At 37.4% G+C, this 144179-nt stretch overlaps 2 protein-coding genes across 5 annotated transcripts; one reads left to right on the top strand and one right to left on the bottom strand.

Annotated features, from left to right (window-relative positions):
* Positions 1-51784: 51784 nt before the first annotated feature.
* On the top strand, positions 51785-87515 carry SNX16 (sorting nexin 16). 3 transcript variants are annotated; one of them, XM_081214317.1, is made up of 9 exons: positions 51785-51959; positions 53694-53941; positions 54029-54168; positions 59752-59838; positions 67109-67257; positions 79918-79987; positions 83961-84097; positions 84620-84739; positions 85472-87515. In XM_081214317.1, exons 2-9 carry the CDS (start codon positions 53794-53796, stop codon positions 85566-85568), a joined length of 948 nt encoding a protein of 315 aa, XP_081070443.1. In that variant the 5' UTR covers positions 51785-51959; positions 53694-53793; the 3' UTR covers positions 85569-87515. The 3 variants fall into 3 exon arrangements, with proteins under 3 accessions (XP_081070443.1, XP_081070441.1, XP_081070442.1); XM_081214315.1 differs by having other exon boundaries at positions 53694-54168; XM_081214316.1 differs by lacking the exon at positions 51785-51959 and adding an exon at positions 52133-52185 and having other exon boundaries at positions 53694-54168.
* A 20346-nt stretch (positions 87516-107861) lies between these two features.
* Positions 107862-136036, bottom strand: CHMP4C (charged multivesicular body protein 4C). 2 transcript variants are annotated; one of them, XM_081258402.1, is made up of 5 exons: positions 135747-136036; positions 115019-115196; positions 112691-112805; positions 109535-109700; positions 107862-109343 (listed from the first exon to the last, which is right to left on the bottom strand). In XM_081258402.1, the coding sequence occupies exons 1-5, from the start codon at positions 135934-135936 to the stop codon at positions 109279-109281; spliced, it is 714 nt and encodes a 237-aa protein (XP_081114528.1). In that variant the 5' UTR covers positions 135937-136036; the 3' UTR covers positions 107862-109278. The 2 variants fall into 2 exon arrangements, with proteins under 2 accessions (XP_081114528.1, XP_081114527.1); XM_081258401.1 differs by having other exon boundaries at positions 109580-109700; positions 135747-136023.
* Positions 136037-144179: the final 8143 nt, after the last annotated feature.

Here is a 144179-nt window from a genome sequence, read left to right as displayed (position 1 = left end):
ACTCACACCTTTACTCACACCTGCAGGTAAAGTTCTATAAGCCATGTTTCCAATCCAACACTGCCATAAAGGAATAATAAAATGGGAATTTCACTTTAATGTGTTTTTATATCCACTCCCAAGCCCCTCAAAACTGACAGTAAAGAATGAAAAAAATACACTTCTATAAGAGCAAAGAGAACAGGAGGGTAGAGACAGCAAATGAGAGACGTCAAAAAATTATTGCAGAAGACATGAAACATAATCATGGTACAAGGCATGGTATATACAATTCAGCAGCCAAAATGTTGTGAATATTGGGGGTGATGGTGGTGGGAGGAATTGGGAGATTGGTGTTGACATATATATACTAAAATGTCTAAAATAAATAACTAATAAGAGCTTGCTGTATAAAAAATAAATAAATAAAATAAATTTAAAAAAAAAATATTATAAATATTGATAGGATAGTGAAAACCAAAAATAATGATAAAGTTATACTGAGAGGCAGTGGGAAGGAGAAGTCTTACATAAGTAAGGTCAGTCTTTAATAGTAAAAAGAGCCAGTAGATATCTAAAATCAATAAATAAATAGCTAGCATTAGAAGCAGCTTCTTTAGACATAAGAAGGAAATTATAGAAAATAGAAAGAAGGGCATGCAGTTTCCCTTGAAGGGGCAGGGTCTGGAGTAGAGAGGAGTGAGGCAGAAAACTGCTGTACTTTGTCATAAACTTTTATTTATTTATTTATTTATTTATTTATTTTTATTTTTATTTTTTTTGCTGTCATAAACTTTTAAACTGTGTGATTTTTAACCCTACATATTTTGGATTGATAAAAATTCAAATTATTTTTCTAAAGTTCAATAAGGCTCAAAATAAGTTCAGTAAATTTATAAAATGTAAGTCTTTTTTTTTCAAATTTCAGTCTTTACTAAAAGGTGCTCCAGTATTCTCAAAAGATCAATACTATCATTTTCATGACAGTCAATCTCCTATGTGTACTACTGTTAAAGGTTGATGTATATTAATGACCGTCATGTGGCACTAGAAAGAATCTTTTCCTTGGAATGGAGGGAATTGTAAAGGATTATCACCTTACATCTACATTTCTTCCATATCTTAACCAACTTTTGGAAAATCTTCCCACTACAAACTTCCACTTGATCACCCTCTTATGTGATATTTGAGGAAATGTAAACTGGAAAGTGTGGAATTTGAAGCCAGATACACAAAACTTTGAACTCTTGTTTTCTAACTTTCTAGCTTAAGCATATTTATTAACTTCTCTAGCCTACATTTTCTCATCTATAAAACAGAAGTAATAATTCCATTATTATATAAAATAATGCATGTAAACATCTTGAGGTGTACACAGCATACAGTAGGTATTCAAGAAATGATGGATATTTTATTACATAGATTTCCATGGTATTTTAATCAGAATTAAATCCTAGTGCCCATAAATTCACAGGCCTACAAAACAAGGCCACATATCCTTCTTTTTTTTTTTTTTTTTCGGTACACGGGCCTCTCACTGTTGTGGCCTCTCCCGTTGCGGAGCACAGGCTCCGGACGCGCAGGCTCAGCAGCCATGGCTCACGGGCCCAGCCGCTCCGTGGCATGTGGGATCCTCCGGGACCGGGACACGAACCCGTATCCCCTGCATCGGTAGGCGGACTCCCAATCACTGCACCACCAGGGAAGCCCCACATATCCTTTTAAACTTTAAATTATCATGACACAACTCTCCACAAGCTTCATTAACCAAAAAATGGCACCCCTAAAAATGTCCCCAGTTATTTTGGGGCATTCGAAAAAGTCCTTACAGTTATCCAGAAACTAGTTACTTCCTATATCTGCTCCTCAATTTCCTGTTCTGGGCCTTCTGTATCCATGCTTCCTGCCTGTGAGGTGCCTGGAGAAGCCTCCCAGACCAGTCCCACCACCACCCCTTATGACCAATGGGGTCTGAGCGAAGGCTGCTGCATGAAGAGGCAACTAGGACAGAGCCCTGCAGGGAAAAAGGAAAAAGACTCTTTCCTAATTCTATGTCTGACTATAGACAAGGTTTGTTAAAGTTATTTGGGCGGGGAGGATAATTTAAGTTTGGGAATTGGGATTTTTTTTTTTTTAAATGAGGCAGGTTTCAATCTGCATATGGGAATTTCTGCAGGTAGTTTTTCTGCCCTTGGTAAAAATAGGAGCCAAAGCCATTCCAAATGCTTAAGATTCAAGCAGTATGCATATTTAGAATCAAAAAGTTTCTTAAATCAAAATAACTTTGTACCCATCAATATGACCCAGCCCAAAGAATACACTAAATCATCATTATTTGCAGATTATGTATTTGCGAATTTGCCTCCTCACTAAAATTTATTTGTAGCCCCAAAATCAATACATATGGTCCTTTCAAGGTAATCCTCCAACATGGAGATACTCAGAGTGGTGAAAAATTTGTCATCCATGCACATTCCCAGCGGAAGTCAGAGATCCTCTGCCTTCTTGTTTTAATTCTTATAGTGTAAACAGTATCCTTTTAAACAAGTGTCCTTTTCAAGAATGTTTAGTGCCACATTTTTCACACTATTGTGCTTTCTGTTGGTGATTTTGTTGTTTAAAATGGCCCCAAGCATGGGGCTTCCCTGGTGGCGCAGTGGTTGAGAGTCCGCCTGCCGATGCAGGGGACGCGGGTTTGTGTCCCGGTCTGGGAAGATCCCACATGTTGTGGAGCGGCTGGGCCCATGAACCATGGCCACTGAGCCTGGCGTCCGGAGCCTGTGCTCCGCAACGGGAGAGGCTACAACAGTGAGAGGCCCGGGTACCGCAAAAAAAAAAAAAAAAAAAAAAAAAAAAAGACCCCAAGCATAGTGCTGAAGAGCTGTCTAGTGTTCCTAACTAAGCACAGGAAGGCTGTGATATGTCTTATGAAGAAAATACACGTGTTAGATAAACTTCCTTTAGGCAGGAGTTACAGTGCTGTCGGCTGTGAGTTCTCTGTTAATGAATCAACAACATATATTAAATAAGGTTTTTTTAAAAACAGAAACACATATAAAAGAAGGTTACATATTGATTGGTTGATGAAAATGTGACCAGAGGTTCACAGGCACCTCACCCTGTATTTCCCTTGGGGCAATGATTCCTATTCCCTAATTCAGTGTTCCTGAAAATGCCTAGATAACTGCAACGAATAATAAGAATCTATTGTATTCTGATTTATTAAAGTAGTTGAGGTCCCTCTTCTCTGTCTGCGTACTAGGGGGAAATAAACAAATGAGGCATAAGTTCATTGTGACAGGCTTGGGAAACAGGAACTAGTGAGATTCTGATTCTGCTCTGACAGAAGTTCTTAGGAAGGCAATAGGGGAAAAAGCTCCAAACGGTCTGAGCTCTATTCACCAAGTGGGTTGCTACAGGTGGTATTACCCATATATCAGAATGGACCCTTCTCCAACTCTCCTAGGACTAGGAAGACGTGAATCCAGGCCACTCAACCATGGTCCAGGGGGAGCCATTCACACTGGAGCTACCCCAGCTAGTCTCTGCCCAGGGACAGAATACCTTATTACAGAGGATCAGCTCTGGAGGCAGCAGTGGGAGAATGGGGCCTAGAAAACTACTCATTTTTAGCTTTTCCTGTTTGAGGCCTGCACCTACTAAATGGGTTTCTTTGTTTGTTTAAGTGCCCAGTGTTAAAAGGGCATTGATTTACTTGAACTATGCAAGTAGACTAGAGTGAACTGGAATAAGTGACTGTAAATCAATAAAGTTGAGCTTTCTTTATATAATAAAGAGCTTCTTCTGAAACACTCTGAAGTAACTCTGTTTGCTGTTCACAAAGTCCTGCTTGAGAGTTATCTCAGCTCCTGACCACCATCTCTTGCCTGGCATCTTCCCGGATCTTTCTTAGTTCTATCAGTCTTTAAACATGGCCATACAAATCCAGTTCATCTGCCTGACTGGAAACAGATACCAAATACTGACTTCATTCTCAGCTCCTTTTCTTTCATATGCAACACACACACACACACACACACACACACACACACACACAAGCATATCAATCGGTGCAAGTAAATACTGGGAGAGGCATTTTCCGCCATATTATTTTTGGAGTTCAATTCAATAAGTCCAAAATGGAGAAGTAAGAAATGAGGAAACAAAGTGCCCTGCCAACTAATGAAAATAGCAAGCACAGAGAGCTTACTATATACCAGACACAAAGTCTTTACCTATATTAGCTCATTTAATTCTCACAACTCTATGAGGTTGTGATTTTCATAATCCTCATTTAAGACATACAGAAATCGAGGGGTAGAAAAGTTAAGTAACTTGCCCAAAGTTGCACAGTGACAGAAGAGAGACTTGAACTCAGGCAGTCTGGATCTAGAATCTATGTTCTTAACCACAGCACAGCACTGCCTCCCCAACTATCTATAAATCCCTAAAGTGAGAGACCATGCTTGATTTTTCTGTAGCAGTTCCTGGTATGATGTGATTATACCATTGGCTCACAAATAGAAGTGTCTACATGAGAACTTCTCAGGGGCTTGGGTAATTTCTATAACATGAAACTACCTTGAAGGTTTCCAAGAATTAGTGATGTCCAGTGTGATGTCATTACCAAGGGCAAGATTATTGTTATTGTTAGCTGGTGATCCTACTTCTCTCTTTCTAGAAAAACAGAAGCTAATCTGAAAATCAACAGGCTTTTGCCCAGTTTCCCACATGTATATCCAGTTCAGAGTCAAAGGAATGGAGGTTTTGGTTCAAAAATATGGTTATGGTTTTGTGGAGTAAGGAAAGAGTAACTATTCTTGATTTGCTGATGACTGAAATATGAGATGAGAAAAAGGTGAGGTGAATCTGAGATTACATACTCAGAGGAAATGGTACAGTGTTTGTGACTAAGGGTGACAGAAAATTGAGGAAGATAGGATAGCCCATAAACAATGACAAGTAACTCTGCTTTTGCTATACTGAGACTGCCAACAAAAACATCTGTTAGCTTAGTAGCTCTGTGTCCTGTCAGTCAAATATTTATTGACTGCTTCTCGGGAAGATGCTCAGTGGCAAATATTCTACAAAGACAAGCACATTACTACATAAATGCCATAAAATGTGTTGGAGAGATTTCCAGCCACTGCTAACCTCATCTGAGTAAATGTGAACAGTTCATTAACATCCAGAGAACCATCCAGATCTGACACTCCAGTCATTTTAAATCTTTCAAAAGTGAAAAGATTCAATAAAAATAACTTAAAACAAAGTATGTTTCCTACTATTTTATAAATCAATAGTACTGTGTTTTTCACAAACATCTGACTCTAGCCAGGATTTTAATGTAGCAATTTGAACAAACTTACAAGCAATACTTTATTTCATTTGTTTGAGGGTACCCATTGATTTCTTACATATAAACTCTCTAGGTTCATTTAATTATTCCCAGGTGATCTGCAACACCGTTTTAAACTTGACTACCTTTATTTCACATGCCAATCTCTTTGAGACATAAAGATTTAATATCTATTAATAAGGCAACAATCATTTGAATTTTACATATATAAAAGAAGAAATTTCAATAATAATGTCTATCATTCTTAAATATTGGTCATGTTGTAACAAGTTAGTGTTGTCATTTATGTACGAATATAGAACTACTTTATACAATAAGGTATTGATTTTTCAAAATGCTTTCCTGTAGCCCAGCGTTCTGGGGTGTGTAAGGAGCCTATTTGGATGAAAAAAGGAAAAGAATTAAATGGCCAAGGGAATTGGTCCCACAAGCATCATTCTCATCAATTTTTAAATCTATCATAAATTACAGTTTTACATACAATATAGTTTGGGGATAAATAATCTCTAGTTAAAAAATATATAAACTACCTCTAATGGAATTCTATTCTGCCAAAGGAAAATATTGCATATCTACTTCTAGTCTTCACCCTGTAAAAACAATTAATGTTTTAGTGGTTTCAAAGATAATGTGCTTTAATTATGCTCAGCTATTGGTTTATGTAATTTTAAGTAAAATCTCAAATGTAATCAAATATCACAAAACATTTAAGTCACAATTAAAGGTAATACAATTTCAGTCTGAAGAAAAGTTATTTAGACACCTTTTCCTAAAACAAATATATTACCTTTCACAATAATCATCAAACTGAGGTAAATATTTCTTTTCTTTTTCACACCTATCAATAATCTTTCTAGTTATTTGCAGTTAAATTGACTATTTTTTCTCCAAAGTATTCTACTGTCTCCATTAGTTTATTTTTCTATTCTCCTACATGAATAGAAATGAGGCATTTCTATCATATGACAAAATTAAATGATGTCATATGCCTGAAGTTCAAGGATAATTTAATTTTACATTTATTCATTTGTGGTATTTCTAAATTTATTTGAAGTGCTATGTTATTGTACAGAAACATGTTTCCACCTTTATAATGAAAATACCTCAGTAATTTCATCAAGATTCTACAAAATCCATTTAAAGTTATACAGATATGAAATAGTCAAAATCTCTTTAACATAATTCCTTCATAAATATCAGGATGTGACCAACATATGTGATTCAGGAGAATCATTTTGTGCAAAATTAAACCATAGATTCTTTTTTATTCTTCATCACCTCCTTAAAATAAGAGAAATGAATAGATTGATAACACTGGATAGAAACTTTGAAATTATTTTATCTAACACATTGTTTAATTATTTAACATGAGGAACATAACAACCCCAAAACGGAGAAATAACTTATTTAATAGCAAAATTATGACCAAAACACAGTCTTCTGTCTAAACCCTTTCAACTACATCCACATAGAACAGAATATTATATGTGATAGCATACAATAAACATAATAGAGAATTGTAGCAGCATGTCAAGATAGCCTTCCATGAACTGCCTGTAGGCAATTTTAAACAGCTAAGCAATTGGCTTAGTATTTGCATGTCATTTTCTGACCTAATGCTTGTTATTTTAAATTTTAATGTGAATGACTATTCTATAATCTTGTGGTAAATATATTTAAATAGAGCATGTCCTGTGTGTTTTGTTTATTATTACAATTTCTAGAGGAGGGTAGGAATCCACAGAAAGCTAAAATTTACAAGCAGCTCATGCAGCTCAATATCAAAAAACAAACAACCCAATCCAAAAATGGGCAGAAGGCCTAAACAGACATTTCTCCAAAGAAGATATACAGATTGCCAACAAACACATGAAAGAATGCTCAACATCACTAATCATTAGAGAAATGCAAATCAAAACTACAATGAGGTATCACCTCACACCCGTCAGAATGGCCATCATCAAAAAGCTACAAACAATAAATGCTGGAGAGGGTGTGGAGAAAAGGGAACTCTCTTGCACTGTTGGTGGGAATGTAAACTGATACAGCCACTATGGAGAACAGTATGGAGTTTCCTTAAAAAACTAACAGTAGACCTACCATATGACCCAGCAATCCCACTACTGGGCATATACCCTGAGAAAACCATAATTCAAAAAGAGTCATGTACCACAATGTTCATTGCAGCTCATTTACAATAACCAGGACATGGAAGCAACCTAAGTGTCCATCAACAGATGAATGGATAAAGAAGATGTGGTACATATATACAATGGAATACTACTCAGCCATAAAAAAATGAAATTGAATTATTTGTAGTGAGGTGGATGGATCTAGAGTCTGTCATACAGAGTGAAGTAAGTCAGAAGGAGAAAAACAAATACTGTATGCTAACACATATATATGGAATCTAAAAAACAAAATGGTTCTGAAGAACCTAGGGGCAGGACAGGAATAGAGATGCAGATGTAGAGAATGGACTTGAGGACAGGGGGAGTGGGAAGGGTAAGCTGGGACCAAGTGAGAGAGTGGCATGGACTTACATGCTAGTGGGAAGCAGCCACATAGCACAGGGAGATCAGCTCGGTGCTTTGTGACCACCTAGAGGGGTGGGATAGGGAGGTTGGGAGGGAGGGAGTTGCAAGAGGGAGGAGATATGAGGAGATATATATATATATATGGTTCACTTTGTTATAAAGCAGAAACTAACACACCATTGTAAAGCAATTGTACTCCAATAAAGATGTTAAAAATAAAAAATTAAATAAAATTACCTATTTTTGGAATGTCTCTCAGCTCAGGCAAAATGACCAGAGGGGCGGGCAGGTTCTTGGCTTTCCTTCCTCTCTGGCCTGAGGAGGCACTAGCTCTTTCCTCAGGCACTGGCACTCCGGCACTCTCACCATTCTTAGGGATTCAGTTACAGGAATCATCTCTAACTTTCAGAGAACTGCATCTACCTGCATCATGGGTAGATTCCCATTTGAGTACTTGACTCCCCACTCCATCCCAAACTCTTACAAAGCAAAATTTCTTTGCAGAATGCCCCATTTTAGTCACTCTGTAATAGCTATATATTTTCCCAAACATAATAAATAGTTTATGCTTCCGTGTGTTTCTGTTGCCATGACTGGATATATTTTTTCAACAAATTGGGGGACAAGTAGAAAGTCTAATTTAGTAAATAGACAAGATAGCATATGCAAAATTCACCTGGGACTGGGGGCAAAAGGGATGTGAGGAAAAATCACTTGAGGACTAAGAAGGAAGGAAATCATTTTTAAAAGTGAACAAACAGCTGTTTAATCTGAAGAATTTGCTGACAGTTGGAAGAGACGTGTATTCTCAAAGACACCATAGACTGTTACTTAAGGTGAAGAATTTTTGAGCACCCCAAGAAATAGGCAATCATCATTTGGAAGTATTCAAAAGACTAACTATAGCTCAAGAGAGAAATGTTTGTTCATGGACAGTTGAAATTGATATTAGGCACTGGAGATAGCACAGGCTAGCTATCAAAATGTCATAGAGAATATAGTGGTTTCAAAATTAAACCCAAATCAATTAGGCTAACATAGTGGGATTACAAAATAAATACCTATTACTACAATATGTGAAAAAGAAAACATATCTAATCTTTTCAATGAACCACATTCCACTGGGTAACAGGGAAATTTATACCAATTAATATCATCTCAGTCATTTCGAGTTTAACTAGTCTCCTTTTAGTGTACAACACTCCCTTTCAAGTAAATATGGTTCAGGGATTCTCCCTGTACTTTCCAAAGACTACTAGAACAATATCTCCCATCCCACTTTCTCTTCTACAATGTGATATTGTCACCTTCCATCAAGAAATGGGATCTAATTTCTCCAAAGAAGACATACAGATGACCAATAGGCACATGAAAAGATGTTCAACATTGCTAATTATTAGCAAAATACAAATCAAAACTACAATGAGGTTCCACCTCACACCAGAAGGAATGGCTGTCATTAAGAAGTCTACAAACAACAATGCTGGAGAGGGTGTGGAGGAAAGGGAACCATTTTACACTGTTGGTGGGAATGTAAATTGGTGCAGCTACTATGGAAAACACAATGGAGGTTCCTCAAAAAATCAAAAATAGAGTTGTCATATGATCCTGTAATCCCATTCCTTGTCATATATCCAGACAAAACTATGATTTGAAAATATACATGTACCCCAATGTTCATAGCAGCACTATTTACAATAGCCAAGACATGGAAGCAACCTAAATGTCCATCAATAGATGAACAGATAAAGATGTAGGGTGTATACACACACACACATACACACACACAATGGAATACTACTCACCAATAAAAAAAGAAAGAATGCCATTTGCAGCAACGTGGATGGACCTAGAGATTATCATACTAAGTGAAATAAGTCAGAAAGAGAAAGATAAATGCCATATGATATCATTTATTTGTGGTATCTAAAATAGGATACAAATGAACTTATTTACAAAACAGAAACACACTCACAATATACAAAAAAAACTTATGGTTACCAAAGGGGAAGTGGGATAAATTAGGACTGTGGGACACAGATACATGCTACTACATATAAAATAGATAAACAACAAGGACTTATTGTATAGCACAGGGAACTATATTCACTATCCTGTAATAAACCATAATATAAAAGAATATGAAAAAGAACATATATATGTATAACTGAATCACTTTGCTGTACACTAGAAACTAATACAACATTGTAAATCAACTACACTTCAAACTGTTAAAAAAAATTAAAGAAAGAGAGAGAGAGGGAGAGAGAAAAAGGGAGGGAGGGAGGGAGGAAGGAAGGAAAAGGGTCTAAAGCTCCAGTTCAAGATGGCAACAGAAGAGGATCCTGAACTCCCCTCCTCCCATGAACACACCCAGTCTACAGCTACATATGAAACAGCTTCCTCTGAAAAAACATAGAAAATGGCTGAGTAAAAGATGGCACTGGTTGAAAGAAAGAAGACTCACATCAAATTGGGTAGGAGAAGCTGGGATACAATCCACCATAACCCCCATGCGCTGCACGGCTTAAAGGGACTCATAGTCCTTTTAAGACCTGTACCCGAGAAACAAGCTTCCAAAGCATCTAGCTTTGAAAACCATGGGGGTTCATGTCCATGAGACCCACAAAACTATAGTAATCTGAGAAATGGCTCAGAAATGGCTCACATGCTTGACTCACACATACCAGGGCCCAAGTGAATAAGTGGCTGATCATGATGTGCCAAGACTTTGTGTGGGAGAAGCTCATTTGCTTGCCTTGGGGTGTCATCCTGAGGGGCAGGCATCTGATTTGGGGGCCATGGTCTGGTGACAGAGACTTGTGGGTTCCATCTTTGTGCTCTCTCTCCCTTTTTCCATGTTCCAGAGTGCCAGTATCTCCCAGAGAGGAGCTTTCACACATGTCTGGTGCCCCAGCTTTTGTGGCTGCCACCGGGGACACCTCTAGGTTGCCTGCCACTGGTGGCCAGTGGGGCTTATGCATGTGGTCCCATAAGACTGTATATATTAGCATACTTTAAAAGCTGCTGCCTGCAGGTCTGGCTTCCAAACAACCTGAATCTAGGCACTGACTGAGATCCTCCCCTTTGCAACACTGACAGGTCTTAGCACACCCTCAACTACTGGGAGCCATGAAAAATAAAATAGGCTGCTTGAACAATCACAGATGTTTGAGAGACAACAGAGAGCTAGAGCAGGATTAAACAATAAGATTGATCTCCCACTCAAGCCCACTCCTTCAAGACTGGGAGAGGTGGCGTTTTATCTAATGCATAGAAACCAACAAAGAGAGTCAAGCAAAATGAAAAACCAGAGGAATATGTTCTAAACAAAAGAATAAGACCTGAGAAAAAAAACCTTAAAGTTAGATATTGTACTTACAGTGTTTATATTATCATTATACATACTGATTATGTGTAACTTTATATATTTAAGTTATTTTACACAACTAAGTGACAAATATGTAATTTACTTTGTATATACACTCTGCCGGTGAAGTGTGTTTCTCTCTAAATAAACCCACTTCTTACCTAAAAAAACAAACCCTCAGAATGGGAGAAAATATTTGCAAATGAAGCAACTGACAAAGGATTAATCTCAAAAATTTACAAGCAGCTCATGCAGCTCAATAACAAAAAAACAAACAACCCAATCCAAAAATGGGCAGAAGACCTAAATAGACATTTCTCCAAAGAAGATATACAGACTGCCAACAAACACATGAAAGAATGCTCAACATCATTAATCATTAGAGAAATGCAAATCAAAACTACAATGAGATATCATCTCACACCGGTCAGAATGGCCATCATCAAAAAATCTATAAACAATAAATGCTGGAGAGGGTGTGGAGAAAAGGGAACACTCTTGCACTGTTGGTGGGAATGTGAATTGGTACAGCCACTATGGAGATATGGAGGTTCCTTAAAAAACTACAAATAGAACTACCATATGACCCAGCAATCCCACTACTGGGCATATACCCTGAGAAAACCATAATTCAAAAAGAGTCATGTACCAAAATGTTCATTGCAGTTCTATTTACAATAGCCAGGACATGGAAGCCACCTAAGTGTCCATGAACTGATGAATGGATAAAGAAGATGTGGCACATAGATGCAATGGAATATTACCCAGCCATGAAAAGAAATGAAATTTAGTTATTTTTAGTGAGATGGATGGACCTAGGGTCTGTCATACAGAGTGAAGTAAGTCAGAAAGAGAAAGACAAATACTGTATGCTGACACATATATATGGAATTTAAGAAAAAAAATGTCATGAAGAACATAGGGGTAAGACAGGAATAAAGACACAGACCTACTAGAGAATGGACTTGAGGATATGGGGAGGGGGAAGGGTAAGATGTGACAAAGCGAAAGAGCGGCATGGACATATATATACTACCAAACATAAGGTAGATAGCTAGTGGGAAGCAGCTGCATAGCACAGGGAGATCAGCTCGGTGCTTTGTGACCGCCTGGAGGGGTGGGATAGGGAGGGTGGGAGGGAGACGCAAAAGGGAGGAGATATGGGAACATATGTATATGTATAACTGATTAAATTTTTATAAAGCAAAAAAAAATAAAGAAAAATTAAAAAAAAAAAAACCTTAAAGTTAGATATTGTACTTACAGTGTTTATATTATTATTATACATACTGATTATGTGTAACTTTATATATTTAAGTTACTTTACACATCTAAGTGACAAATATGTAATTTACTTTGTATATACATTAAATATATTATTTTGTATAATTCAAATATTTCCCAATTAAATGTAACAAGCCATATACATAAATTAAAACATGATTTAAAAAGTAAAAAAGAAAAAAGAAAGAAAGAAGAAATGGGATCAAAGTTCCTTCCCCTCAAATCTAAGTAAGCTTGTGATTGCTCCAAACAAGGGAGTAGGGCCAAAGTGACGCTATGTGACATCCAAAGCTAGTTCATTAAAAGCGATGTAGTTGCCATCTTGTCCACTGGGACACTCGCTTTTAGAACCCTAAGCTACCAGGTAAGGAGTCCAACTACTCTGAGGCTTCCATATTTTGAAAACCAGACCACGTGTAGGGACCATGTGGAAGTACTCTGGCTGGCTGCCCCAGCAAGGTCTTAACCAATAGCCAACATCAGCCTCCAGACATGTGAGTGAAAACACCTCCCGATGATTCCAGCCCCAGGCATCGAGTCACTCTCAGCCAGTGAGTGTTCCTAGATTCATACATTATGTGGTGGAAAAAAATTATCTTTACTATGCTTTGTCCAAATTCTTGATTACAGAATCCATGAGCATAATAAAAAGGTTGTTTTACACCATTCTTTGGTTTATTATGTAGCAGTGGTTATTGGAATATTCTCCCTCTCCTGGATCCACTCCTATATAGTGTGTGGGATTACTAGGGCCTCGTGGCTTTATGGCGAAAGTGATCTTGCATCTCTGCAGTGTCCTCTGGATCCTTTCTAGTTTCTGCTGTGATGTGACTGGTCTGATCTAATTCTTGAACTGATACCTACTATTGTGTGACGTTTCTATTGAAGCATCATGACGACATCCACCATGGGAGTTTGTGGTCTTAGATCTGTGACTCTGGTCATGAGGTCCCTCACACAGAGACCTCTTTGTCTCAACTTTGGGCCTCTGATGGATCATTGACAGTATCAGTCCCTCCACATCTCCTCACCAGAGGATAAGGAAGTTTCTTAATCCCCTCACATACCCATTCATACCTGTGAAGTCAAGAATGCTGCCTTGTGTCCTCCACTAGCCAACTTCCTTTACCATACTTGTGCTTTCACCCTTGCCATATTTAATAGGGTCAAATATGAGATTCTCTCTGAATTTTTCAGTCTCCCCTGAGCTTGTGTCTACTTGACTCTCTGATGTACTCAGATTATTCCACACATGCATGGATGCTTCTACCACACGCAGACTGGGTTCTATTCCCAAAAGGAGAAAAATGGGGGCTTGAAAATCGGACCTCTTTACCACATCTTTTCTTTGTTTCTTTTCCTTCCCTAAATTCACATGTTCAGAAAAGGAGAGTATCCCATTTCTCTTTTCTCCCTGGCAAAGACTTCTCCTCCATTATATCTAATTCCTTCCCAGGAGCTATTAACCCTCAGTTCCCAGCCTCAATAATAGGAGAGGTATCTTCTCTACACTAAAGAATAGTAGCATAATCTGAATAGCCAGGCATAGCTCTTCATATGAGAGCGATAAAACTACAGGGAAAAAATCCATTTTGGTTTAATACCATGAAAATATCATTCTTATTACACTAAGGAATATTACAGTTTTCTAATATTTAAATGGAAAAGTAAGCTGAAAGATCCCTGCTTTATCTTTAAGTTGTTTCACTTAGGAGGAATATAATATGGCTGCAACATATTGGGATCATATTTTTAAAAGTACAGTGGAAGGTTTTCTGATTCTAAAGACTAGTCCTTTGGATATGATCAGAGTGTGATAGTGAAAACATCTCTCATGGTATTAACAAATACATAATTAGCAATTGAAATGAAAATCATTTATAATATGGATTCAAAAATCATTATCTTCATCTTAGTGTCTTTATGTCATTCTGGGTAATTCCTAAAACTTCCATGGGGCAGATTTACTAAAACAGCGAATATTTGCTTATTTTTTGTCCTCCTTATTCATCATCCATTGTCCATTTTAAAAATCGGCTAAATAATTCATATTTTTGAATCAGTTGTCCCCTCTGTACAACATTTAAAGCAATAGAAAAATGTCCAGTCTCCATTACTAAGTCATATGCAAGGCCATAGACAATAATGTCAATCTAGAATTGAATAAGAGTCGGTGTGCAAAGTGAACTCTATATGAGGGACTCTGGGAATTAAAATGCATATGTCGGACTAAACCCTAGTCTATGTGTGGTCAATACATCAACCAATTTTCTGTTGTTCAAAGTCAAGGGCCAAAAAAAAACTTCAAGGGCCAATTATTATTCAAAATAGTGACAATATGTTTATCACAATTCAACCATTAAAACTTGTCTTCCAATGAGAATTTTTAATCATATAAACATCAGTAAAATACGGTTCTGAATAAAAAAGAAAATATGAATATTTCATTATCCATCTCAGCTAATTTGTACCATAATGTCATGTTTATGAAATTCTAAAGAAAAAAAAATTTTAAATTCACTTAAGTCTTTTAAATCAGTAGAAGACAGGAGCTCTATCTATCTTGTTCACCTTTGTATTTATATTTCCAACACTAGCATCTGGCACATAAGCATTCTGAATAAATGAATGAGTCTAGACCAACCCCTTTATTTTACAACTAAGGAAACTGAGAACCAAAAAGGTCACACATCTTCTCCCTTTGTTCAATAAGAACAACTAAGAGGTTGCTAAAATGAATCTGTACTCAGTATGAATGTTTCATAAATGTTGCTTATATTATATATGTCTGATTTATCAGCTCCATATACATTTTTAGTATTTGCTACATTTAGATTCTTTTTGCTAAGTAAGTTATGGTTATTTTTGCTGCTGATTGTTGATAATAAAACAAAAAAAAAACAAGAAGAAATAATATATATGAAATATTCAATCAGTTTTCAATGTATGACTTCCCTATACCCTAAGCTAAAACTTTTCCTTGGAGCTAAAAGATGTAAGAGACACTTGGGTGCAATAATATAATTTAAGTAATTCTGAATATTACATACAGCTCTTTGGATGAAAACCAAAATCTTTAAAATTTCATGATATTGAAAAGTAGGTTGTAGCAAGTTTCTGCTACTGTAATTTATATCTAGAAATTTTACTATTTATTGAACAGAAATAAATATATTAAAGGAGAAATACATTTTAATGTTGATTATTCCTAGACCTCTTTTCTATAATATCTTGAAATCTTTACTAAATTCATCAATATTTATTATATGCCAACCAGAATTGCCTAGCCTCATTGGAGTTTACAATCAAAAAGGCCAAAGACACGTGGGGAAAAAAATTAAAACATGATTGAAAAGTGCCATGGTAGATCTATATATACAACATCTTAAAAGCAAATATTAGCGATGGTTACTTCTGCCTGGGAAACCTTGGAGGTCTTTTTAGAAGAGGTGATTTTAAGCCAGGCTTCAAAAAATGTGGAGGAAGTCATTAGATAAAGGAAAGTGGGAAGAAGAAATAACACTCAAGGCCTAAAGAAAAACATTCACAATCACACACACACAAAAAGTGAAACAGCTAACAAATAAATATAAGGAGCATCCAATTATGTTGTGTGACTAGAATAGGGGACATGAAGAAGGGAAGTTTCACTGGCATGATTCTCAAAAGAGAAGCTGGGGTCAGATGATCAAGAAGTTTTGCATCATGATAAGAAGTTTTAACCTCATCTTACTGGTAATGGAAAGTAATTTCTAAGCAGGAAAGTAATATAATTTGGTTTATAGATTAGAGAAAAGAATCAATTGGAATAATGAAGAGACTGAAGAGAGTTACTAACAAGGCTATTTAAACGGGTCAAATTTGATGACAAGAACATTATCAGAAAGGAGGAAATAGATTCCAGATATCTTTGAAGAGTACATTCTAAAGCCCTTGATGATTGATTAACTATGGACCATAAAGAGTGAGCTGAATCAAAATTTCTAGGCTGAGCAACTGAATGGATGCTGACAATTTTAACCAAACTGAAATGTACTAAAAAAGAATCAAGAGGTCACAGTATTTGTAAGACACAACAGCAATTACTTGAAATTTGAAATTTAAAAACTAAATACTTGACATTTAATTTTTATTCAACTAGTTAAATCAGTCAGCTATATTTTCTCAGCACAATGAAAAGCCATAGGAGGCCATACAAAGGGCCTGTTTAATATTCTGTTCCTGGCAACTTCATTAAGACATATTTGGATGTAGCCACACTTTAAACAGACAAAAGATGGGATATACTCTAGTTTCCCTAACTTCTTGTAATGAAGCCGGAGAGCGTGAAGCTTATTTCCCAATCCTGATGTCCTATTCCATGTAAAGAGATTTTTTTTTAGCTTCACACTGTTATCTCTCTCCTCCCCCTCACTCAGTCCAGGGGAGATGGGCAGAATTACCTAACAAATCGTTGAGTTTGGAAGGTATGCCAGCTCAAGTCCTCTGTAAAGCTGATGCAAGATGGGATTAGACATACAAGAGGTTTATTGAAGGAAATGCCCAAGAAGGATGAAGGGAAGGGGGCCAGGGAAGGCAGGAGAGAGCCTTCATAACGCAATTCAGGTCTGATACCTGCTAAGGAGAATCAGTAAAAGTCTCAGACTGAGGTGTCTTTCTGAGAGGTTTGGCAAGGTCAATGGGGCCCTCACATGTAGGTTGCCCACTAAAGAAGTCTGAGGAATGAGTGGCATCAGTCCCTGAGCCTTGCTCAGTCACGGTGTGGTAGCAGCCCTAGGTGCTTCAGAGCAATTGCAGAGTTGGCTCCAGAAAGGGCAGAAATTGGGGCAGTCAGGCAGTTATGCTCCTTGCTGCAGAAAATGTAAGCACTGCATTTTCTTGGTCGCCACAGAAGGAGAAACTGAACATGTGTTATCTGGCACCTTCTTCTCTCCTTTTCTTGGGAACCAAACTCGCCACAAAAGATTATACTCTTTATTGTTCCAGGTCAGGACATAAGATTTACCCTATGGTGGGTAAGGAGGCCTGTTTTTATTTCTAAGGGAGGAAATATCTGGTACACGGGGTCAGGGTCTCTGTAACAGAAAGGATAATTAATATTTGGGGACTGACATATACCAGGAGTGACTGAGGTTTCTGGGGTAGCTATGATCCATGGCTTCAGTTTTTTAACTTGGACAACGTGTAGAAATATTATCAGACTATCATGAAATGTACAATTATCCAATTGTTTTTTATTTGTTTGTTTGTTTCTTTGTTTCTGCCCTGGCTTGAAAGACTTTAAGCCTTAAGCCTCATGGTATTTTTTCACTTGTTGGTGATCAGAGCTTACAGTGGCTCTTTCTTTGGGGGGCAGTGCTACATGCACTAGGACTAACGAACAGGATGATAGCCATAAGGAATGTGGGGTTGTGGGCTTCATCTAAAGATTGATGTATAGCTGACTGGGCAAGTTCTGGAGGCGGGATCCTGCTGCAAGACCTTGGACCACACAGGTGTAGCTTCCTAGGCATGTGTGGCTGAGACAAAGTTCAACTGTAGGAAGCAGCCTTTTTATACAGAGGCCCTAAAATAAGATAGGAGACAGAAATTTGTTTCTAGTATGCTGAAAGGATTTATCTCATGCTATACCTGAGTTTTGCCTGTGCCACACTACACTAGTAACTTTCTAGGTTTAGATTTTCAATGTCAGGCACAGATAAACAGTACAAAGAAGAAATGCAAAAATAAGAGGCTTTGACTATGGGATGGAAAAGAGGGGCTCCTCAAATAAGATTTTCTGTCTGAAGCTTCCACCATTAAAAATTTCTAAACTTTGAAAAATAGCAGCCAGATCTAGAATGCAAGATCTGGAAGACATGGCACACAGAGGTGGATATCTCCCCATATATGCCTAAAGGAAAAATTAAGCTTTTACTGATTTCTCCCATCTGAGTTTATGAATTCTGGACCAACTGGCATAGACTGGCATTACAGCAAAGCTAGATCAAGAATATCTTCTCTGATAGGCAGTTGAGAAACATAAGGTTAATTTAGGTTTTGGGTAGATAAAATCTGTAGGAGTTCAGAGAAAATAGTGATCAAAGAAACCAGGAAAGAATCATAACATTAGAAAATGTTCTAATTGGAAGAAATTTTAGAATTATCATTTGGAACATCTACCAATGTGGAATCCTTCTTAGGTCATCTCTTATTTCTTAATTGATAAAGATCTCTAACTTTTTTTTTAAGTCAAAATCCTTCTTTTTCATACTCCCAACACTAGATCCAGTTTTGTCTTCTGGGAAGGCTTCAGGATTTAGATATTTTAATGTTCAGAGATTTTCCAAAGAATGAAGTTTAAAATAAATACATTAACAAAAATGAAAAAAAAAAGAATATTTTCTCTGTCTTCACTTAGATATCTTTGAGTTAATACTGTGGTCTTCGACATATAATATTTGGGTAGATGAAATCTTGGGTTCTGGATTCTGGAAATATTATTTTGTCTTGTACAACTGTTCTAGGGACTAGGGGTTGGCTCATTTCAAAATTTACTGTGTGTGTGCCTAGAGCTGATACTGTCTGATGTACCTAGTTATCATTTGGTCTCTTTAAAAGTGTAGCTCACAAAACAAACATTTGACATTAAGCAAATACAACTTCTGAGGCTCTGAAGGATCTACAGCCATTGCAGAAGGAGACAGCTCAGCCTGAAACTTTTCAAAGAAACCCAACTCTGCCAAGCACTGAGAAATGACTCTAGCTGAGACTGAGCAGAATATTAAGTTAAACAGAATGGATTTTGCACTTAAATTTCTTTGGCATTTTACAACACAAGGGCAACAGAATTAGATTTTGGACTTTATTTCCTTAGCACTTTTTCTTACACTTGGATTTATGAGCTGGTTCTTTTCTGCTTGCTCCCCCAGATCACTCTGTACACTTTGTGCCCCAGAGGCTGTGCAGGCACCTGGCCCTCTGACTCCCCACTGAACTCAACCACTGGAAAGCACCAGAAGGATAAGAGGAAAACTAGGTCAGGGTGTTTATTCCCTTTGTTCCTTCCCAGATCACCACGAGTTAACTTTCCTCCCTCTGTTTAAGGTAGCCCTCTCCATACAATTACTTTCTCCAGAATTTGAGGATCTCTCCCTCCTTGTGCCCCTTCAGGCCCAGGGTGGTGTCAAGTACTCCATCTTGATAACCCCAGAATATAGTCCATCCTTCTTTGTTTCCCTATACCCTGTCTCCACTGGTGTAAACAATTCTTTTATTAAACTCTTCTCTATTGCCCAGTTTGTGCGTGCCATCTGCTTCCTACTAGAATTTAATGGATACAGCTTGGAAGGGGGATTAAGTTTATAAGTTTCATTTCTCCCTGAGAATTTGATAATAAGAAGAGGATTGTATTTTATGACTTGTCATTTGTTCTCTTTGAAGAACCTCTGATAGGCCCTTCTAGATTCGTGGTTGTATACATTTGGGAGGTGAAGTAACATATAAGTGAACTTCAGCCATGAATACAGAGTGGCCTTAGAGGAGTTAATTTAATTGGTTATTGCTATGACCTATTTTAGAGCCTTTTGGGTGTAAAATCTATACTGCCTACTAGTGGTCCTAGTAGGTACTCAATGGAGCAGTGACTAGTATTTGCAGAGCAGCCTCAGGGGAAGGGTCATCCTGAGAGACCCCTACTTCCTTTTCCCAGTGGCATGGCTCTAACTTTGGTTGACCAAAGATTTAATAGTTAAACCCAATGGATTAAGGTGCAAAAACCCAGGAGATGTTAGTGGTGAGAGATGCTTATTGGCCATCCCGATATTTCCTTTGATGCAGAAGGAACCTCATTAGAAAAACACTCCTGGCCTCTCTCCACCCCCTCATTCACGATCCCCTAAATGCCTGTAGGTGACTGGTGAGTCCAGAAGGAGAAAGTGGGTATGAAAACCCTTTCCTCTAGGCTGTCTGTTCTCTTAGGAAGGCCCTGCCCACAGTGAGCGAGCAGTCTGTTCAGCTCCAGCCACAGATTCCAGCCCTTTGGTTTGTGATGTCTGTGCAGAAAGTTGCCTTAATCCATACAGTTATGACTTTGTGAGGAAATTGGTCTAATTCCAGAATTCAGTATTAAGAAACACATTTGTATACAAATGTAGGCCACATTCTGAAATATTAACTTTGTGTGGAATAGTGATCATATTTGGACTTCCATCAGCCTTGCTCCTTGGGGAAGAGAGGTAGAATTTATTGGTCCCCCTCAATGATCCCCAACAAATACTAAGTTAAAAGTTTCTCAGACCAAATTTCATATTTGCCAATATAATTTCCTTGAGTTTATTGCACACTGCATAAAGTATAAGATTATTAATATCATTAACCTACCACCAAAGACTAAGTTGTGATTTCATTATTTGTTTCACAAGCCAGGTAGACAATATAATGCCCAGCAAAGATGCAAAGCATTAAATTATATGGCAATCAATGAAATAATAAAAATCATATATCTGCCATTGTTTGGAAGATTTCAATTTATTTAGCTAAAATGAGTATGTAATTCTTAAAAACCACCTTAAAACTGAATTATAGTAAATGGTAGAATTTATTTATTCAGATAAACCAGTTTTGTTTCATCTTTTTTGTCCTCAGTGTGTAGAACAAAGGTCAAAATCTGAGTATACATCTCTGTGGTTAACTGTGAGTACAGATGATGGTGTCTGGTGAAATAGCTGCTGACACCAGGTCAGCTCGAATGATAGAAAAATACATTGCACTGATAAAAGAGTAAGACCTTCCTTGTTTTGTGTCATGTTTGATAGCCAATGGAACACACACAGAAAGTGTTGGTTGACAAAGATATATTATTATGTGAAAACTATTAGAGTTGAAAAGAGGAAAATTTATACCTGAGAGGAATATTTCTGTGTTAAACAAACTGAAGAATTGCCAGAGCAGGCCACTGAAGTTCTACTGACACATCTGTTCAGAAAAAGATAAAGCTGGTGGGGAAATTTCTTAACACAAATCCCCAGGAGCCCAGCATTAGTATTGGTGATTTTGTGACACATCTCTTGTGGATTTCACTTCCTAAACGAATCTTTCTTTCACCAACACTTGAGCCTACCTGTGCTTGATACCAAGAATACAAGACTAACTTGTGCCAGAAGGGAAGGTATGTCACAACGTAAGCAGCACACACCAGAAGGAAAATGCTTTGAGTAGACCAGGAGGCAACTTGGCCCTGCCAAGAGAACCCAGAGATTCACGGAACGTTATTCTACACATAAACTATGTCTTACAAGGAGAACACAATATTTGAAGAAGGAATGGGTATTTCATAAATTAAGAGTGTTTTGTGTTACTGTATCACCCCACACTCATCAACCACCAACTGTCATTGAATACCATCTCTGTGTCAGGAAGTTTGCTAGGCAAAGGAAATACTTGCTCTCAAGGAACAAACAATCAAGTTGAAGATACAGAACATATTTATGAAAATGCAAATAACATAATAAAGTAGCAGATACTATACAACGGGTAATAGTGAATAAAGCTAAATATCCCAGTTTTAGGGAAATATACCAATGTCAGGCTATTAGAATTATTTTAACAAGAGAATAGAACCAGACCACATCCTTGAGTACTGGGATGGTTTCCCCAGAAAGGAGGAGTTTTCCTATTGTCAGTCATCCAAAAAGAGGTTAAACCAGAGAGCTGGGATGGGAAATGGTGGTGTTGGGGAACTTGGGTATAAAGGATACTTGTCTCTTTCTGGGCATGGGCATTTGATGCATGAAGATGACTGAGAATTCTGGAGTGGTTCTAACGGTGAGGTTTGAGCTGTCCCTGGTCAGAGGAGACAGGCTAAAAGCAAGGCAAAGAATGAGCCTATAAGTGACCATAGGTGTGAGCACAGGTTTGAACAGTGATTGTTAGGAATTCTCTAACTTAAACCTCTGTACTCCTTTCTTTTATCCATGATGTATTAGTAAAGCCTAAGTAAGAATTATCGTGGTCTCAGTTGTGTAGTGGATCATTAAGAAAGGCCTAGTGCATGCACTGTGAGAAGGAATGATACAAGTGGGAGCAGTTCCTCCTCTCCAGAGCCTGGAGAAGGATGTGAGTATGAGGGTCGGGAGGGGTAACATAGGGAGTCAGTGGGGTTGGGCAATGTAGCAGCACCAGTGGGAGTGGCTCTCTAGTAAGGATCCGTGGTCAGGAAGGCAGAAGAAAACCCTAGAATCAAATGAAGAAGACTGAACAGAAGAAACTGAGGTGTTTGTGTCTGAACAGGTGAGATGCAGTACTCTGGGAATGGCCAGAAATAGCTGAGACACATAAATTGATGGGAGATTTTCCATAACAATTTGCATATAAAGATAAAGTTTGCTTTGATTTGATAACAGATTTGATAACTTAAGGCTGCACTATTCATAAAGTAACCATCTGTCTCTTTGCCCAGGTCAGTCCCAATTTATACCAGTTGTCGCAGTGTAATTATCAATGGTACTCATTTTCACTATCAAAAGAGTCCCAGCTTGAATAATAAATAACGTGGTTGGTCTAACTAATAAGCACAATATCAATGACAAGGAAAAAAAAACATGCAACTTCAGAAGGGTAGACATCACTGAAGAATGGAGATTTGATATGAAATATGTCTTGAAGGAAGGAAGGGCTTAAATAGAGAAAAAAGGAATGATTTTATAGGAAAAAGAAATGGTATGTGAAAATAAACTCAAATCTGTCATTTTTTGCTGACATATATTGAATCCTTTCCATGTGTCATGTACGGTTTTCTGTGAATTTTATGTAAGAACATTTTACTTCTCATAATAACCCTATGAAATAGGTATTATTATTAGTTCTTTTTTAGTGAGGCACAGAGCTTAATTAATTTACCCAAGCTATACAATGAGAAGGTAGTAGAGCAGGAATTAAATACAGACAACCTGGACTCTCTACACTGACTATCAGAGAATAATGAGCAGATTTATTTTGCTAAAGTTTCTGATGAGAGAATAGTTGTAGATAAAGTTGGCAAGATGGATTAAAGGGTCTGCAGTGCCTCGATACAGCATTCGTACTTCATTCTCTACACGGTATAGAATTAGTGAAGAGTTTTGAGATATTGATTTGAGAAAGTCTTATTTTCAGAAGATTTATCTTTGACAGCAGCATACAGAAGGACTAAGAATTAGACTTATGAGGTTGTTTTAATCACACTAGTTTATAATCTCAGATTTATTATGTTTGTTACCCTTACTCTGCACACTGGTATGAGCGTAGGTGACACTTTTAAGAATTATTTGCAGTTGAGATTTGTGGAGAATAAGATCAACAATCAGAACACAGAAAAAGAAAGTTACCAGAGTGGGGAGGTATATACAGATATTTGAACATACAAACATTTCTTGTTTAGAGATATGTATCTAAGACAAAGCCCCAAAGCTGAGCGTGAAACCCTGCAGGAGAGGGTTAAGTTAAAGATGAAAGGAGAAACAAACAGTAGGACTATGAAATGAGATCAGGGTTTCAGGAAAGATTAGGCATGCTGCTCGTTAGTAAAAGTGAGTACAATGGACAGAAGTTTCAGTTCAAAACAAGGAGGAATTTTCAAACAATTACAACTTTCCAAGTGTGATTCTATGAGTATTTGTTCCCAAACACCTATATTCTAAAGGTTAATCTATTGAATGTTATACAAAAATGGAAAAGAAATGTAACTGACACAGTATATATACAGAAGAATCTAGTACCTGTTTAGTAGAAGAAAGAGTAATATACATAGTACATGTACTGTAGGTAAGTTGGTGAGATATGGACAGATAGATCCATAGAATAGATAGATATTAACTAGATAAATGAATAGACATGCAAACAGGCAGATAAGTATTATTACATTGTTTTACCAAATTTCCCAGTCTCCAAAATGTGAGAACCCAATCAAGACTCCAAGCGTTTAAGGGCTATGCCTGAATAATGATTTGCATGGTCCATGTACCAGTAAATGGGAAAAGGAAAATGACTGAAGGCTTTAGTAATTATTTCTAACATCTGGATTTGGACAATTAGTATTTGTTCTTGAGGTGAAAATTGGGTGCTATTTCACATTATTAAAAATCTAGTGAGTATTGGAGTTTGGGGAGATCATTTTCCCTAAAAGGTAAAAAAAATAGTTCAAAGTATTCTTTCAGCATGTGAGGAAAATTAATTCATCATGTTTCTTTTATAAGCATCAACATTTGGGGCATCCTACTACATCCAATGTAGTGTTTTTTTCATGTACTGGGATTGTGTATGTGTTTGTGTCTATAATATAAAAATGCAAATTATATTCCTGAAAATTTAAATTATATTCATCTCAAATAGTAAATTTAAAAATGAGGGCTTCCCTGGTGGCGCAGTGGTTGAGAGTCTGCCTGCTGATGCAGGGGACACGGGTTCGTGCCCCAGACCGGGAGGATCCCACATGCCGCGGAGCAGCTGGGCCCGTGAGCCATGGTCGCTGGGCCTGCGTGTCCAGAGCCTGTGCTCCGTAACGGGAGAGGCCACAGCAGTGAGAGGCAAAAATAAAAAAATAAAATAAATAAAATAAAAATAAATAATAAAAATGAATTGCTTGAAACTTCTATGAAAGCAAATAAATTAAAATCATAAATATTTACCTACCCTAATATATATGTATGATATATATATAGTTTCACTTCCTTTGCCTAGGTAGTTTATATCTCCTGGTGGCCCAAATGAAAGCTCCAGAACAGAACCAGACACCTGTCTTCTAATGTTTATATATTATTTTGGAAAAAAATGAATTCTGCAGAAGAACAAGAATAAAAATATTTTCATTTTAAAATAATTTATTTCAGCAGAAAGACAACTAAAGGGTTTTTTTTAATTTATATTTTATAGGTTATATAATGAAGTCATTATTTCCAGAGAATAATTCTTCTTTCCAATTGCTTGAAACCACTGTCACAATAATTCGATTTAGAATGTAAAGAAACAATTATAGTCTCTTTTGAATTAAGAGACATATTTCATTTTCCAATACCTCCATTCTCTTCATTTCTTCTAAAACTCATATAAACCAAATAATTTCATTCAGACCAGGCAACTTCTGGAAACACAATCAAGGGTTACAGTATAAATGTGAATTTTTTAATTTTGTCCTTTATCTTCTTCTTGGGAACATTTTACATTAACAGATAGAAATTGAGCTTTTAAAATATTTCCCTAAAGTAGTACATCTGCAGTGAAAACAATATATAGGAAAACTATAGCTTTTCTTCAGGATTAGTATGATATAGCACCATCAAAACATACTTTGTAAGACACAAATGTTATCAAAAAACAATGATTGCTCTATGGTCAAAGGGAGTAATTAAAAGGAAGTCTTAAAAAAACTACAATCCCGGGCTTCCCTGGTGGTGCAGTGGTTGAGAGTCCGCCTGCCGATGCAGGGGACATGGGTTCGTGCCCCGGTCCGGGAGGATCCTATGTGCTGTGGAGCAGCTGGGCCTGTGAGCCATGGCCACTGAGCCTGCGCGTCCAGAGCCTGTGCTCCGCAATGGGAGAGGCCACGGCAGTGAGAGGCCTGCGTACCGAAAAAAAAAAAAAAAAAACCTACAATCCCAGGTGTGTGGATTTTTAAGTCAGGAAAATCAAAATGCATTTTTCATATATATAAAAATTTATATATTTATATATATGTGTGTGTGTGTGTGTGTGTATTTAATTTAAGCTATAAGTTCAGAAAAAATGCTGTTCTCCTGAAAATTTAGTAATCAAGCAGGATTTTGTAATAAGATGCATAAAGGCCAAAATATGGCTTATATTTTCAGGTAATATATTTAAATAAAAATTTGATGAAGGAAGGGAAAAATAATTTAACTATAATTCTTAGCTCCAAGAATTTCACCAAGCACTGTACATATGTAGTTATCTCATTAACTTTTTTCAACAATTCAAGAAGGTTGTTATCATTGCCGTATTTTATGGATGAAGAAACTGAGGCTGAAAAAAAGAGGAGTGATTTACTCAAGATCATACAACTAGTTTGTGGCAGAGTAAGAATTTCAAACCAGATATCAATTCAAAATCCTTCTGTTATTGACATGAGGATTCTTTAATGTTCTATACAACAATTTTTCTAGAAAAAGCACAACAAAGTCAGCACTGAAAAGATGTAGGAAAATATTGGTAGAAGTATATTCACATAGCCATTTAAGAGAGTAATTTTCTAGCAGTTATCAAAATTTTAAACATAAAAAAGCATGTCCTTTTACCCAGTAATTCACTTTCAGGAATTCATCCTATAGAAATCTTGCTATGCGCAAGCATGCCATTGCAACACTATGTATAATTTCAACAACAGAAAAGTAGGATCAACCTAATGTCCAGAAATAGGGAATTATTTCAATATAATACAGTGTGCCCACACCACAAAATTGTACATAGCAATATAAGACTGTGATATATCTACATGTACTTACATAAAAAGATCTCTAAGATATATTTTAAAGAGTAAAAGGAAAATAGAATATTACAAGTAAAATGGTCTTATTTATGAACTATGTTAAATTACAGATAGATAGATGGATAGATAGATGATAGATAGATGATAGATAGGTAGATAGATAGATAGAAAAACAAATTGAGAAGATCTTCCTACCCTCCAATGACCATGATTTATCTTTATTCCTAGAAAACAGTTCATGCTACTTGTCAAAGACCAAGAATTAAAATGTCTCCCTCACAGGTCTGTTGGAGCTCCACGACTGAATCCACCACTACCATATTCACCATAAAACACATTTTTTGGCATTTACCATTTTACAGCACTTTCACTTGAATTACCTAATCTGGTCCTCACAATACTAATAATCAAAGTATCCCAGAGCAGTTCAACAAAAACCAAGTTATACTATTCTGCTATTTTATGCTAGTATAAACTCATATTTATTCAGTTAACAAGCATTTATTGAGGGTTTACTATGAGCCTGCTTCTCATAATAGGTAGAAACATGAATCAAATTAGACAAAGATCCTACACTGAAAAAAATGAGCAACCAGAGTATATGTGTTGGGAGATGTGGTGAGTCATAAGACATATGCACAAAGAACATAATTTAAGGTAAAAAGTGAATAGGTAGCATCAAAAAGGTACCCAAAAAAGTACAAACTATTGTCTCAGTGATCTGCAAATCATGAAGCCTGGGGGTCTTCCGTAAGAATCAAAAGTCTGAACTCAAGTTGTTCATGTGACTTTCTTTGCTTATTTATTCATAATAGTTCTTTTAGGATTGTATTGATCCTACAACACTCTACTGTGCAATATGACCAAGGGGCAAGCACACAAAGTCAGGGACAAGTAAATCGGAGCAGCTGGGGCTGTTCCACTTACTAGCTGTTTGGGAGAGTTATTTAACCTCTCTGAGCCTCTGTTTGGTAAACTGTATTTTCTAAAAGTGACCATGTCAACATTTTTCTTCAGAACCTTGTCACTCCTTCATTAAGATGAAAAGTTAATGTCTCCTCCTCTTGAAATTGGGCATTCCTCATAGTCACATAGCCACTCAATGAACAGAATGTGACAGAAGTTAATGCTACAGTGACTTCCAAGGCTACTCATAAAAATGATCTCTCTCTCATTCCCTCCCTCTCCGTCCTCCTCTCCCTCTCTCCACTCTTAATACTCACCTTTGAAATCTGTCCACTACGCTCTTAGGAAGTGCAAACTAGTCCATGTGAAAATATCACATGCAGTTTGTCAGCACCTATCAGCATCAACCACTCAACCTGTGAGTGGATGAGCTTTCAGATGATCACAGACCCAGTCTTCAAGTCTCCCAGCTGAGGCCTCAGACCCTGTGGAGTAGAGAGACAAGCCATCTCTATCTGAATTCCTGATCCACAAATAGGTGAACCTAATAAATTGTTGTTTTGGTGTAATTTGTAACAAAGATAGAGTAACTGGAACACTCAATTCCCTCATCTGGAAAAACAGGAGGAGAAAAGTAGTTAGAGTGTTGTTTTGAGGATTAATAGAGCCAATATAAAGCATTTAGAAAACTACCAGGCACACTGCCAATAATAAATGGAAATTACCGTAACCATGTGAATCCCTCTGAAAGATTGTCCTCTCTGCTACATGCCACATTATTTTGCCTCCTCTCTCCACCTCCCTGGTAGAAAAGTCAATCTCCATTCTGAAACTGCACCCCAACCCAACAGATATTCCAGAATTAAACTAGTCTTTAGCTTATGAGCAGCTAGGTGCCTTTTAGCAGGCAGTTTGTACATCCCTAATCCCTTGCAGTAAACTTTAACTCTGAAGGTAGGAATTAACAGAGATGGAGCGGATGGAATAGCCAAGAGCAGACAACGTAGACAAAAACTCTTTGGTGGTGAACCTACTTTCTAATTATTTTCTGTTGTCACTTAGGGCAGTATGTACTTGTGTGATATCTCACACATACACACACACACACACACACACACACAAATTCACCAGTTGAAATGAGCACTTGTGTGATCAAAAATCATGCTGGTTGGTATTCAAAGCATCAGCTTAAATATTTCATTTTTCTGTTCATTCATTCATTCATTTTACAGACCTTTACTTAGCACCTTGTACACTCCAGGAGCTATATAGGTACTAGGACTTCAATGATACATCCTACATGGTCTGTACACTTAAAGATTTACAGTCTAATGGTAGAACACATAAGAGTTCTACTTGTTTTTTGCAGAATTCCTTCTTCTCCCCAAAAATCCTTTATAGTCTGCTTACGCTAAAAATGTGTTTTAGTTAAAGAGGTCAAAATTTAAAACAAATAAGTTGTATATTAAGGCATCTTCAACTTATGTTGATATTCTTCTCTAGTAATTTACATTATCTTCATCACTGGCACACATATGAACCAACACAATATTTCAAGTATTTCTGTTTTGTCTTCTCTTCAGTTAATGAACAAAGCTAAATGATCATGGTATTGCCATATGGGTACAAATATTACAGTGCACATGTTGTACTAGTGAATATAATAAATATTTGCTAAACAAGGCAAAGAAAGAGGGGTTCTAGTAAAAACAGACTAAGTGGAAATAAAAAGAATCTGACAAGCTTTGCACAAGTTCCACAACAGCTGCCTGAGGGAGTCATGTTGCCCATCAGGATCAAATCCCTCTGAGAGGACTTGAATGTCGGCAATAGCCCTATCAACTATCATAGTTAATGCTTCCTAGAAAAGCAGCTGTACTGAAAACTCCTTACTGCTTAGTAAACTATTCAGTGTTCATAGCCCAAGTGCTAAGTAAGTATACATCCTCCCATAGAGCCTATCAAGACTAACTCCATTTTGTCCTATATTCTTACTTCACCAAAAGTCCAAGCCCCCATGTCACCCTTTATCTCATAACCAAAGTGCTTTCTACATCCTCATCCAATTCTCCTCCTTTCTCCTTCTACCTAAACCCCAGATTTTCACATGCCTGGTTTCCTTTCATTGTTCAGGTCTCACATCAATTACCGTCTACTCAGAGGCCTTCTCTACGCCATTAAATAAGTCTTCTGTTATGCTCTATTACAGCACTATTGACTTCATTCACAGCATTGTCACAAGTTGTAATTACAAGTTATTTTTTTCTTTACTTGTTTCATAACTTTTTTACTTACTTATTTACTTGTTTATTATATCTTTCCAAATTAGGTGATAAGGTCCATAAAAGTCAGGGATAATACTCATATTGCTTACCACTGTATACCAAAAGACTAAATCAGGCACTAGCATGTGGTATGTGCTCAATTAATACATGCTGGATGAAAAAATAAAAAATGAAATACATAAATATCTAACAAGAATGTATCATTATATAAGCAGAAACATATACTTCGCTCCAATTCCACTATACTCATGCAGGTCAATGTCATCTCTTAATGGATTCAAACAACTTTTAACTGGTCTCCTAGCTTCTGCTGCTTCACTACTTCTTTCCCTTCTATTTAGTTTTGAAGCTTTTTTATTGATGCATAATGAACTAAAATATTATATTAGTTTTAGGCATATAACACAGTGATTTAATATTTTTATACATTACCAAATGATCAGCACAATAAGTCTTGTTACCATCTGCTACCACACAAAGTTATTGCGATATTATTGAATACATTCCCTGTGCTTTTCATTCCTTCCCATGGCTTATTTAAAACTTGAAGTTTGTACCTCTTAATCCCCCTCACTTATGTCACACATCACCCTACACCCCACCCTTCTGGCAACTACCTGTTTGTTCTCTGGATCTATGAGTCTGTTTTTTTCTTATATTTATTCATTTGTTTTGTTTTTTAGAGTCCACATATAAGTAAAATCATATGGTAGTTGTCTTTCTCTCTCTGGCTTATTTCACTTAGCATAATACCCTCTAGGTCCATCCATGTTGTTGAAAAGGCAATACTTCATTCTTTTTTATGGCTGAGTAACATTCCATTGTGTGTGTATATATGTGTGTATATATATGTGAGGTAATATCTCACTATGGTTTTGATTTGCATTTCCCTGATGATTAGTGATACTGAACATCTTTTTATGTGTTTATTGGCCATCTGCATGTCTTCTTTGGAAAACTGTCTATTCAGGTCTGCTCATTTTTTAGTCAAGTTGTTTTTTTTATTATTGAGTTGTATGACCTATTTATATATAGTCTATTCATGCCTTTTCAGTCATGTCATTTGTAAATATTTTATCCCACTCAGTAGGTAGTCTTCTCATTTTGTCAATGGTTTCCTTTGCTGTGCAAAAGCTTTTAATGAGATATCACCTGACTCCTGTCAGAATGGCTATCATCAGAAAGTCTACAAATAACTAATGTTGACAAGGATGTGGAGAAAAGGGAACACTTGTACACTACTGATGGGAATGTAAATTGGTGCAGCTACTATTGAAAACAGTAAGGTGGTTCCCAAAAAAGTAAAAACAGAGCTACCATATGATCCAGCAATTCCACTGCTGCATATACATCCGAAGAAAATGAAAACAGTAACTTGAAAAGATTCATGCACCCCAGTGTTCATAGCAGCATTCTTTATTTACAATAGCCAAGATATGGAAGCAACCTAAGTGTCCATCAACAGATGAATGAATAAAGATGTGATACACACACATACACACACACACACACACACAAACACACAATGGAGTCTTAGCCAAAAAAATGAATGAAATTCTGCCATTTGCAAAATCATGGATGGACCTACAGAGTATTATGCTTAGTGAAATAAGTCAGACAGAAAAAGGCAAATTCTCTATGTTATCAATTATATACATAACCTAAAAAATAAAACGAATGTATATAACAAAACAGACTCACAGATATATGGACAGAGAACAACGTGGGGAGAGGAAAGGGGGAAGGGGCAAGATAGTGGTATGGGAATAAGAGATACAAACTACTGGGACTTCCCTGGTGGCACAGTGGTTAAGAATCTGCCTGCCAGTGCAGGGAACATGGGTTCGATCCCTGGTCTGGGAAGATCTCACATGCCATACAGCAACCAAGCCCGTGTGTCACAACTAGTGAGCCTGCACTCTAGAGCCCGTGAGCCAAAACTACTGAGCCTGTGTGCCACAGCTAATGAAGCCTGCACACCTAGAGCCCATGCTCCGCAACAAGAGAAGCCACTGCAATGAGAAGCCCGCACACGGCAATGAAGAGTAGCCCCCGCTTGCCGCAACCAGAAAAAGCCCGTGGACAACAATAAAGACCCAACACAGCCAAAAATAAATAAATAAAATAAATAAATTTATTAAAAAAAAAGATACAAACTACTGTGTATAAAATAGATAAGCAACAAGGATATAATGTATAGCACAGGGAAATATACTCATTATTTTGTAATAACTTTAAATAGAGTATAATCTATACAAAATATTGAATCAGTATGCTGTAAACCTGAAACTAATATAATATCATCAATCAACTATACTTCAATTCAAAAAAATTATTGAGATTTGTTTTGAGGCCTAACATGTGATCTATCCTGGAGCTTGTTCCATGTACACTTGATAATATTCTGAAGTTTCTGAATGGTATGTTCTATAGATATATATTAACTCCATCTGCTCTAATGCGTTGTTTAAGGCGAATGTTTCCTGATTGATCTTCTGTCTGGAAGATCTATCCACTGATGTAAGTGGGGTATTAACGTCCCCTACTATTATTGTATTACTGACAATTTCTCCCTTTACATCTGTTCACTTTATATATTTATTCACTTTATATATTTAGGTGCTCCCATGCTGGGTGCATAAATATTTACAAATGTTATATCCTCTTCTTGGCTCAAGCCCTTTATCATTATGTACTGCTCTTGTTTTTTGCTACAGTCTTTGTTTTCAAGTCTATTTTGTCTGATATGAATACTGCTATCCCAGCTTTCTTTTCATTTCCATTTGCATGGAATATCTTTTTCCATCCCTTCACTTTCAGTCTTTGTGTGCCTCTAGGTCTGAAATGAGTCTATTGTAGGTAGAATATCCACTCACCACCTTATATCTTTTGACTGGAGCATTTAGTCCATTTACATTTAAACTGATTATTGATAGGTATGTACTTATTACCATTTTGTTTATTATTTTCTGGCTGTTTTTGTAGTTCTTATCTGTTCCATTCTTCTTTTCCTGATCTTTTCCCTTGTGACTGGATAATTTTCTTTAATGTTATGTTTGGGCTACTTTCTATTTTGCATGTGTGTACCTATTGCAGATTTTGGTTTGCAGTTACCATGAGGTTCATATATATATCAACCTATATGCAGTAGTTTATTTTAAGCTGATACCTGCTTATGTTCAAATGCATCCTAAAAGCACTACATTTTTACTCCCCTTTCCCACATTTTTATGTCATATTTTATATCTTTTTATTTTGTATCTCTTATGTGCTTATTGTATAGTTGATTTTATGACTTTTGTCTATTAACTTTCTTACTAGATCTTTTAAGTGGCTAAACCACTGCCTTCAGTATACACTTGCCTTTACCAGTGAGATTTTTTTTCTTTCATATACTTTCTTTTTCCTATCTATGACCTTTTCTTTCCTGCTTAAAGAATACCCTTTAAATTTTCTCATAAGGCCATTTTAGTGGTGATGAACTCCTTTAGTTTTTGCTTTTCTGTGAAATTCTTGATCTCTTCTTCAATTCTGAATGATAACTTTGGCAGGTAGAATAATCTTGGCTGTTAAATTTTTTTTTCCTTTTTCCTTTAAATACATTGTGCCACTCCCTTCTAGCCTGCAAGGTTTCTGCTGAAAAAATTAACTCATAGCCTTATGGGGATTCCCTTGTATGTGACTTGTTGTATTCCTCTTGCCGCTTTTCAAATTTTCTCTTTAACTTGTGCCATTTTAATGATGATAAGTCTTGGTGTGAATCTCTTTGGGTTTATCTTACTTGGTACTTTCTGTGTTTCCTCAACCTGGATATCTGTTTCCTTCCCCAGGTCATGGAAGTTGTCAGCTATTATTTTATCAAATAAGTTTTCTGCCCCTTTTTCTCTCTTCTCCTTTTGGGACCCCTATAATGCAAATGTTAGTACACTTGATGTTGTCTCTGAGGTCCCTTAAACTATTCTCATTTTTAAAAGTTCTTTTTTGTTTTTGCCATTCTCATTGGGTACTTTTCACTTTTCTATCTTCTAGATCACTGATCTATTCTTTATTATCTAATATACTGTTGATTCTCCATGGTGTATTTTTTGTTTCAATTATTGTATTTTTCAGCTCTGATTGGTTCTTTCTTTTATTTTCTAAATCTTTGTTGAAGTTCTCACGGCGTTTCTCCATTTTCCTCCAAAGTTCAGGGAGCATGTTTATGACTATTACTTTGAACTCTTTATCAGGTAAATTATTTATCTCCATTTCATTAGGATTTCTTTCTGGGGTTTTATCTTGTTCTTCCATTTGGAACATATTTTCTGTCTCTTCATTTTGTTTCTCTGTTTCTATGAATTAAGCAAAACAGCTACCTCTCCCAGTCTTGAAGCTGTGGCTCTGTGTAGGAGAGTCCCCTATGTAGACTGCATGTGTTGGGTGGCTTTGGCAGGCCGGCTGGAGGTGGAGTGGGTGCCAGCTGAGGGTGGGGTCCAGAGGTTGCCTTGGCAGGACAGCCAGAACTGGAGTAGGTGCAGATTAGGGAGGGTCCCAGAGTGTACCACATCAGGGCCACCTTGGCAGGATGGCTGGAGTGGGCACACACTAGGAGGAGGGCTCAGAGCACATGATGCCAGAGTCACCTTTGGGGGACAGCTGAAGCTGGTTTGGGCCAGGGGCCTGGGGCACACTGGGATGGCCCTGGCAGGTCTGCTAGAGCATCTGAACCATGTTCCTGCTTATACTATTAAGGTGGAGAGGGAAAACAAAAAAATGGCACTCTCTGGTGCCTCTGGGCCCCAAGAGAATTCCAGCAGGTCCCCTCCTATATGGCAGAGGCTCTAGGGTTAGTAAATAGATTTCCTTCATGTATAGTCTAGGTGCCCTTTAAACCACTCTTCTTTCCCCATACCCCAGGACAGGCAAGTCTGCATGCAGACCCCTCAGTGATATACCTCCCTACTGGAGGTCACCACAACAGGGGTGGGATTCCTGCTGATACTATGTCTCCATCTCTCCTACCTGTCTGTATGTGGTCATTCTATTATTTGTCATGCAGAAGCTGTTCAATCAGCCCTTAGTTCTTCTTCAGGAGTAATTGCTCTGATAAGTAGGTGTAGATTCAATGTGTTGTGGGAGGAGGTGAATTCAGGGTCTTCCTACACTGCCATCTTGAACTGGAACCTATTCCCTTCCCTTCTGAATCTGTTCTCCACATAGTAACAGAAGTGATTTATAAAAAGTAAATTTGAAAACAGAAAAAGTAATTTGAAACTTCTGCTTCAAGAAGGAAAAGCAGATCTTCTTTCCCCTATTTCTCCCATTAAGTACAACTGAAAACCCTGGAAACTGTATATAAAACAAACATGACTCTGGAAAGTGGAGAGAAGGCAAACCAGCTAGGGACATGGAGACCCAAAGAACCACAAGGTAGTGAGTTACCTGTGTTTTCTTTTAACCTCATATACTCCAGATTTGGAGTTGAAGAACTGGCAGACCAGAAATGTCAACAGACATAAGCAAAAAGACAAACAAAAGCCATACTCCTTGGAGGTTTGAGAGGGATAAATATGCTTGGAAATGAGAAAGGAAGCAGGAGCCACAGAGGGTTTAATTAGTGAGGAGAAGCAGCATGTCTCAGTGTTTTCCTTTTCTCTTTTTTTTCAATCTAACGCATCTATTCCTCTTCCCTCTGGACTATATTTTAGATTGCAGATCTCCCTGACACATTTCCATGGCAATACTAGACCATTACCACCTGTCTCGACTCCAACACTATCAGACAGGACCCAGATTTTCAGATGAGATCTGGGGAACAGGAATAAAGGAAATGAGAAGTGGCAGGAGAACGGAAGGGCAGATAATAAGATGCTGAATTAACCTCTTAACTTATAGCAAATATTCAAAGTGTCAGTGGAGAAGGAGATAGAGGAAACTCATCAATGGTGTGGCATTTCATCCTTCAGTACACATTACGAATACTCACTGAGAGTTTCAAACTATTTACTGCCACATTCAACTAAATGGGGAAGGTTTTATGGAAGACATGAACATGTGAGAATCAATTGAAAGATGGATAATGCAGTGAATTGCTGGGATGTAAGAAAGAAATTCAGGAAAAACTGCAAAGGTGTCAATGTAATAACTGAACCAAAAAGGAAATTTAGTATTCTTGATTATTGATACATGAGTACTATACATGAATATATTATGTATATTATATACATAATAATACTATATATTGTTATGTAAATATGTTGAAATATATAATAAAATTTAAGCTGTATTATCATTAAATATTAAGAAAAAAATATAATTGAATATACTTTTTAAGTTTCACTTTTAGGTCCAAATCAGTGCTAAAACAGTGTACTAGGAAAAAAACTGACACGTTGAAACAAGCATTTTAAATATAAATCCATTAGTGTTCTTCATACACTAATGAATTAGTCCATACACTAATGAATTACTCTAATCTAGGCTTTTTGAATTCTCAGTAAATACCTTTGGATAATATCTGCTAAGGTTAAAATCAAACCATGTATCTCAGAAACCATATTAAGTGACTTGTAATATAATATCAATACCTTTTGTTTTGCTAGCCAATGGATTCCTTTTGAAGCTGCTTATAACTTTAATATATATAACAGTGAAATGCTAAATTTTACAAGGTGGCTCTTCCTAGATTCTAAATTAACTGTACCATGTAAGTAGCACTGAAGGGCTTCCCTGGTGGCACAGTGGTTAAGAATCCACCTGCCAATGCAGAGGACACGGTTTCAAGCCCTGGTCCAGGAAGATCCCACACGCCGCAGAGCAAATAGCTCAAGTGCCACAACTACTGAGACTGCTCTCTAGAGCCTGCAATCCACAACTACTGAAGCCTGCACACCACAACTATGGAAGCCCATGCACTGTAGAGCCTGTGCTCCACAACAAGAGAAGCCACCACAATGAGAAGCTCGTGCAGCACAACAAAGAGTAGCCCCCGCTTGCCGAAACTAGAGCCAGTTTGGGAAAGGAGAAAAAAATGTAATATGTACAACTACATGCTCTTTCAATGATTTTTGTATGTATATGTGGGGGGGCGAGGGGTGTTGGAAATCCATGATTTAACCTATTTCACTTGTACAAGAGTATATCTCCCATTCAATGATGGATACAGGATATGAAATGTCAGATATGAAATAATTCACTTAAGGAATGTCTTTATTAGCATTTGAGGGAAGCCCAAAATACAAAACATTCATTCATTCAACAAATATATATTGGTCCTGACTATATTCCAGATTCTGTAATAGACAACATAACAGAGTGGTTAAGAACATAGACCCTGGAGCCAAATTGTCTAGGTTCCAATAGTAGTCCACACACTCCCGCCCCCACTATCTGTGCCCTCTTAGGTGAAATACTTAACTTATCGTACCTAGATTTACTCACGTGTGAAATGGGTCTAATAATATAAGGTTGTCATGAGGATCAAATACTCAATATAAGTAAAAAGTATAAAAGAGTGCTTGCTACATTTAAGTGCTTGGTAAGTATTAGCTATGATTATCAGGCACTGTAGTTGACTTAAATCACATCAGCAAATTCCTTGACACTCCTCCCATCAAAAGTCTAATGTTCTTTTCTTTAGATATGAGTTACCATAAGTGATGCATTCACAAAAAGCAGAAGGCAGTGACTTCTGAGGCTAGTTTAAGAAAGCAATACAACCTCAGCATGGTCCACTCTTTCTTAGGATGCTCACTCTTGGAACCCGGACACCATGTTGTGAGGAAACAAGGAACAAGACACAAGGAAAGTCCAGGTAGAGGCGTCTGGCCAACAGCCCCAAGGAAGGTTCCAGGCAACAGTGAGCATCAGCTGGCAGACTTGCGTATTAATGAGCCAAGAGGTGGTTCCAGTCACAGCCTTCAAGCCACCCTAGGTGTGGCTGGGTAGAGCAAAGCTGAGCTGTCTCTCCCAAGCCATGTTCCCATTGCAGAGGCATGAGCAAAATAAATGTTATTGCTTTAAGCCACTAGGTTTTGCCAAGTTTAGTCACTCATTAATAACCAGGACAGGCACTGAACCCATAAATAAGAAGACCCAGCTTCTTCCTTCAAAGAATAGTATAGTCGAGTACACAGGGACAGTATGATCTACTAAGAAAATTGACTTTGGAGTCAGATAATCCAGAGTCCTAATCCTCTCTGTTTACTGCCAAACACCTCCCTAAGCTCTGCTTCTGCATCTGAAAAATCAAGGTAGTAATACCTGCCCTCAAGGATTTCTATATACCCTAGCAAATCACCTCCCTGCCTTGAGATTTGCCTCTCTATTTCTTCTGGACACCAGAGACAGAATAATATGTCTGAAATGCAAATCTGATCCTGGGTTCTTTTCTCTGTCTTCCCATTGCCCATTCCCGAGAGGAAACTTCTATGCTCCTCAACCTTGCTTTCAAGGTCCTCTGTGACCTGGTCTTCCACTTCCTTGGCCTCATCCTGAGCCTTCCCAATCCTATGATTTGATATTTGCTCTGTGGACTTCCTCTATTTCTCTTCTTGCATTTCCTTCTAAAATCCAAAGAATTCCCAGTCAATTCTCTATGTAGTATTCCAGCCACAGAAACATGAGCTTGTCTGAAAGCTTAAAGGACAGGGTAGATCTTAAGTATGACGTTCTTAAAGAGGTGAACCAGGAGTTTCATGCAGAATTTCAAAGAAAGCTCCTAAGCATTACCTTTATACACCTTTCCTTCCCCTGAAGGTTTTCCATTCTGAGCAGCTGGCAAAAATCTTTTTCCTCACATGGCTCTCTTATAGTCAGGTAGCTCCACCCTCCATTCTATCCCACTTCCATCATGTACCACTCCTGGTCTTCAATCTTCCATCCAAGACCAATAGCTAAGGTAATCCATCCTAGAATGGTTTAGGACATACTGAGAACCTAGCAGTCAGACGCCTAGACTTCTCTCATGTCCTCAGAAAGGAAGCACACATGGAACTTCCTGGGAAAGGCAATCTCAGCTATCCTCTTGCTTGCTTTACTTATATAAAAAAATCAGCCCATTACTACACTATGCAAAAGACCTAATAAGCAAGATTGACTCCTTTACTTTAAGGTCCGGGGTGCATGGAAAGTTGTACATATTCATATACTCTTCATGTTTTGCCCCTAATACACTTGACTCTACCATGCTGTTTTTCACCACCAGACCTTAGGAAATACTGTCCTGCCTGGAATGCCCCCCTCCCCACACTTCCAATCCCCATTCCCTTCACCTGTCTAACTTTTAATAATCCTTCAGATCTGAACCTAGATGTTATTTTCTCCAGGAAGTCATCACTGATTATCCACCCCACAGCCTGGGTTGGCCCACTTCCTTTGTATGAACACTCTCTACTTGACCGAGTTATGGTTCTTCCTGCTCTGCATTGTAATCATCTGTTTGGTCTGTTGCCTTTGAACTATACTGTAAATGCCATGAGGGCAATAACTAATTCTGATTTTATTACCACTGTGTCTCTTGGGTCGGAGTATGGCAACCATAAGTGTTCAATAAATATCTGTTGGTGAAAAGAATAAATGAGATAATACATGTAAAGTGACTACCACCGAACCTGACACTTAATCCCCAACTCCAATTAAAACTGCCTCTCTCTTCTTTATGTTGATCAGGTACCCTGTTGAGAGATCCATCCTAGTGTCTAGAACACATTCATATTTATTGATTTAAGTGCCTATCTCTACTTAACTGCTAATTGAAGTTGTTAAGTATAAAGTGTTTATCTTTAAATAACCAGCACTTGGAAGTATGCTTCACACACACAAGGTACTCAGCAAACGTGGGTTGACTGAATGAAGGGGGAGACAAATATGAAAACAATTTCAATACAGTGTGATAAAGGCCAAAGTTTACACTAAGGACAAACAGGAGCACAGAGGAAGAAATGCCAAGTAAGCTTGGGAAATGTATGGAAAAACACATGAAGGGTTTAAAATGTAAGCTTTATGAATGGACTCTTTCAAAGGAGAGAGAAGCGGCAGCATGGACCAAGGAGAGGAGGCATTTCACATTTACAACAAGTGCTTCATCCAGTATAGAGGCTAAAAAGAGAGAAAAAGAAAACCAGGAATGAGGCTATTAGAGTGGTAGGCAGGGGCCAGATCATAAAGTCCTTTCTGCCAGCTGCCAGGCTAAAGAGTTTTGTGTTTTATCTCATAAATGATGCTTAATAATAAAGGATTATGATGCATGTAGATCTATGTTTCAGAATTCTCACTCTAGTAGCAAAAGTGGAGAATGAAAGTCTGGTGTCAAGGATACCAGTGTGGAGCCAATTGAATTGGTCCAGGGCAATATATTGGATGCCCAAAGGAATGTATTTGTAGTGATAAATGAAGAGAAAACAGTTTTGAAAGGTATGTTAAAAAACAATTGATAGACTGCTTCTGACAGGGTATAAGGAATGGAGAAATAAAAATCTGGGACAGGGCTTCCCTGGTGGCGCAGTGGGTGAGAGTCCGCCTGCCGATGCAGGGGACATGGGTTCGTGCCCCGGTCCGGGAAGATCCCACATACCGCGGAGCGGCTGGGCCCATGAGCCATGGCCGCTGAGCCTGCGTGTCCAGAGCCTGTGCTCTTCGACGGGAGAGGCCACAACAGTGAGAGGCCCGCATACGGCAAAAAAAAAAAAAAAAAAATCTGGGACAATTCTTAAGTTTTCTGCTTCAGGTGATCTAGTAGGTAGGAATATTGTCACCAACCAAAGTAGAGAGGGGAGGGGAACATCAAGGTAGAGAGGAGGGAGACAATGAAGAAATAATGACTTTAAAGTACTGATGGGACATTCAAGTAGGAATGTTCAACCAGCTTTTGGGACTAGGCCTAAGTGGAATGCTCCTTCCTTTTCTGTTCTCTTCACTTCTAGAAAAGGAAAAACTGGGATTGGGGGGTCAACTTTACCATTTTTCCAGCTGGACTGTTGCTGACAGGCAAACACTTCTCATCACTCAGCAGCCACAATGAAGTGGGTGCTTCTCCCTCCCTGTGGATCGCTAGAAGGGAAGATATGTGACCTCAATCTGTACTAGACACCACCTAACTTGACTTTCCATAAATCAGTAGAGATCCAGTGGAAGTATAAGGTGATCTTTATTGAGGAAGAATCCTTGAAAACCATCCCAACCTTTCTCTAAAGCTATACATCTTTACCCATTAATTGGGGCACCATCCAAGTTCTTGTGCCTCTTATTTAGGATTTACACATATCCTCATCATTGATCACCTCTCATTATGTCATTAACTGCCCTCATAGAGAACATTTTTGATTGTTTTTCAGCATCCATGTTCCATCCTCCCCTCCCAACAGCATCCAGATTGTTACGCTGACATACACCCCCTCCCCTATGCAACCCATGTTCTTTGCATAAAGCTTATTCAAAGTCACCTACTTCAGGGCTGGACCTTGGTTGATTTAAGCCAACAAACATGTTCTATTCCCCTGGCCACAGTCACTGCTGCATTGTTGGGCATCTGACTTAAACTGTCCAATCAGGATAAATCTCAGGAATCTGCTTGGAATATTCAGATGGAAGTTATTTTTCCCACAAGAATTAACGAGGAGACATATATACTTCATTACTACTGGCAGCCATCCTACATCGTGAGGCTTTTTAGCCTAACCCTACAGAAAACAGAACCATTAAGTCATCAGATCACCCAACTTAAAATCCATCCTACCTCTATATTTTCAGGTAATTGTGTCAATACATTTGATTATTAACATTTCAGCAAGTGTGAGCCGTATTTTCTATTACTTATACCCCCAAGTCATACCAACCAATTTAGAACCTGGTATTAAAACGTGAAATGAGCTGAATGAGAGAAGCATGGTCCAGGCTGAGGAACTGGCCATCCTGATAATAAGGTTGAAAAATTATTGGTTAAACTGTTACCTGTTGTGATGGAAAAGAAACACTGTATTCACAAACACTGAATTCTCCAGGGCACCTCATCCTCTCTCTTCAGGCCTTCTCAAATATTACCTGGCTGATGTTGGTGGCACACCTCAATAATTCTCTGAACTAGCAGCCCTCAATAAGAATTTTGGAGAAGTTTGCTGGCTCCACCTACCTGTGTACTGCATCCTTAGAACATGGAGTACTTAGCAACTTATATCCTCATCTTTGGTACTTAGCTGCCATAGGTGATAAAACTCATGTATCAGCCAGTTGCATATCTTTATGTCTATCTATATCTACACCCATACCTATAACTATATTTATATACATGCTTATGTGTATATCTATAAAGCATATATATATACATATATATATATATATATATACACACACACACACACATATGTCTAAGTCTATATATCCAGCTGCATACATAACAGTACGTTGTTGTAACATTAGGGTGTTGTGTTTATAGCAATTAAAGGAGCTCAATGGGTATTTGTTGAATGAATAAAAAATGCCTGCAACATTTTGCATTCTCAGTAGAGGCTAGGCATTATTATCTGTATTTATTGTATAGCAGTAAAGGTAGTAACAACAGAAAATCCCAAGTTAAGCTTGCTTATCAATAAGGAAATGTATTACCTCAGATAATTTCAAGACCAGAAGCAGAGCAGACTCTAGGCACAGTAAAATCAAAGGCACCATCATGTCATCAAGATACTTACCCCCTTCACTTTGCCATCCTCATACCAGCTCCATCCCAAAGTGATTCCCTTGCAGTTGCAAGATGACGACCAATGGCAGTCAGGACTCTTTGTGCTTCCTTATTCATAGCCAGTTGTGGAGAAGAAGAGAGTATTTCCCCCCAAGAACAGAAATTAAACCCTTCCCTTTTCTTGCCCTTTCTCTTGACCCTTCTCTTCACTTGCCTATGTGGCAAGCAGCCCTAAGGTGGCTCTGTCCAATGTAAGATAAAAGAAAAATTTTAAAGATATTGACTAGCCCACAGAACCTCTAGGAAACTTGGGGACAATGCCGCCAGGAACAAAGCCTAAAATCAAACCATAAAACAAGTCTTGTGAGGATGCTTCTGTCACTGAGCTTTAGACGTTGTACCTCAGATGACCAACACAGCCGGCATGGGAAAGGATTCATCTGACTGGTAATGCTGAGGGCATGTTCTGTACCCTAGCTGCAGTGGAGGCTGAGAAAGCAAGTATACAGCAATTTAGAATTTTATAGGGGGAAATGGGCTCTGACCTCTCACCCAGATTCATAAGACTGGAATTCCCTAGACTCAGAAAGACACTCAGAGAGTTGGCATCCAATAAGGTCTGCTGCAGAACTGTTACAGGAGCTTCTGTCAACTCAGCCACCCACATGGTATGGTGGTCCCTGGGGAAAAGAGGACTAGGGGAACAAAACTCAAAGGGCTTGCTTGTCAAACTGTGTAACACTTCAGTATTCAAGCAAAAGTGAAAGAAAGTTCTCTGTTTCAACTGGCAGCAGGCTGCCGTCCTGTGGGTCTCCAGTCCAGCAGGGGCAGGTAGCATTACTGGAAGATCTACAGCTTGCATCCGTGGTGTAAGAGTTTGACTCAAGTGACACTGAATGTCTCAGTTCTGTTAGTGGAAAGGCTAGTGCAGAGCTGTCAGTGCAAGCATGACTCCATCAGTGGCAAAAGCAGTGACAGCAACTCATCCAGCAATGGTGACAGGGAGCAATGACCAAAACAGATTCCCTGGAGCACAGAAGATATCTCTTGGGGAGTTTAAGGGTATGTAGAAAAGGAAAAATTTACAAGAGACTAGAACTCCTTAAAATGAAGTGGGAGCTTGAAACTAGCAAGATTTGGGCATTAATGTTAACATCCAATGTCTCAGAGACATATGGATCACATATACAATTGGAGAAACATCTGGCTTCTTACTTCCTGGAATTAGAGTGAGTTCTTGAAAAGGAAAAGGGAATGCTTTTGCTAACTGGTTTCCTTTTTCCTCCTACAGAACATATGAAACAGCTTTCCTAGAATGCTCTGCCCCCCCCATGTCTACAAAGTTGTTTTCTTCTAGACATTCACATTCTCAGAGAGGTCTGATTTGATGCCTCAGTGGATAATTGCTGCACGTCCCGCTACCCCAGCCACTCTGATCATATTACTCTATTTTATTGTCTTCAAAGAATATAAACCTAGATGAATTCTTAAAACTTATTTCTTGTTATGTCTATTGTCTGTCCCCACGTTAACATTTACCAAATGTGAACTCCATGAGAAGAGTGGCTTTGCATACGTTCTTGCTGATAAATTCCTGGAGGCTTAGAACAATAACTGGAACATATGGTAGGCAGGCAACAAATATTTGTTGAATGAAGAGGAAGATCTGGCTCCTCACAGAGTTGAGGCTATTTGACACCACATAAAAACTAAAACTGTCTGCAAGTTTTTATTTCAATTCAGACAACTTTGTCTCTCATCATTAAGCAATCTCTACATAAAATCCTCTATACCTTTTCTGCCTAGGATACTCCTTTTCCCAACTATATCCCTCGCTTCCCATCCAGACACATCCTTCACCTGGTTAATTCCTTCCCAATCCTTCTGGTCCATCCAGTCTTTCAATAAGGAAGATGAGAGAAGTGAGAACTCAGAACCAATATCAAAGAGCAAACCAGAATAACAATAAAGCATCTGAGGACAGAACAGGCACAGGAGAACATCAGTGTATCAAGACAAATTATTTTAGGAGCCAAACCTAGGACGCATGAACTATACTAGAGCTAGGTAAGAGTCAAAGAGAAAAAAGAAATGAAATCATCTGATCCAGCTATCATACTGTTAGATGAAGTGAGGACCCCAGGAGTTCCTGGAACTAAGTCCAAAGACTTTGTTTTCAATCTATGTCTTGCCAAGTATGGTCCTCTGAGGGTCTAGGTTCTACCCCCTGCAATGACAGAGAAGGAATGGCGGAGGAGAAATCTGAGCTTGGGCTTCAGAGACAGACAGAACTGGGCTTGAGTCCTAACCTTTCTAAACAAGATAACTTCTCAGAGAATAATTTTTCATATATAAAGGACAAGCTATTTGGCCTTTCAGAGACTCAATCTGTAAAGGATCAATTAGTACCTGACTCGTGGGATTATTTTGAGGGTTAAATAATTTAATGTACATAAAATCGATAGTGCAGTTCTCTGCTCATAGTTCATTCATTCATTCAACAAGTATCTACATACATTACTATTAATATTGTCTATCTTCTTAAAGTAGTTGACCTACCGAGTTGACTCAAGATAATAATAATCGCTATTGTTCATTTTGCCAGGCACTGTACTAAGCACTTACCAAGCAAGATTATGTTTTATTTTTCACAACAACCCTTTGATGAAGAACTATTATTGTCTCATATTACAGATGAAAAAAGTTGGAAGTAATCCAAACAAAAGACCACAGGAAACCCAGATGATTTAAGCCCTCCCTGAAGAGGCTGATATCCCACATAGGAGATGAGCAAGAATCCTGGTATTGATGGATCAGAGACTTGCTACTTCTTCCAAGGCTATACTTTTTCCCCTGAAAACGTTTTTGTTTTTTTTTTCCTTTTTTGAAAGGATCTCTTGCACACTGGGATGTTGAAACCTGGCACTGGGACCTCAGAAACCAGAATTCCTTCTCTATGTTTATCCCAGAAGTTGCAGCATATCTCAAACTTTATTAAGACAAAGACTTAAATGTACACTAAAACCTAATCCATTGGTCTGTTTAATTTTGGTAGTTTAGCTTTTTTTGGCTTTCATTTTATTTTTGCTCTGCATAATGCCTTTTATAGATCTTAACCAGGTTGTGATACTTGTTTGGTTATCTCCTTAAGGTTTCAAACGATACACATAAACTCATAAAGCATTAGATCTGAAGTGGACCTTAGACATCATCTATCTAGTCCAGTGATTTACAAATTACTCTGAGCAAATGAAGGAATTCTTTCTCTTTAAGCAGAGTTGTTTCACTTTGTTTCACAGAGCAAATTTCCCTTTAAGTCTCTTTGAAACCAGATTCCACTGAGAATGTTTGTATGTGTGTCTGTTTCTCTTAAACCACCAAGCTGATCCAATAAGAAAACTTTAGTCACCCATTTTCATTCATTTATTCAGTCTAGCCCCAACATACGCCAGAGGTTCTGCGAACCAGTGGAGAAGAAAAAGACATGTCCTCTGCCTTAAGGAGCACATGTTCTAGTCAGGAAGGCAGTCATGTAGGGATAACCACACCCAGTGGGGGCAAGACCACAGCAGGAGCTTGTAGAGAGGACCATGGAAACAGTGAAGAGGGATTCAGACAAGCCTTTGAAGAGCAGGTCACCTACAGCTGAGCCTCAGAAATGGGACGAGAGGAGTAGAATTCCAGGCAAAAGCTACAAGCAATATTAGCAAGAGAAAAAAATGAAAAGCTTAGACTGGGAAATAATTGATATAGCTGGACTTTGAGATTCATTGCATGTGATAGGTACTCAATAAATAGCTGGTTAATTAATTTACTAATTAATTAATCTGGAGGAAATAGACCATAAAGGAGAAAAAAGTCATTATATGAAGGGGCTCATGGGCCTACTCAAAAATTTTGGATTTTATTCTCTAAACTAGGAATTGAAAATGCAAAAGTCTAGAGGGATATTATAGGAAATGTGAATAAGTAAGATGGGCCAGGTATGAAAAAAACAGTTATTATGGAGACTTTACATGAAGTACCTGCCTTATTCAGGTATCATATAAAATGCTGTCAACACATGTATGTCCAATATATAATCCTGGCCCTTAGGTTGCACACATAACAAAGTACTCAAAAATAATGTGATGATTGTCTCCATTCATGTACCAAATACAAATACAATGGGCTCATAGAGGTGGTGCTTACTTAATTCCATCCGAGGAAATCGGGAAGGTATTACTCATGAGTTTATATTGGAGATGAACTTGAGGGATGAGTAGGAGTTCATATCTCTATTTCCAGCTACATCCAAAGACCCTACAATCCAATCAGGTTGGTCTCCTCAGTGTCCCACAGCATCCCACATTGTTATGCCCTTTCTCAAGTTTTTGACTTTGCCTAGGGTGCGCTGCCTGCTTCCTTTACTTATTCAATTCCTAGCAATCCTTAAAGGCCCAATGCAGGCCTTCCTCATGCATAAAATCCATGAAGACTTCCCAGGTATCAAATGTTAACTGAGAATGTACCAGGGGCAAGACACTGTTGGAAGGGTGAAAGATATTTAGGACACAACGAGTGCAAAAGTGCTCAGAAAAGGGCATCTTACTATGCATGGTAAGAAGTTTACCAGTTTGGGAGTCAACAGTACACTGGCTCTGGGATTGATTACAGGCAGAACTTTTAGCTTCTGTTTTCCTCAGTAGTCTTAGCTCTAAAATGGAGGCTTATCTTCATGACCATTATGGTCCCTTTCAGTTCTAAGACTGTAACTGTGATTTGGTGAAGGAATTTGGTCTCTTTGTTGTATTTTCAGTAGGATTTCCACACATGCTTTCAAAATCTTCCTTATGTAATATGACGAGTGGAAAATCCTAACCAATGGTAGCAGTATTGAATTCTCTCCTTTGTCCCATTATAAATGTCATGTAATTCCTACCTTGGATTTAGGAAATTGCATAGGTCACAGATTCATTGTAATAAAGTTGGCTATCATGCTGCCCTGTTACAATTTTGGTCACCTCCTGTTACTCTAAGAACAGATCACTTGTGGTTCTTTTTCTGAATTCTTACAATTTCATGGCAGGGAGAAAATAAAGGGCAGGTGGAGTACAGATCCTGAATATTAAGATTACAGAAACACTGCCTATGGAAAACAACATACATGAATTAGGGAATCCATGAATATATCAAAGTAATAATTGAAAAAGTGTCATTTTATGTTTTTTAGTTATTATAAATCATTGAGAAGGACTTGCTTGCATTTTATCAGCTTTTACTTTGCACCTTCAGTTTGCTTCATTCCAACTTGCTGTATTAGTTGTACTCTTGGTTATAAGCAAAATAACCAACTCTGGCTAGATTTAAGTAAAAAGCAAATCTATTGGAAGAACACTAAGTTACTCATGAACTCTAAGGAAAAGTGGAGAACGGGGAAGAACCAGATCAACTCCAGGGATCTCAGCCGTGGGACTTCATGGACCACAGAATTTCCCTTAGTCTGACTTTAGCTTCTGTGACTTCCAGCCTGTATCCACACCACCCGCCCTCAAAAACATTCCTAGAAGAGAGCATCATTTGGACACAACTTGGGTCAAATATCCTCTTCAGATACAATCAACTTTGACAAAAAACTTTTGTTACAAAAGTATCATATTACGAACATGGCCACGAGGGCCCCAGTCTTGTAGAAGGGGGAAATGTTGGGATCTAGGAAGCTACCTCAAGAGATGTCTGCCTATTGCACATACTTTTTCTGTTGTGTTTTTTTTTCTACCTTTCCTCTCCCCTGTCCCTTAAACCCACTACCACCAAGTATCACTATCTATATATCATTGTATAAAATAGTATCTTGAGTGGGCTCAATACATCCTGCTAGGTATATATCTTTTATATAGAATTACAATACTGAAAGGGCAGAAAAATGGTCTTCACAAATTAAAGACCTGTTACTTTACACATTAAAATGTATGCAATTCAGTTTGATTGTGTGCACTGTATAGAGGCATCCAAGCTTAACTATCAATAAAATATTCCATGCATAGAGATTAGCCATTAGATGTTGTCTGTGATAATACAACTTTTACTCTGACAACCACAGGATATCCTTTCTTAATTATTAAGGATGTTCCAGAGGCCAGAAATAAACCCAGGCACATGTGGTCAATTAATTTTGACAAAGGGGCCAAGAATATATTATACAATGAGGAAAAGACAGTTTCTTCAATAAATGGTGTTGAGAAAACTGTACAGCTACATGCAAAAGAATGAAACTAAACTACTATCTTACACCATACACAAAATCAACTCAAAATGGATTAAAGACTTGACTGTAAGACCTGAAACCATAAAACTCCTAGAAGAACACATGAGCAGTAAGCTCCCTGATGTCAGTCTTGGCGATGATTTTTTGGATCTGACTCCAAAAGCAAAGGCAACAAAAGCAAAAATAAACTAGTAAGAACTACATCAAACTAAAAAGCTTCTATACAACAAAAGAAACCATCAAGAAAATGAATGGGAGAAAATATTTGCAAATAATATATCTGATAAGGGGTTAATATCCAAAATATATAAAGAACTCATACAACTCAATAGCAAAAAAGCAAACAACCCAATTAAGAATGGGTAGAGGATCTAAACAGACATTTTTCCAAAGGAGACATACAGATGGCCAACAGGAACATGAAAAGATGCTCAATATTACTAATCCCCAGGGAAATGCAAATCAAAAGCACAATGAGATATCACCTCACACCTGTTAGAATGACTATTATCAAAAAGACAAGAAATAACAAGTGTTGGTAAGGATGTGGAGAAAAGGGAACCCTCTTGCACTGTTGGTGGGAATGTAAATTGGTGCAGCCACTATGGAAGACAGTATGGAGGTTCCTTAAACACTTAAAAATAGAACTATCATATGATCCAGCAATTCCATTTCTGCATATTTATCCAACGAAAACAAAATACTAATTCAGAAAAATACAAGGCACTCCCAAGTTCATTGCAGCATTATTTACAATAGTTATTATATGGAAACAACCTAAGTGTCCATCTATAAATGAATGGATAAAGATTTGATACACACACACACACACACACACACACACACACACACACACACAAAATGGAACACTACACAGCCATAAAAAATGAAACCTTCCCATTTGGGACAATATGGATGGACCTTGAAGGCATTATGCTAAGTGAAATAAGTCAGACAGGGAAAAACAAAACCAATACCATGTAATATCACTTATACGTAGAATTTAAAACAAAACAAAACACCAAGCTCATCAATACAGAGAACAGACTGGGGTTGCCAGAGGTGGGAGGTGTGGGTGAAATGAGTAAAGGGGGTCACAAGGTACAAACTTCCAGTTATAAAATAAATCAGCCATGGGGATGTAATGTACAGCATGGTAACTATAGTTAATGAAACTATATTGCACATTTAAAAGTTGGTAAGAGAGTAAGTCGTAAAAGTCTTCATCGCATGAGAAAAAAATTGTAACTATCACATTAGAAAAAAATCATAGTTGTATGGTGACAGATATTAACTAGACTTACTGTGATGATCACTTCACAACATATACAAATATTGAATCATTACACTGTACACTTGAAACTAATATAATGTTATATGTCAATTATATCTCTTTAAAAATATTTTTAAGAAATATTCAGTTCATTTTCTAAAAGTAAAATCTAGACATTAATCTATACCAGATATTCTGGAAGATAAAAGTTACATATAGTATGTATATCCTGTATGCTCCTTTCAATAATTAGTGAAGGAAGTTCCTTTTGGACAATTCCAATGATTTTTCCTAGATCTTTTTTCTCCTCCTAACTGGGATATCTCTATGCCTTTACTTCTTGAAAGTTTAATATTCCTCAGCTTCCTTGATATTATCAGATTTCCCACATCAAAAGTATCTTTTGCTACCACCTGCAGTCCTGACCACAAGTGAGGAAAATATTGCAAAGCTCCTTTTTCTTTTCTTTCTATACCTTTATTAACTTACAGAAATCATAGATATAACTGCCACCTCACAGCCAAGACTCCCAAGTCTGTCCTGAAAACTACCTCATGTTTTAGTCTACTGTTTCTACAGAATTCTCTTTTTATGTCTCATTCACACTGGAAAAGCAATATTATCAACCCCAAACCATTATTATGCCACAAACCAGATTACCTTCCTATGTGCATTTTGAAATTACGACTATCAATTTTTCCGAGTCTTCGTAATATTCCAAAGCCTTAGAAATCATGGAATGATTTTTATATCAAATTGCTCAATTCTAATGATAAACAGACCTGCAGACTGGTCTGAATTTCAGTATTTGACTATCAAAGAACGACTTTCCTGATAATCTTCAGCTCTTTAAATGTGCACGTCTAACAAGCCTAATACCATATTATTTGAGATAAAATTGCTCTTGAGATAGTAAAAACAAAACAAAACAAAAAAACCCACCACTAACACACTGAAGAATTTCAGCAGTTCTCTGCCACTGAGGAGTTCTGAATTATGTAGGACGAATAGGCTGTAGCGGAGCATTCTATCTTCTCACTCAGAATCAACTGTCATCCCTTGAAGCGCTGTTAACTCTGTAACTAATCTGTAACCTAGTAGAACCAGCCCAAACTGGTGATGACTACAAGTCCCATGATGCAGAGCAGAAAGCCCCGTCCAATGTTGGCCGCAGTGCCTCCCGGGAATTGCAGTCTTCTCATCACCTGTTGGGCAAACTAGGTACCGTAGTCTCCATTTCTCAAAAGTTAACTTATAAAAATAAAGCTGTGGAAAAGAAGGTGAAATTCTTACCACAAAAGTAGTTTCAACCTAGGTGCCAGAGACCCCTAGCCCCGCAACTCCGGCTTGTGCCTCTGGGGGCCGGCGCCCTTGGCGTGACGTCACTTCCTGGAGCGGCGGCCCCGCCCAGCCCCGCCCTCCACCTCGCCGGGATCCTGGGCCCTGTGGCCCGGGCGGAGGCGGGCAGAGGCAGGGAGCGGCTGTTTTCTGGAAGGGGGGTCACGTGAGGCCTCTCGGTGTGGTGGGTGGAGACGGAAAGCTGCGGTTAAGGAGGGTCGGATTTAACCGTCCCAGGGAAGCGCGCTCGAGCTGGATCGCGGAACGGGCTAAGGTAGGGACTGGGCAGCGGGCGCTGTCCTGGGCGCTCGTGCAGTGACACCTGCGCCCCCGCGGTTGGCTGGCGGCGGGCCGGCTCCTCAGGAGGGTGGGCGTACGCGGCAGGAGCTCCAGGCCAACCTCAGGCCACCGCCAACTCCGCCGGGCGTCTGGGAGGCGCTGGCTGCGCACCGGGCGGCGGAGGCGGGACCGCCTTGGGGCCCCAAGGAGACCCGGGAGCGGTGAGTCTTGCCATCCACCAAGCCGAAGACCCTTGGCCTGATCAGACACCGACCAGACACTCCTGGGGTCGAGCTGAGCCCGGGCTTCTGCACTTTGCTCTCGCCACCGACTTCTCTCGCCCACCGTGTTGCTCAGGCTCGGGACACTTCACCTGCCCTTGGTTTTCCAGAGTAGCACTGAGATGTTCGTCCTCAGAGCATGTCGATGCCAAGGCAAAAGTGGAGACACTCTTAATGAGCCCAGTACGTTTTTCTAACGTTTGGGTAGCGCTCACGTTTTTGCAAGGTCAATGACTGTATTTGTCTGAGCGCCCCCCGCGCCAGCCCTGCGGCCTCAGGTATTCATTCGAATGACTGGAGGCGGGGCGAGCGACCTTACAGGCGGTGAGGAGGTTGAGATTTCAGACTTTTATTTACTTCTTTTTGGGGAGGCCATCTGGCGGAACCGAGGAGCGGTGAATCAGCAGCTCAAGTTTCCTGAATCTTTGATGATGGGGAAGGTAGCCCAGAGCCACGTGCTGGGTTAAAATTTTTATTTCAGCATCTGTCAGTCTGAGCGGCTTGTTTCCTACCTTTCTCACCAGTAGGGTTGCGTAGATGTAATTGGATAGACAGACCTCTTGTTATGTGCCATTTCCCTGGTCTGTAGTTATCGCCATTTCTTAGTTTATTCGTTAACAACTTAGTGGTAAAGCTTTTTTCTTTGTATTATTACAAAATTATTCTGAGGCAAGATAAACTCGTCCTTTTGACAACAGAGCTTACCGAGTATAGTTTTGAAGATTGGTTACATACCTGCACTTTATGGCGTAGCAGAATTAGTGATGATCTAGAAACTGAAGAATATTTAAAGTTTTATTCATTTAATCTTTTTGGATATATGTTTAATGTTCTTTGGGGTTTATTTGATTAATGTAATTTGACTAAGTTTTTTTTAATCCATTTGATCCTGGGTTTAATAAACCGTTGCTTTAAGAACTGTTATTATTTATCTTACAAGGTGTCTAAGCTTCTGGCTCACTATCATTACTCAGGGTAATTGTTCAGTTTCACTAATTAAATCAGAAGGAAATATGAATAATTATTTTCCCTTTCTTTCCTTCCCTTTACCCTTCCCTTCCTGTACTGTATTTAGTAGTGTCAGGATCATAAGCAGAGAATAAAGTTTCCGGACGGTCTTTATCACTTTTCCTCTTTGCAACTCATATAGTTGAGATCAGGTTACAATGGACGTTATAGAAATCCATCACGAAGAAATAAAGTGGGTAAAAAAAGGATCAAGCTCAAGAAAAAGGGTGTGAATACTTCTGCTCTCCTTACCTTAAAAATGGGAGTTCTTAGAGATGACATTTTGGGATTAAAGGAAGAGGTTTGGGACATGTTTTCATTCCAAATAAAGTAATAGAGTGTCACGAAATTAAAAGAAATGGATATGAGCATTTTGGGGTTTTTTTGGATAATGCTCCCGATTAAAGACTAATCTTTCAATATGTTCTTCTCATTTTTAGGTAGTGAATTCCTAAGAAGAAAATAATGGATTGCATATTACTTATTCTCTAATTGTTTGAACTCAGAAGTGTGCAGGTTTGTTGCAAAAGCCAAAAGAAGATGGCAACTCCTTATGTCCCAGTTCCCATGCCAATAGGGAACTCTGCTTCCAGTTTTGCAACCAACAGAAACCAAAGAAGTTCTTCTTTTGGGAGTATCTCAACAAGCTCAAACTCTTCCAAAGGCCAGTTAGAAGACTCAAATATGGGTAATTTTAAACAGACAAGTGTACCTGATCAAATGGAAAGCACTTCATCTGTCTGTAGCAGTCCCCTCATTAGGACTAAATTTACAGGTGCAGATTCTTCCATTGAGTATTCTGCCAGACCAAGAGAAAGTGAAGAACAAAATCCTGAAACAGTGAATTTGGAAGATAGACCTTCTACACCTATTATCCTGGGTTATGAGGTGATGGAAGAAAGAGCTAAATTTACTGTGAGTATTGACTTCTGCTGTACATCAGTAGAAGATGAAAAATTGATTAACCTGTGTTCTAAATTTGTGTTAAGTGATGTTAGCCTCTACTTGTAACTTCTTGAACATAAAATTCAAATGGTTTATAACCCTTAAGTTGTCATGCCGTAGTGAACTTTTGCTTTACTTGAACGAATTTTCACAAACCAGTCACAGCTGTGAAACTAGCACACAAATCAAGAACAGACCATTACAACAGCCTAAAAGCCTCACCCCATGCTCTCTTTCAGTCAATGCCCACTCTCCTATTAGCCTAGATTAATTTTGCCTATTTTTGTACTTTATGTAAGTGGAATTTATGGAGTATGTACTCTTGGGTATGGTCTCTTCAGCATATGTTTGTAAGATTCATCCTCGATTTTGCATGTAGTTGTAGGCAGCTCATTTTTATTACTGATGCTCTTCCTTTATGTGAATATACTACAATTTATCCATTCTACTGTTAAGGAGCATTTAGATAATTTCCAGTCTGGGACTCTTACAAATACTACTGCTGTGAACCTTTTAGTACTTATCACTCAGTAAACACATGTACTCATTTCTTTTTGATAGCTCCCTAGGAGTAAAATTGCTGGATCATCTGCCCAGCTTTAGAAGATACTGATGAACAATGTACCAGAGTGGTTGTACTAAGTTATACTCCTTTAAGTAGTGTATGAGAGTTCCAGTTACTCCACATCTTCCCAACATGTGGTATTTTTCTGTCTTTTACATTTTAGCTATTCTAGTGGGTAGAGTGATACCATATTGTGGGTTTAATTTGCATTTAATACTTTTTTTTGGCCATTTGGGTATTGTCTTCTGAAGTGTCTGTTCAAGACCTTTGTTCATTTTTCTTTTGGAAAGACTTTTCCACTTTGATTTGTAGTTTTCTATGCATTTTGGGCATAAGTCCTTTTTCAGAACGTGTATTGTGACTATCATCTCTCACTCTGTGGTTTGCCTTTGTTAATGGTGCATTTGATAATCAAGAATTCTTAGTTTTAATATAGTCCAGTATATTAAATTTCTTTAATGGTTAGCACTTTTTAAATTCTGCCTCAGGCTTCCCTGGTGGCTCAGTGATTAAAAAAACGCCTGCCAATGCTGGGGACACGGGTTCGAGCCCTGGTCCGGGAAGATCCCACATGCAGCAGAACAGCTAAATCCGTGCACCACAACTACTGAGCCTGCGCTCTAAAGCCCACATGCCACAACTACTGAGCCTGCAAGCCACAACTACTGAAGCCCGTGCACCTAGAGCCCGTGCTCCGCAAAAAGAGAAGCCACCGCAATGAGAAGCCCACACACCACAACGAAGAGTAGCCCCCACTCGCCACAACTAGGGAAAGCCCACACACTAGCAGCGAAGACCCAACACAGCCAAAAATAAATAAATAAATAAATAAAATTTATTAATAAAATAAAATCTGCCTCCTCTTGGGTTAAAAATATGTTGTCCTATGTTTTCTTCTAAAAGCTTTATTGTTGGACCTTTGACAGTTAGATCTGTAAACCATCTGGAATTGCTTTTTGTCCGTGGTGTGAGGTCAGGGTCAAGACACATTTTTTTTCTCCCTAAAGTCAAATTTTTATTGAAAAGACAACTCTTTCTCCTCTGCATTTACTCTGTTGCCTACGTCATAAGTCAGGTGACCATAAATGTATGGGTCTGATTCTGTGTTCCATTTTTCCCTGCTTTACCAATTCCACACTGTCTTGATTACTAAAGCCTGATGATAGTCTTGACATCTGGTAACTTAATTACTCTAACTTTTCTGTTCCTCTTCAGGATTGTCTTGGCCCTTTGCATTGGGATTGTATTGAATCTATCTAGGGAGAACTGACATATTTACTGTACTAAGTCTTTGAATCTATGAACCTAACCCATTTATTTAAGTCTTTAACTTCTTTTAATAATATTTTGTAGTTTTCAAGGAAGACGTCATACATATTTTGGTAAGATTTATTTCTGGGTATGGATGTCGTTTGAGGTTCTAGACATAATGTTTTCTATTTGTTCTTTGCTAGTTTATATATTTTGGTCTCATATGTTATTATATATTTATGCATCCAGTGACCTTGCTAAATTAAATTCATTTATAAACTTGTTCTTTCAAACTGTTTTTTCTCTTGGATTTTCTTGAAGTAATGATTTCCTATTTATTTCAACATTTCATGCTGTAAATTTATGATAGTATGGAAGGACCACCAAGAAAAAAAATATCGAAATAATTTATGAAGAGGCAGTCTTTAGAGTTCAAATATTGTAAGACTGATGATATGATGGGAAATCTGCATGGACCTGACTTTTTTGCAAGTGATTTTTGGAAGTTATAATAAATTGGTGGCTCATTTCCTTACATTGACCTACCTTCCATACGAAGGAACGAGCATTCATTGAGGTGACGTGTGAAAAGTTCATAGGCAGATTTAAGGCAGTGATATATAAACTCTTTCAAGACAATACAGAGGAAGAAATAAGTGGCAAATATGAAATTAGTCATAGTCATTTATTTATTAATTTGACATTTTTGGAGTACCTGTTATGTGCCAGGCCCTCTTCCAGGTAATGTTGGGACAGCAGCTCAACTGAGTGAATGAAAGATAGATAAGTATTTTTTTTTTTAATGCTAGTATGTCACATGGTGATAAGTGTTATAGGGAGGAATAAAAGAGGGGAAGGAAATAGACAGTTTCTTGAAACTAGAGTTGCAATTTAAATAGTGTTGTCAGTCATGGCCTCACAGAAAAGATGTTAGCACTAAGATGTTAGCATGGGATATCTTGGGGGGAAAGCTTTCCAGACAGGTGGCATAACTGCCAAGACCCTTGTGGCTGACAGGAGAATAAGCAATGGGAAGAGATGTACGAACTGAGGTAACAGGTAAAGGCGGGTGAGTGTGACACCCAGATCAAGTAGAGTACATAGCCTTTATAAGACCTTTAGATTTTACTCTGCATGAGATGGGAATCTTGAAAATGTTTTAAAAGGAAAAGTCAGATGATCTGACTTAGTTTTTTTAAAGGCTCATTCTGGCTGCTGAATTGAGATTAGATTTTTGTGGGGGAAGAATAGAGGCAGGAGGCAGTTAGGTTTCTGCAGTAATCCATGGGAGACATGATGGTGGCATGGACCAGGTGGTGGAAGAGGTCCTAAGAAGTGATCAGATTCTGGATATATTTTGAAGGTAGAGCCTTGGGATGTGGTAGATGGAGAAATCAAAGGTGATCCCGAAGTTTTTGGTCTAAACAATGTGAAGAACAGAGTTGCCATTTAACGAGATGGCAAATTTTGAGGGGAAGATCAAGATTTGTTTTGGGAAGTGCTAGGTTTGAGATGTTTGTTAGACATCAAAATGGGGATGTCAGGTATGTGTATGTGCATGTGAGTGTGTACACACATATATGTATTTTATATCTCTATATTCGGTATTGTGTTTAGGGTAGAAGTCTAAGCTGGAGTTACAAGCTTGGGAGTCTTAGGTTTGTAAAATAATTTTACCTTGGTATATTTCTTTAAATTGATCTATTAACTGAAGAAAGTATTAGGACAAACTGGCAAGATCTTATATAGAGAGTGTCAAGCCTTTGAAAAGTGTTTAAAAACAAAAAGTGACTAGGAGGGGTGGTGAGTAGGATCGGGAAAGAGTCATGAGGTGGACTTCTTTGGTAATGTTTTGTTTCTTGCTTTTAGTACTAGTTACATGGTGTGTTTACTCTGAAAATTCATTAAGTTATATACTTAAGATTTTTGCACTTTTCTGTATGTATCTTATGATTAGTGTATGCATCTACATTTGTTGTTGTTTACTTAAAACAGGGAGTACATAACAAGTTAGACAGTACAAAGTAGTATATACTAAGTTTCAAATAAAGAGTAGAGACAATAACTGCTATTAGAACATAGAGGAGGCAATGATCAATACTGTCCATAAAGTTTTCATTGAAAGCACTACTTAAACAAGTAGAAAAGTAAGAGAGTTTTCTAGAAAAGATAAAATGAAAACCTCTTTCTTTTTCCTAGAGAAACAGGAATGTTTAGGGACCACTGTAAAGAGTGACTTAGTTAGAAAAGGGCTCATTTTTTAAAACAGGAAAATAAAGCTGGTATGTATTACGTATAGATAAACCTAATTATCATATGAAGTTGACTTGTATCACGCATCAGTTATTCATAGTCAAAAGTTTTGAAGTCAATTTAAATTAGTAACTCCTAAAAAGAATGTTTTCTTTGTATCCCCTTCGTGACTATTTTACATCAGGGCTGTCTGGAGACTTCACAGGGTATCCAGATAATTTTCTTCCTCACCTTTAAATGTAATAAAGATAAAGTACTTATGATTTACTTCAAAACAAAGGGATTCATCCTAACCCTTGCTGACTCCCTTCAAAGCTGAAAAAGAAGTCTGTAAGGGAGAAAAATCAAATGGTAAGGATGATCTACAGTCCCTAAATAATGAATTGTCTCTAGATCATCCAATAGGATTATGATATGAGTCATATTTGTAATTTAAATTTTCCTAGTAGCCATGTTAAGAAAAAGTAAAAAGAAACTGGTGAAATTATATTTAGTAATGTATTTTGTTTAACCTAATATACTTAAAATATAATTTCAACATGCAACCAGTATATAATCATTTGAATGACATATTTTTACATCTTTTTTCATACTAAGTCTTTGAAATCTGGTCTGTATTACACTCACAGTACGTGTCAATTTGGACTAGTCACATTTTGAGTGTTCTATAGCCACCTGTGGTTAGAGTGCAGCTCTAGAGCTACAATTGAAAGTTATTGCACAGCAGACTTTAAGAAAAAATGTTACTCTTTTTAAGAGAGTTTCACTCATGTGATAGATAGTTACTGAGTACTTTTCATATGTCATGTATATAGTTTAGCTCAAAACACTATACCAAAAACTACCAGGAGATGTTTCTCTGAGATTCTGTTATAAATAGTACTTCTAAAATTATACTTATGAAAAATAGGATCTAGCTTTTTCTTATATGCTTTTTAAAATATTGACTTGCTTCAACCAAGTTTTTCTATTCAATAGCCTAGATGATTGTATGTAATTATATAAATGTAAGCTTTATCTAATATGGGTATTTTTTACCTTGTATTTCAGCCTTGAAGATTAAAACATCATCTAATTTATTTGAAAACTTTGCTTGGCAGTTACTGAATTTAAAAACTAAATCAACTATATAAGACAAGATTTTTCAAAGTTTTTTCAAGCATGATTGATTCTTTTATTAATTTTAGAATATATTAGCATAAAATACATTTTGAAGGCTGATAAGTTTATTTATTATTAGTGTTCAGCAAAAAAGCATTTTGCCTCAAATATGTCAGTCATGTTTCTTAAGAAAAAATCTTGCTTTTGGTACCTACATTTGATTATTTGAACATTTGATGGTCTTAATTTCTGATATTTTTTATATATTAATTGTTATGATCTGGGTTGTCAAATAAAAGTTTCTAAATTATTTGGTTTGAATTTTTAAATATTTTTACATAAATATATTTTAAAACTCTCTGTTTCTCGCTCTCTCTGCATAGGTATATAAAATACTAGTAAAGAAGAGTCCAGAAGAAAGCTGGGTAGTTTTTAGAAGATACACTGACTTCTCTAGACTTAATGATAAAGTAAGTACTTTAATAAATCTAAAACTGACTTATCAGTTTTGAATTATTATCTGTTCCTGGAGTTCTGTTATATTTGTGTTTTTTCTTCCTTGTTAATTATTTGAGCGAAGTCAAGTCTTTGCTATTTCCAAACAAAATTAACTTTCATTTAACTTTAATAGTTCGAAGTCTCATCTCTATGCATAACTTCCTTTTATTGGAAACAAAAAATTATTTTTAATATTAAAAATGTGAGAACCTTAAAATTGGCAACAGAGATATAAGTGATTATTTATATAATCTTGTGAGTTTGAAAAGATGTATATGTATAATAAGACCCCCTAATCATATGACTACAAAAGAATGAACAAGAAAGAAAAATTGAGCACATTGTGTTAGTTTTCTATTGGTGTATAACAAATTATCACAAGCTGTGACTTAAAACTTACCTGTTCATTATGTAGAGCTTTGGAGTGCTCAGCTGGGTTTGCTGCTTAAGATCAAACAAGGTCAAAATCAAGCTGTTGGCTTGACTGGCCTCTTACCTGGAGGGTCTGAAAAAGAATCAGCTTCCAGTGTCATTCTGGTTGTTGGCAGAGTTTGGTTTCTTGTGGTTGTGACACCAAAGTCCCTGTTTCCTTGCTAGTTGTCAGCCAAAAGTTATTCTTGGCTCATAAAGACTGTTCTTCAGCCCTTGTTCTTGGCCCTTCCATCTTCAAAGTCAGGAAGAGACGGTCAAGTCCTTCTTGTGCTTTGAATATCTCTGACTTTCTCTTCTGTCACCAGCCAGGAAGAAACCTTTACCCTTACAGAGCTCATGTGATAAGATTAGGCTTACCTAGATAATTTTCCTATCTTAAGGTCAACTGAATAGTAACCCTAATTGTGTCTACAGAATCTCTTTTCCTGTGTAAAAACAAAACACAGAGGCAACACCAGGGACAAAGGTCCTAGGGCCTTCTAGAATTCTGCCCACTGCACGTGTGAAATAGACAAAGACAATAATAATAAACCTCAGTATATTAAGTACCCTTAAAAATAAGTTAAAAAAAATAGAAAATTCAGCAAATGATATGAATGGGGTAATCCACAGAAGGAATATAAATGACCAATAAATTACTATCATAAGTACTCCAAGAAAAGAAAATTAAACAATTTTTCACCTGTCAAGTTGACAGGCTTTAAATGGTATTATCCATTGTTGGAAACATGAGTCTTCCTAGAGGACACCCTAAAGCTGAGCATAATTTTGACACAATCACATTTCTGGGATTTATCCTATATAATAAATTATGGATATGAGCAAGATTTAGCCCTAAGGATACTTATCATGATGCTTTATGTATTGTTGTTTTCTTTGTTCATGTTTTATTTTGTTTTTAATAGTTAAAAAATTAGAACCAACCTAAATTTCCAACACTAGGGAATTCATTGAGTTAATTGCAGTAAGAGTTAGTAGAAAAACAGCAGCTGGGGCATTCACAGAGCTGGAGAGAAATCATGTGGGGCAGGTGGGGGTAATTGGTATTTAAGAAACCAAGAGAAAGAGCATTTTTCCAAAAGAAGCAAGTGATTTATGATACTTCTGAGAGGCCAAGTAAGCTGAACTTGGACCACATATTATTCCCTAATTTTGACATATGTTTAGTAGAGAAAACTTTACTGGTCCTATTCTTTCCCATCTGCCACCTCCCCCCACCTTCTGCCTGGATACTCAGAACTTCTCAAGTTGGTATATTCTTAAAATGTTTGGTGGGGCCTCCCTGGTGGCGCAGTGGTTGAGAGTCCGCCTGCCGATGCAGGGGATACGGGTTCGTGCCCCGGTCTGGGAGGATCCCATATGCCGCGGAGCGGCTGGGCCCGTGAGCCATGGCCGCTGGGCCTGCGCATCCGGAGCCTGTGCTCCGCAACGGGAGAGGCCACAACAGTGAGAGGCCCGCATACCACAAAAAGAAAAAAAAAAAAAAAAAAAAAAAAAAAAAAAAAAAAATGTTTGGTGGTGGGAAACTCCATTTATGTGACTTTGCAACTGTCCAGATGCCAAAAAGTTTCTACCATTTCTGAAAACCTCAGTTTGAATGAAAAGGTAAAATATAAAATACTGAACTATTTTATCCTTAATTAAGGTATTGTTAAGATGACTTTTTGCAACATGTCAAAATACTTAAAAGTATTATTTCTAATATATTTCTACCATTATATGTAAATTTTATTTTCTGTTTCTGAGTTCATTTTATATTCACAATTTAAAAACCTGTAATTCTTTACTTCTGTTTATTTTTTTTAATGATTAAACAAACAAGAAGGCCAAAGTAATTCATGAAGTTACCAGATACTAAAGTGGAATTCTTAGCTTTCTTATGAAATTGTTATAATTTTTGTTCATACAGTATCTAATAGTTTCAATTTTGAGCTATTTCATCCTTTATGACTTCTTATTTTTCTTTTCAGGACTCAACTATTATTTAGTGTTTACGTCCCTTGGTCTCTCTAGATTCATCTTTATTGCCAAAATATTTATCTTAGGCAAGCTGAGATTTAGATAGCTCTTAAGCTTTTGAAGAAAGATGTTAGTAGAAGTTTAATTTAAATCTAGTAAATATCTCCTTGATACTCTGAGTTGGGCACTTAAAATTTATAAGTGTCTGTGTCAGTCTTCTAGGTACCAGAAAGAGCTCCACCCATCACCTGATTTTACTGGCAAGAATCAAAAATGTGTGTCAAGCACCAGCAGCCACACAGTTTAAATGGTAGTTATTATTTCTGTAATTGTTAAAAATAAAGTAAAATCTTAGGATCTTTATTTTATAAAACCAATCATGAAGTATTTGTGAAGCGAGTAGTTTGAGTTCAGCACTGTGCTAGGAATTTGGTATTATATAGAAACTATATAGATCTGATTCTAATGTTGAAGAGTTTATGTTTTCCATTTATCTATACTAGGAGGAAAAAAATAGTAAATTGATAATATGAAAATTATTTAAAATAACACATAGTTAAAATAACACTATTTAGAAAGAAAATTTTCTATAGAATGCTAGTGTTTTTTTTATCCCTCTTTTTTTAATCTCCTGGGTTATAATCTGGCTTCAGCTTCTCTAGGAGTTTTTAAGAGCCTCCTCTGGGAAAGTCAGAGGGAAAAGTCATGAGCAAGATCTGGAACACATAGATAGAGCTTTTCAGAGTTGAGGCATCTGGCAGGGTTGTAGGGCAGGCTGGTGATGAATAATTTGCAGAAATATGGTCATGAGAGTAGGGTTTTCTCTATATTCTACTTAAAAGCTCACAATTTTCTACTCCCAGGTTGCAGACTAGGTCAAAGCTGAGTATTTCTGTGAGGTAAAATGATTATTTTCAGTTGGTTCCACACAGCAGAGCATAGGGAAGGAGCAGAACCATTATCAGCTCACTGTCAAGACAAGCCAAGCTCATATGAAAATCTGGGCTAAGCTCAACCAAGCATTTGATCCTCTCATTAAAAAGAAATTCAGTGGTAATCCTCAACATGTCTGTCTCTTGGGTCACACTGTCCTGAACTGTCCTGAACTGATTGACATCAGGCAGTTCATAAGTAGTGTCCTAAGTTTGCCTTTTACTGTCTTTCTGGGGATTTTTTTCACTTTTTTCCTTTGTTGGATTTTATTTCCTTTATCTCATGTCTTCTTTCTTGAATTAATCTTTCCTTTTAGTAGAACTAATCCCCTAGTAGCTTCTTGAGGAAGATTACATGGGAAGTAATGTCTTTTAGACCCCACATGTCTAAAAATATTCTCATGCAGTTTTCGTATTTGATTGAAATGTGGGCTAGGTATAGAATCATAGATTGGAAGTATTTTTTTCAGAATTTTGAAGACATTAAGCTATTTTCATCTCGCTTTTAGTGTTGAGTATTACCCTTGAGAAGCCCAAAGCTATTCTTGCTCCTGATCATTTGTATGTCACCTGTTTTTTTCTTCTTTAGAAGTCTGTTGAATCTTCTCTGTCATTAATCTGAAATTTCACAATGACTTTTTGTAAAGTTATTTTCTTCTATTATCTTGTACACTGTGTGAGCAACCTATGTGGTTCAGATCAGAAAAATGTTTTTGAACTGCTTTATTAATGAATTCCTCCCTTCTGTGTTGGCGGTTCCCTCTTTCTGTAACCTTTCTTGTAAAACAGACATTTGGGCTGGTTCCAGATCTTTTCCTCCCCTTTCTTTACTACCTTTTCTTTTTTGCTATTTCGAAGGAGATTTCCTTATTTCTTTCTAAAACCACCTTTTTATTCCCTGAATGTCCCTGTTTTTGGTCATTTTATTCTTATTTCTTGAATGTAGTATCTTAATCCATTGAGTGTATTAGTGATTGTTTTTATTTGTATTTTTATTATTTTATGGTTTTTTCTCCTTGTATTGTCTGTGTTCTCTGAGTTACTTTTTTCTGTTTGTCTTTGTCTTCCATGTTAAGTAATAGTGTGTAGTAATTCTCTCTGGTTGTCTAGTCATGATTAAAAGTTGGGTACTAAAAGCTAATTGGAATCTCTTACTCCATGGGTGAGGCTTATGTTGACTTTAAGATTCACTGTATAATGGGGAAGGAGGGCTGTGTTGGAGAACTTCTGATGTCAGGATCTTAAGATCTTTCCTATTGGATTGATCAGACTCTCCAGAGAAGTGTTTCCCAATCTCCTGCCTTGTGCTGCCACTTTGTAAGCAATTTGAGGTCTCTGTAAGTATAAACCTGGTATAAATTTTTCTGCACTTTGGGTTTTCTTCACTCTCCTGAGTCAATTGCTACTCTCCTCTCTACTTTTTGGTTTCCAGTATGTTGTTTTATGTTTTTTTTTTCTCTTCACTGTAGTTTTAGCAGGGCTGCAGAAAGAGAGAATTAGATGAGTGTACTCAGTTCTCCAGCTTAATCCAAAACTTATGTGCATTACTTTTTTAAAGGCTTTTTATGGAAACATCAAATGCCTATTATGATGTCATTTCACAGGAAATCTATTAATGTTTAATTTAATGAAATATAAAAACTAGCCTTTACTAAAGTTATTTCAAGCTAATGTATAGTTCTCAAATTGTCCTTTGCTCAAAATAAAGTTATTGAGTAAGCACTCATAATATAAACACTTGGTGAGGGCTCAAATGTGGAGCAACTCACTCTTTTCTGAGGATTATTTTTTTAGGGGAAAAAAATCTAACCATGCATGTGGACATATGTGACATTTAAATTTTAAAGCTTGAAATTAATAAAAATACTATTTTTATTTTCTCCTTATGGCTTTTATTACTTGCATTGCATACACAGTAAACAACCAGACACCAAGGCCAAAATTATCTGTTTACATCTTGAAATCAAATCAGGGTTTTCAGGATAGAAATATAGACAGAATTTATGTTTTATATTTTTACTTAGCATTTTACCCTGTGAATTTTCTCTTTTGCTAGTCTTTTTTCTTACATTGTGATATTTTGTCTTATATTTAAGTATAGAAATTTGAACAGTACATGATTTCATTTCATTCATTTATTGAACGTAAATTGTTGGCTGCTTGTAATGTAGCAGGCATTATGCTAGACATTGGGGGTGCAACTATGAATAAGACAATCATTGCAATGTAAAATGATTCTAAGTCTTAGCTGTACTTTGGGCTTCCCTGGAAAACTTTTTAAAATTACAATGCCCAGGCCATATCCCAACTAATTAAATGCAAATATATCAGAGATAGGACACAGTCATTAATACAAGATCCTCATTAATTATCCTCAGAAAAGAGGGAGCTGTTCTACAGTAGAGCCCTCACAAAGTGTCTGTATTATGAGTTCTTACTCAAAGTTCCTTGGGTGATTCCAATGTGCAACCAAGGTTTAGAAGACTGGTCTGGTAGAAGAGTCCAAAATTAAATAAACGTTACTTAATTTACATCGTGATAAATGTCATTTAAAAAATAATGATTTGAGAATGTGTGGCAGATTGTCTTTTCTAAAAATGTATGCAGCAATATTCTCAGTCCCATATGCTCTTCCAGAATCTTGCCACTGACTATCAAGAAGTAGAATCTGTTTCCTCTCCCCCTTGAACGTGGGTGAGCTTGTGACTGATCTAACCAATAGAGGACAGTGGAACTGATGCTGTGGGATGATGAGGCTAGATCATAAGAAGCATACAGCTTCATCCTGGCTTTCTCTCTTGGGATGCTCCCCTTTGAAACCCAGACTTTATGCTGTGAGGAAGTCCAAGATACATGGAGAGGCCATGTTAGGCTTGTGACTGAGAGCCCCAGCTAATGTCTCAGCCAACAAGCAGCATGATCCAGTAAAAATATGTGGGAATGAACTTCAGTGGCTTCCAGCTCCCAACTTCAAGTTTCCAGCTGAGGTTCTCATTCATTGTGACAAAACAATGCATCCTCACCATTCCCTGTACGAATTACCAGCCCACAGAGTCCATGGCCTAATAAATGGTTATTTTACACCACTGAGTTTTGAGATAACTTGTTATCCAGTTATAGTCACTTGATCAGAGTGTATAAAGGGAAATCTAACCTAGCTTAAAAGGTGGAAAAGTCTTTCCTAAGAAAGTAAAATTTAAGCCAAATATGCAAAATTGATCATAAGCCAAAATGTAAAAGCTAAGACTATAAACATCTTATGAAAAAACTTGAAAGAAAATTTTTGTAACCTTGGAGTGAGTAACGATTTCTTAGATAGTATCTAAAAAAGCATAAACCATAAAAGAAAAAAATGGATGAATTAGGTAACATTAAAATTTTTTAAGTGTGCTCTATTAAGACGGTTAACATGAAAAATCAAGCCACAGTCTGAGAGAATATATTTGTCATACATATATCTGACAGAGGCCTTCTATCTAGAATATATAAAGAACTCTGACAACTTAAAAGACAAGTAACCCAGTTTTTTTAAAGCAGAGGGTTCAGAAGATTTAAATAGATAATTCGCCAAAGAAGATACGCAGATCCAAGCGCATGAGAAGATATTTAACACCATTCAAGAGAGGAATGTAAATTAAAGCCACAGTGAAATACTACTACACACCCACTGGAATGGCTGACATTAAAAAGACAGGCAGTGCCACGTGTTAGCAGGGACAGGGAGCAACTGTAACTCCTATGCATACACAACTGGTAGAAATCAAGAAATAAAACAACCAAGGCAGAAAAAGCATAGCTGAATTTAATTCTTCTATTGTAAGCTTGTTACGTGAATAGTTTCACATAGTCAACAGGATAGATTTTATAGAATTCATATAATTGAGTTGAACATTGTATCTTCTTTTTTCTTCTTTTTCAGTTAAAAGAGATGTTTCCAGGCTTTCGATTAGCACTTCCACCAAAACGCTGGTTTAAAGATAATTACAATGCCGACTTTTTAGAAGATAGACAATTAGGATTACAAGCGTTTCTTCAAAATTTAGTAGCTCACAAGGACATTGCTAACTGGTATGTAACAAATTGAATAACAGGTTATAAATGCATTCCAATAATTGGTTTAAATTAAAGAATAAATCTAGGACCATATATACTCAAGCACAAAAATATAAGGTAGGCGTGTTTATCTCTAATAAAGCACTAACTGTAATTTTCTTGCCTTTTTTCAGCAAGGACTTTATTTGGTGTTTGATTTATAGTAACACCTCCAAAAAGTCAGCAAAGTTGAAAATTCAGTGTCCCATATATTCAAACCACCCAGCTCTAAACTTGATTTTAGAATTTTAGTAATAATTTAAACAGAGAGGCTCACATACTGGTAGATTTTTAGTTAAATAACACTATATAATTTTGATGATAATATTTATATGTCTCCAAAGTAATGCAAAAATTTGAAAATTGTGAAGTCAGGTTAATTTATGCAGAGCTTAAAGTGAAAATACCAGAATATTAAAAAGGGAAAGAAAGGACCTATATGGGGTTTTTGTATCTGAATATATTTACAAGAAAATTGCTATATGATTTAATATCATCTGGGTATTTAATTTTGAAACTTACATTATCAGATAAATTAGAAGCATTTTGAAAAAAATTACAGAGCATTTATAATGAAGCTATAGTATATTCTATGGACACCGTGTCTGTAACTATCTTTAGCAATTTTTCACATAAGAATGGAAAACAAATAAGAAAAGTGCCCTTACTTTTTTCACCCTTTTATCTTAGTCTTTCTCTTATGTATATTACACATGTACTATGCATATACATCTTGCTTCTTTTTTTTTGAATTTTTAATTTTTTTATACAGTAGATTCTTATTAGTTACCCATTTTATACCTATTAGTGTATACATGTCAATCCCAATCTCCCAATTCATCCCGTCACCACCACCCACCCCCCGCCACTTTCCCCCCTTGGTGTCCCTATGTTTGTTCTCTACATCTGTGTCTATTTCTGCCCTGCAAACCGGTTCATCTGTACCATTTTTCTAGGTTCCACATATATGCGTTAATATACGATATTTGTTTTTCTCTTTCTGACTTATTTCACTCTGTATGACAGTCTCTGGATCCATCCACATCTCTACAAATGACCCAATTTCGTTCCTTTTTCTGGCTAAGTAATATTCCATTGTATATATGTACCACATCTTCTTTATCCATTCATCTGTCGATGGTCATTTAGGTTGCTTCCATGTCCTGGCTATTGTAAATAGTGCTGCAGTGAACATTGGGGTGCATGTGTCTTTTTGAATTATGGTTTTCTCTGGGTATATGTCCAGCAGTGGGATTGCTGGGTCACATGGTAATTCTATTTTTAGATTTTTAAGGAACCCCCATACCGTTCTCCATAGTGTCTGTATCAGTTTACATTCCCACCAACAGTGCAGGAGGGTTCCCTTTTCTCCACACCCTCTCCAGCATTTGTTTTTTGTAGATTTTCTGATGACGCCCATTCTAACTGGTGTGAGGTGATACCTCATTGTAGTTTTGATTTGCATTTCTCTAATAATTAGTGCTGATGAGCAGCTTTTCATGTGCCTCTTGGCCATCTATATGTCTTCTTTGGAGAAATGTCTATTTAGGTCTTCTGCCCATTTTTGCATTGGGTTGTTTGTTTTTTTTTAATATTGAGCTGCATGAGCTGTTTATATATTTTGAAGATTAATCCTTTGTCCGTTGATTCGTTTGCAAATATTTTCTCCCATTCTGCGGGTTGTCTTTTTGTCTTGTTTATAGTTTCCTTGGCTGTGCAAAAGCTTTGAAGTTTCATTAGGTCCCATTTGTTTATTTTTGTTTTTATTTCCATTACTCTAGGAGGTGGATCAAGAACGATCTTGCTGTGATTTATGTCCAAGAGTGTTCTTCCTATGTTTTCCTCTAAGAGTTTTATAGTGTCTGGTCTTACATTTAGGTCTCTAATCCATTTTGAGTTTATTTTTGTGTATGGTGTTAGGGAGTGTTCTAATTTCATTCTCTTGCATGTAGCTGTCCAGTTTTCCCAGCACCACTTTTTATTTATTTATTTGTTTGTTTGTTTGTTTTTGTTGTACGCGGGCCTCTCACTATTGTGGCTTCTCCTGTTGTGGGGCACAGGCTCTGGACGTGCAGGCTCAGCGGCCATGGCTCATGGGCCCAGCCGCTCCGCGGCATGTGGGATCTTCCCGCACCGGGGCATGAACCTGCATCCCCTGCATCAGCAGGTGGACTCTCACCCACTGCGCCACCAGGGAAGCCCCCAGCACCACTTTTTGAAGAGACTTTCTTTTCTCCATTGTATATCCTTGACTCCTTTGTCATAGATTAGTTGATCATAGGTGCGTGGGTTTATATCTGGGCTTTCTATCCTGTTCCGTTGATCTGTATTTCTGTTTTTGTGCCAGTACCATATTGTCTTGATTACTGTAGCTTTGTAATATAGTCTGAAGTCAGGAAGTCTGATTCCTCCAGCTCCGTTTTTTTCCCTCAAGACTGCTTTGGCTGTTTGGGGTCTTTTGTGACTCCATACAAATTTTAAGATTTTTTGTTCTAGTTCTGTAAAAACTGCCAGTGGTAATTTGATAGGGATTGCACTGAGTCTGTAGATTGCTTTGGGTAGTATAGTCATTTTCACAATATTGATTCTTCCAATCCAAGAACATGGTATATCTCTCTATCTATTTGTATCATCTTTAATTTCTTTTAGCAGTGTCTTATAATTTTCTGCATACAGGTCTTTTGTCTCCCTAGGTAGGTTTATTCTTAGGTATTTTATTCTTTTTGTTGCAATGGTAAATGGGAGTGTTTCCATAATTTCTTTCAGATTTTTCATCATTAGTGTATAGAAATGCAAGAGATTTCTGTGCATTAATTTTGTATCCTGCAACTTTACCACATTCATTGATTAGCTCTAGTAGTTTTCTGGTAGCATCTTTAGGATTCTCTATGTATAGTATCATGTCATCTGCAAACAGTGACAGTTTTACTTCTTCTTTTCCAATTTGCTTTTACATCTTGCTTCTTAATGTGTGCTAAGCTCAGTGACTGCTTAAGATCTCTGCCCATCCCCCCTCACTTTCCTCTAATAAAGGAGCTATAAGCCAGACCCCTTTTCTCATCTCCAGATTCACATCTGCAGTTGCCTCCTTGACATCTCCTTCAGACAAACCTCAAACCTAGGAAAGACTTCAGTGACTTTTCCCCCAATATTCAGCATCATCCTCTACCTAAAACCCACACGTCATCTGGACACACCCCTGCCTTTATACTTTAAACACTACTCGAATCTGTCTACTTTTCTCCATTCCTGCCATCGCCACCTAGTCTAGCAGTTTCCTCTCACTTTAATTACTCCTTTCCCATCACTCTTCTTCCTCATCCACTCTTATTTCTATAGCCCATTGGAGCCACAGTCATCTTTTGTAATGCAGTTTAAGTCATCCTTTCTGGTCCCTGACCCTGCTTGTCTTTCCAACTTCATGTTTTGTTATTCTTCCCTTGCCCCCATTCTCTGTACATCAGCCATATTGGTCTTGTAATTTTTTGAAGTCGCCTGCTCCTTTGTCCCTTAGGACTTTTCAATATGCTATTCCCTAGAAAGGCAACGTTTCACACTACTACCCTTGCTCCCCCAGCCCTGGCCTAGATAAATCTTTCACGTTTCAACACAGACTTTTAGGTAACTGGCTCTCTGGACCAACCCCTCACCTACCACCACCACCAAAAACTAGGTCAGGTCTTTCTCATAGTATCTTCTCTACTGGTTCTGAAAGTCAGCTCCTAATGCCCTAAGACACCCATTGCATGTAATGAATTAACTTCTCATTACATACTTCTAGGATGCTACTAGCTATGTACCATTCTTAAGAGAATGAGAAAATAGTCACTCACATCATTGTCAGCAGGGTTTAATCCTGTCATGGAATCCCAGCTGAGAAAGGCTGCTTGGTACTTTACTTTCACAACATCTCAGTTTGTAACTATTTCTGTGATTATTTCATTGTGTTCTCCTATCAGGCTGTAAGGTGCATACATAGTAGTAGGTCATGTGGCTGGTTTACCCACCATTCAGTGTGCAGTGCTTAGCACAATGCAACACAGAGTCCATGCTCGATAAGTACTTGTTGAATGAATGGCAGAACTGTTGATATTTGCTGTTGTACTATTTGTAAGAAAAAGAGACTGAAACAAATATGACAAAACTTAGCAACTGTGTGTTCCAGCCTAGGTGGTGGGAAGATGGATGCTCCCTACTTTTCTATAATTTTTTACATCTCTCCAAAGAAAAAAGAAAAAACAAAGGTTAGTGTTAATTCAGATACACAAAGCAGGAATAGAAACCAACAGTCTAAAATCATAGAGAAAGCCTTTGAAGAAAATATATTTTATACCATACCATAAAAGAAGACTTTTACAGCTAAGAAGTCAAAACATCATATCCCCTTTCTCTTATTCCTTATTCAGTAAACTCTTACGTCTCTGTATTGCAAATATGGTAAATTAAAATCAAATTTATTCTATAAATGACTATACTCTTTCTATTTAATGAAATATTAAATAGTATGAACCACGTTGATGAACTCATCTTGTGATTTCTTGATTTTTTTAAACATTAAAAGTGTATCTTGGGCTTCCCTGGTGGCGCAGTGGTTGAGAATCCGCCTGCCGATGCAGGGGACATGGGTTCGTGCCCTGGTCCAGGAAGATCCCACATGCTGCGGAGCGGCTAGGCCCGTGAGCCATGGCCACTGAGCCTGCGTGTCCGGAGCCTGTGCTCCACAACGGGAGAGGCCACAACAGTCAGAGGCCCGCGTACCGCAAAAAAAAAATAATAATAATAATAAAAGTGTATCTTCGTTGAGATATATCTTTTTTTAAAAAATTATTGTTAATAGATCTGTATCTGTATGGTAAACATTCAAGATCCTGTTTCTAAAACTGCAGTCCTTAGAACAGTGATAATCATATTCAATTTATAGATAGGTGTTTCAGGGACAGAAAGATTTCTTAGTCAAGTAAGTTGGGGAAAGGTTTCATTTGCCATTCCTAGAATATTAAAGGTTCTAAAAAGTGTTGCCTGAAAACCTCTATTGTGCCTCACATTTATTGCTTACTTATTTTTGTCAGATATCTCAGACATTTAAGGAATACAAGTAAGATAACTTAAATAGAACTCTAAATAAGGTTTGTATACCTTGTTTGTTCTAGGGTACTATATTTTTTGCGAGTGATGAGTAACATTTTTTATTTCACAGTTTAAGCAGTTTCTTAATAAATTACTGTTTAAAACATGACTTGGCAGATGGAAAAGTTATTAACCTGTATCCCAAGCATTTGCCCTTTGTCATACTAAGAAGGGTAAAAAGGAAGCTGAGGATATACTTACTGAACTTAATTCATTTGAAGAAATTAAGCTTCTGTTTGAACAAAATAATGGAGTTTATGAAGTCCTACTTGGCCTGATACAGATTATAAAAGTAAAGGGAATTCAGAGAAGGGGAAGATCAGTCCTGTTTGCAGTGAATCAAGCAATACTGAAGCAGGGAGTGGGGTTTGAGAATCTTCAACAATAGATTAAGATTATGGGTGGGAGGACAAATAATTAGAAAATATCCAGAAAATCTGAGGTTGTCAAACAGCCATTTATGAATTCTTATAAGGGAGCAAAGGATAAAGACAAAATCCCAATACTTCTTTATAAAAACATGAAACTACATATTTAAGAATCACTACTTATAATATCAGTGAGTTTACCTTACCCTTTGGTATACCTGTTAGCATCCTGTTACAGTTGGAACGGCAGCATAGAAAATTAAAATTACTATCTTTATTTGGCCAAATAATTATCTGATATTAATTCTTTATACAGTTCTTTCACTTTCCGTTTTGATTCCTTAGCACCTCATGACACAGTTATTTGTTAACCTGCATGTTGGCTAAGAGCTTGCCAGTACACAACTGGCAGCTCTTAATATTACAACTTCTCTAACTATAACAAAACAGAAGTGAAATAAGAACTGAAGGGATGTTAAGAATTGTTGGTTTAGATGTTTTAAGAGAATGTTATTTTCAGATGCATTTGGAGAATACAAAGTAAGAAAAAGTAAAAATGTTAATATTTTTATGATAAAGGATTTATTATTGGTTTTTGTTTGTTTGATAAATGTTTATTTAGGTCTTACTATATATAAGGTATTACAGCTACACAAAGGTGCATTAGATGCTAATCCTTTATTCAAGAAAACTGAATAGGAAGAAGACACACCCAAAAGAACTATAATGAATAGAGCTCGATGTCTTTCAGAAGAGGAGGAGAGGGAACTTTTGACTGAGAGAATTAGAGGAGGCTTCCTAGAGGATGATATTTGAGCTGGATTTTAAAGAATGAATGCTATTTGAACCGATAAAGAGAAAGTAAAGAAGGACTTTCCAAATGAGAGGGAATATTATATCAAAATGCAGAAGCAAGCAGGCAAAGTCCTATACCCGAAACAGCATGTAACTCAGCTTGTCAAGGTGAAGGATGTGTAAAGATGGATAGAGGGGGATGTTCTCATATTGCATAATCTGTTATAGTTAAAATTTAGCTATTTATTGTTTTATTCTGGTTTGTGCTACTTTGAAATAATTACATCATTTAATCAGCACACCAAATATCTTACTATTCTCTGTTTTCAGAATTACTACACATATATCCTGATTTACCACATTTTTCTTCTTAATTCTTTAAGATACAAGGGTTAAGATTACATATTTTTCCTTATATTACCATTCATCTAAAAGGAGTTCCATGCCAAAATTCAGTGTTTTAAATTCTACATCTGTTAAAAGAAAAAAGTGCAGATCTGGATTAACAGCAGTTCATGGTTTAAAAAATATATATTGTAGTATATAGTATCCAAACATGAGGAAACAATTGAAAGAAATGAGAATTTACCCTTTGAAAAAAAAAAGTACTTGGAAGGACATGATAACCATCTTCGCGTATTAGAAAGATTGTGATGGGGAAAAGAATTAATCAAATGATATTTAGCTTTAAAGCGGTGCTTCTCCAGCTATAAGTGTGCATCTTGTTCAAATGCACGTCCTGAATTAACAAGGTCTGGAGTGGAGATTCTGCATTTCTAACAGGTTTCTAGGTGATGCTGATGCTGCCGGCCTAGGGACCTCATTTTGAATAGCAAGACTAATGTGTAGAACTAGGAATAAGTGAACAATTAGAGGAAGCCCCCATCAGCTCAGAGAAAAAAGAGCTACATGTCATTTCAAGCTGTCTGGTATAAAAATGTATCTGGTGTAAAAATTCTGCCTTTTGAGAAAGTAAGTTTACCTTAAGCATCAATATTTGAAGAGACTAGGCTAGATAACTATCAGTGGTATTAAAGAGGGAATTATTTACATGGGATATATTGTATTAGATGACTTCTTAGGTCTATTCTAGTTGTAAAATTCAATAAATCTATAATTTTTGAACGAATCTATGTAAAGAAACTATTTTTTATACATTTTCACACCTCACAGGAAATTTTATGTGTAAGTTGTTTTTATATGTGAAGATACTGTCAAGAGAGGTTGAGTTAGTATTTTTATAAAAGAATTCAGTTATATATGCAATAGTTTATATAATGACAGCTCATGAGAATGAACACATTATTGCTAAGGTTGGTTGGATGATTTTTACCACAAAATATTAGTTTGGTGGACCTTCAGTTATGGACAGTTCTTTTAATGTAATAAAGCTAAATATTTTGTATTCAGATACACGTAAACTCTTAACTTATTAAATTAGGTCTCAAAGACCTTATGCAAAATTCAGTTTTCTGGGCTTAGTAGTGAAATAATTTTAGGCAATTACTTAACTGATTTTTTTAAACATATGCATTTATTTTTTATATATTAATTTATTTATTTTATTTATTTACTTTTGGCTTCGTTGCTGCGTGCGGGCTCTCTCTAGCTGCGGTGAGCAGAGACTACTCTTCGTTGCGGTGCACGGGCTTCTCATTGCTGTGGCTTGTCTTGTTGTGGAGCATGGGCTGTAAGTGCCCCGACTTCAGTAGCTGTGGCTTGCAGGTCTAGAACGCAGGCTCAGTAGTTGTGGTGCATGGGCTTAGTTGCTCCGTGGCATGTGGGATCTTCCCGGACCAGGGCTCGAACCCATGTCCCCTGCATTAGCAGGCAGATTCTTAACCACTGCGCCACCAGGGAAGCCCTACTTAACTGATTTTAATTAGTGTTTCCAATTAGAAAATGAAATAATTGGACTAAATGTTCTCTAAAAATCCGCTTTCAGCTCTAAGTTTCTCATATGCTATTCCTTTCATTGTGCTTCTTTATAAATCTTGAATGCATACCATCAGAAACATCCAGATTCTAACCTTCTTTTAACTCATAAGGCTCTTGGTCTTACATGTTGCTGTCCTAAGCTTACTCCCTCGTCAAAGTAGGCATATCTATTAAAAACTAAATTCCATCTCAAATTTGAGAGTTGTTCTGTATTATTTATCTACAATAGTGGATAGAAATTTGTTCTGATGCTCTTAATAGTTTCATTATTTTTTAAGAGCAATTAGCATAGCTCTTACAAATAAATTCATTAATTTTTGAATACTTATTCTGTGCTATGCTAATTTATTCAGATTCTGTACAGCCGTGGAACTTGTCATCTACTTTTTGTAGAAGCAGACTGCTTGGTAAACAGAAAATACTAATAATACACTGTAGTAAGTCCTATGAAAGGGATCTCTTCAAGGTGGTGTAGTAATGCATATAAGAGTACTGAACCAAGTAGAGTATAGGGGAGGGGGATTTAGTCAGAGAAGGTTCTATGAGGAGATAATAGATGAGCTAAGTCATGAATATGAAGTCTGAGTTAGCCAGCTGAAGGTGGGAAGGATGTGCCAGGATGATAGCAGCAAGCATGAAACAACATGATAGGCATGAGGAAGTACTATTGCTGAAGTGTCAAATAAGAAAGGCAGTAAAAGCTTGAATGTACACAGGTGCTTTATGCCAACGCCAAGACCTTGGCTTTGTTCCCTCTTGTTAGAGGAGGCATAGATGGGTTTTAAGCTGGGCTTGACATAAAACGTTTGCTTTTGAAGTATTTTTGTATTAGAAGGAATAAAACTGAATGTAGGGACACAAGTGGACTAAAAGTAACTAGGTGAGAGATAATCAAGATATAAACTAGGCCCACAGCCTTGCCTGCATATCCAGTACAGGAGGGTAAACGTGAGCCCTTCAGCTTCACACCCAGCAACCCATCTCCCTCACCGTGACCCTCACTGTCACCAGCCTTGATCCCTGAGTCCCTATCCTCAGGGTTGTATTTAATGTCAAATTTTTACTTTCTTTTTACTGGTAGAGAATACTGAAGAGAAATAGTAACTGATAAAACATTTCTATCAGAAATCCCTCAATTAACATTTTCATGCAGTGACTTTTTATGCTTAATTTGGTTTTGACAGAAGAAGTATCTAGTATTTTTAGTACTTTTTTAACTTAGTTCTTTATAGACCTTTTAATGAATTGTAGGCATTAGCTTTAGCTTTTTTTTAATATAAATTTTGAGATAAAGAGATCATTTAGCTATTAAATTACTGGTCTTTTAAACTGTGGAATGTAAACAAATACATACCCACGAAAGAAATAAAGGAAGGTATATTATGAAATAAAAGGTGAAGATTCACTGGATGAAATAGTTTTTTAAGAAGTTTGAAAATTACAGTAAAACTCTTTTAAAGGAAACTTTTTCAAGAGACTCAAAGGAAGAGTTTAAGCTATAGGGCAAATTTGCTCTGATAAGAACAATGCTGAAGGGTACCATCTCTGGTTCCTTTATATTCAGGCAAGTTAAGTCAACAACAGATCACGATTTTAAAATAGAGATTTCCCAACCACACTAAGAAGTTACTCTACGTGATAAACAGAAAGATAGTCTTTCCATACCTTTCAATTCCAGATTGTTGGATTTTCTCTTAGATAGGTTTCTCTCCTAATTCTGATGTTTTTCTTACCTTCATTATCATGGTCAAATGGAAACAAAAGTATTAAAGACCAAATACAGAAGAGAGATTAGGGGGTTGTATTGAACCTATCAGTGAACGAGTAAATAAATAATAATTGTTTTAAATTGACTTCTATTTAATCCATAGACCATTTAATAATCCATTTAATAATACAGACTCTTTGGTACTTATACTTTATTTGAATTTACTTGATTTGTTTATAAATTATACACTGATAATATATAAGAAATCACTGAACAGAGCCATGGCACACATAGGCAGTCAAATATTTATCAAATCTAAATAAGTTCTCTAGTCAGTGATTCTCAAGAAGGAGTAATGGCTTCCTTTTCTAGCGGGGTGAAAAGGTACCCGAATTTTTCTTTTTTTTTTTTTTTTTTTTTTTTTTGCGGTATGCGGTCCTCTCACCGCTGTGGCCTCTCCCGTTGTGGAGCACAGGCTGCAGACGCGCAGGCTCAGCGGCCATGGCTCACGGGCCCAGCTGCTCTGCAGCATGTGGGATCTTCCCGGACCAGGGCACGAACCCATGTCCCCTGCATCGGCAGGCGGACTCTCAACCACGGTGCCACCAGGGAAGCCCCCATCCAAACTTTTGACCTGTCAATCCCAAGATCAGTTTATTTCCTGTGCCTCATTCTGCCTAATAGTTGGTTTTCCGATATACATAGTGGGTGGATAGAAAGTATAATATCTAAACCAAAAGAATGTGTGGTGGTCCTGTTCTTCTCTATACTATTAGACCAACTGCAGTATTCTAGAGACTTTGATTAAAGAAAGATACAGAGAAATTGAAAGTGGTCAGAAAGAAGTGATCAGCAAGGGGAAAGAATACAAATGAACCAAAACATAAGAGAAAAGAGTTGAAAGGTAGAAAAAAGGCACATATTTATACTCAGAAGACAGATTTAAGGTCTAGCTCGACCACTTGCACTAATGACCTTGGGTGGGTCATTTTACCTCTCTGAACTTTATTATCACTTGTAAAATGGAGGTATAATGCCTATCCTCACCTCACATGATTGTTGTGGAAATTGAATAAGGTAGGGTATGTGAAAACCCTGTGTGTGTAATGTACTTTGAAAATGTTAGAAATGGTAACCATGTGATGTGATAGATATGTTAATTAGTTTGATTGTACTTCATATTTCATAATGTATGTATATATCGAGTCAAGTTATATACCTTAAATATATATAATTTTTGTCAATTATATTTCAGTAAAACTGGAAAAACATGTTGGCTCCATGAATGCAGAAGACCATATAGGCTTTAAATACTCACTAAATTTTGTTACATGAAAAAAGAAAATGAAATGTTAGTGTGTTGGTATTGCTTGCTAGAGGTATAAGGTTAGAGTAAACATAACATTCTTGACATATTTTTAGGGTTATCATGTGAAAGAAGACTTAGACTTACCTGGAAGGGCCCCAGAAAACCAAACTAAGACTCATGAATAGAAGCTTCAGGGAGAAAAATCCAGCTCAGTGAAGAAATAATTTTCTAGTTTTCTGTGTTATTCAAACTTAGGATGGTTTATTTTAAGAGATGGTTATAGTCCCTATTTCTGGAGGTGTTTAGACATATTCTTGGCTGAACATATAAAAGGGAGAATATAAGCAGCATACTATGGATAGTTCAACTAGATCACATTTACGATCCCTTCCATCTCTATTATTTCATGATTATGAGTACTCAAGTTTTATCTCAGTTTCCCTGAGTGTATGTTTTTTTATTATCTATATTATGTAGATTTTATAATCTAGAAACTTGCTCCTCTTTTTTCTATTTTTGGGTTCTTTTGGATTACTTTCTTAACATCACTTCTCTATATTCATTTTTTCCTTTGGAAAGATTTTACTAAAGATCCCGTTTATCTCTTTATCACCACTCCCTTCATCATCATCCTTTAAGTCTCCACATTTCTGTTTTAACATACATATAGAGCTGTCTCTCAATCCAAGATTACTTTTTAGAAAGAGGAGTATTTTGTAACAAGGAAGTTCAGGTTTCTACCTTCTTAACCTGTTTCTGGTAATTGAAAAGTATAAGTATAACAATATCATATTATTTCTTTATTTTGAACTTTATGGTAATTCAGAAATGGGATGATCAGAATTCTTTCTCTTGAATTCTCTAGGGAAAACATTTAAGTAAATTAATATAATAAACATGATTGCAAGAAAAATCTTTAACTTGTTTCACAGTAAATACTTCAGTTACTTTAGAATCATCTGAAGAAGAAACAAATGAAGTATAAATTAGAAATTGTATTTCATAAAAAGATAATGACTTTTTTAGACTAGTTCAAATTAATATTTCTTTGAAAATAATACTGTCTTTTCACCATTTACATTGGTTTCCTGTACCATTTCTGATTTATGTTTTGTCATGTAGTTTTTATGTAACATAAATTCACAATCTATTTATGTTCATAAGATCATAGAAATAACCTAAAATCTTTGTATCTTCTATAGATTTTATATTTGTATTTTGTTACTTGTGTGAAAACACATACGCCATCTTCCTTATTTTCATTTATCAGCAGAACCAACTTGCTTAAAACACTTTAGCTAGCTTCAGAGTAACTTTTGCTTTCTGCTATCTCGCTACCTTTTGTAAACTTATTTGTACCCCAGCTAATTTTTTTTTTTTTCCTTTGAAAGCCTTGCAGTGAGAGAATTTCTTTGTCTGGATGATCCACCAGGTCCATTTGATAGCCTAGAAGAAAGCAGGGTAAGTGCTGTATTATATATCACATGAAAAGAGGAACAAATAATACCATACAATAACTACATTGTTTTTTGAATGGAACAGCAAACAGGAAAGTTATAATTTTGGACCATGGTAGTTTTGCACAGAAAGCTTTTAATGTTTGAGTCAAAGCTTTCTTTCATTGAAATACATGAACATAATTCAGTGAAAAAATAAAAATCTGTACATGTCCTATAGTCTATGAAGCCCTAAAATTAAATTCTACATTTATTCTCTTTATTTACACCATTTCAGAAAAAAGAAGATTACTTGGAAATTTATTTTACATTTAAAAGTAACATTTGCATGCTGAGTTTTCTTCCATCTAAGTATCAAAGTAAAGAACCTACAGTTAAAATCAAATTAAAAAACTAATCTTCAGAAGTAGAAGTTATTGTCTTGTTACCAATTCAGCTCAAGCTTAAGGCTACTCAAATTACACTACTTGACGTGTTAAAGTAGCCTACTTCTTGAAGCAATTGGCTAGATTCACAAATAGATTTGGTAATAATAGGTTAGCTAGGATTTATGCAAGTTTTCTTCCAAATGTTTAATAGTGTTTAAATGGAACAGATTTAATTCGTAGATTTGTAATGTTTTCAATTAAACTGAGTCAGTTCTTTGTGTTAGAGGAATGCCATAGCTTTTTTTTAAACAGCTTTATTGAAGTAAAACTTTCATCCATAAAATTTGCTATTTGCTATTTCATTGTAAATGTACAATTTAATAACTTTTAGTAAATTTGTAGAGTTGTGTCTCCATTACCATAATCCAGTTTTAGAAAATTCCATCGCCTCAAAAAAAATTCTACAAGCCATTTTGTAGCCATTCCACACTCACAGCCCCAGACAACTACTGATCTGCTCTCAGTCTCTGCAAATGTGTCTTTTCTGGATATTTCATATAAGTAGAATCATACTGTGTGTGTGTGTATATATATATGTGCATATAAGTGTATATGTGTACCTATATATATATACAATCTCATATACAATATGCATAATATTGTATATGCATAATATATACAATATGCAATAGTATACAGTATATATAATCTTTGCATCTAGTTTCGTTCACTTAACATAATGTTTTTGAGCATCATCCATGTTATAGTCTCTCTCAGTATTTCATTACTTTTATGATTGAATGGTTTTCTGTTGTGCACATATACCACATTTTGTTTATCCAGTCACCAGCTGAGGGATATTTGGATTGTTTCCAGTTTTGTGTTATTATGAATAATGCTGCTATGAACAATTTCAGAGAGGGCTTTTTGTGGATATACGTTTTCATCTCTCTTGGGTTGATCCCTAAGAGTAGAATGTTTAGTTATATGGTAAATTATGTTTAACTTTTTTAAGAGACTTTCAAAGAGTTTTCCCAAGTGGCTATGCCATTTTACGTTCCTACGAGTAGTGTATGAGAGTTCCAGTTTCTCCATGTCCTCACAAACACTTGATATTATCTGTCTGTTGGATTATGACCATTCTTGTAGGTGTGAAATGGCATTTCATTATAGTTTTAATTTGTATATCCATAATGATTTTTATGTTAATCACTTTTTCATGTGCTTTTTTGCCATTTGTATGTTTTCTTTGATAAATTGTCTGAGCCTTTGGCTTATTTTTTTAGTTGGGTTGTTTGTCTTATTGAGTTGTAAGAATTCATTATTTTGGATACAGGTCCTTTATCAAATATATGATTTGCAAATATTTTCTCATAGGCTGTATGTGTCTTTTTATCTTCTTAATGGTATCTTTTGAAGTGCTAATGTTTTTAATTATAATGAAGGTCACTTTATCACATCCTTTATGGCTTATACTTTTGGTATTGTATCATAAGAACTCTTTGCCTAACACAGGGCCACCAGGATTTTCTCCTATTTTTTTTCTAGAAGTTTTATAGTTTTAACTCTAACATCCATACTGAGCTAATTTTGTATAAGGTGTGAAGTGAGGATCTTAAGTTTCTATAGATATTAAAATGTGTCAGTACCCTGTGTTGAATTGTATTGGCACCTTTATCAAAAGTCAAATGAACATGACAGGAAGGGTTTGCTTCTGCATTCTTCTCTTTCACTGATCGCATTACCTAGCCTTATGCCAATACTGCACAGTAGAAATGAGTATAGAGCGTAGATGAGTATAGTGAGATGTTGATGAGACAATGGGGGAGGAGGAGAAGGGGAAAGTGGAAAAGACTGGGTTACCTGGGGCTTAGAAAGTAGCGAAATGCAGTGATCTAAGATGTTTGCCTGGTGGCTTTGATGATGAGGTGGTAGAGCAGATGTTCCGTTGGGAGTGCATTTTGACTTACCATCGGTACATACAATTGAAGGGGACCAATAGGCATATGAATGATATCTGTGTACTCAGGAAAGGTCTGGGCTGGAGATGAACAGAAAAAAAAAATTGGAAGTCGATAGCAAATAGTATAGGTTATAGTTGAAGTGATAACAGTAATTGCCCAAGGATGAAATATAGAGCAAGAGAATATATAATCAAGGACAAAACTCTGATGAATGCCCACATGCAAAGAACAAGTAGAAATCTAAGAAGTAACTGTAAAATTAGGGGAACCAGGAAGTTTCACAGAGGACAATAAAAGAGGATTCCATTAATTTTTTTTTTTTTTTTTTTTTTACTTTTTAAGTCAGTAGTGACATGCTATGAAGTTGAGAAAAGCAGTACTTTGGATTTGACAGTTAGAAGTCATTGTTAGCATTTACCTGGGTATAATTAGTAGAGAAAAAAGAGTAAAACTCCTAATGATTTTAGCCATGAATGGGGAGGCTAAATTTGGATGATAAAAACTTTTTTCCTGGAAATCTTTTTTTATTCTGAAAAAAACAAGGTGAGTTAGTAGCTAGAGAGACTCCTATCAAGGGAGTGGTGGATATGACTTTGTTTTTATGTGGAGAGATTTTTAGGGTTTGCTTAATCAACTTCAGTCAACTTGATTTAAATAAGCCTAAGGGCCAAAAGAGAGGGAAAGGTTGAAAATTTAAGAGAGAGTGTATGGGATAGGGCAGGCTTCCAAAGGAGATTGGGCTTAACTTGAAGAGGCACATATTCTTGAGGACAAGAACGGAATGCAAATGTGGTTAGGATTCTGAGAGAGTAACTTTTTTTTTTCTGGTATAGGAATAAAGATCATCTGCTGGGCTTGGGCTCACCAGTAGTAACATATTGTAGGGGATTTGCCAGGGGTGAAGGTTTAACGTAGTCACAAAGGAGACAGGGAATGATAGATAACTAGGAACAATTAAAAGAATTGATCAGCAACAGTGAAAGCCTCATCAAGGTAAGTGACCCAGATTTTTTTCATGACGTCATTCTTCATGGCAGTATGATTTTGTTTTTTGTTTTAATCTATTTCAATAGTGTTTAGCTTCCAGGGTATAAAGGATAGAATGTCTTTGAGTGAATATAGTAAAAGGAGAAGCAAGGGAAAATAATATTGAAGGCACTATGAAGGAAATCGTTATTATAGGCTGTGTCTTCTGAGCTAATACAAATGGAATCAATAGCCATAGTTTTCTTTTTTTATTTTTTTTCTTTAAAGTATCATCTAGGACTGGGCAAAAACAGGCTAAGGAGAATAGAAGCTAAAACAGTGGTTATTAGTAATTTTTTTTCCCAGTTATTCACTAGAGAGATATCACATATTCATTTCAGGCACCCTAGCTTACTAGTTAATAATTCTCAAGAAAAGGGACTTGTATTTATTTATAAGTTCCCCAGTATTTATTTATAAGTTCCCCAGTAGGTACTAAGGTAGCAGAGACCTAAAAAGATGAGGGTGGAGAACAAATCATCTGGGTTGTATACACATTATTTTGGTTACCTATGTTCTTTGACTCTTCAGTTATGCCCTTGAGAAAGGTACTGCATAAGTAATTAATGTTATTCTTTTTCTGCATGTGTTTTTTATTTGCTGTTTGTTTGTTTTTAAGGCTTTCTGTGAAACTTTAGAAGAGACAAACTACCGTTTTCAAAAAGAACTACTTGAAAAACAAAAAGAGTTGGAATCACTGAAGAAACTGCTCTGTGAAAAGCAACTTCTTATAGACACTCTAGAAAACAGAATCAGGTGTGTTGTGATGTTTGCGTTTTCAGTCTAATTCAGCTCGATACTCTGGGCTAAATGCCCTTTGTATGTTACAATTTAGGAAATTTCTGACTCCAAAAGTCTTAGACTCATGGTGTACGTTCTTGTAGATTTGGAAATTGTCTGTTGTTTGATTATTTATTTAGAAGCCTGAAAATTTGAAGGACGGGAAATATCAGGAAAATAAAGCTCTAGCTGTTCACCAAGACAAACATTATTTTAACCTATTTAAATAGTATCTTTGTTTCTAGGCATTTATGCCAGCTTTTCACATATGAAAGTTCTAGTTTGCCTTCTTGTCAGCATATATCGAATTGATGTTAAAATCATTTTAAGTTAATCATAAGTACTGATTTCACTGTTGATACCCAGAGTCAACAGTTTATTAGGTATATGACTACACTTAGAACAGCTGAAGGCCACTAACGCTACATGCATTCAGAACAATAAATATATACCTATTTTATTCATAGAAAATAACTTGTTGCTGTACTTTACCTTCAGGAACTTATGTTTGGAACCTGAAGAATCACTGCTCGTGTCAGGAACAGAAGGTGGACAGATCCCAAAGGTGGAGTCCTCTGCACTTGAGGTTGATCAAGATGTCTTAGATGAAGAATCTAGGTATATAATGTTTGGTTTATTATAGCCTAATCATCTGAATAATTGGAGAGAAACAGTCATAATACTCTGTAGAGTATGTTTTTATGAACTCAGTGTTATTATATCATGAATCTGATGAGCAGACAGAGGAAGACTATAGATACTCTAGGCTGTCCCTAAAAATGAATCTTTGTCATCCAGCCTATAAATTTCGTTACTTATTTTGAAGATATGTCTGAATTAACTGGGCTGTGACTCAGTTAATTCATTAATTTTGTAACCTTGACAAATTAATCTCTCTCAGTGTCAGTCTTTTCCATGCAAAAAGTGGGACACTAATAGCAAACACCCTGTCTACCTAATAGGAATGATGGAAAGATGGTATATTTGAACACACATAGAATTTTTATTACATATAAATCCAAGGTCACCATTAATACATTAATGATAGTGGTTAAGCTATAATTATGAGAACAAATTTTCTGTTGGTTAAAGGTCATTACAAACTAGATTTTTATTGAAAAGTGGTAGTTCAGAGAGCTGAAAGAGTTAAAAATGTATCTCCAAAGGTGTTATCTGGCAATGACAACTTTAAAATATTAAATTTCTGATTGAATATTTAAATGTTCTTTTTCATTAAATATTTTTCCATTAAATATTTATTCTTTACATGACTTAAAAAATTTTTAAGGTAATAGTGAAGTGAAATAGCATGCATCCGGTCTCTTCATTGTGTTTCTCTTTTTCTTGCAGAGCTGATAATAAGCAATGCTCAAGTTTTAGTGAACCTGAAAATTCCACATCAGACATAGAAGTAGCAGAAGTGGCATATAATGCAGAAGACGACTAATGCATCTCAGGTGGTTCCTTCCATTTTTATGTTCCTGCAAATTTAGAATAGAGTAGCAGATATTTAAAAAGAAAAAAAGAGACTGAAGCATTTACAGAAAACAGCAAGATTGCACATGTATAAAGTTTACATAAAGAAAAATTTAAGTTATTGGTATAGGAAATATATTCACTGTTGCTTTACATTGTCTTTTAGCCAAACTTTGTATGTAACACACTAAAAAAAATCTGGAGTTCTGTCATCAAGGCCTACATCCTTAAATACTGTGCATAAATTATTTTGTTGTTTTGCCAATATATTGCTCCAGACTAACGTGGGTGTGCACACTTTGTGTGTGTGTGTGTGTGTGTGTGTGTGTGTTTAAATCACCAGTAACATTAGTTAAGTGGACATAAATTGCATGTTGCTGTCTGTTGGTTATATACTTCCTTGTGTCTCAGACATGATATATTTTCATTAATGGTTTAAATAAGTGGTAAAGATGGATTGAGTTTTAAATGTTGACATGTTTATCATCTCTAAATAAAAGTTGCTTATTTGGAATGTTACTATTTAAAAGAAGAAAACTTTCTAGTACCAAAGGAAAACTCTTTGAAAGAGCTATAATAACATAGCTAAAGTGATAAAATAGTCTTGATTTTAAAAGCAAATTCACTAATATCAAAATACTATAATAAATGTTGTACCAGTGTATTATATGTTATACTTGTACATTTTCCACATAATTCTTATCTTAAATCTCTACCTATAGAATCAGTGGGTTTGCCTTTGTCAGAACACTACCTCTTTTTGCTAATCAAGGCATACTCTTTTGAAAATATAGATTGTAAGCAAATAGGCAGTTATACAAAAAAAATAAAAGAGAAAAAGCCATATATCCTGCAAAGTTCCTATGTCAACTCCTGGCATTGCATTTTTATTTCTGTATATGTGAATATGTTGCTATAATGTATTGATGCTGATTTTCTTCTTAATATATTTAGCCAAGTGATGCACTTTATGACAATTAAACTCTTTTGTGCCAAGTTTAATTGGTGAATTTCTTTAGTAAGTGGAGTTAGGAAAAAGAATTATGTAGTGCCTTCACTATTTCACTCTTTACAGAAGTCTTCTAGAGTCTTTGAGTCCACGTTATGAAAAAAATGTTTATCTCAGCTTTGCATATAGTTGTTGAAAGTGCCTTGTTTCATTTTTATAGTATGAAATTATTTATTTTATATTTCTATTGTTTTGCATATTGCTGTTAATAAGCACTGTAATCATGCTGGCATTTTGAAATCCCAGTTGGTATATTGAACTGCGTATGCTTTCTAAAAACTGAAGGAAACTTATTGGGGAAAGAATAACAGTCTCCATTTTTTTCTTTCACTACCTAAAAGCTTATCAGTATCTTGAGGTACATATTAAGATGTGGTTGTTTAAAATTCTACGGACATAGATTAATAGATACAATGGCTGTTGTCAACCTTTGATCTAAAAAGGAGACTGCTTTTTACCAAAGTACCAAAATTTTTTAAAGTCTTCATCAAAATGGACAGGTATGCTCTATCTCAATATTTTCCACAAACTGTATTAGAAATGTGTGTGCTGTCCAGGGAGACAGAAAGAGTAAAATAAAATGGTCTACTTGTTCATTTCAAAATATTATTCTAGGCTTTAAAAAGGTTTAAAAAGAACAATCATTTAAATTAATCAATATCATTTTTAGTCTAATAAAACAAGATGATAAATTCCAGATATTATAGTGCTACATACATGTCTGTCTTAAAGTGAACAATACACTTTCAAAATCTGGCCTTTCAGAAGATTGTATTTAAAACTTTGAATGGGTGAAGAAAAACTCTTGTTAATTAGGAAAACCACTGTTGTTTATATTTAGAATTTACTTTTATAATGCATCTTATTCCCAGTATTATACTCATTTAATAAATTATTTTTTCAGTACAACAGTAGCTGTGTTGTTCAGATCTTGAATACTATTTTTCTCCTCCAGTTTCTATGTTCTTCTTCCTATCCCTTACGATTACTGTAAATTTAATTACAGTTAACTGCTGCATTTCACAGATGTGGAATGAGTCTGTGATTTTCTTTTTAAGTTTACACTTTATATCACGGATCATTTTAAGTCTTTGTAAATAGGTGCAGTGCACTTCAAATGTAACCAGTATTGATTAAAAATTTGAACATAACTGAAACAGAATTTTGTAGATAATCTTTTAACTTAACCTTTTGAAAATTAAGTCCACGTATAAGAAGTACAACCATAAAATTCAGCATTTTAGAATGTGTTCTATCTACTATACTTAGATTAGCCAGTTAAAGCACATTTATTTAGAAAACCATGGTCCTCAGATAAATCATGTAGTCTGCTTCACCTCTCTGTGAGATTAGCAGGGAACAGTGGCCTTAGGTCTAAGAATAATTAGTCTGGTTTTGAAATGGATTTGTGTTACTTATAGGAATAGAGGAAGTTTTAGATGTTGTTAAAACAAGTTTGTATTCCCAACTAGAAAGAGAAAGGAATCTAAGTTTTATATTTTGGGAGATTTTCAAAGAGCTACATATTTGATCCACATTTTGATTCTTCATAGAATTAGCTTTACTCCATTGCAATTTGCTTCTATGCTGTTGGCTTCTACTAGCAAAAACAATCATCAAAACTTGTATTTTCAATACATGTGTTTTTAAAGCTGATGCATTCTCTATCACATTGTGTACCATTTATGAGAACTCATGGGAGACAATTCTCGTAGGTCTCAGTTCCAGTAAAACCTGTGTGTCTCCTAAACAATTGATTTGTTTTTATCTTAAAGACTGCATTACTGTCATTCTCTTTTTTGTTTTGTTTTCTGGGGAGCTCTAAGCCAAATTGTGGTTCACCTGTAGCTACTCTATAGAACCTTATGAGTTATCCTTTTGTATAGTAAAGATGACCTTATTTTTCCCTCTTATTTTCTTTTAACTCCAATATTCTTCCCTATTTAAGTTATTCAATTAGAACAGATGTATTTTTGTTCTGGTAAAGTCTCAGATTTTAATGATATTTTAGACTACATTAGGTAAGAACTTGTCATAGCCTGTACTAAAACAATTACTGCATCATTAAGTGATGCCAGTAATTATCAAAATTATTTTAAAAGATGCCTTTAAATAAAATCAGTGAACATGAATGCAAATTTAGAAATGCTGGCTAGTGGTAAGCTATTGGTAGGTTCTTGGCCAGAACACAATAAACTCAAATTATGGCTTTAACCATTGCCTCAAATTAGAGCAAACCCTACTTGCCACTTTCTTATATTTATCATTGATGGAAAAGTAGAACAGAGTTAATATCTCCACACAAAGCAAACAACAACAACAACAACAAAAATACAGCCAATGTATACTCAATAGATGAAAGGTAGTGTTTTAGATACAGGGAAGACTAGGTACAGACTTCAAATACCCTAGTGTAATGTTTGCAGCCCAGCTAATTGTAATCAAAGAGGTATTAGTGTTAGTCAGATGGTGGCTAAAGTCCTTTGCTACAGTGTGAAATATAAAGCCCACCTTGTGACGATTAATCTCATGACAGGAGGACTCTTCTAGAATGAGCTGATCTGCCAGTCCAGTCTTCCAGTTCCCTTTATAGCACACACCATTCATTGACTAACCTGACAGATGCTTGCATTCCTCATCTCCTTTGCCACCTCCAAAATAAGAATTGGAGAAACTTAATACTTGTTTTCTCAGCATCCCTTGCAGCTAGTTTTGAGCCTGTGACACATTATGGCCAGTAACACAAGTGGAAGTCTGCTGGTAGCTTCTGGGAAATCTCTTGCTTTTCCTGTAAGAAGGTAAACATGCCACTGACCCATCCTCTCCCCCCCTTCCTCTTGTTTTGACCTCAGATGGTATCCAGAGGTACTATGAAAGCCATCTTGCAAACATGAGGTGTGACAAGCATGGGGGAAGAGTAAGAGAATCACAGAGACTAGCCACTTGTTAAACCACTCTAAATTATATTTTTTTGTTAATTGTACCAAAATAAAAGCTATCTTAAATTTGGATTGTGGATTGTAAGCTTAAAGAGAAAATAAAAGGTGTTTCTTCCTGTGATGATGTTGTATATTAGCAAAGAAAAAAAAAAAATTTGAAAGCTAAAGGGGAGAGAAGCATCTATTAGACATATCCAAGGTCACTTTACATTTGAGGCTCCTTTTGACAAATATGAAAGAGAAAATCTAGTATTCTACATATAGGTATTAGTCTGGTCGGGCTACTATAATACCACAACCTGGATGGCTTAGACAATAAATTTACTCTCTCACAGTTCTGGAGGCTGGATGCCAAGATCAAGGTGCCAGCGGGGTTGGTATCTGCTGAAGACTCTCCCTGTGTGCTCACGTGGCCCTTCCTCAGTGCAAGTGCGTGTGGAGAGCAAGCTCTCTGGTATCTCTCATAAGGACAGTAATCCCATTGGATCAGGGGCCCACCCTTGTGACCTCATTTAACCTTAATCACTCTCTTAGAGGCTCCATTTCCATATACAGCCACACTCAGGAGTTAGGGCTTCAACATAGGAATTTGGGGGCGGGGCACGAACATTCAGTCCATAACACTATGGAATGAATATGACATCATTAAATGCTTACAAAGGTTTTTCTCAGTTCAAAACATAAAAGTAGATAGCCTTAAAAAATATAGCATATTCTTTCATTTGTTCATTCAACAAACACTGAATATCTACTGTGTGTCTGCTCTGGGTTATGAAAATTATTGAGAGGCACATGATCCCTTCAAGGAGTTCAGAGTGATACGATTTTTTATGATCTCTGTGGTGTGGCATTGAGGTAGATGTGGTAATATTCTTGATGAATTATGGGAATGAGAGGACTGGAAAGGGGGGCAAAGACAGGCAAGCAGTAGAAGTCTAGTGCTTTAGCTGCTTCTTAAAGTGGAATGTGAAGGGCACACCAAGCCGAAGAGTCTGCTCCAGCCTATGCAAGTGACAAGTATAATTATCCATAATTCTTTTTCCCTTATCCCATACATTAGTTATAGCTACAAAATGCAGAAGTCCACTTACCTGATGTAATAGATCAGAGACACATACTATGATACACACCTTAAACATATTATTTTAACTTAATGCACATAAGTGTATATTCATTTACCAATGTTCTAATAGATGTTCAAGAATTTTCTTTGGTATAGTTTCACTAGTGAGAGTTCCTGGTTCTCTCTCTTGCTAAGCCATACCCCTAATGCATTTTCTGAATCTTAGCTTTGGTTTCTGCAGAATGAAGACATGTATGAAGGAATCTGTGACAGGAAGCACATTTCTTACTGTTTTCTTTTTCAATCCTGTACTTCTATCTTACATACACTTTTACCAAGTATCATCTGAACAGTTTTTCCTAGAAATGATGATTTATTCTCCTATTTCACTGTTTTGTATACTATTAATAAATTTATTTAAAATTAACCTAAGTACAGCTGATACAATTTTGGAAACAAAACTGATGCTTGGTAATCACACAGCCCTCTTAGGAGGGAACAGGAGTGTTCAGGTGTTCTAAGAAGGATCCAACCAGCCACAAGCATCCAGCATACCATGGGTGTCAATGAGCACATTCTCTAGAGAAGATGGAAAACTTCAGCAGGTAAATTATGTATTCTAAGTTTCGGGGTGGCGAGGAGATGGCTTACGTTATACCTTGAATTTATCCAATTCTCTTCATCTCCACTGCCATCTCCCTGGTCCAAACCACAAAAATATCTCAAGTGAACTACTGTGAGCATCAATCATCTGATCTCCCTGCTTCCATCTTTGCCCCACTATAATCTAGTCTTCCATAGTTGCCATAGTGTTCTTTCTGAAAAATGTAAATCACATAATGTTTTTTTTCTCTACTTAAAAACTTTCAAAGATTTCCTATCATGTTTAGTATTGTAACATTCAAACTCCTGGATGTGGCCTCCAAACATGGTTTTACCCTGCCAACTCCTCTCCCTAACGCCAGCCCACATGGCCACCTTTCTGTTCCTTGAGTCTGTTAAGGTCTTCTGCCACCTAACCTTTCCATATCCCCTGTCTGGAATGCTGTATCCAGAATCCTAACTGTCTGGCTCTTCTCCAAATTTTAAGTTAAGTGTTATCTTTTTAGGCAACCTCAAATGGTCCTCAAAACAGTCACTTCAACTACAGATTTCTTAACCTTCTTATTGTCTGTTTCAGAGCTTCCTCCAAAAGGAATCTCTGAAGCTTTGTCTACTTTCTTCTAACCCTTGCCTGCCCCCACCACTACCAAGCTTAGAAAGGTAAGGCACATAGTAGGTGCTCAAAAATATTTATTGAATAATTAAAGACCTAAATTAGGGAACTAGTAGAGAAAATAGAGGTATTTGAAAGGGAAATTTAAGTCTTGGGGGTTGACACTCTCTGTGTATTGTTGTGCTACCAATTGAGGAAGAGAGTGACGCAGGGAGGGGAAGTTTTAGGGAGGGGGGCATAGATTCAGTTTGGACGTGCTGGGTTTGAAATACTATAGGTTATCCAAGTGGAGCTCTCCAGCAGGCATTTGGATACAATCCTCCAAAATTCAGGGGAACGGTGTGCCTTGTAGAACTCAAGTCAGATGAATTAGGATTAATTGTTTTTCATATCCTTTGCCCATTGTACATTAGTCTAAAACCTATCAGGGACTCATACGTTAGTACTAAAATGAAGACCAGAAATGCATGACTCCATGTGTACTATGGTGACAGACATCATGGAAATACACCTAATGGGCCCAGGTGTCTCATCCAGTTAATTTGTTTTTCATCCCATAAGTAATTTGTTGACAGAGAAGATCATGTTTTTCTTCTCCCTTCAGAAGAGATACAATAATGGCACAATATCACAGTTTTTTCTTGTTTGGGGCTAATTTTAATATTTAGTATTTAAAGCAAAGGTTAAGAAAAATAAGAAATTCAAATATACAATAAAATGAGAAAAATTTGATCTCAATCAAAAATAGTTGCTATATATATGTATATGTATATATTTTTTTAATGGTATTTTTACTAGAGTTGGAGAAATGAAGTCTGTGTATTGCTGCTGTCAGTGGGAATTGGCTTAAGAATAATATTTCTGGAGCTGATCTGACTACATACAGCAAAACTATTAAAAATATTCATAGCCTTCAACCTAGGAATTATACTTCTAGGAAATTAAACCAAGGAAATATATGTGATGTTTAAAGATCTTGCTTGAGGGATATGCATCACATTTATCTCAAACACTTCAACCAAAATTTCCACTGCTAAGGGGATTTATTAAGTATTTTATAATAGATTAAAAGGTAGACTCTTTTGTACCCAATAAAGCAAGGTTGCAGATTTAAAGATGTACATGAAATACCACTACTTGAAAGAAGCAGATTTCAAGACAGTATGGTCTCACTTTTATAAGTAAAAATGGTATACACTTATGCATTGGTATACAGAAAGAATAAATACGTAAAATATAAGAATAAGTAAAGAGTAAATGAAGAATAAATACGTAAAATCATAGCCATGGTTATCTACTTGATGGAATTAGAAGGAATTCTATTTCCTTCTCTTCATGAATCTGCATTCCCTCACTTTTCTACATTAAGCATGCATTTGTAGATTTTAAAAGTATTTTTAAACTAATGGTAACTAATATGTGTTTAACACCACCATCTACTGTGTTTGACTCATGGCAAATTCCTCAACCTACCTGTCTCCTGTAAAAGGAAGATAATGCCATTCAAACTACAACACTGCTAAGGCCTAAATGGAGTGTGAAAACTCAGTCTATCACCTAGTAGGCACTTATAAATGAACAGACTCTGACATCCAACCCTGTGTACCATCATTGTTGGCCATTCAGGTGTATACCCATAAACCTGAAACACAGTGGAAATCCTTCATTAAACTGATATTGGTGGACAGACCAAATGTCATTCATTAACCATGTTATTCCATCATTTGCCCTCTATTTCACATTTTGAAGGCTTGAATAGGCTCTGTCTGGTTTACAAATGCTTTCTGTTCTAACCAGACTTCCACGTGACCCATTTGGTAGGCGATGGTTTATCAAACTAAGCTTAAAATGCTTTTTTAGTCTATAAGATAATGGAAATATGTAAAATGTTTGCAATGGGGCAAAATGGTTTTCAACTGGTGATTAAACAAGAATAACTTAACAAATATTTATGTGGACATCCTGGGCTTGAGGGAAGCAGTTTGATTAGAGACTATATCCCCTCGCTTTTGGACCTCCCTCCCACTGCCTGCCCCGCCATCCCACCCATCTAGGTCGTCACAGAGCACCGAGCTGAGCCCCCTATGCTTCACAGCAGGTTCCCACTAGCTATCTGTTTTACACATGGTAGTGTATTTATGTCAAAACTAATCTCCCTATTCGTCCCACCTTCCTCTTCCCACCACTGTGTCCACATGTCCGTTCTCTATGTCTACGTCTCTATTCCATATATGTGGAATCTAGAATAATGGTACAGATGAACCTAAGTGGAGACTTTTGTAAAGAATCTAATGGGAGATTTCAAAGAGAGCCAGGCCAAACACAAAGAGATGATACAGATTTGTAGTCTGCTCAAAAATGACAACTCTGGGGCTTCCCTGGTGGCGCAGTGGTTGAGAGTCCGCCTGCCGACGCAGGGGACACGGGTTCGTGCCCCGGTCTGGGAAAGATCCCACATGCCACAGAGTGGCTGCGCCCGTGAGCCATGGCCGCTGAGCCTGCGCGTCCGGAGCCTGGGCTCCGCAAGGGGCGAGGCCACAGCAATGAGAGGCCTGCGTACTGCAAAAAAAAAAAAAAAAGACAACTCTGACCACCTCAACTAAATAGGCCAACAAAGCCAACAAACAGTGCAAAAGATTTGCCATAAGGGTACAAAATAGTTCCCCAAATTCTCCCTGGTTTCTCATGGAGGCCAACCTCTAGTTTGGGGACTCACACAGCACACGTGGGGCACAAGGTCACAGAAGCAAAGTAACCACTGGCTCCCTCCCTGCCTTCTGTACATTAGCTACAGTGGAGCCATGTCAGCCCTAAAGACCCACCTACTACCATACAAGGGTACCCCTTTCAGTGCCATAATTATCTGACAATTAATTCTATTTTTAGTGTCTTCATGCATTCATGTTTCACAAAAGGCTATCAATCACTGTCTCTAATTTTATGCTCATTAATCAAAGTAAGGGCTGTGTTTTTGCTTAAAATGGATTAATGATTTCCCTGTGATAAATGAACAGGAATTGGAAGACAGAGGAAGAAGTGAGAGATGGCCTATAGTTGAAATAATTAAAGTATGCCTGATAAAAGAAGAACAAGTTACAACAACATCTGGACTCATGCCCCGGAAATGAAGGAAAGAAGACCAGACAAATATGAATACAGTGGATAAAGCTGGACAGACAAAAGCGAGGGGCTCTCCTTCTAGGAGGCTGATAATTCACTGTGTCAGACTTCAATCCTTCAGAAACCCAATGATTTATTTAGTAGGGTCTTGGAGAAACTGTTTTTATAGTATATGAACAACTTTATGTTCAAAATAAGACTTTTATTGTACGTGCTGAAAGACATAAATACATTTAGAAATGTCTTTCACTTTTTAGCTAGGTAATACATTAATTCCTCGATAAAGGTTGATATAGCTAACATGGATATATTTACAATGTCTTCCTCAAAGTATTTTGTAAAAACCTGTTGGGTTTACTTTTCTGAACATTTCATATCTACAAAATGTTTCCTAATTTTCTCCAGTTCTTGAAGCCCCAGAACCTTCCAAGTTCACTTACCTCTTCATCCAATACTAGTTAAGAATATACTTTAAAATTGAACAGACTTAAGTTTGAGTTTTGGCTCTGCTTCTTACCAAGTGCAGCAAGTTACTTTGCCTCTCTGAGCCTCAGTGCTCATTTAAAATGGAGATAATGATAAAGGAGGACACGTGAAAGGGTGTGTCAAGTGTGCAGCTGTGGACCTGGCATCTCCCATGGCCTGGAAATATCACCAGAGCCCCGGGGCAGCATGGGTGTTGCAAAGGTGCTAAGCGTGGTCTTCTGTGCACAGGTAAAGCTGTCAGTCAGGCATTTCTGCCTCACCCAGTGCCCACCAAGCTGTGTTATACAAAGGTCATAATTCAGTCACAGTCTGGAGACTTAAGAGGAGAAGAGAAAGCTACCTGCAGTCCTGGACTATCTATATTCCTACCTTTTGTAGTTTTACTTGGTGATAGTGGGATCTCTGTGTGAATAGATATTTTCATGGAAATACACGTTTAACGCACCCAAGTTGACGATCAGTTGGAGCTCACCTCTCAAGGTCATCTATCACTGTTTCTCATTTCCTAGTCATATTAGCCTTTTTCAGCTCCTTGAGTGTTCTAGTTTCCTACCCCCTTACCCTCACACAAAACATTATCTCCACCTTTTCTTTCAATAGAAGCATAAAGCCAAAACTTAGGATATCTCAACTTCCTGCTTCTGCTGTCTTTCCAGTAAGTTTTGTTTCATGAGTGATGCTTACAAATTGCTCTATAAACACTGAAAGTTAAAATGAATTGTCCAGTGTAAATGCATAAGGCAAATAGAGCGTATTATTTAAGGACACAAACAAATAGGGAAATGAAGGAAATTGATCTATTTGTTGTCAGACATCAAATTCCCTCAGACTTATTCTTGGAAGCATTTTTCTTTTGGTTTAGTCTCACCTTTCAAACATGTCAGAGGAATAATATTGATTTAGTGCACTGTCAAGGCATAAAATCTGATATGGAAGTCACTTCCTAAATTTATTTTCCGGGTACAGAATGGTCATCATGACTAAACAGACTGTATGCCTTGTGCCTTGGTAGGTTCCTCATTTTATTACATAGGGTGTTTTCAACTTAAAAATGTTTGAAAATAAATATTATTTGAATAACGTTATTCCATTCTTTTTTCACAAGCTTCTGCTGGGATGAGAAGAGATGTAGTCTAAGAAATTTGTATTCTGAGATACAGAAATAGGAATTTCCTTAAATTTAACCAATTTGAGAGTCCTGCCCATGTCCATGGAATTTCTGGAAAAATGACAGCAACAAAGACACAATCTATGCTGGCCTTAGATTCTGTCTAGAGAAATACTGCAGAAACTTTTTAGACATTGCTCTCAGTTACACAACACTTTGTAATCTGTATGAGTTCAGGCATTTAATCAGCAAACAGTATTGGCCGTCTGCATGGTACAGCCTGTTCTTGACATGTGCTGCAAGGAACAAGGCCCTTCCTGACCCAGCTACTTCTCCAGGCCCTCAACTCCAGACATGGTGAGCCCTCAACTCCAGACATGCTATCTTCCAGCTCTGCATGGCATATTGCCCCTGGGATGCCCAGGAAGCTGAACCCCTAGCACCTTGTATATTCCTCTAGTAGAGTACTTACTGCCTTGGGCTGTACATTTAAATCCATTCCCCATGTAGACACTAATCATATGCATGCCAGAGGCTCTATGGATATTTGTTGCATGTGAAAGGATTGTGACCAATCTTGGAAATTAAAAATAATTTAAAAATAAGGTATCTGGACCTCAGTCAATTAATACTTTATCAACAACTCACAAGTAATATAGACTCAGAGGGTCTATTATAACTAGAAGTACTTTAGAAATTAGCTGGTTTAAACTGATCCTCGGGCACAAATCCCATACGTAACAAAGCTGTCTTTCCCCCAGAAGCGACTGTGATTTGGACAGCTCTCCTGCAGCGGTTGTGGCATGGAAGTTTGCAGACAGACTCTACCTCTCTAGATTCCAATCCTAGAATGTTTATGCCTGAAGGAGACTGTCAAGTTTTCTGCTTCAAATCCCTCATCTTACAGGTAAAAAGTCAAACCAGGGCTTCCCTGGTGGCACAGCGGTTGAGAGTCCGCCTGCCGATGCAGGGGACACAGGTTCGTGCCCCGGTCCGGGAAGATCCCACGTGCCGCGGAGCGGCTGGGCCCGTGAGCCATGGCCGCTGAGCCTGCGCGTCCGGAGCCTATGCTCCGCAACGGGAAAAGCCACAACAATGAGAGGCCCGTGTACCGCAAAAAAAAAAAAAAAAATTAAACCAGAAAGATTACCTGAATGCAGTGACTGAGTGGTAGAGCGTCATGGAAAACAACTCTTTTTGGCTTCCAGTCCAGTGCTGCTTTATTTCAGGCAAACCTCTCCTGTGTTTGGTTATATCCATAAAGACGACATGGATGATAGATCATAGCCATTATCTATGTAGTAACTTTCCCACAGTTACTGGAGGGAGAGTTCTCAATTTTGTCCCTGATTCCAGGTTCCAGTTCTATCTTTTAGGCTTATGTTGACAGAAGAGGTTGGTGAAGAAGGGTCAAGTGTCCCATTTTAATACCAACAAACAGGAGTTCAACAACTTCCGGCCTGAGCCTGGCTGCACGCATCCTATCCTCCTCCCTGAAGTCTTTGAAAATCGGGGCCCATTCCAATGCCTGGAAGCTCACAGAGAAGGAGAGCTGTTTCTCCGAATTTACTGGAATGTTGAGTCCCTCAGGCGCTGCTGCAATCATGCAGTCTTGGTTCCTCTGTGCGAGTGAGCTGTGAAAATCCTGCTCCTCTGAGCTGCTTGTTAGAGAAGTTACCTCTACTGTGTGCATGGCTGAGCAGGGTTGTTGGGTATTATCAATTCCTTGAGAAGCAGTCAACCAAGGCATCTCCCAGTTAGCACAGTCCCAAGCCACCTGTACTCGGGGAAGAGAGGGCCACCCCAGGCATCACTGCAGACTTGATGCTGTCCCTGGCAGCCTCACCTTACTGGTGCGCAAGATGCCCTGGAATGTGAGATGAAGCAGGAGGGATTCCAAAGACGACTTACTTTCAGGCTCAGTTAAACCATATGTCATGCCTTGTTGCCTAGTTTATAAAGAAGCATTTATCAATTCTAAAGTTTCAATTAATAAAATGCAAACTATTAGCGATTTTCCACGAAGCGAGCTGCCTATGGCAGATTTTAGCCGGCGGCTATTCCTCGGCTTGACGATGAGCTTGGAGTGCCGCCTAGTGGGAACGATGCGTGATAGCACTTGATAGCCTCGCATTCTGCGGAGGGAAAAACTATCAGAGATGTCAGAGAGGCTACAAATTGAAGATCTGGGTGTCTGGCTGCTGTTTTACGGGTTTGTCAGACCTAAAGGAAATACATCCCAAGGAGATTTATCTTGAGAGACTATCTCATCTAAGAAAATGTACTACCCGAATGAGTGAACTCATCCCAGCTAGATCTCAAATAGCCTACAGAGGAATGTATTTCATTTACTGTAGAATTTTTGGTGAATTTTTACTTTTACCTTCATAAAGTAAGAACATAAAATGTACCCTTGCCTTACCCATTTTTATATCTGAAACGCTAAAAGTCATTATCAACTATTTTTTAGTTGTAATAAACTTTGCAATGTATCCATTTCTATTAGTTTACCTATTTTTCACTTAGGTTGCCAGCTACACAATGTTGAAAGGTGCCTGTCTCTAAACATTTTTAATAATTCTACTCCCAGTATCACCCTTTTCATTTTTTCACATTCTCTTTATTCCTTTATCAAAACTTTTCTTGTGCTTTAATTCGTTTTACAGCTAGTTTTCTAAAAGTGGTATGTTTGAAAACTTTTTGTCACCTTATTTTGAAAAACTAAAATTCTTCCTCTTTTTTCCATATCTTCTTTTTGAGGGAGAGGTTGATTTTTTTTTTTTTTTTTTTGCTATACGCGGGCCTCTCACTGTTGTGGCCTCTCCTGTTGCGGAGCACAGGCTCCGGACACGCAGGCTCAGTGGCCATGGCTCACGGGCCTAGCCGCTCCGAGGCATGTGGGATCTTCCCGGACTGGGGCACGAACCCGTGTCCCCTGCGTCGGCAGGCGGACTTTTAACCACTGCGCCACCAGGGAAGCCCCGAGAGGTTGATTTTTGAAGAGAAGTGGCTTTGCTCAAATAATTAAAAGATGGAAAGCTGCTTCTTGGAAATAGGAATTTTTCCATTCTGTCAAAATATGTCATAGAAGCTAAAACAACCTCCTGGGTTTTCCATGTATCCTGTTCCTTCCTCAGTTGCAATTTCCACTAACTGGCTATTAGCCAGTCCTCTTCTACTCCACCCTCTTCTCTCTATAGCTACAGTTTGCTGACTCCAAACTCTGACTCTTGTACAGATTACCCTCTGCACTCCAGTCCTGAAATCCTCAATGTACACTAAACATCTCAGAGTTGATGTCCAAAACCAAACTGATCTCCTTCCTCCCACCCAGGTCTGATCCACCTTCTGATATCCCTATTTCATAGAAAATGGCACAACCATCTGCTGAGCCTCTCAAACCAGTAATTGAGGGTATCTGTGACCCCTCATCTAAACCCCATTGCGGTGCTCTCAGTTCACACCTCTCAGTGGGTCTTTCTGTGTTCACTTCACCTGTCTCCAATCTAGTCTTTATTTTTGTGGTAGACTGGACTTTGTAAAAGTCAAGCTCATCAACACTTAAAAATCCTTTCTTGACTCCCTAGTACCTTCAGCATAAATCCAAATCCTATACTAGGATATTTGAGACTTTCATCACCTGGCTCCTATCAGCCTCATCTCTGCCCACCCTCTGTCTTACACCCAGTGTTCTGGCCATCCTAGACCCCAGCATAATCTTTCACAATGCCCTGCCTTAGCCACTGCCTACCAGCTCCTTGGACTAGACCCTTCAGTCCTCAACTCAAGCAACAGCTTGTCCGGAAGACCAGCCTAAGGCATCCAAGCAACAATGGAACACTTATCACATCACATTGCACTGTCTTTTGATGTGTCAGCCCTCCCCCAACCAGACTTCTTAAGGGCAGGAATTGTGGTTACCCATTTCTGAAAACCTAATGCCCTAGAGAGTAGTTGTTTTACTTATTGGAGAAGTTGTGAACAAGATGACAATGGAGAATCTTTGTGACTTCTCATGTGCCAGGCACAACATGGATGTTACCTGTATGGTTATATTTAATCCTAATTTTGACCTTATAAAGATATGTTTAAATATTTATTTTACATGTGAAGAAAACAAGGGTCAACAAAGTTAAATTATCTAAGGTGACTGTGGTGGAAGCAATAATGTACCTTCCACATCCCCTTCAAGATATTACTGACTTTCTCATCTCCTTGAAGTGTTGTCTGTGGCACTCCCACCCCAAGACTATGCCTTTTTCAAGGCAGCCACATTCAATAAATGATCACCATGGGGGATTGCCTCCACTCAGATACCACTTCTTATTGTCTCACAGGGTTAGCTAAGGCCTCCGTTTAGACTGCATTGCAGCTCAGCTTCTCCTTCTATCTAATCCTTTCCTTGGGTATTGATGCCCAAAGTACCCCTTATTAAACTTCCTGTGTTCTTTTCCATCTCAGAGTCAGCTTCTCAGGGACCTGGCTGGTAATAGTCATACAGCTAGTAAATGATGGAGCCAACACCTGGACCACATCAGCAGCCTACATCAGGAGCTGTGCTCGTGATCCATTAGACTACACCACCTCCTACGATGAACAAGCCTTGCTTATCTTTGTATCCCTGGTACTAATAAGCATAGGTACTCAACAAATATTTGTCAATTCACCTTTTTGTCTGTTTTTTTGGCTTGGTTGGTTAGGGTTATTCGTTTACAGTTCTTGCCCTCAGGAACCTCACCATCTAGTCTATTGCCACAAAGGGGCAGGCAAATTATAATCTAAAATTCATGATTTTAGGATCAGGTCAATAAATGATCAATTTAATTGCTTCAAACAGTACAAAAACACTCTAATTTTAGACTTTGTTTTATTTATCAATGCTTTCAGAAACTCAAAAATTTAGCAATTATATTTCTACCCCTTAAATACAAGCCTGATCCAAGTCTTACTGACGTTGTTTTAGTAAATACGTTTAAGGCCATTAAAAAGTGAAATATTTTAAGAGAAGGAGAGAGAAGAACTCACAGGGACGTAATGACCCTTGGGTCTACCAGGAGTGTTCATGTCACACATTTAGCTCTCCTGCACTTTACAGTCTGCTCTGAGTGACTTCAAGCACTGTAGTCATCTGAAACCTTTAGCTATGGCAGAATGCTCCAGACCCTGTCAACAAACATCTTCAGGAAAGAAATCAGAGTAAAAACAACTCAAATTCCTTTGAACCTTAGTTTTTTGTTTTTTTCCTTTTTTAAAAAACTTTTATTGGAGTATAGGTGTTTTACAATGTTGTGTTAGTTTCTGCTGTACAGCAAAGTGAATGGTACATGATGCAATAACTATAAATCTATGTTGATGGGCACATATGCCTAAAGATGTAATTTATGCAACATAAAGGGAGATGGAGATATATAGAAACAGAGTTTTTGTATACTATTGAAGTTAAGTTTGTGTTAATCTGAACTAGTTATAAATTAAGGTGTTATTTGTAATCCCCAAGGAAATCACTAAGAAAATAACTTTAAATTAAATAGTGAAAGAAGCTGCAAGGGAATTAAAATAGTACACTAGAATGAATTTATTTACCATTTATATATTAACTTTTAAAAGAAGTGAGTAATGGAGAAATTAAGGGGAAAAGACAGACATAAGACATATAGAAAACAAGCAGCAAAATGGCAAATACAGTAACTACATTAAATAGTAACACTTAAATTCTCCAATTAAAAGGCAGAGATTGGTGAATGGATAAAAACGGAATATCTAATTATATGCTGTCTACAAAAGACTAACGTTAAATTCAAGCACAGATATAGATTGAGAGTAAAAAGATGGAAAAAGATATCCCATGCAAACTGTAACCAAAAGAGAGCTGGAGGACCTATAAAAACACCAGATAAAACAGACTTTAAGACAAAGATGTTGACATGGAAGAGATGGCAGGAAAACTAAAGTAAACTTCTAATTGACTAGAGCTTGGGATAGAGGTCACAGCTAGAAATATACATGATGACAGGACTGTTGTATTAAACTTTAATCCCCATGCTAGCTCAGAAGTCAGAGTATAATATTTAGTAAATATTGGTTGACTGAATGAATAAATCTATATGTGAAATCTAAGTCATTCTCATAGAAGGGTAGTTGAAGCTATAATTTAAATGATATCTATGAATAGTATAGAAGAAATAGAGGTCAAGTAACTAAATTATGGAAAATCTGGGAAAGATTCACATTTATGAGTCAGGAAGAAGACTGAGTCCTCCAAAGAGAAAGAAATGCAAGAGTGGAGATTGAGGAAATGCAGGAAAGTTGTAGAGGGCAAGGAGTAGCAGACTTTCAAAAGAGTACAGGGCACACACATATTGTATTAATATAGAGAGTATGTATAACTTGTATATAAGCATATATAATCTACATATACACATTTCATATATTTATAGATATATTACATATAATCATGTCACATGCCACATACATACACGTCATCCTTTCAGTGCTTCATCGAGAAGTCTGAATTGGAGTTTTTTTCTGGATGCTGAAATTTCAGGAACACACAACCCTCCTGATATCACAAATAATAGTGTATATATAACTTTCAGTAGCCTGTGAACATCGGAACTGTTCAGGAGAATCATTCAGAATCAGAGGCATTACCTATTTGCTCAGTGTTCGAATATCTCCCTTCTGAATAACAGTTTTACTGCTTTGCCCTGTTTGTACTCCCTCAATGTATACCAAGTCTTTTTTTTTTTTTCTGGAAAGTAGCTCCAATGTCTTGTATAAAGTGCAATAAAACTTCTAGTCATTCAAGAAACAAATGATGCAAAGTAAATTTGAAGTTAAAGGAGTATTTTAACTATTTTAAGAAACACTTTCTCCATCAGAAACATTAATATCTGTCTTAAATTAAAGAAATGAAAGGAAGTAGAGAGGTGAAATAGACATGGACTAACAGTTCATCAATTTGTTCCATTGGGCTGTAATGTAATGCTACCAAGATATCCTTATTGGTCCTAGCTTCTCTGAATTTTTCCCTTAAAATTTTCTTTTTCTTTCTTCTTGTTTGGATTGCTAACTTTGACACATTATTCAATTTGTTTTAGTAAAACATATACCACTGTGGTGTATAAACTATTTGCTACTCCAATTTCTCCTAAATAAATCAGTGCTTAGACTCTATGTTTGCCAAGAATAAGGAAATGTTGCAATTCAGAGTTAATTATTCTCAGTTGTTGAGTGGACATGTGTGGTTTGAAGCGGTGTTTTTAGGTTTAGGTAGCTAACACCCCTTCTCTCTTCTTCAGGAAGGAGCACCTTGATTATGCTTTAGCAAAACTCCCTTCCTGCTTCTCAGTTCATGATGGTCCGGGTAGCTACTCCAGAGTTAGTTATATGAGCCAAGCTTGGTCAATCAAATATTCTGGCTCTGGAATTTGATTCTTGAGCAGAATAACAGCTTGGTTGAAATGGTAGCAGCTTACATTTCCTCACCATTGGCTACTCAGAAAAAGGAGTCCCTTAGATCTGGCTGCTGTGAATTCCAGAGCCTCTCTGGTTTTTAATCTTCCTCTTATTTGCATTTCAAGTGTTTTCTTTGATTATAGGAACTATCCAAATCACTTCCAAAACAATCCAAGTTTGTCTCTTAAGCTACGTTTTGTGTTTCTTACAACCAAGAAGAAGGAGAAAAGTCTAAGTGATATATTGGAAAACATTTTATTTAAAAATATGAAACAGTACTGCCCAAATGGAGATCCACCCTTGAGGTACCACTGTAATGTAGTGAAACCAATTTTTAGCAAACATCCTAGAATTTATACCTTCCAAACAGAAGTTTTTCCATTCCAAGATGCACTGCTGGAAACACCTTTAGATGTCTGATTAATACCTTTATTCTTTTCAATACCTCTTCAATCTAAGGATGATTTACTTTACACCTTTCCTCTCATTTCTTTCATTCCTTCTTACTGTCAACAGAGGGGCAACAACATTATAATTTTATTTCAAAGTCTTTTCAGAGTAAGAGGTCACCTTTTGCAAAATTTACTTTATTTTTAACACTTCGGCATTTTAGTACTTCAAATCATGCATTACTTGTGCACTCATGGCTAATTAGGAACTGACCTTCTTACCCAAAGCTAACCAATAGAAGTATATTGTGAGCCACATCTGTAATTTTTAATTTCCAAGTAGCCATATTCAAACATGGTAAAAACAATCAGGTGAAATAAATTTTAGTAATATATTTTACTTAACTCAATACATCTAAAACAACATTTCAACATAAAATAAATATAAAAGTACTAATGACACATTCTACATTCTTTTTATACTAAATCTTTGAAATCCAATACAGTAAGTCCCCTACATACGAATTAGTTCCGTTCTAAGAGCATACTCGTAAGTCTAATTTGATTGTAAATCCAATGAAGTTAACCTAGGTATCCAACTAACACAATCGGCTATATAATACTATATGCTAATATGTTTATAATACTTTTCACTCAAATAATACATAAAAAACAAACACAAAAAATAAAGAAAATATTTTTAATCTTACAGTGCAGTACCTTGAAAATTACAGTAGTACAGTACAACAGCTGGCATACATGGGCTGGAATCGAGTGAACAGGCAAGAAGAGTTACTGACTGGAGGAGGGAGAGGAGGTGGGAGATGGTAGAGATGAAGGATCATCAGCAATAGGAGACGGAAGGCAAGCTGCAATTTCACTCACACCTGACGCTGATGGCACAGTTTCTGGTTCCTTGCTGGATTCAATTCTATCTACCCTCTTGAAAAAACGATCCAGTGATGTCTGAGTAGTAGTTCTTTTTTCTTGTCATAGATGACACTGTAGCACTGGATTGCATTCCAGACTGCTGCTTCAACCTTCATGTACCATTCTATGTTCAGGTCCTGTGCCTCAAAAACTAACAGTGCCTCCTCAAATAAAGAAAATCCCCTTACCATTTCCTGCATCATGAATCTCTTCGGTTCTTCAGTTACTTCTTCTTCCTCTTGTCTCTCTTCATCCTGTCTCTGGGCCTCCAATTCCATCAGGTCTTCATTAGTAAGCTCCTCGTGTTGCACAGTAAGGAGTTCAGTGAAGTCGTCCTCTTGCAGATCTAGCTCCAGCTTCTTGCTGATGGTCACTGAAGACCTCTTTGGACTCCTCATCCACCTTCTCAAATCCATGAAAATCGTGAACAAACTGCGGGCATCCTGGGCTTGAAATAAAGATACTGTACTACTGTACTCTCTCCAGTACTGTACAGTAAAGTACACAAAAGCGCAACCACTTGTAGAGGATGCACACACATGATAATGTACACCAGACAGTTGAACTAACTTACGTGACTGGACATTCAAACGCACATTCGCATCTTCGAAAGTTCGTAACTTGAAGGTTCGTATGTAGGGAAATCACTGTATATATTTTACACTTAGAGCACATCTCAATTCAAATGCAAATTTCGATTAGAAATATTTGTTCTGTATATATATCTTTTATAAATTTTACAGTTGAAAAAGTATGTACCCAAGTTTTTTCAAGCATACTTAACATTTTCTTATAACCAAATTAAGCACTAGTTTTTAAATTTAAATTAATTAAAACTAAATGAAATTAAAAATTCAGTTCCTCAACTGCACTAGCCACATTTCAAGTACTCATTTCATGTGGCTGATGGATACCATTTGGACCTCACAGGTCTAGCAAAACTAGCTAGGAATGTGTGTTTAAGTAGGTGGGGAGAGATATCCAAACATGTCTCAGGTCTCATTTATGAGGTTTTGATGTTTAAGTTATGTTAAGTTTCACTGAACTGTGGGTTTATAGTTTTCATCAAACTTAGAAATTTCTCAGCCATTATTTCTACAAAGGGTTTTTTCTATCGTATTCCCTCTACCTACTCTCACCCCCCCCAAAAAAAAATCCATCCAGCCCACCACCACAATTCCAGGACTCCAATTACCTGCATGTTAGACAGTTTAATATGGTCTCACAGCTTACTCTTGTTCTATTTTTTTTCCAATCTTTTTTTTCTTTAGTATTTGTTTAGGATAATTTCTGTTGCTATGTCTTTAAGTTCACTAACCTTTTCTTCTGCAACGTCTAATCTGATGTTACTCCCTCCCACTATATTCTGTATTTTCATTTCAGATAATGTATTTTTCACATCTAGAATTTCAATTTGGGTCTCTTTTTCATATCTGCCATTTCTCTCTTCATTGTGATCATGCTTTTCTCTTCTTTCTCAAACATAGGGAGTATATTTATTATAGTAATTTTAATGAACATATGAAATATATGTATAATAGCTGTTTTAATAACCCTTGCCTTCAAATTCCATCATCTGTGTCATTTCTGAGTCTGTTCTTACTGTTTGATTTTTCTCTTGGTTATGGGTTGTATTTTCCTGCTTCTTTGCACTCCTGAAAATTTTTTATTGGATGCCAGACTTTGTGAATTTTATGCTGTTGGGTGCCAGTTTTATTTTAGTTGTTTTTTGTTGGTACTTGTTAGCTTTTATATTCCTTTAAGCATTTGGGGATTTTGTTCTGGAATGCAGGTAGGTTACTTGGAATCATTTCATCATTTTGAAGATTGCTTTTAAGCTTTTTAGGGTGAGCACAGAACAGCCTTTAGTCTATGCATAATTTGACCTCACTAGTGAGACAATACCCTTCTAAAGACTCAATCTGATGCCCCTGTAGTAGGAGGTCTTTCCCTTATGGCTAGTGGGAACACAAACTACTCCTAGCCCTGTGTGAGCTCTGTGGACTGATCTGCCTACTTCTTTCCAGTGGTTCTTCCTGTCCTCAGTAGCTTCTTCATACATGTATACGGATCAGTTCTGAGCCAAAGACTTGAAGAGACCTCTCTGCAGATCTCCAGCATGCTCTCTCTCTCTCTCTCTCTCTCTCTCTTTCTCTCTGCAGCAACCTCCTTTCCAGGAATTTCCCCCCATAGATTTCCTCCACTCGGTAAGACCGCCAGGCTCTGTGAAAGCAGTGAGCTGGGACTGGAAGTACTCCTTTCATTTGTTTCCCTCTCAAGAATCACAGTCTAGTGATGCCTGCTGTCAACTGGCTGGAAACTGTTGTTTCATATATTTTGTCCAGTTTTCTAGTTATTTGATGGTAGAAGGTAAATCCAGTTCCTGTTATTCTATCAGGACCCAAAAGATGTAAAAATTTAATAGTCATTCATTTAACAAATTTTTATTAAATGCCAACTGTATGGGAGGGACTGTGCAGAGATACACAGTGGGATTGAACTGGAAGAGATACAGTCCATGACCTCAAATTACCACAGCCCAGCAGTGAAAAAGAATAATAAAGTGATTGTTCAAGTAAATATGCAACATAAACCATGATAGGTGATAGGAGAGAAAGCAGAGTGCTACAAAAGCATATAACAGGGAGACTTGATTTAGTCTGTGCAATCAGGAAAAGTTTACCAAAACAAAGGACACTCTAAGATTTAAGGGATAAGTAAGATGTGGTATCTGTGTTGTGGAGAGTGGGAAGACTGCTAAGAGAAAACAGCATGTGCAAAAGGCCTGTGGCAAGATGGAACCATTAGACATCATCAAGTCCAACCCTTAGATTTCCCAGTGAAGACACAAAGGCAAGAAACAAGAGTGTATGACTTGCCTAGTTGTACTGTGTTAGTGTCAGAGCAGGAGATGGAATCCAGAACTCCTACCTCCAGGTCTAGTGTTCTTTCCATCCCATTAGACCTTGTATTCCCTGAGCAAATGTGGGGAATTACTAGACCATTTTCTATAACGACGTTTGTCATTTTATGGTCCATGAACCATTATGGACAATACATAATGTACTTTCACTTAAAAACCATTATGGCCAAAACTTTATTCAAGATATGCTTTTAATTTCCTATATTTTTATGTATTTACAAGGAATATGATGTAAAGTGTAAATAAATGTACAAGAGAGCACAAAACAGAAAAGAATGAATATTCACATATTTAGCACGCTGAAGCCATAACAGCATCATAATGGACTGGGAATGTTAATGCAGCCCCCTAAGTGACTAAATTACACCCAGGAGATTCTCGCTCAGCAGTGTAAGCTGTTAGTGCTTTCAGACATTTTGGGAAATGCATCCATTGTCCCATTCCAAGCTTAATTGGCATAAAAAATGTCAATTAAAACTCCTTTAAGATTTTAAACTGCAAAACTCAAGTGAAACTATTTATGTATAGACTCACACAAGACTTCTCTACAAACATGTCTCCTATAAAAGATACGTTTCTTCTACATTCACCCTAGGCTACAACATGGATACACACAGCAAACTTGCATTCTCATAGGGAAGAAAGTTATTTTCCCCATCTTTCCTAAACATATCACTCTTAAGTTGCTTATAAACTGTTATATGTTTTATATGTTCATAGAATTCAGTTTTCTTTCAACAAATATATAGAGAGTACCAACTATGTGCCAGGACTGGAAATAATATAATAGTGAACAAGGTAGAATGTCCCCTCCCATCAGTATGGAGAGATCCTCCAAAATGCTACCAGGAAGTCCCATTCCATCCCGGATCCTAAATCTACACATGACTCCTTTTTTAACTTTTACCTATGAGGCTTAAAAGACAATTATTCATCCAGTATAAATATAAAACAGAATCTTTGTTAACCTCTATATTTGGTAAAAACATTTTTTGTGTCTTATGTACAGCTCATTAATTTCGGTGTCCAAAAATTCTGTTTTAAGTAGCCCAAGCTGCCAATTGTTTGATATCATCATCCTCTTCTTCTGCCCTCCTGGAAGATGCTGAAACAAACAAACAAAAATGGATAAAAATTAGTAATTGGTGACATTTATATTTTCAGCACAGAAAACAGGTATGAATTATGTACTAAAAGGTATATTTTATGCAATGAAAAATAAGTGCTAAAAGGGATAGGCCTGGCTATTATTTCAGGTAATTATTTGACCACAGGTGGTTGAGGTGGGGAAGAGACCTGCTCGGGATCGATGTGCAGAGGAGGACGTGCTTGACATGCGACCTGCTACTCTGTCTGTCTGTGCTGGGAGGGAGGAGGAAGGCACATTTGGAAGTCGGATATTTGTCATCTTCTTATTTAATTCTTCCTGCTCCAGTTCCTCAAGTTCTGCCATCAGCTCATCCTGAACAGAGGAAAAAGAAAGAATTAGGGAGTTAATGTTTCAAGAAGTGGATTTCCTCAAACATAATAACAAGAACATCTGCTACCCAATTGATATGTGAGAACCCAGTGAAATGGAATATTTATTTTAAGACTAAGTCTTTTTTGCAACACTGAGCAATAATTAAAATATGAATATTTGGGGTTGTGCAAATTTGTTGTAGTTAATTTTATAATACTTCCGTCAACAGTTTTTCAAGTAATTTGTGCTAGCTGAATATATAACCTCCACAGTTTCTGGGAAATTTACACCTTGCCTGTCATTTTTCCAATGCATCTTTTATTTTCCAGTGTTAAGAATTAAGAATCTGTGAGAATTTAACTAGAGGAAATAAATATTTTCATTTGGGCTAATGCTACTGAAATAAAACAACAGGTATAGTAAAACCATAACATACCAAAAGTAAAAAGAATCAAAAATATTATTGTTCCTTTGTCAAATTACCAAAACTAGTAAATATCATGCTGTGTGTCTTAGTTAAGAAAGTTTCAACTCAAGGTAGGTACACTGTATTTCTTTCTTTTAGCAATAGCCCCAGAGTCTGGTTTAATCCTAAACTATTCTCCGCTGCAACAACCTTAGAGAGGCAAGTCTAGTTTGAGGCTTTAAGAGTAAAAGTCACCTTATGACAGATATGAGATGACTTGAGATGAATAGTTCATGTCTAACTGACTCCAAGTGTCCTCAGGTTGAGTCCAACTCCCCTGAGAGAAGTTGGGAGTCAAAACTAAATTTGTCATCATTAGAATTCTGAGGTTGTCATTATTAGAAATGACCTAAGACACTCTTATATTCGACCAAGGAGATTTCTTCATTTATTCATCATAGAACAAATTTACTGAGAGCTCACTCCTGGCTGAACTCAGGGCTGGGGAGACAAAGTCCAGACAACAGTCCCTACATTTAAGGAGCATATTGAATGTAGGAGAAAGGCACAGAAACAAATAATTATTCTATATTAAAATGAGAGTAACAATACTATGGGCCAAGAGTGGAGATCCTTAAGCCAACCACAGCATTCGATCAAGTTACCATGTATCAGACATACAGTAAGCTGAATGACTGTCTGACCACCATTATATCTACCTCATGAAAAGGAAATAAACATGAAAATGTATAGCATGAGGCCATGTGAAATAGTGTGGTCAGTGTAGTTGTGGGCTTTATGGTGCTCCACAGGCTGAATGAATAATGTACCTTCAACATGAATATTCCAATATCCTATTTCTGCTCACAAAACAATTAAGAACAAATATAGCAAATGTAGTAGTAGCAGAACACACTATCCTACACTGAATGTATGCCCAGAATTGCCAATAGTGCTTGATGGTTACCAACAGCACTGAAAAGATATTGATATTTTCTTTAGCAAATATGTGGTGACAGAATAATCATCTCCATCATTTTCAGACTTCAGGTATCATACACTTATTTATTCATTGATAAAAGAATTTTAGAATTTAAGAAACTTTAGAGATAGTCTAGGAATCCGGTCATTTTCATTTTATAAATGAGAAAACTAAGGGTCAGAAAAGTAAAGGGACTTACACAAAGTTTAGTAATAAATGGCAGAACCCAGATGTCCTATTGAGCCCAGAGCTCTTTCCACCATGTCACAGTGCACTCATTAGGTGTTCGTTAGTCTAACCAGGGATAGGCAAACTTTCTCTGGAAAGGGCCAGACAGCAGTATTTTTGGCTTTGCAGACCACATATGGTCTCTGTCTCGTAGGCTTCTTTGTTGCTATTGTCACTGCTGCTGTTGTTTTCTGCAATCCTTTAAACATATAAAAACCATCTTGTTCAACAAGCCATATAAAAACAGAACTTTGGGAGGATTTGGCCTGAAAGCCACATTTTTCCAACCCCTGATCTATACTATTTTAAAAAGCTATTGAAGAAACAGATGAACAGACAACAAATAGAAAACAAATTTATGATTACCAAAGGGGAAAGTAGTGGAGGGTGAGGGATAAATTAGGAGTTTGGGATTAACGTATACACGCTACTGTATACGAAAGAGACAACCAAAAAGGACCTACTGTATAGCACAGGGGACAGCACTCAGTATTTTGTAATAACCTATAAGGGAAAAGAATCTGAAAAAAAATAGATATATGTGTATGTATAACTGAATCACGTTTCTGTACACCTGAAACTAACACAACATTGTAAATCAACTATACTTCAATTTAAAAAAAGTAGAGTGGAGAAAGATAAAATAAAATAAAACAAAACTAGAAAAAAAAAGCTGTTGACACACAATTCTCACTTTCAAGGATTCTGTGGAACTACATCTTACTTATTAGATGTACCATTTTTAACACTACATGAACGTAGGAAGTCAGATTCTTTGCCATGGTAATCTGAGAATTGGAAATGTTTCCAAATTTGTGTATACTTTGTGTGTACTTTGAAGAGAACAATTGAAATTCACAGTGCAGACGCCACCATTATAATTATAGCCTGTATTATTTGACTGATTAATCTCAATGGAATGTGTGTGTTAATAATGTCACTCCACATTTATTTTGTTTCATAGCCTAAGTAATGAACAGAGGCAGCCTAACCTCTAATTTAACACGAGCATGATCTGTTTCTTGCAGAGTGACACAGTCTGCTTTGTTTTGCCCAGATGTGCAAGCACTCAATTTTTCGTAATGGGGTTTTAGGTTTCAACCATTAAAAGTCACTAACTTTACATAATCACATGCTGCTTTTCCTTAATAGCTGAAAACTTAATTAGGGGGCTATTTGCCAAACTATATTAATCTTTCCTTTAAATCAGAGCTACCAACACTTCATTTCCCTCTTAAGACAGGTACTTTTCTAAGAAATTTATTCTTTAATGATATTTAAGGAAATGTGTAAGGAAACCTGCTTGCTCCATATGATGGGAAGCTGTCTTTTTTAGCGGCCACCATACTCCATTCTCTATATAGTGTCACCCACCTCATCAAAGTTATCGCCAAATCCAACTCGTTGAGAAAATGCTTCTGAGATTTCTTGGGCAATATCCTGTTGCTCTGCGATATCTTGCATCAAATCATCTATTTTGTTCAGATCCCTGGGAAATAATATTTTATTGAAATAGCTTAGAATTTTACTTTAAAATTATGAATTTAGATATAAAGTAGAAAAATGAGTCAATTTAATATAAACTCTTATTTTTATTTCAGTAGTATAGTAAACTATTCAGTAGGATAGTTATTTCAGTAGGATACTGAACATTCCAGGTGATAAGACTTATCAACTTTAAGAATTTGCATTTCAAAAAAATTAATAATTCTGTATATGTACATATATTTTAAATTATGTAAATTAAATTAAGTTGATAGCCATTACATTTGGGGGTCACTAGAGGGCAAATTATTTGATAACTAACAATATTTGTAGACCCATTTTGAACTTTTTTCTGGTAGGGCATATGTAAAATTTAAATATATGCTGCTATGTATTAACTCTGCAGGAAGTGGTACCATGGGCGACCAAGGACCACTGTGACTAAGATACACTCGGGCAGCTCTCAGCAGCTGCTATCAAGGCAGCTTTTTGTAGAAGGTGAACTCTGGAACTAGAGATCTATTTTCTAGACTGCCTAGTATGTCTGAGGTCCTGGCTCCCTGAGAACTTTCCCATAGCTGCTGATGGTCTGAGAGATTACCGATGAGAGCAGGATTAGGCCTATGAAGCCCTCAGAAGAATCAGCAACTTCAGCAAAAGAATCACAGGCCCAGGACGGACAGCTGCTTTCAAGACAGTTTCTAGCACCCAAGTCCCACTGGCCTCCAACCACCCACTGAAGCTGCCAGTGTCCGAATGCCAGCATCTGAGCTGCCTCTCCAGTACCTTGTCTCTGAATCATTCCTCCAACTCTGAAGCTAGTCCAAACTGATTGGATACCAGAGAAGTGACAATTTTCCTCATTATTAAGCAATTAACACTGAAATTTTGATTCCCAATGGAATAAATCTTTTACAAGTTTTCCAGACTCTATACATGGGAAAAGCTGAGTATTTTGACATAATTTCATGTAGTAATCAAAAAGAATACTTTGCCATCCTCCTATCACCCCTTATTTCCAATTCTTATATTTATAACAAACATACAAGGATTATTTATTTAAAAATCATATGAGAAAGGTACAGCTAAAGTTTGGGCCTGGGAGTGAATTTTTCTCAAAAGGAACACCCAGGGATGATGCTGCTAAACTACCCGGAGAGAAAAACTATGATTTTGTAATACATTTTAGCACCCAGCTTACAGCAACAATATAGGACTGTGACTCTGATAATGAACTGAATGATCTCTCAGAAGCTGTCAAAATGATGGCTGATTGTCAATTGATTATCAAGCCAAGAAAATGTTAGCAAAGATGTCTTCACTGACCCCAGCCTCTGTCTCTCCACCTTTTCCCATCCATGGAAGCTTCTCCTCATCCCTCAGTCACTCTTTGCCCTTGCATACCTTTGGTCCAAACTTCACTATGATATTTAACTTTGGAAAAGGATTAGGTCCCAGACATTGATTCTCAGTGTGAATATAAAGCAAATTGTTAGCCCCACTGCCACTAAGAATATAGATTACCTAGTGCTTACTTTGTGCCAGGAACTCCTAAGTGCAGTATATCTCGAATCTCATTGAATTTCATAATAACAACATGAGGTAAGTACTATTATTATTTCCAATTTACAGATAAGGAAACTGACTCAGGGAGAGGCAAAGTAATTTGCCCAAGGACAGTCAGCAGGATCTGGGATTATAGTCCAGAAAACCTGACCCCACATCCATGCTTTTATCTACTATTTTATGTCAATGGTTCTCAAACATTGGTTAGTATCAGAATCACTTGGGGAGCTTGGTTAAAAACAAAAAGACCCAATCCTTACTTTTCTTGAAGGAGCTTGGGCATCTGTGTTCTCATTAGTAGTGATTTTTGAGTCCCCCCAAAATTGGACAACCACTGTTGTATAGTTCTAACACCTTCACAGATATTAACATTTAAGCTTTTTAAAAATTATAGAATGAAAATATTTGCAGGTGGAGTGTCAAACAATAGTGAGGCCACTGGGAAACATTAAGGGCAAAACAAATGTCCTTTATTTTTTCATGGTCTTTTTCTTCTTTTGCCAATATTACTTCTGCTCTTTCTTTGTGGGAACATTCTATTCCAACATGTCAAAGAGTCTCAAATGAGTAAGCCCATTCCTGTGCAGATCATCATATACTTCCAAAGCACTGAGGGAATTTATGGCTCAGAGGGAGACTAAAGTCACTCACATGTTTTCATGAACTGCTTTCATGGCTTTTGCTGCAATGCCCATGTTCCTTAACACTTCCGTGTTGGTGTGTGAGTTTTCCAAGGCTTCTCTCTGGAACTCAATGGTAGAAAGCGTGCCATCAATCTGAGTGAGCTGCTTCTCAAACCTCTTCTTTCTCTTTAGTGCCTGTAATGCAGCTAAATAAGGGAGAAGCCACATTTATAAGGAGAGAGCCAATCACTCACTCAAGACACTTGCTGAGATGTTTACTCAGCCCCAACCATATAATCAGTATTGTTGAAACCAAAGAGGATACCAAATAAAAAACTAAAGGGTAGCATCTATCCTTTCAGTTGCTTGTACCAGCTACTGCTTCCTTAAACATTTTGTTATTCTTCCAAAGATCTGCCAAGTTTCAGTAGATGAAAAGTCAAAATTTCATAGTCTATAAAATATACCACAGAGGTGTTTCTGTTAATATTGGATTTTAGAAAAAGAATAGATAAAATAGAAATAAATATCATGTAATAAGAAAAATAAAACTTTAGAGAAAGAAAGAATTTTAAGGACTATCTATTCTAGCCCTATTTTCTTATTTCAAAGACAAGTTAATTGAGACCCAGAGAAGTTATATGACTTGCTTGAAGGTAGTCAGTGAGTAACAGTCCAAAGCCTAGGATGTCAAGCTTGTCTTGGTCTGAAGTGACTATGAGGTGATCAGTAAGGTTACATCTAATCATAAGTGTCCATAAAATCAACACTGTAGAGTCATTCTCAAGGATTAGATGGCATACTGGTGAGGGAAAAGACTGGTGCCTTCAGAGAAATGGTATCCAAATACCCTCCCATTAACACTTAACAAAATCTTATGTGCTTCTTTCAAAAATCACAACACTAAGAGAGTTCTTTTGACTATGGCACCTTGGAAGGCACCCTGAAAAATAGGCCCTAAAATGTGAGCTTTGATAAGGCATTTAGTGAGAATGCAGGAAAACAGCAGCAGCAGAATGCTAATATGAAATAATTAAATGGAATTGACAAAAGAACACAAATATTTTTATGGTTTCAGAGTGAAATATGTAAGTTATTGCAACAGAGGGTTCTGAGGGAAGGCTCTTTTCTAATGGTTTTGGTCAATTTCTTCTTGTACTTCCAACAGATTCTGTATATTTATTCCAATGCTTTTTGTTTGGTGCATGAAGACTTCTAGCCATTATACTTTCCTGCTGGATTTTATTAATGATCTATGAATCAATATTACTTGATCTCCATTTAACCTTTGCCTCAAATTGCATTTTGTTTTCTATTAAATTAATATTTAATATAAAGTTAATATTTTTATATTAAAATTTATATTTTGTATATTAATATTAATGTTTAATATAGAATTAATCTTTCAGCTTTCTTTTTATTACAATTTGCCTGTAATAATTTTACATGGACCTCAATTTCAAAATTATTTTTAATTTGCTCTCTTTTGATATTGCCTATTACAGATAGCATATATTTGAGTGTTTAATGTGTGTGATTATTTTTAACCATTCAGATAGTCTCCCACTTTTAATGTAAGTTTTTAAGTTATTCTCACTTATTGTAATAACTGATATATCATCTAGTATGGTCTTTTTGCTATCATATTTATTGTGTTTTCTGTTTGTTATGATTTTTATTTTCTTTTTGCTTTCTTGTCTTTATATAGATTGATGAATTTTCATGTGTCCATTTTATTCCCCTTTAATTGTGGGATAGTTATATATACTAAATTATTCTAATGGATACACTTGTATTTAAAATATACACATATAATTAAACTTAATTTTTCTATCCATGTTGAATATAAATCAGAATCTATAATTAATCAGTATCTATAAAATGTATTGTCCCCAAACAAGATTGTCTTATCACCCCAAACCCCACAATAATTGATTGAAATAATCTCACTTTTATTAGTTCCAGATAACTACCAGTTTTTTAAATTATTCTTTCAATATTTAAGGAAACATTTCTTAAGTGCAGTAAGTTTCATAGATACAATTTCAACAGTTATTGACACTAAACTAACAGAGCTTGCTGGCTTATTTTCTTACTATTGCTTCTTGTATCCTACATTGTCATGAACCCAAGAGAAGAGAGATAATGTAGGAAATAGAATATGTTAAAAACAAAACTTGTATTAGTATCTTCAGGGAGATCAAGAGGCTATTGTGTTATAAGACAAGAATGGGCTTCCATAAAAATGAGCAACTAGAAAACAAGAAAAAATTCTTAGAAATTAAAAACATAACTAAAAAAATAAATTAAAATGTTGAAAAGTAGAATAAATATAACTGATGACTAAATTAGTGACCAGGAATATAAAGTTAAGGAATTCTCCCAGAACATAGAACGAAAAGAGAGATAAGTTAATATATTGGAGGACAGAGCCAAGGAATCCAACATCCGTCTTACAAGGATTTCAAAAGAGAAAGAATGTTTCAGGGGGAGTGTGGATAATAATACAAGAATAAATAATGATTTCAGAAGAAAATAGAAACAACGGTGGGGAAAGAAGTAATAAAGAAATTAAAGAATACGGTTTCCCTAAGCTGAAGGAAGACGATTCTTCAGAATAAAAATACTCACTGAACACTTAGATGGGAAAAGCAAAAAATAAAAGGCACATGCCTAGACCTATCCTAGTGAAATTTTGTAACTCCAAGGTAAAAAAATAGAAAATCTTAAATGCTTCCAGAGGAGAAACAAGCAAAGAGATTATCTACAAAGGAATGAGACTGATATTTTTATAAAATGTTTGAAATACTGGCTATCCAACAGCAATGGAATAGTGTCTTAAAATTTTTGAAACGTTTTGCAGCTAGAATTCTGTAAAAATCCAAACTATTATTTAAGTCTGAAACAAAATGAAGTCATTTTTAGACCTACAGGCATTTAGAGAATTTATAACTATGCACTGTTTCAAAAAAAAAAATACTTTTACTCCAGTAAATTTTTTTTAAAAAATCCAAGAAAGAACAATATAGGATACAAAAAGTAATAGTAAGAAAATAAGCCAGGGAACACTGTAGTTTAACAGTGTAAATAACTGTTGAAATCGTAGTTACATAAGAGTGTTTCTCCATGAGGTCTCTCTCTTGAAAGAGAAGGCTGCCCAGAGCTCTATAGAAGCAGGTGGGGCATGCCAACAGGCAGGCTTCCTTCCAAGGTAGGGAGGAAGCAGACAGGCTGGGGATTCTTACAGTTGCCAAAGAAAGGCTTTTTAGGTGTGGATCATTTTTCTATATTTCTCTCATGAGTGGTAACTTTCTTTCCCCGCCCCTTTCTGCCCACTGTGAAGGCCCAGGGTCACCTCGGTTCTGCTCTACTTCCCTCCCCAGGTGCAACACCACAATTTCTGTCCTTGCTGAATAGCACTAACACTTAATTTAAAGAACAGCTTTTATTTATTTATTTAATCTGTCCTTTAGGAGAGAACTAAAAAAATAATTTAAAAAACAACTGGCACAAAGGCCTTTCTACAATATCATACAATATCACTGTGGAGAGACTCTTCACGTGAATGACCAGAGCTGTGTGAGGGTTTTCTCCTGAATGCAGGAATATGACCAGCTGACCTTCTGTGCTATCACTCTGCCTGGAGATCCACACCCACTATGATATTTATTACATTGGATTATAATTTTTGTAAAATGTATTCTACTCCATTTCCCCTACACTAATTATAAGCCCTGTGTGGAAAGATACAGAATCCTATTCATCTGTTTCCCCAGCACCTGGCCCAGTTCCTGGCACATGGCCAACAAAATACTGTACATAACAAAAACCGATGTTTACTGAGCATTTGCTAGATGCCAAACTGGTGTTAAGTGTTTTATGTGCATTATGTGATTTATATCATTAACTCTCACAAAAAAAAATTACAAGAGTAAATACTATTATTGGTCTATTTTAGAGAAGATAAGATGAATGAATAAATTTGATAATTTTGTGCACCATGACAGCATGGGATAATGGAAAGAGTATGGCCTTCAAAGTCAGAGTGTGAAATTTTCTTCCATGACTTAATAGACGTATATTCTTGGATAAGTCACTTTTCTTCTTGGATAAGTCATTTTCCTTCTCTGAGCTTCAGTTTGCTGTTCTGGAAGAGAGGACATAATCCCCAAGAGGCAGGGTGATTGTTCTAAGAACTAGTGATAATTTATGGAAACCACCTTATAAAGTACCTGTACACAGTAGAGACTGAGCAACTAGATATTATTTCTATTAATAATAGTGATTTATATAACAGTCATTCATTAATGAGATTGCATGTCTTATTTCTGAGACCTCCGAGCAACAAGTTACCTGTTTTTTCACCCTAACTCACCATAACAGGAACATAATATTACAAAACAGCTCTGCATTTCAATGGTACAGTACATAATACTATACAGCAGAGTATCCTAAGAAGCTAAACTCCAAATACATATCCCCACCCAACATACTCAGAGGTGGAAGGTTCAAAGTCTGTCTCTTTCCTATCTCGTCAGGCTGGTTCAGTGTCCGTACTTATTTGGAACCTAACTATACCCATTGACCCAAAAGTATTTTCTTTTTTGAGAATTTTTAAAACTTTTCATTAAAAAAAATGCCACGCTTCCTAGTAACAATTAATTTTAGATTACTTTCTGTAAATTGAAAAATACAATTTGGTATAAAAGATGGGGCTTTGGAGTCACTAGCATTGCATTTTAATCTTACCTCTACCAATTAAAAACTTTGTGTAATAACCTTGGAATGTGACCTTAACTCTCCTTAAATGATGCTCCCTCAGTTGAACAATAATAATAAGAATAAAAATAACACCTAGAAGATGACAATAGAACATTGTACCCTGGAGTCAGGTTTCCTTTCAAATCTAGGCTCCATCTACCCACTGCTACGTGGCCTTACATAGCTGCTTATTGGAAAATGTGAATATAACTCATGCAGTTGTTAAAGATTAAATGAAATAACATATGTAAAGAAATTAGCCTGGCATATAGTGAGTGATTACTAAATATTACAAATCTTCATCATTACCATCATCTTCTTCACAAGATTTCAGAACTATGTTTTGGGAGCCACATGATATAATGCCCAACCTTGTCAATATTTTTTATTAATAACAATAAGTTCTGGAAATTTCCTGGCAGTCTAATGGTTAGGACTCTGTGCTCTCACTGCCAAAGGCCCAGGTTCAATCCCTGGTCGAGGAACTAAGATCCCACAAGCTGCACGGCACAGCTGACATAATAATAACAAGTTCTGGTTTGGACACAATTTTGAATGCCTATATTAACATATGGTTTCTGCCCCTCAAAATAGTTGGGAGAAATTTAAAAATTCACCAAGATGTGAGATCTCAACTTACACTATAATGTCCATACCGCAAACTACCCATTGGCCTGAATCAGAGACCTAAACTCTGAAGGAGGAAGCAGGTAATGAAAGTAAGGGAAGGAGCTGCTTGTAAATTTTGGAGATTAATCCTTTGTCAGTTGCTTCATTTGCAAATATTTTCTCCCATTCTGAGGGTTGTCTTTGGGTCTTGTTTATGGTTTCCTTTGTTGTGCAAAAGCTTTTAAGTTTCATTAGGTCCCATTTCTTTATTTTTGCTTTTATTGCCATTTCTCTAGGAGATGGGTCAAAAAGGATCTTGCTGTGATTTATGTCATAGAGTGTTCTGCCTAAGTTTTCCTCGAAGAGTGTGATAGTATCTGGCCTTACATTTAGGTCTTTAATGCATTTTGAGTTTATTTTTGTGTATGGTGTTAGGGAGTATTCTAATTTCATACTTTTACATGTACCTGTCCAGTTTTCCCAGCACCACTTAATGAAGAGGCTGTCTTTTCTCCACTGTATATTCTTGCCTCCTTTATCAAAGATAAGGTGACCATAGGTGCGTGGGTATATCTCTGGGCTTTCTATCCTGTTCCATTGATCTATATTTGTGTTTTTGTGCCAGTACCATACTGTCTTGATTACTGTAGCTTTGTAGTATAGTCTGACATCAGGGAGCCTGATTCCTCCAGCTCCATTTTTCGTTCTCAAGATTGCTTTGGCTACTCGGGGTCTTTTGTGTTTCCATACAAATTGTGAAATTTTTTGTTCTCATTCTGTGAAAAATGCCAGTGGAAGTTTGATGGGGATTGCATTAAATCTGTAGATTGCTTTGGGTAGTAGAGTCATTTTCACAATGTTGATTCTTCCAATCCAAGAACATGGTATATCTCTCCATCTATTTGTATCATCTTTAATATCTTTCCTCAGTGTCTTATAATTTTCTGCATACAGGTCTTTTGTCTCCTTAGGTAAGTTTATTCCTAGATATTTTATTCTTTTTGTTGCAATGGTAAATGGGAGTGTTTTCTTAATTTCACTTTCAGATTTTTCATCATTAGTGTATAGGAATGCCAGAGATTTCTGTGCATTAATTTTGTATCCTGCTACTTTACCTAATTCATTGATTAGCTCTAGTAGTTTTGTGGTAGCATCTTTACAAGCAGCTCATGAAGCTCAATATCAAAAAAACAAACAACCCAATCCAAAAATGGGCAGAAGACCTAAAGAGACATTTCTCCAAAGAAGATATACAGATTGCCAACAAACACATGAAAGAATGCTCAATATCATTATTCATTAGAGAAATGCAAATCAAAATTACAATGAGATATCATCTCACACCGGTCAGAATGGTCATCATCAAAAAATCTAAACACAATAAATGCTGGAGAGGGTGTGGAGGAAAGGGAACACTCTTGCACTGCTGGTGGGAATGTAAATTGATACAGCCACTATGGAGAACAGTATGGAGGTTCCTTAAGAAACTCAAAATACAACTACCATACGACCCAGCAATCCCACTACTGGGCATATACCTTGAGAAAACCATAATTCAAAAAGAGCCATGTACCAAAATGTTCATTGCAGCTCTATTTACAATAGCCAGGACATGGAAGCAACCTAAGTGTCCATCAACAGATGAATGGATAAAGAAGATGTGGCACATATATACAATGGAGTGTTACTCAGCCATAAAAAGAAACGAGATTGAGTTATTTGTAGTGAGGTGGATGGACCTAGAGTCTGTCATACAGAGTGAAGTAAGTCAGAAAGAGAAAAACAAATACCGTATGCTAACACATATATATGGCATCTAAGAAAGAAAAAAAAAAGGTCATGAAGAACCTAGGGGTAAGACGGGAATAAAAACACAGACCTACTAGAGAATGGACTTGAGGATATGGGGAGGGGGAAGGGTAAGCTGTGACAAAGTGAGAGAGTGGCATGGACATATATACACTACCAAACGTAAAATAGATAGCTAGAGGGAAGCAGCCACATAGCACAGGGAGATCAGCTCGGTTCTTTGTGGCCACCTAGAGGGGTGGGATAGGGAGGGTGGAAGGGAGGGAGACTCAAGAGGGAAGAGATATGGGAACATATGTATATGTATAACTGATTCACTTTGTTATAAAGCAGAAACTAACACACCATTGTAAAACAATTATACTCCAATAAAGAAGTTAAAAAAAAAAAGAAAGAAAGAAAGTGAAGGAGAGAGAGAGAGGTTAAGGGAAAAGGCCTTCTTTGTTTTCACACCTGTGAGAAAGAGATAGAGGAATATTCCTCTATTATAACAATAAAAAATAGTGCAAGAGTGACAATAAATGGCCATGGACACTGGCTCCAGTATCAAAGAGCCAACAGGAAGAAGTGGGAACTCCAGAGACAGGGAGAGATTAAGCCTGATCTATGGAAGCAACACCACTGGGCTCCAGTCCTTGGCTGCCATGCAGATTGCATGCCCAGCCTTCCACACGATCAAAAGAAGCAAGAGATCTGGATTTGCATCCCAAATCCTTCAAATTTAAAAGCTGGGCTACATTTTTCAAAAAAACATTGTGTGAGTAAAACAGATTATTTCTGTATGGCTGAATCTGGCCCCGGGACACCTGACACTTCTTGTGGCTTCTATCTGGCACAGTATGTTTCTCCCAAACACTAAGACCAGAGGCTTCTGTTCCAAAGAGTCAAGAGGTGTATGTGAGGAGTATCCCTGTGAGCTGTTTCTCATGTGAAATGATGATGCCATGTGCCCACCATGAGATGGACAAGCTTTAACTTTGTTTTCTATAACCAATTTAGGAAAGAAACAGTTGTATTTTTTTCAAAGACATTCGACAAATGTTGCAAATATAGCATCACTCCTGATTTATCAAAGAAAGACACTTTTCGAGGCGTGTAATATAACCTATGTAGAATGTGCAATTCAATCTGCCAAGCTCCTACATGTGCCTTTAGGCAGCTGATGAAACCTGGAAAACATTCTTTCTAAAACAAAGGAATCTACTGTATTCTTTTGTGGGGGAGAAACTTCCAGGGGTTTTGTCTCTTTGTATAGCAGTGATGTTCCTTCAGCGACGGAGCTGCAGAACAATGTCCGGTATGTACTGCTGCCAAGGGATACACGAAGAGCCCTTACTATACAGCCCATTGATAAATGGGACTGAAATGTAAGAATTACCCACTTGAACCAAAATTCAACTAGCCCTCTGCAACTTTACCACATTGCCAGAGGAGGAAGGCTTTCAGTCATCTATGAAAAATAACTTCGAATATCAGAAAAGAGTTGCAGTTTCATTGCTTAGGTAATGTATAGGGCATCTTGATTGGAAAGGTCAACCTGTTATTCTTTGCTTGTTCAAGGTGTATAAATCCATGCATTGTTCATCTATTAGTTGTCAAAAAAAGGAAGAACATTTTAGGAACTATCATATCTAGTGGCTACAAACAAACCTATCTGTGAAATATGAAACTGAATTACGACAGCTCTACTTTCTCCCAGGAATGGGTGATTTCTAGAGAAGGCCTAAAAAGATGAAGCTTGGAAGACTTAATCCCAGAGAGTGCTTAAGTGACATGCCACTCATAATTGGTTATGTCCTCTTTTGCTTTTAACTGGGAAGTCTCATAATAGTGTTGTTTTATTTAAGAAACTTGAACGTAAGCCCTGTTCTTACTCACATACAACTCACTTCATTAATCAAACAATAGTTCTATTTATGGCAACTCATTATAGTTCTCGAAAAACACAATCTGAGTAAGCATCACCATGAGCATTCCATAAGTGGAATAAAAACAAAATGTTTCTGTTCAAAGTCACAGGTTAGATTGGAGACAGCTGGGGAAATATTAGAAAAATCTAACATTCATTTATTTGTCCAGGGCCAACCCATTATGAATTTTCCCCAGGCTTTGTCATTTTTAAAAAAATATCCTTCATCCATTCATTTCAGTCACTCCACAGGTATGCACTGGAGATCCACCACATGCTTGGCACTGCAGGGGCAAAGAAATAAGGCTACAATCTCAGAGGAGGCAAAATATAAAATGGGCATTCAATCACTTATTCATCATTCAACAAGCATTTATTAAGCACCTACCATCTTACAGGATGGATACCATGGATATCTCCATGGATACCAACTTGTATAAGGTACATCCTTCACTTCAAGTAGCATAGGAGACATTGAGGAAAATAATAAGAGACATGTACAAGGCACAATGGATGCACAGAGGAATGTACACACTACACTCTCTCTGGAGGGTAAGGGAAGACCTCAAAGGGAAGGTAATGAAACCAGGGTGACTGTCTACACAGATGTTCAAACACACTGCCCAGTAAGAAGCATGAATGATGAAACATATTACTTCTAGCCCCTGACCCTCTCCCCTGCTGCCAATCTCTTTACTAAATGATGTAAAGTTTCTGGCTGAGAAACCAGAGCAAATCACACTAGTTTGCCACACTAGCTGGAACTTATAAGTAAGATCACACTTTCAGAGGTCTGGCCAATATTAAATGTCATTAAAAAGGGTAAATAGCAAGCTAAAAGAAGATTAGACCACAGAAATGATGTAGTGGATTATACAATGGCAAAGCAGATGCTTGAGAAAACAGTAAAAAAGGAATGAGATTGGAGAAAGTAAACAAGAGATATTCTGAGGAAAGGGCATTTGGAAGAGGAATATTGCCGTAAGTAATCCAGTAACGTTGTACTGAATTTTGTGTTAAAAAAAAAGAGTGACTGATTAATATTATAAAGTGTAAAGGACTACAAAGAGGTGGCCTTAGCCATCTGCAGAAAGATAGAAAGAGACAAGGGAAATGGAAGTTATTGTCCAACAGAAATGATGTTCCTCTCCGCATCCTAAAAAGCTCACACTTACTTTTGAAGATAAGGCAGTTCTTACTGCCAGGATGTCACCCAAGAGATTAATAGAGGAGATAAATCTGAGAGGGGAAGGTCATGACCTAAAAGGGCTATTAGACTTCAGTTGCCAAAAAAGGAAGAAATGCTTGCATAAAAGACTCATTTTATATTTTTTCCTTTTTTTAAAATTAAAAAAAATTTTATTGGAGTATAGCTGCTTTAGACTGCTGTGTCAATTTCTGCTGTACAGCAAAGTGAATCATCCATACATGTACATATATCCCCCCTTTTTGGATTTTCTTCCCATTTAAGTCACCACAGAACACTGAGTATAGTTCTCTGTGTTATACAGTAGGTTCTCAATAGTTATCTATTTTACACATAGTAGTGTGTATATGTCAATCCCAATCTCCCATTTCATCCCACCCACCCTCATTTCCCCCTCAGTATCCATACGTTTGTTCTCTATGTCTGTGTCTCTATTTCTGTTTTGTAAATAAGATCACCTATACCATTTTTCTAGATTCCACATATATGCGTTAATATACGATATTTGTTTTTCTCTTTCTGACTTACTTCACTCTATAAAAAAGACTCATTTTAAATATCCACCGAAATTCCTATTTTTCATAATGAATTGCTTCCAAGATCAATTTCTAGGCAAGTAAAATTAACTTGTTATTGGAACACTATACCAATGTATTAATTAAAATCTACTTGACATTCTTTGTAAAGACCCAGTTAAGTGACAAGGCAGAATATATAACCAATTGAATGAATAAGTTTTCTACTTGCTACTAGTATTATTAGTACCCTCACAAATTGGTAACTTTTATGGGCCTGCTATTGCCTAGAATATAGAGGAAAAAGTATGAACATGAAACCAGCAAATATTAAATCGAAAAACTCAGTAAACAGCTGATTATGCTTCATTCTACAGGGTAGACATAGGTACCTATGGATATAATTTTGTATGCTGCGTGTGTACCTTTGTGTATATCTGTATATATGAATATGTGTATATGCATGTGTTTATATGTGCATGTGTGTATACGTATATATGTATCTATATATGTATATATGTGTTATGTGTATATGTGTGTGTGTGTGTAATGTGGCTCTATTTCCTACTTGTAAATAAGTATTCCTTGTTCATATGATGCACCAATAGTTCCAACTACTGTGCCCACGGCTTGTAGGTGCTCCTGAGAACCAACACACTTTACACCTAGAGCCCCCATTAGCTCCCACTGCTTATGATTCTATGATTATTCCCCAGAGATCCTATGACCAACAAAGCTGGAGGAATAAAAAAAAAAATCTGGAGGAATACATAATTCTTATCCTCAAAGCAAGGTGACTATTACTAACTTAAATTCTTGAAGAAAGGTTTACTTTGACATTGGTGATGAACTCTATGTACTATTCTTTAGTTTTTCAAATGTAAGTGAGAGAAAAACACTCAACAAATATAATAGTTTACGTAAATATAGTTTACATGAATAAAAGTTGTCAAACTGCTCAAAAAATGATAAAACATAGGTTCTTGTGTATATGACCTTTGAAATATGTGTAAATTGGCTTAACATAATCATAACTATTTTTTCTTGCTTCAGTCAACACAGTAGAAGTTCTGAGTTAGGATAATATCTTTGTTCAAACTCCAAGGTTACACTGACTTTCATTTTACATGAATGAAATATACAAAAAGAATGGTCATATAAATAGCACTGCTCACTGAGAAAGGCCTGTTGAACAATGTTCCTGCTACAGCAAAGAAGACACACCCATTATGACTGTGCAGCATATAGCGCTCTGTGAAAGAACCAAAAAGATTCACCAGAAATTCATGTTCAAATAGAGAATGAAATGTCCAAAATGCTTGTCAAATGTTTGGTCGCACAATTTTATTTCTCTAACATCATATGTAAGCCAAATATAAAAATGTAAACTTTATTAATTTAAGCTCACTGGTTGACATTCAATTTTAAGTTTTTAAATAACTTCTAATACAAGGATTCCCAAATTTTAACAGAGAATAATCAACTTTTCCTTTCCTATACTTTTAAAATCACCACTCCTCCTTGCTTGCCTTTTTGGGTTTGTTTTGTTTGAGGGTAACAATTACACTGTTGGTATTTAAGTCACTAGACTGCTAGATTGAGAAGAGGTGCTGGAGGCTGCACAGAGCAGATGATGGGCAGGGCTTTAGCTCTTCCCCATTCTCTCACTGGAAATTCCCGCAAGATAGAAATATTTGAGAAAAGGGCTTAGCAGTGGGCTGAGAGAGCCACTGGTCCAGGTTTAAGAGCTCTTACTGCTTTAAAGTATGACCATATAAACTTCCTACTAAGTCCTAAATATTTCCAATAAGTAATTATCTATTAATACCACTTGTTTGAGGTAAGTAATTAAAATCTCTGGTACAAGAAAGTCAGTTACTCAGGAAATGGCTTACTATTTGCTTTATATTTATTCCAGACTCTTGTGGGTTTTTTTTCTTCACCTTCTGCAAATTTTTGAGCAATTGCGCATTTGTTAGAACTTCTATAAAATTATAGTCAGAAAAAGTAGGAGAAACTAAAATTACTGGTATATGCTATAAGTTCTGGCTATAGTTTGCTAAAGCAGAGGATTGAGAGTGTAGTTTTAAAAAATAAAACCTCGATATTATCTATATACTTTAAGTGATTGTGATAATTTTGTCCCTTAAGAGCACAAATAGATTCACGTGTACTTAAGCATATTACAAAAATTGAATAACAAAATAAATTATTCATGCCCTTTCCAAAACTGACCCCCAAAGCAAAGCATCATAAACTTTAAAACTCAGAATCAGATGTCTTGCCTTATAGGCATAGGTTAGAGTATTATGTGTTTTGAGTTGTTTTTTATTTTGTTATCTTGAAAATAAAATCTGATCTGAAATAAATAGCCCTAAATACTGAGAAACATACTAGTAATACTAAGTACATCTCAGGACAGTTCACAGTAATCTCCTGTTGTAGTTTCTTGAAACTGCATAAATCATATGATTTTGACATAATCATGGTGTTAGTAGTAACTCTTCTACCTTATTCTATTTGATTGTGGCTGATTCAATAAACTACAAAATAGCATAAATCAAGGAAAATTATATTTTTGCTGAATGTAAATATTTCCCAAAATATGGTGCTCTATTCTAGCTTTGTGGAATTTAAATGAAGAATAATAACAAATGAATGTTCCAATATCTATACTATTGCTTCAAATTCATGAAGGAAAAGAATAAACTAGACGTAAAGTTATATAACACAAGAAACAGTCCCAATTACCATCATAGAAGAAGCTATGGGTTAGCCAAAAAGTTTGCTCAGGTTTTTCCATGCCCAAATGAACTTTTTGGCCAACCCAACATGATAGGTCAGCAAACTGTCAAAATTTGTACCACAGATACTTGAAAGAATGATTCTAGAACAGATATACTCTATACTCTAGCTTCTGAGGAAGTAGAAAAGAAGCCAGTGGTAACTAGAAGCCAATACGAGTTCACAAGGTGAAAATTTAGTTCAAAAACTAATCTCATGGGCTTCTTTTCTTTGGGTTACTGGATGATGACCAAAGAAAAAATATGGACCACCCACTGGCCTTCTAACCTTATACATACCAAAATCACCCAGAAAGCTATGAGTACCAGAATTCTAAACCTTATCCCAGATCTCTTGAAACAGAATCTCCTGCTGTGGCATCTTAAAAAGCTTTCCAGGTGAATCTGATGAAGTTAACACACTACCAGTTCATTAAACCAACATTGTGAACCAGAGGTGTGTGAATATAGTTTGGTTTTAGGAATGTAATTCGCAAGGTATACTGAGGCATTGTTAGGGAAAAGAGAAAAAAAACTTAGAGAAATAAGATGGTGTGGGCTAGAGATAGAGGTCGGGTGTATTCATAGCTAGATGAATAATTGAACTCACTGAGTGCTGAGGTGTCAAACCGGTAACCATGCCTTAGCTGAATCTTACATGAAACATCATTGCTATCATGCAGAGGTGATCCTGGAATGAAGTCTCTATTGGTGTGTCATGAGCTTCTTTCCTTGGTTCTGTCTTATTCAATACATTTTAATACTTGGACAACAACAAAAAAGGAAGCTGAATAAATTTGTGACTCATTCAGCCAAAAGAAATGGCTCATATATAAGCTAATGAAATTGGAATTTTAAAATCTTAATTTTAAGGCAACTGAAAATAAGGTGATATTGAATAGAAATACATGTAAAACACGGAATGCAAGTTTAAAATATTGATTTTTAAAAGGAGGGGAAGGGTAAATCTGGCTGGGATTTTTAATTCTTTCCAAGTCCAGTTGTAGATCCTTGCCAGGGCTCAGAGGGGAGTGGGAGGTATTAAGAAAGTGAGGAGTTTTAAAATTACAGTTTAAGTGAATAGGGCTCCCAGGACTGGTCCAGACATTTTAGGTCCCCCCCACCAGGGGGTAAAGCCTGACGGGAGCTCCCGAGGTGAGGGAGGAAATTGAGGGTGGAGGTTGAGGGAGGGTCGCATTTCTATTGATATGTCTTTTCCAGAAGAGAAATGGGCAGTTGACTTGAGAATAAGATCCAGGTATTGGATGCCCCAGGAATAAAATTCTTTTCCCTGGCCCCAGAATACACAGAGTGTGGTACAACAATTGGATTATCAGAGACAAACAGAACACCATTGTGATGCCTGGTTGTAATTTGAATACTGGGGGACTCTGGGACCCTGCACAACGATTGTGGAGTCATAGTGCCCTATACACTTCCCTAAAGAAAACTAATTCCGGTGCATCAGATGACTTGTCAGAAGCTCTGGGAGTGTTTCTTCGCAATTAACACAGCGGGAGGTTTATTTCTCATCCGGGTATCTGAGTGATGCCAGAAGAGAGGAGAAACAAGAGAACAGAATGGGTGAGGAAGAAAGGAGAGCAGAGATAGTGCCTCCCAGTTCAACAGCCCATTAAATAATACATACAGGTTCTCAAATTGCATCAGAACCATTGAGTTACTTGTCCAAAGTTCAGGTTTCTGAACTCTACACTCAACCCTAAATTAGAATTTTTAGGGGCGTCCTTCTGAGTATACATTTTAACCAGCATCCTCCAGGGCTTCTGATGCAGCTGATCTGAGGCCCACATTTTGAGAAATTCTATTAGGAAAAGAGGTCGCCAGGTAAGGGATATCTCCCAGGGGAACTTCCATCTGGGTCCTGCAGTCTGTGCCTGTCTCCTATTACCTGAGCCATGCTTTTGCCCTCCCTAGTTTGGCACTCAACCAGCTGATACCGATGTGGCTCTCTTTACCCAGTTCTTCTGGTCCCCGGTGTCTGAGATTGCAGACTTCAGCTCTGTGACAACTATCATAAAAAGCCCAAAGAGATTCCAGCATTGAGCTAAAACTAGTGGGACTGTGCCCATATCCTGACTCCAAGGAAGCCCCAAACTGCATCATGACTCTGAAAACAAATTCATCCTTGCCCCCAAACACCTCAGGGCTCAAAAGTGAGCCAGCCATGCACACAAGACTCTCTGCCTTGAGGTCTCATTTCACCAAACAGACACCTGGCAAAGACGTTGAATGACCTCAGCTCCGCATTGTCACTGGAATCCTGTGAAATGAAACTGAGGAGGGATTTTGGTCAAATTCACTTCCTCACTGTCTCAACCTCTCACCTCTGTAAGTCCACTTCCCAACAGCCTGAGGCCTAGTGATAACTCCAGCCTGGATCCACCCCTTTTCACGTAGTTACATACTTGGATTTCTTGTTCTGCCTGGGAAAAGGTAAGCAACAGGGCCACCGCAGGGTGAGGGGAGAGAGCAGAGTGGTACCAAGGGGGAGGATGTCAAGGGGCACTCACTCCCAGGGCCTCACTCACCTCACCCTGACTGACCTGCCCTGGTGAGCAAACCTCAGCACGGGAAGGGGTAACTGAGGAAGTGACAGAGATGGGGGTTGCAGAACAGGTGATTCAGGCAAGTGACTGCTGTCCTCAACTATGGGAAAGGTCTTCACATGACAGATGGAGTAGATTTATTCTGTGTTATTCCAGAAGACAAATTTGAGCCAGTATGTGGATCTTACTAGGAAACTGATGTCAGCTTTAAAAAAAAAAAAATGCTATGTTATCGCAAAGGGTGATATATATAAAGTGCTGAATGGAGGGCCTTACACAGTAATGTCCTTAATCATCGCACCTTTGAGGATCAGCTTTATCACCACCATTATGCAGATGAAGAGACTGAGACTCAGGCCAAGTAAAAGGTCTAAAGTCACACCGTTTCTAAGTGGCAGTACAGGGCCAGGAATCAAACCCAGGGCTATCTGCTTTGAAGCCCAGGCTCTTGACTACAACACCAAGTTACTTTCCACCAGATAGTTACACATTGACGAAAACTGAACAGGGATATTACACTTAAGCAAATCCCTGTGACCATCTCTTAATGATTTTATTTAAAAAAAAAATAAACTCATAAGGGAGGTTAGTACAGTGACCTCTAAGGTGTTCCACCAGCTAGTGAGGCAGAACGGAGTTGCAATGTACTAAAATGTTGATACCTTCAGGCCTCCAGCCTGGGGTGTCCAGAGTCCTCGAGCTGCTGGTCCTTGTTTATCCCAGTGACACATACAAATATTATCGGTGCCCATGGGTGCCATGATATGAAAAGAGTTAGGAAGCACTGCAAGACTAAGAGACCTTGTATTTCTACCCCACTAACATTACCATGGATTTAGTTTTCTCATCCTTGACCCTGGCTACAGGGCAGAATCACCTGGGGGCACCTTTAAAAAATATTGATGCCCAAACCCCACCCCAGCCAATTATATTAGAATCTATGAGGGCAGGATCCTGTAGGCATCAAGGTGACTTTCATATACAGTCAGGACTGAAAACTGCTCTAGATGACAGTGCTTAGCAAAAATAGGAAAAATAATTAAGTGTCATATAAGAAAATCTGCTTTTCCACAAAGCAGATTAGTAGCTTATATAAAGCAGGAGTTCTAGGGCTTCCCTGGTGCTCAGTGGTTCAGAGTCCACCTGCCGATGCAGGGGACGTGGGTTCGTACCCCGGTCCGGGAGGATCCCACATGCCGCGGAGTGGCTGGGCCCTTGAGCCATGGATGCTGAGCCTGAGCGTCCGGAGCCTGTGCTCTGCAACGGGAGAGGCCACAACAGTGAGAGGCCAGCGTACCTCTCCCGGCCAAAAAAAAGCAGGAGTTCTATCATAGTAATCTGAATAAACTGCACTAAAGAATGTCTGCTCTTCTCAAGTTTTTAACCAAATTATAGATCTTGCTTCAATTGTTCCTCTTTTAGATCAACAGAGCCTTGATATCATGGCTGTTGCAAAACCAGTTTGGTGGTGCCCACTCAGGCTCTTTTTGGTAGATTATAGTAACTGCCAAAGAGCTTTGAAGTAAGAATTAGCTACCACTGCACAGCCTTGCTACAAGTTGCAATGAAAGCAAGTTTCAGACTCAGATCTGCAGATACACTTATTAAACAAACATACATTGGGCAAGCAGGCAAAAAAATAGTTTCTCAACCTGTTTATGAGCTCAGTGAAGTCCCAGCTCTATGTCCTCTGAGTCTAATACCCCTTATACGAAAGGCTCACTGAACACAGACAACAACCTTTCCTGGCAGGGTGCTGTGCTCTGTGGGAGTTCAGACATCCACCTGAACCAAGGACTGGAGACTACACTGATCTGATCAAGCCCCGGGTACCATCCTAATGCTATTAGTTATACACCTACTACATTCTTAACGCCTGTTCTTACGTGGAGAGCAAGGAAGTATCTCTAAACTATCTCAGCCAAACCACATGTTTAGAATACCCACAATTTCACCAGTGAGATCCCATTTCTAACATTCATTATGCTAATGTGAGTTACTCATTTTACCAATAAAATCCATTTTTGACATTGAGAATGCTAACTGTCAAAACTTCTGTTATAGAGAAGTAGATCATGGAAGAATTTGTACTGGCTGGGAGTATGGCCCTTTCTGATATGGTACTAGCTGGCCACTCAACTAGTATTCTTGACAGCATGTTAGCTGACTAACCACCTCTAGAAGTAAAACTTTAACTGCACATACATATGTCACTCTGATTAACAGGTAAATTATGGCCATTCTGACACTGACGTTGTGTAGCACAAGACTCATTTAGTACTAAGTATATTTGGCCCTATTATGTGTGTGAAAATATTTCTTGGGGGCTAGTGGAAAACAGTAACCATATGTATATGAAGTTATTTGGTTTATTTGGAAGATGCTGATACTGACAGTGTTTCGAACGCATGGTCTGCGATTGGATTCTTTCCATAGTTTAGATTACAGATGGCCTCATGCTAACCAGACTCTTCCTACTTCCAGGGACACTGTAGAATCAGGCTTGGGCTAACTCCAATGAAGTTCCCATGGATAAATGATGAAAAATAAATAGCTTTTCTGAAACCAATGGATTATTTGCACTTGATACATCTCTAGCTACTCTGATTTAAGGAAGTTAGATTGATGTTCCTGATTACTGTTGCCTTTATTTTATTTTTGTTTTTGGTGTCTTTATAAAGTCTACTTGTAGACACTTTATTTAGTGCATTGCCAACTCAAGAACGTTATATTATTTTACATTCTTTTCTTCTGAAAGCAAATCTATATTTCTACCACTTCATAGAAACAGACGTTTCATTTTTCAGATTTTTTTAAGCCAGTATTTACTGAGCAACCACTGTAGAGAAAGCTACATACAGATCCAAGTGGATAACAAATCGAAAAAAAACAAAAAAAAACTTTGACAGAGTACCTTGATGGCTACTCTAAGCAAATGTCAGAGTACCCATCAAGCTGAAGAGGAAGGGCCCAGGAACAGAACAACAAATGGCTTTTTAGCAAGTCATATTGGCATAGTCTCTCTGTAGAAATTGCCATTTAATAACACCCCAAAATATTTCAGACACGAAGTAAAAATAGAAACCAGCACTTAACTCTAAAACAGCCTATAATGTGGACAAGAGATGCAAGAGCAGAAGAAAATGAAACTTGGCCTTTTCGTTGTTGGTAGTAAATGGGCACAAATGTCATTTTTATGGAAAGAGCAGGATTTTCAAGGTCAAGTCCAGGAGACATGATTCCTTTCCTGTGTTAAACAATGGCAGGGTCATTTAGGGCAAACTAAATCTTCCCAAGGCTTCATTACGACTCAAGACGCCCAACTTGAGGATGCAAGTTCAGGGTTTGGTGGTGAGCAGAGTCCTAAATTGCCACTTCTATTTCTGGGTCTGTCACTGAACTTGTGTTACAAGAGCAAATCACTTCAACTTCTTGCTGGGTTTTTATATGTGCCACGGGTAGTGTTTAGATCTATTGTTTATAGAGAGAGCCATACACTGAAGAAACCAATCAACTCTGGCAAAGAACAAAGGGTTCAAGGTTCAAGAGGATCACCAAGAATCATTACTGACTTAAAGTCCTTTCCGCATGGCAAAAGCCAGTGATAGAATTAATATTTCATTCTCCGACATTACTTTTTTGGTATAATAGCTCAACTGCACAACAGCCAACTAAAGTCTTCAACAGCTGAGGAAAAGGGAAACCAGAACATACTGGAATATACTTCAATGGAGATTTACAAGCAAGTTGAAATGTGTGATTTCAAAATACAAACACACGGCAGAAAAGTTGATATTTAGCATTGGAGTCAGCAGGACTGGACCAGGATGAGACAAGCCAGGAGCAAAATTTAAGGGGGCACCCAAAAAGGCAATAATCAAGATAAATAATATTTCAATGCAATATTTTTGAAATTCAAAATTAACGCAAAAAAAATCCACGATGAACAAAACATCACATTTCAGAACGAATTTGAAACAAAGAAGGGCTGTGCAGAACACATAAGGGTCAGCTGCAACAGAAAATAATCAATAATACCAGTTCTGTTTTTATTTTATTTTTATTTATTTATTTATTCCGGTACGCGGGCCTCTCACTGTTGTGGCCTCTCCCGTTGCGGAGCACAGGCTCCGGACGCGCAGGCTCAGCGGCCATGGCTCACGGGCCCAGCCGCTCCATGGCATGTGGGATCTTCCCGGACCGGGGCACGAACCCGTGTCCCCTGCATCGGCAGGCGGACTCTCAACCACTGCGCCACCAGGGAAGCCCTGTTTTTATTTTAAATATTGATATTTTGTTCATTATGGATGTTTTTGTATCAACTTTGAGTTTTTAAAATATTGCATAAAAATATTGCTCATCTTGATTACGGACATTTGTGATGCCTCCTTACATTTTGCCCTCTAGGATTGTGCTTTGCTCAGCTCTCTCTAACTCTGGGCCCCTGGGGGGTCATTACCAGTTTCTAGAAAGGCCATGGGAACACACCTGGTGGCCTGGGGGACAGGTGCTGTGGGCCAGACCGGACTGTCCCCAAGGAAACGGCTGGAGGTAGGAGGGGAAGAGTTCACGCCTGGGGCCAGACCCCGAGCCTACCTCGTTTATTCTGCGTGCCGTGCTTCTTGGCCAGGCTGAGCTCTCTCTGGATTCGATTTTCCAGGTACTCTTGTTTCTTGCTCAGCATCTCTTCTGTCTCCCGAAGTCGAACCAGGGCTTCCTGGGAGCTGGGAGCAGCTCGGCTCTTGGAAGAGCCTCCCCCTTTAAAGAACTTGCCCAACTTGCTCATGGTTGTGGAGTTGAAGGGTGAGAGCGGTTCCGGGAGCGTCCCAGGGCTCCCCGGGGCCGCTCCTGGGGAACAGGTGAGCGCGATCGGGCTCGGGTCTCGGAGGCCCAGACCCGGGAAGGCGGCGATCCTGGGAATCAACACGTCGTCGGGCTTGCCCAGGTGACACCCGCTCCTGGGCATTTCCTGGCCGCCGGCTGGGCCCCGCCCCGTGGCGCGGCAGGGGCGGGGAGGGCACCGGAGTCGGACGTGGCCGCCTGGCGCCACCCGGCCCCCCGGGAGTTCAGGCGGAGAAAAGAGTTGAAAAGAGCGACCGGATTGCAGCCGAGTTGCTGTTTTATCTACGCTGGGCATGCACCCGGGGGTGAAGGACTAGTTTGTGCATGTCTCAGAGAAAAGCAAACCACTCTTCCAAGGGTCTTGGGCGGGGCATGAAAGCCTGTGTATAATAAGTGCGCTTTGCTGCTCTGGATGAACAAGATGCATAATTCCACATGTGTTTTTGTTTTTGATCGTGTGTGAGCACAGTGTCAGGTCTCTGTCCTTGTGAATAAGAATATCCAGGCGCGTTCATCTAGGTGTGCATGGTGTGGGTAGGAGTGTGGCAGGCAGCGGCTTGCAGGACATTTGTCTGCCACTGTGATGCAGGTGTGTGGGCAAGTAGCTCATTCTCAGAACGGCTGGTCCGACTGGGCTTGTTGCCACAGGTGTAGAATCTGGGCAGGTTGATGTGTGCCTGGCTGCCAGTTGGCATGGGTGGATTCCAGATCATCCTTACATGGCTTGAGGTGATGAAAGACGGTGGTCATCTCTTTCCCTAATGTGAGGACTTCTGAGTGTGTTGATGGCTGCATTCAGTTCTGTAACTAGGCATCTGAAGCTTTCAGTATGATTGCTAGTGCACCAAAGCCTTTAATGGGGTGCCTGTGTTTGGATCTATGTCAAATACCTTTATAGAGACACCTAAGTAACAAAAAGGAGACAATGTCTTAGAGAAAAACAGCATTATTTTGTTCATTCTCACTATCTCAGTCCCATCTATTAGAGCTGCAAGCAAAGAGTTTGGTTAAGATAAAAGGACCATAATAAGTAATGATTATGGATGATGCAATTCAACTGAAAACCTGTACAGAGCATGCTGCAAAGAAGTGGAATATGGGATTGAGTCTATGTTCTAGTTTTCCAGGGCTAGGATGTACTCCACATAATACAGCCCAATTTGAGCCACATTACCCACCGTCATCAGAACCTATTTGTGATCATTAGCTAACTAACCACTGATTGTTAAAGGGGGAAAAAGCATCCATTACTATGACAGATACAGCTTGCTACTCAAGATCAATAACCCAATTTTGTCTGCCATGATATTAACCCAGAAGCATCAGGTTGATGCTTTCTACCATTTTATCCAACATTGGTAGAGCTAGTGACAAAGAGATTGAATATTTTTATAGGAGGCTTACTGGTCTATATCTTACACACACAGACATGGGAACTTATCATTTCCCAATGACTACAGCCAGCCACCCCTTACCATTTCCTGCCTGGCCATCCAAAGCACTTATGGCCTGTAACACATATTTTGCTCTAATCTTGTACACTATAATAAGGCTTATATTTTGTTATTCTCTAAATATTTCATGAATCTGTTTTGGAACTTATTTTCATGCTTAGATTCAAAACCCATTGAGAGTGGAGAAGTAGCACATATTCTGCTGGTCAGTTTAACCAACATTTACTGAGAGTATTCTATACATAAGGTTCTGGGAATGCAAGTGTAGTCTGCCCTCTAGGAGCTTACCTTCTAGTGATAGTAGTAACAGGTGCCATATTTTGAGCACCTATTATATGGCAAGCACACTACATGCATTATTAATAATCCCTACATCAACCACACAAGATAGGTATTGCTGTTTCTCTTTGACAGATGAAGAACCCATGGCTCAACTGGTAACTTAGCCAAGTTCACACAGGCAGTCAAAGTGTAAGAGATCTTTCTGTTTTAAAGCTTCTGGTTTTTCTACTGTTTACATGACCTTTCCCTCCTGTGTAGTTTGGTCCAGAGGAGAAACTCATAAAGTATTTATTTCATTAAATAACATGTGGGGGTAAAGAGGCTGGTATGAGGCATCAGCTTTAAGGGATCCTACAAGCATTACTGAATTCATGGAGGAGTATGTTTAAATAAGAACCTGTCCAGTATAGAAAAACATTCCCTCTGGTTCACTAACCACTATTTTTTTGTTGAGAGAACATTGAACAAGTGGAACAAAGGGACTGATATTTATAATGAGGAGTTGCTTGACCATCCATCTATCCATGTTTTCATCCAACAGCTCTTTATGGAGCATCTCTCTGTTCCAGGCATTTTGCTAGATGTTGGGGAGGTGATTAAAAACAAGATAAGAACATTTTACAGTTTAGGAGAGAAGACGGGAGCTAAGCAAATTATCTCACAAATAATGGACTTTATAAGTTAAAGTTCTAATAGGTGCTATGGAGAACTTAGCCATACAGAGACATGTAAGAACAAGTCGTAGAGAAAGCTGATCTTGCCCTAGGGGTCAAAAATGGTGGCTTGAAAAAGTGACATTTAAGCTGGAATTTGAATGATGAATAGAGGGTACCTAGGTATAGAGAAGGGAAATTGGTATTCCAGGATAAATAATCATTCATTCATTCATTTATTCATTCATTATGATTTTTTTCCTGAATGCATACTATATACCCAGCACAGTTCTAGATGCTAGAGATTCAGCAGTGAGGAAAGAGAAACTAAAATCCATGCATTTTTTTGGAGGTTACTTTCTAGTTAGGGAATGACAGACAAGTAATTAAGAAAGTAATGTACTATATGGAAAAAATAAAGCAGGTAGTGTTAGAGAATGAACATTTTAGACAGTGTGTGCAAAACTTTCAAGTCTGAAGTATTAGGGTTTGAAAGAAGACCAGGGTATCTGGAGACAGAAGAGCAGAGTTCTGTGAGGTTGTCTTTAAAAGTAGGCTGAGTCCGGATCACATAGGGGCCACACGATGTACTAAGGATCTTGTAGAGCAAATGAAAATCAATAAGAAATTAGAACAAAGGAGTTAATAATTAATTTATAATTCAATGGAAAAATCTGTTCTACTCAATTTGATGTGTAGCACTTTCAAAAACACATGTGGTGTGCAAAGCAAGCTACCTTTGAATTAAAAATCATTCCCTTCCATTAATATATAATCTCAATAGGGAAAAGATAATACTTGCAAACAAGCACACCATCCAAATATATATTAGTGTTTAATCCAGCAGTGGGATATAGAGAATAAATGTTTAAATCAATGATAGAAGCTGGAAATAACACATTAATCTTCATTCAATACTCATCTTACAAATGTGGTTTCACAAAGAGTTCTCAGTATCTAGTGTATTTTTCATTTTCTAATCTCAATTGATCTCAGTTAATAAGGAAGCTGTTGTTCAAAAGAATGATCTTGTTCAGGATGATTTACCATGGTTAAGATGGCAAAAGAAATTGGAAATTTAAAGATCTGTTAAAAAGACGTAGATGTCAGGCTAATTGATACATTTTGGTTACCCCTTGAAATTACATCCATTTTTAGAATGCCAGATGAACTCTCCAAAGAAGAATAATTACCCTTTAAACATACTGCAGAATCATCATCAAATAGGTATTTATTAAACAGCTCAACAAGCATGTACACATTCTTTCCATCAGCAGTTTTTTTGTTTGTTTCTTAGAACCAAATATTCATTGTATATAACACTCAATCACAATAATGAATACAAAAATAGCCATTATGGAAAACAATAATTTTTCAAAAATAAAAGTTTTATTGCCCTAATTCATAATGAAGGTCTCTGGTACCTGTGACTGAGTTTTACCTGCATAGCTCTTTATCCATGTTTTCTCATATCTCTGTCCATCCCTGATTAGAAAGAAATTAAAGAATTTAAGGGTTATCAGATTTGGCTGTAAAGTGTTTTCTACACCAGTCATTTAATGTATATAAAAGGAGATGTAACCCATTTACCTCAACACCATCCTTATTGCATAGCCTTCCCAAAGTTGATTCTTAACGTCTTCATTTACCTCCAGAACTTCATTATGCCCAAGTGCACTCAGGTGAGATTTTGTACCTAATGGAGGAACATATAAATTGTCTCCAGTCCAGCTCCTTCCCCTCTCAGGTGATAACTGTATCCTTCCTTTCACCCAAGCCCAAAACCTTGGAGTCATCCCTGACACCTCTCTTCCCTCACCCCACATCCAATCCATCAGCAAGCCCCACGTACAAAAACCTGGACACTCGCCACCACCAACCCTGCTAACATGCTGCTCTGAGCCACTCTTAATCTCTCAGTTAAATACTGCAGTAGACTTCTGAATGACCTCCCTATGATCACCTTGACCTTGCTGCTGTCTCCCTACACAGCTGCCAGAGTGAGCGTGGCTCAGAACCTTCCATTGACTTCCCACCTCACTCCAATAAAAAGCCAAGGTCTTCACAAACATCTTCAAGCTCTGACATGAAGTGCTGCCAACCACACCCTCACTTCACCAGTACCTCCCTGTCCACACATCCTACTGTAACTGAAAATGGGGTCTGGCTACTCTCCCCTCAAAAGCCAATAAAGAGGCAAGGTTGGTTTGCCCTATTTTGGATGCTGGCAACCGGGCGGAGGGCGGACTCCTGTCCAAAGGCCAACTTCCCCCCACTGACAATCAGTGGGTAAGAGCTTCTATAGGTGAAGGGAGGGGGCTACATGCAGAACAGCACAGTCAGCTCTGACAGTCATTTTGAAATTGGTCATCAGGGGTCTGACCAGTGTCATCTTGTTTTAAGTACAGTTAATCTTCAGTTGCAGGGTTGGTTTGTTTCCATTTCTTGAAGGCAGTTCTCGGAATTGTGGCAGCTGATCTCATGGACACAGTCTGGTCATCATGTAGTTAACATCTCCACCTGATGAGGGTTTCAATATCTGTAAGATAGCTCAAAGGATAGGGCTCAGAATATTATGTATAGCCCTGAGGAGGAACTAAAAGTCCTTGAATTTGCTTAATGACTAAACTATTATTATTTGGTCTCCTTTGACTGTTTTCCTTTGTTTCTGTATTTTCTCACTTCTCTGATTAAACTTATTCTTTGGCTAAAGTTTTTTCCACAGACAAAAGGCAGGCAGAGGACATGGGGAGCAAGGACCGTAGGGTCCTGTTCTGTTTCACTACCATTCCCCCTAGTCCACTCTGCTCCAGCCACACTGGTCTTCCCACTCCAGCTGGAATGCAGCAGGCACACTCTCACTGAAGAGACTTTGCACTGGCTACTCTGCCCAGAAACCAGACATCCATTTTGTTCACTCCTTCACTTTTTTTAGGACTTTATTTAAGTATCACTTTCTCACCCGACTCTGTTTAAAATTGCAACCCTCTCCCCTCACCCTCCTACTCCTACAGAACCCTTATTCCCTTTCCCAACTTTATTTTTCTTCATAGCATTTACCACCATCTATCATGTGCTATCTTGGTCTTGTTATTCTGTCTATGTTTCTTGCCCCTCCCCACTAGAATGCTCCCCATGAGAAATGAGATTTTTATTTATTTTACTCACCATTATATTCCCAGTTCCTAGGACAGACCCTGGCACATCGTAGGCACTCTATCAATATTTGTTGAATAAATGAATGAATAAATGAAGAAATACAACATAAGTGATAAAATATTCAAATGACGGTATAAAATACGAAAATATTTGGAAATGCATTTCTTAGATCTAGTCATCTTTGTCATGATTCTGATACAGAAGAGACACCTGTACTTCTAAGTTTTAAGTCTGAAACCAGTATGCAAGTGTTTTCACAAAATCTCTGGCTGTCTTACCGGGGCAAAGGAAAAAACTTTGGACAGATGTTGCACCCAGCACTTTAGAAGGAAGTAATCACTTTCTCATATTAAAAATGTACTCCCTATGGGCTTCCCTGGTGGCGCAGTGGTTGAGAGTCCGCCTGCCAATGCAGGGGACACGGGTTTGTGCCCTGGTCTGGGAAGATCCCACATGCCGTGGAGCGGCTAGGCCCGTGAGCCATGGCTACTTAGCCTGAGTGTGCGGAGCCTGTGCTCCACAACGGGAGAGGCCACAACAGTGAGAAGCCCACGTACGGAAAAAAAAAAAAAAAATGTACTCTATAGAAATGAATTCATATTTTAAAATATTTGATTCCTTTTCATTGGTGAGAATTTCAAGGAGCCGTGCTAATAGTAGCTATTATTGCACATCCAAAAAACTTTTATAGTTAATTAATTATATGTGAATACCCAATTTGTCCCAAAACACAGTTGAAGACATCATTTCAAAATAATTTTATGTATGTTTATCAGTACAACTAAAATTACTTTTCTAAAGAATAATTACCTATGAAAACTCCTTCTGAGACAAACCGTTGTGAAAAAAAGATGATGCTTTCCAAAACGCAGACATGTAATGCACAAACATACACACACAGATGCACACATTGGCTGTTATAATAATAGTGGTGATGGTAGTTTTGATGATGGGTTTTTCTTTGTTCACACCCTTCCTCAACTCTACTGATTAAGCCCTAAGCATTATAAAGGCTCTGAGTTTCACATAACACTGTTTTTTGTTCTTCACACTTCTGTTGCCTTCCTTTAAATGTGCCCTAGATTGCCTCTTTCACACTTGAAGTGTGGTACTCAGAACCAAGCACAGTATCCCAGGTGTTTTTGACCAGTCAAGCAGAGTGAAACCAGCTACCACATTCATGTTCCTTGTTCTGAAGATTCTATTTTTATTAATACTGATTAAGATTATAAAGCTTTTGGTGCAGCTGAATGTCAATGTAGACTTGTTCATTCATTGATTCAGTGGACAGATATTTTTTGAGGACTTACCATGTGTCAAGCACTGAACAATTCTAGGAAATATAAGAATGTATATTGGGGTAGGTAGAATAATTCCCCCCTCAAAGTTGTCCACATCCTAAACCCTGAAACCTGTAACTATGTCACCTTATATGGTCAAAGGGACTTTGCAAGTGTTAGTAGTTAAGGAGCTTGAGATGGGGAGAGTATCCTGATATATCCAGGAGGGTCCAATGTAATCACAAGTGTCCTTAACAGAGGAAGGGCATAAGGGTCAGAGTAAGAGAAGGGAGAAGTGGAGAAGGAAAGGAAAAGAGAGATATTTGAGGAGGACACATTGCTGGCCTTGAAGAAGGAGGAAGGGATCATAAGCTAAGGAATGCAAGCAGCCTTTAGAAGCTGGAAAAAATAATTGGAGAATTAGATTCTTCCCAAGATCCTGCAGAAGGAACACAGCCATGTCAACACATTGATTTAAGACTTCTGACCTCCAGTACTATAAGATAATAAATTTGTGTTGTTTTAAGCCACTAAATTTGTGGTAATTTGTTAGAGCAACAATAGGAAACCAGCACATTTAACAAAGGAGCTGATCTGATCTGGGGCAGGTCCTAGAATCTCCTGAGAGCCAAAGATGAGGAGGATAAAACCAAGTAAGTTTGGGAAAAAGAGACAGCGTCCCAGACTAAGAGACTAGTCCATGAGGTTGAGGAGGAGGATAGCTGTAATTACAATCATTTAAGAGGTCAGTGGGGAGAAGGAGCTTAGTTTTAGATGCTGGAGACAGGGAGGCAGGAGGTGAGTAATTTTTTTATAAGCCATTCAATGAAATGGGGATAATAATGGCATATATCATAAAGTGTTGTGAAGATTAAATGTTTAAGTGCCTGGTACCTAATAAAATAATCAAGAAATTTTAGCTGTTATTGTTAAGTTTGAATTTAGAATATTCAAGATTTGATTTCGAATATGGTATGCAAGATAAATTGATATTCAGGGTTATAACAAATCTACAGAAAAGTACATAAACATATAGAGACAGGTTAACAAAGAGTTATACAGTGAATATCTATATAACCACAACCCAGGCCCCTGTGCTCATAGAGCTTACAGTTTAGAGGGAGAGACAGACATTAATCAAATAATCATACAAACAAGTAGAAAATCGAGTCTGGGACAAATGCCTTGACGGAGATACAAAGTGAATGTCATAATAGCAGGATTTGTCCTAGACAGGAAGAACAAAGAAGAATTTCCTGAGGAAAAGATACCTGAGGCGACAGCTAAAAAAATAAAGCAGAAATTAACCAGATCGAATGGGAAAGGGAAGACCATGTCAAGTAGAAAGAACAGCAATTG

The sequence above is a fragment of the Mesoplodon bidens genome (genome assembly GCF_964165515.1).
Source record: "Mesoplodon bidens genome assembly, chromosome: 16".
NCBI lineage: Eukaryota > Metazoa > Chordata > Mammalia > Artiodactyla > Ziphiidae > Mesoplodon > Mesoplodon bidens.
Note: the sequence above shows the minus strand (reverse complement) of the source record. Positions and strands in the feature narration are given on the sequence as shown.

Bases quoted from the DNA above. Each gene is read 5' to 3' on its own strand.
- SNX16 (XM_081214315.1), top strand. From the start codon at position 53,794: ATGGCAACTCCTTATGTCCCAGTTCCCATGCCAATAGGGAACTCTGCT. The intron at 59,839-67,108 runs GTAAGTACTTTA...CTTCTTTTTCAG, and splicing joins TCTCTAGACTTAATGATAAA to TTAAAAGAGATGTTTCCAGG. The intron at 84,740-85,471 runs GTATATAATGTT...TTTTTCTTGCAG, and splicing joins GTCTTAGATGAAGAATCTAG to AGCTGATAATAAGCAATGCT.
- CHMP4C (XM_081258402.1), bottom strand. From the start codon at position 135,936: ATGAGCAAGTTGGGCAAGTTCTTTAAAGGGGGAGGCTCTTCCAAGAGC. The intron at 115,197-135,746 runs GTAGGCTCGGGG...TCCCTTATTTAG, and splicing joins CGGCACGCAGAATAAACGAG to CTGCATTACAGGCACTAAAG. The intron at 109,701-112,690 runs GTGGGTGACACT...TCCTCTGTTCAG, and splicing joins TTGGCGATAACTTTGATGAG to GATGAGCTGATGGCAGAACT.